Genomic DNA, 134,405 nt, shown 5'->3' with positions numbered 1-134,405 from the left:
ATTCTTCCAATCCATGAACAAGGTATGTGCTTCCACTTTTTTATATCTTCCTCTATTTCTTTTTTCAATGTCCTGTAGTTTTCTGCAAATAGGTACTTTACTTTTTTGGTTAAGTTTATTCCTAGGTATCTTAATTTTTTCTCTGCGATGATAAATGGGATTGTTTTTCTCAGTTTCTCTTTCTGTGAGTTCATCATTGGTGTACAAGAATGCCATCGATTTCTTGACGTTAATTTTGTATCCTGCTACTTTGCCAAATTCATTTATTAAGTCTAGTAGATTTTTGATGGAATCTTTAGGGTTTTCTATGTATAATATCATGTCATCTGCAAATAATGACAGTTTTACTTCCTCCTTTCAAATTTGGATCCCTTTTATTTTTTCCTCATGTCTGATTGCTGTGGCTAAGACTTACAGCACTATGTTAAATAAGAGAGGCGAAGGTGGACATCCTTGTCTTGTTCCTGTTCTTAATGGAAATGTTTTTAGTTTCTGTCCATTGAGTATGATGTTGGCTGTAGGTCTTTCATATATGGCCTTTAATATGTCAAGACATGATCCCTCTATTCCCACATTGCTGAGTGTTTTTATCAGAAATGGATGCTGGATTTTGTCAAATGCTTTTTCAGCATCTATTGATATGATCATGTGGTTTTTATTCTTCATTTTGTTTATGTGGTGTATCACATTTGTTGATTTGTGAATATTGTACCAGCCTTGCATCCCTGGAATGAATACCACTTGGTCATGGTGAATAATTTTTTTGATGTATTGGTGGATCCGATTTGCTAATATTTTGTTCAGGAATTTGGCGTCTATGTTCATCAGGGATATTGGCCTGTAGTATTCATTCTTCGTAGTGTCTTTTTCTGGTTTTGGAATTAGAATTATGCTGGCCTCATAGAACGTGTTTGGAAGTCTTCCTTCTTCTTGAATTTTTTGAAATAGTTTGAGGATAATGGGTGTTAGTTCTTTTTTGAATGTTCGGTAAAACTCCCCTGTGAAGCCATCTGGGCCTGGGCTTTGTTTGCTGGGAGAGTCTTGATTAGCTCTTTAATTTCCTTAGTTGTTATTGGTCTGTTCAAGTTTTCTATCTCTTCCTGGTCCAGTTTTGGGAGACTATGTTTCTAAAAATTTTTCCATTTCGCTTAGATTGTCGAATTTGTTGCCATATAGTTGTTCATAGTAGCTGTTAACGATCTTTTGTATTTCTGTGGTATTGGTTGTTATTTCTACTCTTTCATTTCTGATTTTGTGTATTTGGGTTCTCTCTCTTTGTTTCTTGGTGAGTCTAGCTAAGGTTCCATCGATCTTGTTTATCTTTTCAAAAAACCAGCTCTTTGTTCATTGTTCCTTTGAATTGTTTTTTTGGTCTCTATGTCATTCATTTCTCCTCTGATCTTTACTATTTCCTTCCTTCTACTTGCTCTGGGGTTTTCTTTTTGTTTGCTTTCTAATTCTTTAAGTTGTGAGGTTAGACAGTCAATTAGAAATTTTTCTTGTTTTTTGAGGTAGGCCTGTAGTGGTATTAACTTCCCTTTCAGAACTGCTTTTGCTGCATCCCATAGATTTTGTGTTGTTGTGTGTTCATTTTCATTGGTTTATAAGAAGTTTCTAATTTCTTCCTTGATCTCCTCGGTGACCCATTCATTGTTTAATAACATGCTCTTTAGCCTCCATGTGTTGAAATGTCTTTGCATCCTCTTGTTGCAATTGATTTCTAGTTTCATGCCATTGTGATCTGAGAAGACGCTTGATATGATTTCAGTCTTCTTGAACTTGTAGAGATTTAGTTTGTGTCCTATCATGTGGTCTATCTTTGAGAATGTTCCATGTGCACTTGAGAAGAATGTGTATTCTGTAGTTTTGGGGTGTAATTCTCTGTAGATATCTATTAAATTCATTTGGTCTAGTGCTTCATTTAGAGTCTCTGTTTCCTTGCTAATTTTTTGTCTAGAGGATCTATCCAGTGCTGTCAACGGGGTGTTGAAATCCCCTGCTATGATTGTATTGCTGTCGGTTTCTCTTTTGAAGTCCTCCAGAAAATTTTTAATATATTTTGGTGCTCCTATATTGGGTGCATATATGTTTATCAAGGTTATACCTTCCTGTTGGATAGATCCTTTCAATATTATGTAGTGGCCTTCTTTGTCTCTAGTTATGGCCTTAATTTTGAAATCTATCTTATCAGATATGAGTATTGCCCCCAGCTTTTTTTTTGCTTTCCATTTGCTTGGAAAAATTTTTTCCATCCCCTCACTTTCAACCTATGTGAGTCTTTTGTTGTGAGGTGGGTCTCTTGTAAACAACAAATAGATGAGTCATGCTTTCTTATCCAATCATCTACTCTGTCTTTTTATGGGAGCATTCAATCCATTTACATTTAAGGTGATTATTGATATGTACTTATGTATTGCCATTTTTGTTTATTGTGGTTCTATTTTTCTTCCCATTTCTCCTGCTAATTACAGCAGTCCTTTTAACATAACTTGCAGTGCTGGTTTTGTGCTAATGTATTCCCTTAGCCTTTTTTTTGTCTGGGAAGCTCTTTATTTGACCTTCTATTTTGAATGATAGCCTTGCTGGGTAGAGTAGTCTTGGATTCAGATTCTTGTTTTTCATGACCTTGATTACTTCATGCCATTCCCTTCTGGCCTGTAGTGTTTCTTGTGAGAAGTCAGCTGAGAGCCTTATTGGGTTTCCTTTGTAGGTAACCTGTTGCTTATCTCTTACTGCTTTTAGAATTCTCTCTTTGTCTTTAATTTTTGGTTGTTTGATTACTATGTGTCTTGGTGTGGGTCTGTTTGGGTTCTTCTTACTTGGGGCTCTCTGTGCTTCTTGAACTTGAATGCCTCCTTCCTTCACCAAATTAGGGAAGTTTTCTGTCACTATTTCTTTGAATATATTCTCTAACCCTTGCTTATTTTCTTCTTCTTCAGAGACTCCTATGATGTGAATATTATTCCATTTCCAGTTCTCTTAAGCTGTCTTCCTGTTTTTTAATAGTTTTTTCCTTTTGGTTTTCTGATTGGTTGATTTTTTCTAGCCTGTCTTCTAATTCACTGATCCAGTCCTCAGCTTCCTCTACTCTGCTTTTTAAACCTTCCAATGTGTTTTTCATTTCTGATATGTCATTTTTTATCTCTTCTTGATGGTTTTTAATTTCCAATTGGCTTATTTTTAGTGTCTCTATGTCCTTACTCATGCTGTTCAGCTTCCTCAAGATCATGGCTCTGAATTCTAGCTCTGTTAACATGCCTAATTGCTCCACATTGATCTCATCTTCGGTGGAGGTCTCTTGCTCTTTCATTTGGCTTCTGCTTCTGTGTTTCACCATTTTGGCTATCACTGTGGGCTTTGGAGCCTGTCAAGTTTTCCCTGTGGGTGTTGGTGTTCTGCTGTTTGTGGCTCCCTCTCCTAGGTTTAGATGAGCGAGGGAGGACCCATGTTAAACACCACTGTCAAGTCTTACTTTCCTGGGTAAAGTTGCCAGCCCAGGAAAGGTACTGTTATCCTCTAGCTTTTTGCCTGGAGGCTAGCAGTCGAGGTTACTTGATGAGTTTTGGGTTGTCAGTTGATTGAAAAACTCCCTCAGGTGCTCAGCATAAAGGGATTTCACGAGGGTGGGGCAGATGCTGGTTGTTAATGAGCTTCAGTTAGCACTTCAGTGGTCCACAGGGTGGGGTTGGATCTCCGAGGGAGGGGCCGCCGCCTCTCCCCAGGGCCCTGGGAAGGAGCAATATGGCCACCTTCCTGTGTGGCTGCCACTCAGCAAAAGCTCTGAGCGCCCTCCAAATCCCGAGTGTCCCGACACAGTTCCAGTCCAGTCTGCCCTCCCTCTGCTGGAGCCCAAGGTGAGTGGCTGTGGCTTATTTAGCCTCTGTCCTGGCTCTGTGCTGTGGAGCCGCCTGGGAATGTAACCCGAGGGCACCGCTCCCAGCTGAGTCTGCTGCCGAGCTGCTGATTGTGGCCTCCCAGCCCCCGTCTCGCGCCTTCGCAGGCCTCCCAGGATCAAGTCGGTGTCCCTGGTTATATGGTCCTCGCAAGCTGCTTTTCTGTTGGTTTTTCCCGTTGATTTGTCTGTGTTATAGTTGTAATTCCAGTTTGGTTCTGGGAGATGGTCCATGTAGCTTCCGTTCACTTGCCGCCATTTTGGAATCAAACAATTAAAAATTGAATTACCATTTGACCCAGTGATCCCACTTCTAGGAATATACTCTAAGGCCTAAAACACCAATCAGAAGAATATATGTACCCCCATGTTCATAGCAGTACTATTTACAATAGCTAAGATCTGGAAACAGCCCAGGTGGCCATCAGTAGACGAATGGATAAAAAAGCTGTGGTACATATACACAATGGAGTACTATGTATAAGGTAGCCAGGCGCCGCCGGTAGGAGGTGGGAAGAAACCGAAGAGCAAACAGCCGAATAAGCAGAAATCAGGCTTTATTGGGTGCACTCCGGATGGGTTCACAGACTCCGGGGGTCGAGTCCTAGAAGCCGCGCCCGATGCTGGGGTTTGTGATTTTTATATCCGCACCTATGGCAGTGGGAACTTGTTGTTAGGGTTAGGTCCTGAGGGACTACGCATGGGGGCCCCTGGAATGTGAGTCTATTGTCCCGGGGCAAACAGTTCCTGGACTAGGACAGGAGAATCGGACAGGAGTTGATCTATGAGTTCGGGGCAAACAGTTCCTGAAACAGGGAGGGAGTCTAGGTTGGGTAAGCGAGGTGACGACTGAACAGTTTGCCTGGCGCCAGTTCCCAGGCTCTCGGACATTCCCGACTCTGTGGTATAGGAATAGGGGCCAGGTCGTCTTTCTGACTACTTCCTGCTGGACGGGGGCGGTGTGGGGGGGAGGGCGAGTCAGTGTGGTCCGAGTTCGGGGGACTGGTCAAAGGCTGGTAATGTTGTAGCATCGTTTGGTGGACCTCTATTGTCCATGTGAGCTGTGCGAATCGGTCCTGGATGAAGCGGAGAAAACAGGGGGCAATTAGCAGTATAATTATTATGATGATGGTTGGGCCGAGGAGGGGGAGGAGTAAGGAGTACATGGAGGAATTCCACCAGGAGGAGGCGTCTACTGAGAACTTTTGTTTTTTTAGTTCTGAACTTAGCTGGTGGAGGGTTTCAATGTGGGTTTCTACCAAACCTGATTCGTTGATATAATAGCAACATTCTTCTCCAAGAAAGAGACAGGTTCCTCCATGTTCCACTGTGAGGAGGTCCAGGGCCCTTTGATTCTGCATCAACAGCTGGGCCAGGGAGGTGATCTGCCTCTGGAGAGAAGCTAGGGACTCAGCCGAGCTGTCGATAGTAATCTGAAATTGAGATTCTAAGCGTTCTGAGGTGACTAAGGAGTGTGCCAGGACACCCCCTCCCAGTCCAGCGGCGACAACCAAGGCTGAGAGGGAGAGTCCTACTAATAGGGGTAAAAAGATCACCCGCTTTTGTTTCAGGTTGTAATATATGTATTTTTGTTGGAATTCAGCAGGTGTATAGACCATGAGTTGGGGGGTTAGGGTGACAGGCAGGCAGAGAAGAGTGGAATCCAAGGGGGTCGAGAGAGTTTTCGATAAGGTATGATTACACCAGAAGAAATAGCCTTTATGGGCAGTTAAGTTGAAAGTGGGAGATTGTGTGACATTGCAAAGGTTGGATGGACTGTTACTGTAACACAAGGGAATTTGAGAGAGATCAGGAGGCATATATAGGGTTACATTGGCAAGAGGAGTCCTAAGTTTTGGTGCGGTGGACGTCCTGGAGCAGTTGAGAGCGGGGGGATAAGGGACCGCAGTCAGAGGAGGTTTTCCTAAGGCTGCACACATTAAACAAGATGAGAGGTTGCCTGCCCCAGTGAGATTGGCTAGCATTAGACCCTCCTGGAGGAGAGAGAGCCATGAAAAGGGGGAGGTTTGGGCAGCTAATTGTCTGGTGAGTAGGGATTCCTGGGTCTGGACGTCGTCGTGGACTCCGCCAGTAAGTTGGACCAGGGCTCGCCAGACATAAATATGGGAGGATGGCATATGGGAGTATCTGAAGGGGTACACGGCCCCCCTCTGAAGGGCTGTCCATTTGGAGTCAGTCGGATCAGAAATAATGAGGGAGAAGGACTGTGTGCGGTTCATGGTGCGGCGATAGAGGGAGATTCCTGATGGGGATCGGGGGGTACTGGGCCTCTGGGCTGCATGAATGTTGCAGCTGCTCCATTGACATCCCATACAGGGATGCCAGGGGCTGGAGGGGGACTGGCAGTGAGTAGGCTGATCCTGAAGGAAGCAGACCGCAGGAGCCCATTGGTTCTGTGTGAAAGGGTTTTTGAAATCAGTGACATTTAGGAAAAGGGGGCTTTTGCATCCCATGGATGGGCAGTCAGCGGTAGTGAGTAGCCATCCCTGGGTATAGTGTCCCTCTGGATTTCGACAGATTTTAACAAATCCAGTCATGGAATTTTCTGTGAGATAAAATCTCCAGACAAAGGTCTTAGTCTGGGGTCCTGCGTTTGAGTCTGAGAGACAGAGGACCAATAGGAGTAGCGGTCCAAGGGGGGTCATCCTGAGGGATGACCTATTTTATTCTGGAGAGGTGAACCCACGTGGAGATGCCCAGGACCTTTACTTCTGATGGGGTGGTTAGGACGATCATATAGGGTCCTTCCCACTTAGGAGCAAGGGGCTTTGGGGAAAGGGTCTTTATAAAAACCTGGTCCCCTGGGGCGACCCGCTCCGTCGTTCCTGCCCCCGGGCTGGGCTCAGGAAGGGTCGAGTTAGCGTGTTCCCGAAGGAGGGAGCAGAGAAGGGAGAGGTAGGGTAGGCGTGAAGCCAGAGGAGGTGGGTGCGATGGGGATGGGCCGACAGGAGGAAAGGTCGGCCGTAGAGGAGTTCGAAGGGGCTCAGTTGGGAAGGCCCCCTCGGGGCAGCTCTTGGGCGGGTCAGAGCCAAGGGGAGAAGAGTGGGCCAAGACTGACGGAGCTCTAGGCTGAGCTTGGTCAGATGTTCTTTGATGAGTTCATTGGCCCTTTTAACTTTACCAGACGACTGAGGGTGGTAGGCCGCATGCAGCTTCTACTCTATGTCGAGGGAGGTGGAGACAGCCTCTGTGACCTTGGAGATGAAGGCGGGCCTGTTGTCTGACTGGATGGAGGTAGGCAGGCCGAAGCGAGGGATGATGTCCCGGACCAGGTGGTCAGCTACAGTCCCTGCAGTTTCTGAGGTGGTGGGAAAGGCCTCAATCCAACCTGAAAAGGTATCAATCATAGTTTAAAATATTTAAGATTTTTGTGTCTGGGCATGTGGGTAAAATCGACCTGCCAGTCCTGTCCGGGGAGATGGCCCCGCATCTGGTGAAGTGGGCGGCGGATGTGGCAGGCCCCATGGCTGTTTGTCCTGGAACAGGTAGAGCAGGAGGAATGGACGGCTTGAATGGTTTGCTGGAGGTGGTTGGGGTGGAAAAGGGGAGAGAGGAAATGGTAAGGAGCCTTAGGTCCAATATGTAGGGACTTGTGGATATCAGAGATTATCTGGTATCTCTGAGAATCCGGGAGGATGAGGAGGTTTTCCTTGAAGGACCATCCATCCTTGAGCTGGATCTCCGGGGAAGATTGAAAAAGGTCTTGTTCTGTGGAGGAATATTGTGGTCTGTATATTTTTGAGAGAAAGCATATAGCAGAGGTGGGGTGTGCATGCACTATGGAGCGAGCTGTCTCATCGGTGAAGGCGTTTCCCTTACCAATAGGGGAACTGGAGGTCTGGTGGCCCTTGCAATGCATAATGGCCACCCGTGAAGGGAGTTGGATGGCCTGAATGAGCCTAGAAATGAGTGTGCCATTGAGAACAGGCATTCCCTTGGTCGTGAGGAAGCCTCGTCCCTTCCAAATCATACAGTGGGAGTGTGTGATGAGAAAGGCATATTTGGAGTCTGTGTATATGTTGACTGTCTTATTTTTGGCCCAGATGAGGGCCCGGGTCAGGGCGACTAGTTCGGCCTGTTGTGAGGTGGTCCCTAAGGGGAGGCTGTTAGCTTCTATGACCTGGGTGTCAGAGACGATGGCATAGGCGGCCCGCCGGGGCCCCGGCGGTTCGGAGATTGAGCTGCCATCTATGTAAAGGGTATGTTGGGCTTCTGGCAGGGGATAGGCCATTAGGTTGGGTTGGGGAGATTTAGATTCCTCTAAGATTTCGAGGCAGGAGTGTGTAAAGACGGGCAGGTCAGAGACGGGAAGGAGGGTAGCTGGATTGAGAGGGCTACAGTTGGAGAGGGTGATAGAGGGGTTTTCTATAAAGAGGAGGTGGTACAGCTGGAGTCGGGAGGGCCCAAGATGGGCCAGAGCCTGGTGTGAGAGAAGGTCCGTAAGGCAATGGGGGGAGAAGACCTGTAATGGTTGTTGGAGGTTGATTTTCAGAGCCTCGGTGGTGAGATCGGCTGCAGCTGCAAGAGCTCGGAGACAGGGCTGCCATCCGTGAACCATGGGGTCCAGCTGTCTGGAGAGATAGGCTACCGGGACCAGAGTTGGACCTGTCGGTTGGGCTAAGACTCTGAGAACTAAGTGGTGTCTCTCCTCAGTATATAGGACGAAGGGTCGTGAGGGATTAGGTAAGGCCAGGGCCGATGCTGAGCAGAGGGCCTTCAGGAGGGCCGAGAAGGCCTGGCGAACACCTTCGGGGGACATCGGGGCCCCTGGGGCGTTTCTTTGGCCTGGGACCCAGTGGCGAAAGAAGCCTACCAGTCCCAGAAATGACTGGATTTCAGCCGCCGAGTTAGGGGGCTGCAGGCCCCGAAGAGCCTGTAGCCTGTCGGTGGGTCAGGGTGACTAGGAGGCCAAGGTAAGTGACAGACAAGGTGGCTATTTGTGCCTTCTTGGCGGACACCCTATATCCCTTGCTGCAAAGGAAATTCAGTAGGAGGGTGGTGGCCGTGAGGCAATCGGCCTTGGTTGGTGAGCAGATCAGAAGATCGTCTACATATTGTAAAAGGGTGGAGGGGGTCAAATCGCAGGCGAGTAGGTCTGCAGCTAATGCTTGTCCAAATAGGTGAGGACTGTCCCGGAATCCTTGGGGGAGGACCGTCCAGGTCAGTTGTTGAGCGGTATTGGAAACAGGGTCCTCCCAGGTAAAGACAAATAGGAAGTGGGAATCCGGGTGGAGGGGTATAGTGAAGAAGGCATCCTTGAGGTCAAGGATCGAAAAGTGGGTGGTGGTAGGGGGAATGTGAGAGAGAAGGGTGCAGGGATTAGGGACTACTGGGGAAATGGGAACAACCGCTGCGTTGATGATGCGGAGGTCCTGAACAAGGCGGTACTGTCCTGAGGCCTTTTTAACGGGGAGAATGGGAGTATTACAAGGTGAATTGGTGGGGATCAGGAGGCCTTGTGTCTTAAGCCTGGTGATGATGGGCAGGAGTCCCATCCTATGAGCGTGTGAGATGGGGAATTGCGGGCGGTTAGGAAAAGAAGATGGGTCTTTGAGTTTGATTAGAACAGGAGTGTGGTGGGAAGCAATGGTGGGGGTATCCATGTCCCAGACCTCGGGGTGGACTCCAGATAGGAGCTGGACGTTGGGGTCTGGGTTAGGCTCAAGGTCGGGGCCTGGCACCAGTGCCAGCAAGAAGGTCTGTTTTGGGGAGAATGAGATGCTTGCCTGGAGTTTGGACAGAATGTCTCTCCCCAGGAGGGGGACCAGACATGAGGGCATGACTAGGAAGGAGTGGGAGAACGGGTGACCCTCAAGTAGGCAGTTAAGGAGGGTCGTCCGCTGTGGGGTTGAGGGTGATCCGTCAATTCCCATGACCGAGACCTGGGAAGGAACCGTAAGGCCCGAATGAGAGGGAAGGACAGAGTCGGTAGCCCCCGTGTCTACCAAAAAGGAGAGAGACTTACCTGCTACCTGGAGCGTGACCCTGGGCTCAGGGAGGGTAACCGGAGTCGAAGAGCCAGGGCCCCCTCAGTCGTCCATTAGCCCCAGCAGTTCTAGGGCCGGGAATGTCTGGTTCTCAGTCCCCCTGCATTGAGGTGCCGAGGGCTGAGCCAGGGTCGGGCAGTCCGACTTCCAGTGGCCCATTTGTTTGCACTGAGGGCAAGGTTTGGTGGGGGGCCTAGGCTGCGGACAGGCCTTCGCCCAGTGGCCTTCCTTCCCGCATTTGAAACAGGCGCCCGGGGGCGTGCGCTGTCCTCCTTTGGAGGTCAGTCTTTGTGCCGGTTCCCCTGCCGGCCGGAGGGCCGCCACCAAGGCTTGGGTCTGGAGGCTGACTTTCTGCTGCAGCCGCGCCTGCCGGGCCGCTTCAGCCGTCTCCTCCCGGGCGTTAAAAACTTTGAAAGCCATTTTTACCAGGTCTCGGATGGGAGTCTCAGGGCCCTCTTCAGCCTTTTTTAGTTTTTTTCTGATATCTGGGGCAGACTGGGAGATAAAGTGAGATACTAGGATTGTGGCCCCGTTGCGGGACCCCAGGTCTAGGCAGGTTAGGGAACCAGGGCCTCCTGCAGGTGGTTGAGAAAAAGGGCCGGGTTCTCTTCAGGGAGTTGGGTGACTTCTCTCATTTTGTCATAATTCACTACTTTATTAGAGACTGCGTCCATACCTCTAATTAGGTATCAGAGCATTAGGTTCCGACGGGAGATGTTGGACCCTTGGCCAGGTTGGTAGTTCCAATTAGGGTCTTCCCCGGGACCGCCTCTGTACCTGGGGGGATTTGGTCATCTACCAGGTTGTCCCTGTCTGCCTGTTGCCTGGCGGCAGAGAGGATACATTCATGTTCCTCAGGGGTGAGAGTGGAGGTGCAAATTACTTTAATGTCATGCCAGGTCAGGTCATAAGTCTGGGACAGGTATCGGAACTCTTTGATGTAAGCTGAGGGGTCGGCTGAGAAGGATCCCAACCGTTTCTCTATCTGTGAGAGGTCCTGGAGGGAGAACAGGATATGGACTCGAACCAGGCCTTCAGCGCCCGCTACTTCTCGGAGGGGGGGGAGTATGGCCGGGTCAAGGAGGGAGCGCGATCGAGTGTGCGTTGCGACGGCAGGGGGGGGGGGGGCCGGAGGAAGGGCCTGGGGCTGTGGGGGGTAAAGGTTCTGCCTCTAGAGGGGCTGTGGGTGGCGGTGTCAGGACAGGAAGCGGGTAGGGAGGAGGAGGAGCAGTCAAGAGATCAGGGAGGGCTTCTGTGAAGGTAAGGTTGAGGATGAAGTCTTGGGCGGGGTCGGGGTAGTTCCCGTGAGGAGGATTTGAAGGGTGGAACAGTGGGAGCAGAGATCAGGGCGGGAACGAAGGTCCCCAAAAGCCTGGACATATGGGATTTCAGTGTCCTTCCCGGTGCACCGGCAAAAATTGTCAAGGTCTTGTAAAATATTGAAGTCGAAAGTGCCGGTAGGCGGCCAGTGAGACTGGTTGTCTAGGGAGTATTGAGGCCAAGCGACCTGGGACAAGAAGATGAGTTTCTTCTTGTGGAGGGTCTGAGAGTATCCCAATTTGGAGAAATTTATAAGAAGACATCCCAAGGAGTCTTAGGGTCTATTTTGGATTTGGAGTTCCCCATAATTTAGTGGCCTTCCAGACCCCTAAGTTCAGAGGAGAAAGGGTATAAGGGAGGCGTCCCTTCCAGATACCCGTCTCCGGACAGAGATAGAGGGGTGAGCGAAAGGTGTCCCTTTCAATCAGTCCCCCTATATGGACTCCAGGAGTCGTGAGGGGAGGGCTCTCGGCTTGGCCGAGTCTAGGACGAGAGACCCCGGCGGGGACACAGGGATCGAATTACTTACGGTTGCAAGCCGCATCTGCAGGGAGCTCCGAAATCAAAGCTGTGGAGGGCGGCACGAGGCAGGGAGAGAGAGAGGGGGGACTCTCGCCCCAGCCTGCAGGGACCGAGGCGGGTCGCAAAACCCCTCCCCGGGGTTTCGGCACCAGATGTAAGGTAGCCAGGCGCCGCCAGTGGGAGGTGGGAAGAAACCGAAGAGCAAACAGCCGAATAAGCAGAAATCAGGCTTTATTGGGTACACTCCGGGCGGGTTCACAGACTCCAGGGTCGAGTCCTAGAAGCCACGATGCTGGGGTTTGTGATTTTTATATCTGCGCCTATGGCAGCGGGAACTTGTTGTTAGGGTTAGGTCCTGAGGGGCTATGCATGGGGGCCCCTGGAATGTGAGTCTATTGTCCCGGGGCAAACAGTTCCTGGACTAGGACAGGAGAATGGGACAGGAGTTGATCTATAAGTTCGGGGCAAACAGTTCCTGAAACAGGTGGGAGTCTAGGTTGGGTAAGTGAGGTGATGGCTGAACAGTTTGCCTGGCGCCAGTTCCCAGGCATCGGACACTACGCAGCTGTAAGAAAGAAAAGATCTCTTATCCTTTGAGATGACATGGAGGGACCTGGAGAGTATTATCTTAAGCGAAACAAGCCAAGCAGAGAAAGACAAATATCACATGATCTCACTTAGTTATTGAATATAATGAAAATAACAGTCTGAGGAATAGGGTAGACCCAGAGACGTGGAAGTAGGGTACAGACTGACAACCCTTGGAAGAGGGGGTGGTGGGGGGAGGGAAGAGATAAACCACAGAACTTATGTGCATGTATGCATAACCAATGGACATGGACAACAAAGCCGGGGATGGGGTGGGGGGATAAGGAGGAGGGTGTCAATGGGTAAAAAAGGAGAAGCATCTGTAACAAAAATAAAATAAAAATTAAAAAAAAGAAAATATTTTAGGAAATAGAATATTAATTATTCCATAATTGTAAGAAAGCACTTTCATGCTGTCTTTTTCTGACAAAGGTATAGTTGGAAATAACTCACAATGGGGATTACCCTGAGGACAAGAACGTGAGGTGAGCGGGGAAAGTGGCCCATCCCCCTCGCCCTTGCATGAAGCATCCCTAAGGATGAGCGTCCAGCCCTGGGCACTGACAGCCTTCCATCACACACCCCGCGTCAGCCGTCCTCCCCGTGACTTTTTCATCACTACCTTCAGGAACCAGACACAACAGACTCTACAGATGGTGTTTTGGGGGAGGGCAGGAGGCCACAATCCTAATGGCCGCATTGATTTATGTGGCTCCTTTCAGGTGCTGACCAAGAGCTACGTGCATTGAAGTCCAGAAAACTAACGATACGGGGGGTGGGGCTGGACTTAGACCAGGATGCCTGACCGACTCCAGCGGCCACCATCACACCTGGTTCCGAGCACAGGGTGGAAGCAGCAGCCCCTTTGGGAGAGCCCAGGGAGCAGGGTTCTGCCTCCCACCACCTCCTCGAGGAAAGGGGTCCACATGTGTGCCGAGGCAGAAACAAGGAGAGGGACCCCTGCACAGGTGGGACAGGAGAAGCAAGGACACGCGGAGAGTCCCTCAGCAGCCAGGTAGACTCCCTTGTCCGTTCTGAAAGACAGCACACAGAAAACAGGTGAGCTGAGAATGGCAATGTCTCCCACGAAGGGGACAGAGAGACAGGAGGAAAAACAGAACTTACCAAGTTGTGCCTGGAGTTCATCTGAAGAGAGTGGGGGAGCATGAACTGCCCTCCCTGAGGGAAGGAGAGACAGTGTGCCAGAGAACCCACAGCAAAGGGCCTGTCTGGAGCCTAGCAGTTCCACCCCAGACCCACTCGAGCCCCCAGCTGCCCTCTTTGGATCTCCCCAGCCTCCTGCTCTGGGCCGGGGCTCCTGGGTCTCCCCGGCAGCTGGAGCCCAGGACTCTGGTGCTGCCGTCAGCCTGTCCCTCTCAGCACAGGCTGCCACACCCGCCAGCCCTGGGCCCTGTCCTGCCTTACCTTGGCTTCAGTGCCTCCTCCTTTGCCTGCCTGTCCTCCTCCTTCACTCGGAGCAGAGTCTCCTTACGTCTGAGCACCTGCAGCCTCGTGGAATGTTCTCTCTGGACGTAACTGACAGCCCCCAGGAGCAGGAGTCCCAGCATGGGGCTCACCAGGAAGGCCGGCTTCCAGGAGAAGTCTGGGGGAAGAAGGGCTCTGCACCCAGCCAGAGACCACATCAGGGGCACAGCCCAGGAAGCCCAGCCCAGCACACTCAGGGCCCCGACCCTCTCTCCAGCTCTGCTGGGAGCAGGGAGCAGCTCTGACCTGGGGTGAAATGGTCATGGCCTTCTCCTGGCCCAGGACGGGGTAGAGCATGGAGCAGGTCACCTACCCGCAGAGCGGGCTCTCTCCACCGGAGCGGCCTCCACACTGAACAGCCCTTCAGCATCTTGGGCGTGGACCTCAGAAGGACCAGGAACTTCTCTGGCTGAGGCCTCCCCACTGCACCTGGGGCGTCGGGAACCACGGGAACCTCGCAGCCAGCCCTGAGATGCGCTCACTTTGGGGGCAGAGCCCACACCTGGGGGAGGGAGGAAGTAGAGCCATCTCTGAAATTTAACACCAAGGGGGTGGCACGGGACTTCCCGCCCACCTGGGGGGGGGGGCATCTAACTTCAGTGCTCTACGCTGTAAAACCACCTCCTGTCATAAAGATGTGAGAATTTGCTTCTCCAATTAGCTAACATAGCTGGGCACTGAAATCCGGGTAAATTTAGGATAAACTACGTGGCTGATGGTGCTTTCACGTTCTCTCTCCTGAGGATCAGTCATTATTTGTCTTGAAAACGTGTGCGGAGTTGTACCTGCCGGGCAGTAGTGACCTTCGGGATCACGCGTACTCGCCAAGAAAAGTGCTTTCTTTCTCCAGCAGCCCAAGCAAAACCCTGGGAGTCTGCCGTCCCTCCTCTCCCTGCAAACCATCTGTGTCCCCAGATCTACTCACCCAGTCGGGTCTACTCTGTAAGCCTCGTGATGTCTAACCCCTTCTGCCCACCCCAGGGCCACTCCGTGAAGTCAGCTGATCACCCTCCCCCCTCGGAAGGTGTCCGGGCCCCCGCCTGGCTCACCTCCCATCCGTCCTCACAGCTGCCACAGGGACCGTTCCGGCCCTGCTCTGGGCACCTTCCCAGCGCTGCCCCCGACCCCACACCGCAAAGTCTCCATGACACATCTGCCTTCCCGCCCAGCTGCTCTCTCCCAGGCCCCGGCTCTCTCCCACCCCTGAGCCCCTCAGGGCCACGCGTCCCGGCCACAAGGACTGTTTGTCACCTGTTCAGACCACAAGCTCCTGCCTCCTCATATCCCAGTCCATCAACCTCAAGTGCTCTGTGGCGCCTTGACCTTGGCTGGTGACCTCGAGCGCTGCTCAGAGGAGGGGTCCCTGTGGATTTTCCCGACTGCCACAGGCCGGCTCATCAACCCCACCCTGCCCCAGGAACTCACAGGGGGCGCTCTTGCCTCACCGGCGTATCCCAGGACCCAGAACAGGGCCCGCACATAGCCGGGGTTCTACATATTTCTAGAGAATGAGCAAATGAGGTATTGAGCCTCCTTTTCCTCTCTGCTAAGTGAGGGGCTGGATCACGTGGTCTCGCCGCCCCTCCCACTCCAGCACAGATCAACACCGTCCTGCCACCTTCAGCTCCAAGCAGGCCTCTTCCTAGGAGCTTCCGCTGCCGAAAAAGCGGGATACAGCCCGTCGTGGAAGCCGGGCCTTGCGGATGCGCTGGGCAGCCACCCCTGGGTGAGGAGCCCCCAGGGAGGTGCGCCCTGCATGCTGGGCCATCGGAGCCTCCTTGTGCAGCCGACCACTTCCACAGGCGAGCACAGCTTCGGAGCACTCGGAGCGGAACCACCGCGGCTCCGCTCTCGGCGCTCAGGCCGGGCCACGAGCAGGGCAGTGTGAGGTCGGCTCAGCATGGCCACAGTGGGGTCTGAGGGGCCCATCACCCACGGCTCCTCTGCAGACACAAACATAAGAGTGAGGAAGCTGAAGAGACGCAGACTGGGGGCAGGGGACCGCCCTCGGGGGAGGCCCAGGCAGGTGGGGGGCAGGTGGGGGCAGCTGAAACACTCTGAATCAGGTCCACATCTTCTGACCACAACTTTGTGACCCAGAAATGATGTCCAAACGACTCCCTTATCCGCCTCTGCTCCTGTCCTCACCCTTCCACGAAGGACTCTACACCAGTGGTTACCAATGTGGGGGCATCGGAATCACCAGGAGGCTGGGCCCTACCCCCAGAGCTTCCGATCCAGTCGGTCTGGGGCCCGGTCTGGGTTCCTAAGGAGTTCCCGGGAAGCTGCCAGGTCGCTGCGGGGCCACACTTTGAAAACCGCATCTGCACGCGGCCTCTCCTAGGACAAGGCTGGAAACGGACCAAAGCTCACACCTGCCCTCCTGGTCCAAAGTCTTGATCATGCAGCCAATGCCCAGAAACTCCCGCCCACCCTCACCTTATGTGGCTTGTCTTTCTCCTCTGTTGACTTACATGGAACCAAAACTAGAGCCAAGTGCTGCTTCCCTTTCAAACCTGCGCGCACCCTGAGCCTCACAGGAGCCCAGAACACTGCTTGTTCAAAAAGAAGGCTCCTCCGCCCAGTGTGGCTCAAGAGGTCGCTGGTTGGATTCCCAGGTTGTGGGCCTGATCCCCAGTGGGGGGCATGCAGGAGGCAGCCATTCTATGTTCTCTCGTGGATGTTTCTCTCTCTCCTTCTAAATTCCTCTCTCTCTGAAATCAATAAAGGGAAAAAAAATTTTTTTTTTATAAGAAGGCTCACCCCGCCACCCGCGCGGAGCCTGGTGGACAGGCCGCCGCACGACTCTGCTGCAGCACCAGCCCCGCCGGGCACCCAAAGACGTCTTCCCACGGTGCTTCGCCACCTCAGCCTAAGTCACCACCACCTCACCTGGAGGACGGCAGTGACTCTCCCCACCCCCACGTCTGTGACCCTTTACCTGGAAGTACAACCGTGTCCACACTTTGCTCAGAGCCCTGCAATGCTCCCCAGTTTCTCAGTGGCCACAGGCTCCATAGGGACGACCCCCAGTACCTCTCTGACCCCAACTCCTGCTTCTCCTTCAAGCTCCCTCTGCCCCAGCCCACACTTGTTTCCTCTGCTCCTTGAACCCCCAGCAGCCTGCCAGCTTCACAATGGCCGTTCCTTCTTTCTGTGGGGACCCTCAAGGGCTCACTGGCACACCTCCCCCGCCTCTGGACGGCCTGGAGAGCCACAAGGACCACGCACACCTGCCCCACCCCCTCCGGAGCCTCCCCCAGCCCCACCCCCTCCGCGGCCTGCCCCACCCCCTCCGCGGCCTGCCCCACCCCTCCGCGGCCTGCCCCACCCCTCCGCGGCCTGCCCCACCCCTCCGCGGCCTGCCCCACCCCCTCCGCGGCCTGCCCCACCCCTCCGCGGCCTGCCCCACCCCCGGGCTCTGGAACACCGCAGCTGTCTGGTGGTTGCATCAGACGTTCACCGTCTCCTGCTGGAACCCAGGCTCTGCGGAGACCGAACCGTCTGCTTTGTTCGTGGAATAGCAGCAGACAGGCTGTAGAAACCTGTAACTATCTTGGAATGAAATGAATAATGAGTAAGTGCTCAGGATGCCAATAAGCCGGAAAACAAAGAGCAGATGGGAGGTATTTTCACATTTTTGACAGCTGACTTTCAAAACATCACACATTCCTCCGTGGACAGTCAGGTCTCATCCTTATTTTAGGGTCTGGTGACTGTTCTTAAATGTTTATAATTGGCGGTAGGAGCATCATCACCTCTCCAGGGAAGGGCCTCCACCACAGCCACCATTCCTGAAGGAGAGAACAGGGGACTGGGCCCCCCACACACACCTGAGGGAGACACAGGAAGAGGGGTGGGGACACTCGCCTGCAGAGCCTGGGTGAGCAGCTGGAGGAGGAGCAGGGAGGTGAGATGGCAGAGCACGGAGCGGCTGCAGCGACCCCTCACTCCCTCGGAGCTGGGGAGAGGCGGGGCGGGAGGCCGGTGAAGATGAGGAAGGAGCTCTGGGGCCTCAGAGGGGACAGCAGGGCCCAGGGCCCAGGAGCACAGCCTTCCCGCTGACCATCATGCTAGTGGGTGGTGGGCCCCACACAACCCTGAGACCAGGAAGGGACGGAGCCTGGACTCCGTCCCACCTTTGGAAGCCTCTGTGCAGCTAGACAACCTTGAGGTTCGCCTGGAAAAAACCACTCCCCTCCCCACCCTGCGGGCACCCACCCTGCCCGGAAAACCAGGCCCTTCCTCCCTGGGCACCTGGGGCCCGGGGGAGAAATGTCCCTCTACCTCTCCATTGTTCACACACCACCGGTGACTCCCCAGGACAGAGGCCCAGGCCCGTCCCCTCACCAGGAAGGACATGCTGGCTCCTGCTCCGATTCTGCTGCCCCGACCGTGAACAGGGAACCACTGAGAAGCATCAGAGGACTACATCCTCCCCACGGAGACCGTGGCTCCCCTCACAGGCGCTCTGTCCTGCTCATGGCTGCTTACTGCACTCACCAGCACTTCATTCCCACCGCCCTTCCCTTTCCTGCTCAGGGCCAAACACAGCCCGCACTCAGCAGGTGCCAGGGAATCCTCTCCCTCTCCTGCCTCGGGCACAGGAACCCCGGGGAGGTTCTCCCCATCTTCCTGGAGCCACACTACTACCCAGAGCCGCCACCCCAGCCTTACTTCACTCCCAGCCTCCTCCTCCCAGCAGGCTGCGCCCTGCTTCCTCCTTTGACCCACAGGTGTCCTCAAAACCAACTTACCTGCTTGGAAGACTGGGCCTTCGGAGGGCCTCTAAGCACAGAGCTGGAGGAGGCCCCCAGTGCAGCTGCTTGTCTTTTCTCCACAACAGAGGACCCAGGAGATCCCCACCACCTGGCAGCTGAGGGTTAACATCGGGTATCAGGAGCTTCAAGGACCAACTCCGAGACCTGGGCCCTGTGCACTCTGAATGGACAGTGCCCGGTGGCTCCTCAGTGTTTTAGCGTCACCCATGGCCCGGGCACCACCATTCGGACCCTGCCCCTTCCAGGCTTCGTCTGCACATGACAGGCCCAAGAGATGACCCTGGGGCACGGGGTCTTCCTCAGCATACCCGGTCCTCAGTGTCCCCATCTCAGTGCAGGGCACCTGTGTTCGTCCACTTATCTCTGCCACAAACTTGAGGGTCATCCTTGACACCCTACTCTCCACCCAGTCTGTTCCCAACATACTAGAAAGTTCAAGATTGTTCTCAAACGTATAGCCACAACCTGCACCTAGTTCCAAGACACCCTCGTTTCTGACCCGGCGCGAGCAGTGGCCCCTCACGGGTGTCCCTGGCCCACGTCCGGCCTCACCCCCTCGGGTCCACTTTCCTACCCAGGTGTGATCCTCACAATCAGCTGACGCAGCTCGCTGCCTTTCCCTCAGGGAGCCCTCTGCTGCACCCTCTGCTCCGGGCTCCAGGCCTCTGGGGTCCTCTCCACCGCACCCCGTCCCCCTCCCAAGCGCTCCCTCACTGGCCGCAGGTGAGCTCCTCCAACCCAGTGAGCTTTCCCAGCCTGGGACCTTCCCAACAGACCCTCCCGCTGTCTCCTCCCTACCCGACTCCCTCCCTCTGGTCTCACCTAAGTCCCTTCCTCAGGGGCCTTCGCTGACCCCCCTGTCCGCCCCCTACACATGCTGGCGGGGGTGTGCTGGCCCCTGTTCATCTGTGGGGTGTCTGTGGAATCCCCAGAAGAGATGCTGTGTCCTGCTCATGTGTCCAGAACTAGTAAACACTCAGCCATTCTTCATTCAGCTCCTTAGCCGAGGGGTCACTTTAGCGGCTCGGGCTGCTCAGCCTTGTGCAGACTCAGCAGACACCTTAGTCCTCGAGAAACACAGAGCTGTTAGCTCTGGCTAAACAAGTCACCCCGATGGGCAGACAGCTTCTCCATCCTCCCCTCCAGTCTCTGCACCTCCAGGGCAGCCCCTCGGGCCTGCCCGGCTCCGCCCCATGCTACCGGATTGGGCTAGCTGTCCCTCGCTGAGTCTGCCAGGAGGGTCTGGAGCCGCCTCCTCACAGGAGGAGACCCTGCCTCGGAGGTTCGCAGCCACACCTGGCAGGCTTTCTCGGCTGGCCTTCACTCTCGGTTGTTCTGAATGACCCACTTGTCTGTCTTCCGGCAGCATGAGGCACTGACCACCAGCACAAAGGGGCCCGAGACACTGACCTCCAGGCGCACCGGGACTCCAGGGTGCGCCTGAGCACATCCCACGCTGTCTCCCCCACGGTCCAGCTCTCCTCCAGCCCACTCAGACTCCGAAGTACCTGTGAAAACCATATTGAGCCAAAAAGAACTAACAAGACAAGGACCAACACTGGCCTTAGGGTCCCCCCACCCCCACCCCACTGCCACCACCATCTCCTGCCCAGCAAGAGACTTCTCAAGGCCTGAGAGGCATTAGGGAAATGTCATGAAAAAACAGAGAAAAACATGTTATTGAATACCTACTAAGTGTCAGGAATGGGCCACAAAAATTATATTTGTCTCCTTTCTCACACATGCAAACAGAGCTTAAGGAAGATGAGCCCTGCCGTCCAGTATCACAACCCAGGAGCTTTAAAGGGGGAAGGAGGGGTGCCTTTCCCTGGCCAGTTTGCTTGAGCAGCTAGAGCCCAGCACACCCACAGCCGGTCTCTGTCAAGGGCACGCACCTCAGTTGCAGGTTGGATCTCTGGCCCTGGTTGGGGTGCTGCAGGAGTCAACCAGTCGATGTGTCTCTCACGTTGATCTCTCTCTCCCTCTCGACCTCCCACTCTGTCTGAAAATCAATGAAAAAAAATATTCTTGAGTGAAGATTAAAAAATAAATAAGTAAAGAGGAGGGGGCACTAGAGCTGCCCCCACCCAGCCCAGCCCTTAGTTAAGCCCAGCCAGCTCCCAACTGCACGAAGTCAGGGTGAGGAGGGGCAGACAGAGCCCTCGGACTCAGAAATGCCCCAGGATGACGGGTCCAGGAAGCTTATCTCGCCCTGAATCCCAGAGCTTTGATTCCATGGGGGCGGGGAGGGGGGAGCAGACCTTCCTGAAGAAGCCCGAAGGACACCGAGCACAGGGCAGGAAGGACAGCAGGCCCCACGCCCTCCCAGCTCCGCGCGGGCTCCATCCGTGCAGGAGGCAGCCGATCCATGTCTCACACATCAGTGTTTCTCTTTCTCCCTTCCTCTCTAAAAAATCAATAAAAGCATATTTTTAAAAATAAAGTAAAATGTTCTTCCTTTCTCTAACCAGCATGACCTGGCAGGTAGGCCCAGCCGCCCTGGCAGCCTGCTGAGCTGAGCCCCAAGGGCGCGGTTGGGCAATCCCCTCCCCTGACCCGGCCCTCCGATGCAGGCTGTTCTCCCAGCACTGAGCTGTCCCGATAGGGCTGTAACTGACGTAGTTATTAATAACAGGAAAGGGGCAAGGGAAGGCCAGCTATTACAGGCACCTGAGCAGCTTTGCCAGGAAGCTGCCCAGAGGGCCACGGTCCATGCCCCAAGGGAGAGACTGGTCAGGGGGACAGAGACATGCCCAGTAAAGTTGGGGTCACACAGGGAAGGTACTTGTCTGTCAGTCACCTGGTCATAGGCCAGAATGGGCATGGCCACTGCAAGGGCACGAAATCTGGGACATTTAATGCCCTAAACAAAGGCGTCTGCACCCACTGGGGAAAGGTACACCTCAACGTGCGACAACCATCCAACAGTGGCGCCCAGAGAACTCCGTAAGCCCTCACTTGCTCCCAGGAGGCAGGGCCGCCAGGCCCCCCAGGGCTCAGCTGGGAGCCCACCTGGTTGCCAGCTGCCTCACCCTCTGAGTGGGCAGCCCACTCTGTACCCAAAGTCTGAGCTCCAGGGGAGGTGAGGAGGCAGAAGTCCCATCCAGTCCCTGGGGTATTAAAGAGAAAGGCCTGAGACCAGCAAGAAAGATATTTTTACAGAAAATTTAATATATTTTATTACACTAACAAATAAGCAAAAGAGCCCTGGCTGGTTTGGTTCAGCGGTTAGAACGTTGGTCCAAGGACCGAAGGGTCACAGTTTGATTCCCAGTCAAGGGCAGGTACCTGGGTTGCAGGTTCAATCCCCTGGATGTGTCTGTCTCCCATCGCTGTTTCTCTCTCTCTCCCCCTCCCTCCCTCCCTCCCTTCTACTCTCTCTAAAAATCAATGGAAAAATACCCTCTGGTGAGGAGTAACAAATAATAAATAAATAAGCAAAAGATAAATAAGAAATTAAAAGGAAAGGAAGCAGACAGAGAAGGTAGCCTAAGAAAGGGGAGAGGAGGAAAATAGAGAGGGAGGGGGAGAGAACCAGCATGACCTGGCAGGTAGGGAGGGAGAGGAAAAAGGAAGAGGCAGGGTCCTCCCAGCATCCAACCCGGACATGTCTGGGAATGAGTCCCCCGAATGGGCACGTCTGTCAGTCACTGTGATGGCAGTGAATGAGTTGCAGAAAGTGAGCATGTATTCTGCCCATATCATGACCCAGTCAGTGACCTGGAAAGAATTTACTAACCCGCTAATGCTAGCGGTTCTTGACCTGTGGGTCGCGACCCCTTTGGGGGGCGAACGACCCTTTCACAGGGGTCACCGAAGACATAACAGTAGCAAAATTGCAATTATGAAGTAGCAACAAAAATAATTTTATGGCTGGGGGTCACCACAACACGAGGACCTGTATGAAAGGGTCGCGGCATCAGGAAGGCTGAGAACCACATGGGATTGAACCCCATGGAGGTCAGACACATCCATGGTCAAGGGTGAACCAGACAAGTCCTGGAGGGAGGGGTTTGGTACAAAGTTATAGGAAAGAGCCTGGAGGCCACACTTTGGCCTCTGTCCCAGAGAGAGTGGAGGAGAGGGGCCTGGGGCACTAGAGGCGGAGAGGCCCTGACAAACCCTGAGAGGCTGATTCCCAGTCCCCAGACCCAGACACTCCGTTCCTCCAGGGCAGGGACTTGTCTCCCCTGCATGAACCCAGAGCCGGGCTTGCTCTCTAACGGCTGTCACTTTTGTACTGTTTTGCCTGGACGTCACACCCTTCGCTCCAACGAGTGACTTACTGTAGTCCTCTGAGGGGGTCTTACTGTCCTCATTTTACAGCTGGAAGACAGAGGCTGAACAACATGAGGGGCCTGCCCTGAGCCATGTGGTTGTGTGACCAAACCCTGGCAGGAGCCAGGTCCCCCTAAAGCTCAGAGGAGCTCTAAACAGGGGCCACCAGACAGGGGGCACCAGCCCCAGGGGTGCTCCAGGAGTCTGAGGGCCAAAAAAAGTTAGAATTTCTATGATAAAGTCTTACTCATCTCCTTTAATGTGTTACTTGTGTTGTTTTTGTGTCCCGTATAACGTTTGCTCATAATTGTGAACATGTTCAGTGTCAGCAGTGCTGGAGACCAGCGAGATGGGGTTCGTGCCTCTCAGAGGGAGGAATTCAACACGGAGACAGAAAACTGCAGCAAGTGGCAAAGTTTCATTTAAAAGCGAAAGTCAGAGGCCACTGGCAGCTCAAGGGGGTTCCAGAGCCTCCGGTGTGTCTAGCTCCTGGCTTTCGATCTTATTCTTGCCCCTCCCTCGTTTGGTCTTGATCTTACTGTGCCATTTGTTCCCTAACTGACTTCTTGGAATTTTGTTTGTTTGCAGGTGTTTTGTAAGACTTGCCCTTGGTGCTGTGAGCTGTTTAACCGCCACTCCGTCCTGTTTATTCAAGCATGGTCTTTCGTCAGTTCATTCTTTGCCCTGCTCATATGGACTTAACTACCTGCTCTAATAAAAGCACATTGCTGGAAGGAGTGTGTGATCAGAGTTTGGAGACCCCCGCTCCAACCCCTGCTCCGGAAACCTCTAAGGCAGCAGGTCTCAGAAGAGGGGAGCAGGACTGCCCTGCCCGGGCGGCGCCCCAGGTGATGTGTGCTGGGGGAGTAACGCAAGGCCCCGTGGGCCAGCGGCCGCGCCAGCGTCCATGGGGCTCTGCTGCCCCCTTGTGGCCATCACGTGGCGGACAGAAAGGGCGCTTCCCTGCAGGACACGGAGGAAGGGCAGGAAGGGTCTAGGAGGGACCTTAGAAATGTGGTGGGGACCACAGGAAACCAGACACAGATGACCTCACGCTGCAGGATTCCTGGTAGGTGAAGTTAACAGGCAGAACAAATCTGTGCTGCAGAAATCAGACAGGAGTTACTTGGTAGGCTGATGGGGCAGTGGGGACAGGGAAGGGCACCAGGGAATGACCTGGGGTGGTGGTAAGTAATTCACTACTTATTCACTTCTTAAGAGTTAGTTGCTATTCGTTCTATTTATTTTATATCCTTTTATTTTAATAAACTACTATTCATTTTTTAACAACAAAACTGAGTTCCCATAGGGGAGTGTGGGGACAATGTCAGCATCTCTGGGCAAGCATGTCCCCACACAACCACACATTGGTCTGTCCAGCCTTGCTCCTCAATCTCACTGCTCCCCAAGGCCTGAGAAGGTGAGGGTTTCTCCGGTCATGAAACACACACACACAGGCACACATACACACATGCACACATACACGCAGGCACATACCCTCTCTTTGCAAAAAGCATACATCAGACTTTGGTTCTGCATTTACCTCAAAACAAAAGCTTTTCTCCTCCACCTGCCCCCCCCTTCCACCCCTCGTGTTGCCCCTACTGAAAGGCTAAAGGACACACTCCCTACACACTTGCTCACGGGGGTTCACTGACAGCTGGCCAAGTGCACCTGGGCAAGACTCAGCCTCTTGTTCCGACCAGCCTCACAGTGTGGCCACCCGACAGGACACGTGAGGAAGTGGAGAACTCACACAGCAACCAGGACCAGAAGGCAGATCCCTCAGGTGCAGGGCAGTTAAAACACCCCTGGGGGACAGAGGGAAGGCCAGGGGAGGCTGCCCCTGGGAGACTGCTGGAGCACGGGCCTCAGTTTCCAGCTCTGCCGGGGGGGGGGGGGTTCTCCTGGGGAAACAATCCCCGGCAAGAAGCCACGTGGCTGTGGGCACGTGGCCTCTGTGAAAACCTCAGGCGCCGCTCAGAGCTGGAGCAGAGGGTCAAGGGGCAGGGAGGGGTTAAAGGCTGAATCCCAGGAGGGGAAGAACAAGAGGCCAAGACGGCACTAGTTTTTGCTGAAAAGGGAACAGCCCCGAGTGAGAAGAAAATGTCCACCTCCTCCTTGGAAACCAGCCCCACCCAGCCGTGAGGGAGAAGAGAAGCAGAGGAGGGACACAGCAGGAAGCAGAACCGCACAGGACAGCAGGGGCTCTGACAGACTGGGAGCCCGCCCCGTCGGGAAGAGACTAGAAGAGGAGGAAGAGCAGGATGACTGTAGTCCCAGGAGCCCAGACACTGACCTGGAGGGAGGAGGGAGGAGGGAGCGGTGGAGAAGTACCCCATTTCCTCTCCTTCCACTGCAGGTGCTTGCCATTGGCCAAACCCAGTGAGAAGCCACCAGCAAGGGAACCCACAGAGATCAGTCTCCCTGGAGGTCACTGGGGCAGGAAAAGGTGAGAATGGATATGGACCAGCCGCCAGCAGAGTCCCCCAGCCAAGGACAAGTGTGAGGCAGGACAGTGAGAAGCCAGGAAAATCCCTGGGCAAGTGGAAGGGGAAACTGAGACAAGAAAACAAAAAAGGCCACACAGTTGGGCAGCTTGCAGCCAGCCTATGAGTCCCAAGACCTTACCTTCCCCAACCAAGGACACCTGAGAGCAAATGGCTTACACCCTGCTCCCTTCCCTCCCCAGCCAGAGAATACATAGCTTAACTCACCCTGGTTGGGGAAATGAGAACAAAGACCCAATTAATGCCATCTGTGCCAGCTAAGCCCAAGGACAGATGAAGTTGGGAAACAGATAACTAAAACCCCATTAAAGCCAGACAGACCCAACATAAAATAAAACAGTAAAACAGACGTAAGAATAATCCCAAACTTTCCTGTACACCGGTTTTGATGCCTAGCATATTAAACATGCACGTGGAAAGCTGATGACTATTCTACTGAAACCCTCCCCTAAGGTTCTCGTCTGCAAATAAAAAAGGACAAAAGCCCTGAGGACAAAGATCAATGCAGGCTCACTCCAGAGCATGCCCAGGCCCCTTCCCAGGCATGAACTTCTTATTTCTAAGAATCCCTATGAGACTGGCAACCAGGGGAGCAGTGGGCATCGGCAGCTTGACCCCAGCCCACCAGGACCCTGTCTCCAAAGCCCCTGTTCTCTGACTTCCCGGTGGGCTTCAGCAGCCCCGCCCCAGCCCACTGCTTCCTGTGACGTTCCCAGGAGCCAGAGCAGAGCACAGCCTGGGTTCTCCTGTGGTTTCTTCTACCCTGATCTCTTCCTCTGCTTCTCTGCCCCCAGCACTAAGAAACACATGTTCAAACCCATGTGGACTTGTGAAATCTTTCCTACACGAAGCCAAGATCCCACACACTACAGGCCGCCTGAGGCTGACCCGCCTGGGCCTGTCGCCGTCAGGTAACAAATGGATGGCAGAGAGGCTAATATGAGAATCCTACCCCACACCAGTCTCTACCAGGAGCACCACCCCAGGTTACCCACGTATTGCTTCTGCCGATGACAACCCTCCCCTCCACAAAGATCTGGACACCAGGGACAACCGAGGGAGAGGCCCAGTGAGTGGGGACTCTGGGTGCACATCAAGGTGGGGGAGGCAGACTGGGGGCTACAGGGCTCTGGGTGGAACAACGCAGCCCACCCTGTGGGGCCTGCTGCAGGCTGAGCCTCCAGGCACTAGAGGAAGCTGGTTGGCTGGGAGGCCCCTCCCAGGGGTGGGTTCTATAGGGTTCACCACCAGGAGCCTCCCTGGCATCAGCCCATCCCTCTCTGCTACCACCACCCCCCAGGTCCACAGGAGGAAGGGCTTCTTGGACCTCAGTTCACACTCAAGAGATTTTTACAGAACTTTTCACAAGACATGTAAAAGGGGACAAATTCAATAAGGACCGGGAAGACGGGTTTTCCAGTACAAGGCTCTGAGCTTTGTCCACGGTGTTCTGACAACCAGTGGCTGCTGGCCTGGCGGCCCAGCAAGCCCAGGATCAGGCCCTGCGGACCCCTCCTTTCCCCAAGTCTCCACCGCAGCCAGCTGCTCTCAGGCTCTTCCCTGCGCCTGGCTTTGCTCCGCAGGTGACCCTGTCCCCTCTGGGCTTCCCTGCCCCACCTCCTGCCCAGGGCCTACCCTCACCCCCAGCTCTCCCCTCATCCTGTGCCCCTCGTGCATTGCTCCTGCCACCCACAGACTCGTTCTTGGGGGCAAGAAGCACCCTCACTGTCCCTCGGCCAGGCAGGTCTCTCCACCAGGCCGCCTTGAGCCGCCCCTCCCAGAGCTGCTCACCACCATCAGGTGTCAGACAGGAGACCCAGACTGACCCCAGAAACATCTAGTTCACACCTGGAGGTTCTAGTCACCCACTGACTAGCTCACCATTTCCCACTCTCTCCCCTCCTCCTCTAAAGTGATCCCTTCTTCTTGACTAAAATTACAGGAGGGCAGAGGGGTGGCTCCCAAGCACTGTGACAAGCTGCCCCACCCAAGGCCACCTGGCCCTCCCTGGCCCTGGGCATTCCCACAGGCTCTCCCCATTGCAGGGTGAGGGACCTGTCCCGCCCTGCAGATGCAGCAGCTCCTCTCCAGGGGGCAGCACCGGCACCAGCTTCCACGGAGCGAGCCACAGACCACACCTCCACCTCTGGAACAGGGATCAGCAGGGCCCCTCCCTTTCCACAGCCCAGAGCTGGACAAACTTGCTGGGCAGAGGTCTAGTCACAGAAGGCGCTCCCCTGGGGAGGGTGACAGGTCACGTGCTCTGAAGGAGATGTGGGAGGTTGAGGGGGTGGCAAGTCTTCCAGAACTTTCTAGGGGATTCTTGTCTCCCCAGCTCCCAGGTCATAGAAGGAGAGAGGCAGGGCTCAGATGTCCCCAAAAAGTTCCTGAGCCCAGAAGGTCAGGAGTCAGGGAGCCTCTGCCCACATCCAACCCAGAGCCCTTCTGGAGGGAGGAGGGCCTCTGCCCCACCTTCCCCTCCAGTGAGGAGTCAGTACCCCTAGGGGGTGGTCTCCAGGGCAAAGACTCAGTCAACTAAAGTGCAGAATTAGAAAAAAAGGGCCCTGGCCCTGGCCGGTTTGGCTCAGTGGTAGAGCATCGGCCTGCGGTCCAGAGAGACCCGGGTTCAGTTCCCGCTAAGGGCACATGTCTCGGTTGCAGTTTGTCCCCGGCCCTGGTTGGGTTGTGTGAGTGGCAGCCACTCAATGTGTCCCTTTCACATCCATGTTTCTCTCTCTCTCTCTCCCCCTCCCACTCTATGGAAAAATGTCCTCGGGGGAGGATGAAAAAAGGGTGGGGGCAGAGCCTCAGAGAACAGGCAGCAGAACATCTGTCAGAGAACAGGCAGGGGAAAGTTGTGGAAAGATATATGTATATATATGTTGGAGTGAACCTAGACTTGTTTTGAAAAACATCTGCCCAGATGTATGAACCCCACCTGCTGCCTGTAACCAGAATGAGGCAGTCACAGGATGCAGGAGACACTAGTGTCAGAGCCCAGGGGACAAGGCTGAGAATGCGAAGGAGGTCGGAACCCCCACCTTCAGCTCCGCGGCTGTGGGACCTGGTGTGAGAGCCACCAGCCCCGGCGCCCCACTAGCACCCTGCATGTGTTCACGGGACAGGGCGCTCTTCTCCTCCCGGTATATTGGGCACGGGGATCCCAAGCCCACCGCAGGCCTGGGCACAGCCCTGAAGGGTCCACCCCCTGTCCTCAGCTCTGCACTGCCGGCGGTGGGAGCCAAGTCTCTTCCAGGCCCTGCGGACTCCCGACCTGCACTTCCTTCGCCGGCTGGGCCCTGCCGAGCACCTGCATCCCCTCCGGCCTGCCCGCTCTGCGCCAGCAACCTAGTCACCTGGAGGGTTCCTGAAAACACAGACCGCAGGGACCCGCCCCCGGCAGGGCCCGGGAATGTGCACTCCTGACTCCTTCCTGGGTGATGCTGATACTGCTGGGCTGGGGCCGCACTTAGGGGCACGGCTGGAGCTGCGGCCGCACAGAGGTCCGAGCTCAGGTCTGGGTGCGCAGGGAGGGCTCTGCGTCTTCTGGCCTCGCATTTCGCCGCGGAGTGGAGAGCCCTCTGAAGTGTTTGATCAGATTCGCATGATCTTACTGGACTGTGTGATTTTACCTTGCTTAGAGCATGTTTTACACATGTGCCAAAGCAGACAGGATCGTATAAAACTGAGAACGCCCATGCAGCCCTCTCCCAGCTTCAACCGATTAGCTCCCGTGCAGGTCCCTCCTGCTGGAGCTCCGAGCAAATCGGGTCTCAGATCCGTTTGTCCGTCCGTCCGCAGGCCTGTTTCCTGGCATTTCATACCCTGGGAAAATAGCAAGGCTTCCACTCTGATGCTGCAGTTCAGTCACCCTGTGCCCACGAGACAGCCAAGGGGAGACCCGGGCCCCACTGCTCCGACCGTCTGTGGGCATGCACCGGCCATGGGGGCCTTATTTTGAAGGCAGAAGTGACTGATTGTCTAGTGAACTAGGTGTGAGGTGTGAGAAGAAGAGAAGTGATTGGCAGATATCTGCCCTGAGCAGAGGGGTAAGGACTTTAGGGGCACTGAAGCGGGGAGTCAGGAGTGTGGACGGGATGGGTTTCTGTTGACTTCCGTGTTGGGCATCCTGGTGGCCCATGCGGTCAAACACATGGTTCTGGAGCCCAAGGAGAGGTCTGGGCTAAGACGCCCATCATGTGGCTACAGGACCCTTTGAGGGTGCTCAGAGCCCTGGGGATGGAGAGCAGCCAGGCCTCCTCCCAGAGCCCACGGGCGTGTTCGGGCCACTTCCCATCACACCACAGTGCAGCTTGGTGTCGCTGCCCACCCACCATCTGGACTGCGACCTCTGCAGGGCAGAGCTGGAGGCCAGAACTTGAGGCCAGACAGCCGTTAGTGCAAACAGATTCTCCCAACACCCAAAACTGGCTCAGGCTTCTCGGCAGGCGGGCCACAGACGGTGGCCCTTGACCCCTGACCTGGAACACAGGGGAGTCACTCCCAGCCTCACCATCAGCACACGCTGAAGACTGGGGAACTTACCTTTGTCCCAAACACCTGGGGTGGCAGGGGCTCATTGGGAGTAGACCAGGGCAGCCCAGGTGGGTGGCCAGCTGCCTGTCTCACCAACTGCAGCCCGACCTCGCCCTGCCACACTGCACCTCACAGGGCCCTCAGCTCCCTCACTAAGTCAGCCCTCCATCCGTCCAGCCGGCTCCCCAACAGGTCCTAAAGCCCCAGCCAGATACCTGCTGCCCCACCTCAGTAGTGCACTCCACCCCATTACTACCCCACTCGAACCCTCAGCCTCCACCCAGGCCTTTTGAGCCCCAGCTTCTGGTTCCAGCAGCCACTTCCCATTCCCAACCCACCCCCACCACACACACACACACACACACACACACACACACACGCCTAAGGGCTTCCTCCGAATACTGAGAAATCACTGGTTCCACTGAAAACACATCCAACAGGCCTCCTTCCCCAACAAATGTTCAATCAAGTTTGGCAAGGGAGGCAGAAAAAATATACATATTCACAAATCCTTTGGAAACTTTGGGATCTCACAGGCTTAGGACTTGGGGACATTTACGAAAGGTCAGGCAGTTGTTTTGCTTATTTACTTATCTTTTTAATCATTCCTGTACTTTGACTTGTTGGACTTAAATGTCCTTAACATTTTAACAGATTCCTTCCTCCTGTTCGATCCCAGCCCGTGATTGCTTTCTCTTCAGAAATAAATAATAAAGAATCCATTGAGCTGTTGTTAACTTCTGCCTCACTGTGCAAGCTTTTCTGAGCTTCAGCTGGAGGGGTGTCTGAAGCGACCTGTGGTCAGGGATGTCCTGTAGAAGTGTTAAGCCTGTTTCCACAGTTCACTGTCGACCTTCCGGGAAGGGACAGGCCATGGTGCTGCTCCGCCCAGCAGCTCCGGGCCTCCTGCTGCCCCAGTGCCCTGGGGAGAGGGCCCTGGGGCAAGGTGCGGGGCCTGTGGCCCCAGCCTGTTGTTCTCTGCAGGGGTCAGGAAGGTAGTGACCCTGATCCAGGAAACCCCAAGACCCAGGAAATGGAAAAGCTTCTCTGAATCTGGAAGGAAGCCAATAAGGAAACACTGAAGGGGACAGTCATCCTCCACTAACAGAAAGGACAAACCCCAATAATATTTAGATAAAAGGTTGCCGTTTCTTGAATACTTATTATGGACCAGACACTATATAAACAGTACCTTATATAATTCTCACAAAATTCCTCTACACTAGATTATCTTTTCTGTGTGAATGAGGAAACTGAGTGAGGCTCAGAAATGTGAGGTGGTTGGACCAGTGTCACAACTGGCTAGTGGTGGTGAAGACAGGACTTCCAGCATATCCAGCTCCAGAGCCATGTTCGTTCTCTTACATTACACTCTTCTCTTCCCCACTGAGAAAGTCCCCATCAGCCTTCTGATGAAGAAGGCATCAGAAAGAAAATGTTTGTCCCCAAAGTTAGAACTAATGAAAAAGACCCAAGCCATTTGGTGAGAACTCAAGAGCGGAGGCCGGTTTCCGTGTCCACCCCTGGTTCCTTCCTTCTGTGCCCTCTGCAGCCATGTCTGAACAAGGGGCAAGACACCCGCCACACATGCAGCGTCCCAGGTCACCTTGGGCAGGTCACTTCTCCCTGGGCCTCAGCAAAAGAGGAAATTAGAAAATAGAATGGGAAGTTTTCAGATTGTGTTCCCCAGAATTCTAGATCCCATGGGAACCTTTGAGGGACACTCTGGTGGTGGTAAGGGTCCTGGCAAAGGCCAGACTCAACCACAGCACTGATCTGTAGATCTTCTCCAGGTACAATTTGGATCAAAAACCTCCTCTGTCTTTGACATGATGGAAAGAAAAAGTTAGAAAACCACAGGTGAGACCAGGATCCCTGTCAGCTCCGAGGCCCTTGGACTGCACAGGGGATTCTTACAGCACCAGCACCTCTGTCACCTCCCTGAGATGACTTTTCACCCATTTCCTACCATGAGGTGACCTGGCCCCCGTGATGGATGGGCTTGCTGTGGCAACACAGGGTTTTCACATTTGTGAATTTACTGCATAAGTGTTTCCATCCCAGACGCTTTGTTCATTAAAATTCACTATCACACACACACACACACACATCACTTAACCAGAAGATTGAGTGGGGTGTCTGATTAACTGAGGATGTTCTGAGAATGGCCTAATTTTAAAAGGACAATTTGTGATTAATACATTTAAATTCAATGAGGGCAAGGGGGAGGGGGGTTGTCTCTCACAGGGTAGAAAAAAATATATTGAGGGAGAGAGAGAAACATCAATGTGAGAACAAAATGTTGATCAGCTGCCTCCTGCATACCCCCCACAGGGGGTCAAGCCCATAATCCGGGCATGTGCCCAACCAGGAATTGAACCAGCAACCTTTCAGTGCACAGGACGATGCCCAGCCTGGTGAGCCACACTGGACAGGGCTGGATAATAAAATTTTGATGAATAATAATGAATGAATAAACACGCAGACTTTTTCTATGATGCCCAAGGGTTCTGCAGGGCCTGAGCTGCTTTGAAGTGCATGTGGCCATCCTCCATCACCCTCAGCTGCTCCTGTTGCCACCACCCAACCACCTCCACAAGAGACACAATGAGTGGACTCAGTGGGTACCAGAGCCCTGCTGAAGTAAGTCTTGCTCTGTGTGGTGGCCCCTGCACAGCTGATCCTCCAAGGTAGTCAGAGGCCAGTAATCAGTGGGCACAGCCAGTCCTTGCAGCTGATCAGCCTGAGTAAATCCTTCCCATTGACATGCCAACAGTAATCAAGACTCAAATACAACAGAAGGGTGGATAGTCCACACTAGGGGTGCACCGTGAGGGCCCAGCTGGAGTGATCAGGGAGACTGTGCCACTGGATCCTACAGGACACCTACAATAGTAGGCCACCCTACAAAGCCTAGGAGACATAGCAACTCTACCTAATACATAGAAACAATCACAAGGGATCAGTCAAAATGAGGAGACAAAGAAACATGTCCCAAATGAAAGAAAAGAACAAAAATCCAGGAAAAGAACTAAACAAAATGGAGATAGCAGTCCATCAGATGCAGAGTTCAGAAAACAGGTTATAAGGTTGCTCAAGGAACTTGGTGAGACATTCAAGGGACTTAGTGGGACCTTCAAAGAACTCAAGGAGACCTCTGAGGAACTTAGTGAGAACATCAATAACATAAAAAAATTAAAAAAAACAGTCAGAAATGAAGGATGCACTAACTGAAATAAAGAATGATTTACAGGGAATCAATAGTAGAGTAGGTAAAGCCAAGAAGCAAACCATCAAGTTGGAACATAAGGAAGCAGAAAACACCCAACCAGAACAGCAGAAAGAAAAAAGAATCCAAAAAAATGAGGATAGTGTAAGGAGCCTCTGGGACAACTTCAAGTGTGCCAACATTTGCATCATAGGGGTGCCAGAAGGAGAAGAGAGAGAGCAAGAAATTGAAAACTTATTTGAAACAATAATGACAGAAAACTTCCCTAACTTGGTGAAGACACAAAGGCTGAAAAGTTCCCAAATCTGGTAAAAGATGTAAACCTGTGGATTCAAGAAGCTAAGTGGACCCCCACACAACATATTTTTATGTGTTTATTTTTATGTGTATATATCTTCTTCAGTGAGATACCTATTCAAATATTTTGCCCATTTTTACATTGTCATTAATGAGTTGTAAGAATTCTTTATATTTTCCAAATACAAGTCCCTTATCATACACATGATTTGCTCCCATTCTGTTGTTTTTCTTTTCACTCTCTTCAGGTGTACTTTGGAGCACAGACGTTTTTAATGTTTATATGGTCTAATGTGTCACAATTTTATTGTGTTGCTTGTGCATTTGGTGTTCTGTGAGAAATTATTGTCTAACCCAAGATCATGATATTTACTCTAAGGTTTTCTTTTAATAGTTTGGGGTTTTGGAGTGGTGTTTTTGTTTTTGTTTAGTTTTAGCTCTTATATTTAGGCCCATGATTAATTTTGAGTTAGTTTTTGTGTATGGTGTGAGGTAGGGGTCCAAATTCATTCTTTTCCATATGGAGAACCAATTATCTTAGTACCATTTGATGAAAAGATTTGTCTTTCTTCCCTTGGATCCCTTGGCACCTTTGATGAAAATCAACTAACCATAAATCAATTTGATTACTTTGATCTATATGTCTAATCTTATGCCAATACCTCATTGTCTTGATTACTGTAGCTTTGTAGCAACTTCTGAAATTGAAAAGTATGAATTCTCCACTTTGTTTATTTTCAAATTACTTTTGCTATTCAGAGTCCTTAACGTTTCCATATGACTTGTAAGATGCCTTCTGAGGCGAGGAAGCGAACCATGCAGAAAGCTGGGGGACAAAGTGGTCCAGACAGTGGGAAAGGCAAATGCAAAAGCCCTGTGGGTGAATGTGCCTGTTTAAAGGACAGTGATGATGCCACATGGCACAGTGAAGGAGAGGAGTAATGGGAGATGCTGTCAGAAAGGTAAACAAGGAATAGGAGGGAGGAGGCAGATATGTGGAGCCTTGTCGGTCCTGTAAGGAATTTAGCTTCACTCCATGTGAGTGGAGAGGTGATTAGAGAACACTGAGCCGAAGAGTGACATGATGTAACTGGAATTTTTAATAGACTCACTGTGGCTATTATGTAGAGAAATCACCAAGGGGACCAAGGAGCTCAGCAAGGAGGAAGTTAGGAGATGCAAGAGATGATGATGGCTTGGACTAGGGTACTAACAGTGGGGATGAGAAGGAAAGAGAAGTGGTCAAATCCTGGATATATTTTGAAGGTAGAACCAAGAGGATTTAAGACAGGATGGATATAGGATATGAAAAAAAGAGTCAGAAATGTCTCCAAGGACTTAAGACTGAACAACTGGAAGAATATAATTGGAAAGCCTCATTCTTTTGGGAGAGAGGAGGAGGCTTGGACAGGATGCTCAGATCAGTTCCGGCCATGTTAGGTTTAAGATACTCATTAGATATTGGAAGTACCAGTGTGTAGTAATGGGAGTGATCTAGTCTAGAAACACAAATTTGGGAGTCATCGACCTGAAGACAGTCTTCACAGCTGATATTTAAATCTGGTGGGAACCATGAGACTGGATTGGATCACATAGGAACAGAAAAAAAAATAGAAGTCCAGGGACTGAGTCGTGGACACTATTGTGGTAGAAAGTTGGGGAGATGAGGAGTAATCTGCAGGTCACTCCAGTGTAGCTCTACAGCTGCCATGGGCTGTTATCTTCGTGGTGTTTGAAGAAGAGGGGAGCACACATGTCGGGGAAATCCTTGCGAGGTGACTCAGAAACCATGGGACACGGGCATCTAGCTAAGAGGCCTCTTCCAGAAGCCCTCTTGTTTACAACACTCAGTTCAGAGCAGTCTAAGGCGGCACCCTAGAATCCCCTTTCGGGAGCAGGCCTTTCCGTCCGACTCTCTCGGGCAGGAAGCGGGCAGGGATGGCGAGCGTCAGGGCACACGCAGGCACAAGTGGGCTGCTTTCTAGAGGATGACTTGGCAACACTTAGATAGTGAAGGCCTTAGAAATGAGTCCAGGTGCCCTGGCTGGCTTGGCTCAGCTGCTGGAGCGTTGGCCTGTGGACTGAAGGGTCACGGGTTGGATTTGTGGTTGCAGGTTCAATCCTGGGAGGCATCCAATGCATGTGTCTCTCTCACATTGATGTTTCTCTCTGTCTCCCTTCCATTCTATCTAAAAAATAAATGGAAACAGTATCCTCGGGTGAGGATTAACAAAAATTAATAATAATTATAAGTCCATGCTTTAACCCTTTAACAGTGGTTTCAATTCTAGGAATTTAGCCAAAGGAAATAATTAGGCAAACATGCAAACATGTGCATGTAAGAATATTTATTGCAGGCGGTTTAGCATGTTTTAAAGACTGAGACCCCCCCCCCCCATGTGCTACATGAGGAAATGCGTTTCGGTGAGCCCGGCTTCACCACGCAGTGGGGCTGGGGCCAGCCATGAGCACCTGCTGTGTCTGCTGGGGTGAGAAAGACACCCCACCACTCAGGTGGTGCTCCTGGCCCAAAGCACACAAACTGAGGAGGCACAAAATAACTGACCTGTGTTCATAAAAATGTCAATATGACAAGAGACAAAGGCAGTCCAAGAGGCTGCACTCATACTAAAGGAAACTGAGAGATGACATGGAGTAGAACGCCCGATCCCGGACCGGATCCGGACCACTAGAAATCCTTACCAATCATTATAAGAAACATTATGGGGCAATTGGCAAATTTTCAATATGGATGGTATATTAGATAATAGTACTGTATCTACCTAAGTTTTGAAAAGAAAAAAAATTCTTTGATGTTCTAAATTGAAATTACAGTGGCTGGAGTGCGGGAGAAAGACCGGAGTCAGCCTGTGGACCAGCTTTGAGAACCACCGGGCACCGTCGGACCGCAGGAGTCTCTGCTTCCCGCATACAGGTGAAGTTCCTGATCTGTGATCTGCGGCCAGAGTGTGTCCACAGGAGCAGACACTTCTTCCCGCTACTCTGTGCCTCCCCCAGAGCTGGCCCGCTTCACCCTCTCCCGTCCCCTTAGTCTATAGCTGTGTAAAGCCTTTCAGAGCGCTCTCTTCCCCAACCTGATGTATCAAAACACTGGCAACTCTCTGGGACTACAGACCTGTCCACCTAGCCATGCTGCTGGGGGTTTGGGCTCCAGGCCCTAAAACAGTCTTCTGTTTTTGCTATCAGTGGCCTAATAAACCCTTTCTAAAAAATATATTAATTTTAGAGAGAGAGGGAGAGAGAGAAAAAAAATCAATTTGTTGTTCCACTTATTTATGCATTCATTAGTTGATTCTTGTTTGTACCTTGACTTGGGATAGAACCCACAATCTTGGCATATCAAGACAACTCTAACCAACTGAGCTACCTGGCCAGGGCTGAACCCTTTCTTCCTTTTTATTTTTTAATCCTCGCCTGAGGATATTTTTCTATTTATCTTCAGATAGAGTGGGAGGGAGAAAGAGGGAGAGAAGGGGAGAGGGAGAGAAACATCGATGTGAGAGGGACACTTCAACTGGTTGCCTCCCACATGACCCCAACCAAGGATGAACTGCAACCCAGGTACGTGCCCTTCGCCAGAATCGAACCTGCAACTCATTGGTTGGAGGGACAACACTCTACCGCTGAGCCAACCCAGCTAGGGCCTAAACCCTTTCTTTTAAAAAGACTTTCAGGCCCTGGCCAGCTTGGCTCAGTGGTTGGAGCGTCAGCCTGTGAACCAGAGAGACTCGGGTTCAGTTCCCACTAGGGATGCGTACCAAAAGAAAAACAAACAAACAAACAAACAGACAAACAAAAAATTTAAAAAGACTTTCAGGGCCCTGGCCGGTTTTGCTCAGTGATTAGAGCATCGGCCCATGGACCAGAGAGACCCGGGTTCCTTTCCTGCTAAGGGCACGTACCTCGGTTGCAGTTTGTCCCCAGCCCTGGTTGGGGTCGTGTGGGTGGCAGTCAGTCAATGTTTCTCTCTCACATAGATGTTTCTCTCTCTTTCTTCCCCCCCCACCCCGCTCTATCTGAAGATAAATGCAAAAATGTCCTTGAGTGAGGATTTAAAAATAAATAAATAAATAAATAAATAAATAAATAAATAAATAAATAAAATAAAAAGAATTTCACGCCCTAGCCAGTGTTGCTCAGTGGATAGAGTGTTGGCCTGCACACCAAAGTGTCAAGGGTTCACTTCCCAGTCAAGGGCATGTACCTGGGTTGCAAGTTCGACCCCAGCCCTGGTCAGGGGCATGTGTGGGATAGTGACCCCAAAGTCCAGGATTTACTCAAGAAGATAAGATGAATCAGGGCAATGAATTCCCTTTTGTAATCTTGTTTAGTCCAAGTTTATAGTCAATTACCGTCACCCTAGTGTGGCTCAGTTGGTTGAGCATCATCTCATGCACCAAAAGGTTGCTGGTTCGATTTCAGGTCAGGGCACATGCCCAGGTTTCAGGTTACCAAGAGCAACCAATTTGATGTTCTCCCTCACGTGGATGTTTCTCTCTCCCTCTCCCTTCCTCTCTCTTCAAAAAAAAAAAATCAGCCCTGGCCGGTTTGGCTCAGCGGTTAGAGCATCGGCCTGCGGTCCAGAGAGACCCGGGTTTGGTTCCCACTGAGGGCACGTACCTTGGTTGCAGTTTGTCCCCGGCCCTGGTTGGGTCGTGTGGGAGGCAGTCACTCGATGTGTCCCTTTCACGTCAATGTTTCTCTCTCTCTCTCTCTCTCCCTTCCACTCTATCTGAACAAAAAATGGAAAAAATGTCCTCGGGTGAGGATTTAAAAAAAAAAAAAATCAATAAAAGCATTTTTCTAAATAAATAAAGTCAATGACTGGCATTCCTTGCATCCCAGGGGCCTCTGCGTGGAGAGAGGGGACGGGGAGGGGAGCGAGCGAACGCAGTGTTTGCTCAGAGCGAGCCAGACTGCAAAACTGAGCGAAGACATCACTGATCGCTGAGGGCGACCTCATGTGGTCCTCTCCAAAGGAAGGCCAGGATGGCTCCCAAACCTGCATCTCAGCTATTCCCCAAAAGGACAGAAGCCCCAGCAAGGGCCAAGATAGGTCCGAAGTCCCTGGGTTTCCTCTGCCAAGGGTAGTAGTTTCAAGTCATGCAAAGTTGCAGATTCTCTGGGAATCATCTGTAGTGACCTCAGAAAACAAGCATCCTCCGCTGCTGGGCAGAGGACTAGAGAGCGCTCATCACCCCACCACTGGCTCACACCTCTGCTTCCAGGCCCTGACCTCCCGGACACATGTGGCACCTTGCAATTCCCATCAGAAAGGAGAGACCATATCAACAGAAGGGCCGGGCCTGTCCCCAGGGCCCTCGCCGGCCCAGTTCTCTCCTCCCATCACCTGGCCTCCAGCCTCTCTGCCTCTTCTCCCCCACCCCCAGGGCTTGTCAGGGACGGAAGGCCCCTCCCTCATCCCCCTCCATACCCCTCCCCCTCCCCATCACTAGGGTGTCCAGGACATTGTGTGACTCAGGAAACAACTCAGACGTGAGGCCTGAGGAGGCCAAGGAGGAGGAAGACGGGCTGTGAGCGGAGAAGGTGGCTCCTGACCGCAGGGCTCGGCGGGGATGCAGCCCCCGCGGCTGCCGCTGCTGCTGCTGCTGTGCTGCTCCGCGGGGGCCAGAGGTGAGGCCGGTGGCAGAGGCAGGGACCCCTCTTCCCTAGCAGGTTTCTGGGGGATGGGGCAGAGGGGTGAGCCCCAGGCTCCGAGGTGACACTGGGTGGAGGAGGTTCGTGCCCCCTAGACGGGAACAGCCTGCAGGGAGAGACCATGCTGCTGGGTCTGAGCAGGCCGAGGCTGTGGCCCCGCTGCCAGCAGACCGTCGGGGGATGGTGACAGGTTGCTCACCCCGGGAGAACCCAGCTGGCCCTGGAGCTGGGGTCAGCGGGCTCATTTAGGAGGGGACGAGGACCAGACTGACCACCGGTAGGGAAAGAGATGTGAGGGAGCGGAGATGGACATGCAGAAAGGCCAAGGGCTGACCGAGTCCCTCTCCGGGAGCAGCTGCCCCAGCCCCCCAGGGCTCAACGCTGGGCCCTTCCGGGAGGAAATCCGTCCTCTGTCTCAGCCTTTCACCTCCCAGGAGCCCCTCACCCCCCTCCTGATCCCTGTTGTCTTGCTTCCGGCTTCCAGGGGATGGAGCCTGAGGCTGGACTGGGAGCCAGAGGGGGGAAAAAAAAAACAGGAAAAGGGGTGGGGATCAGTGAGAGGCTGGGATCTGCTGGGGTGGGGGTGAGGCGGCACCTCCTGGGGACTAGAAACGCACGGAGGCTAATGTGGTTTGGCTGCTGCAGGCCGGTCACCTGGAGCTCCTAGCCCATCCTTGTCTCCACCCCAGGGCTGCCCTGCGGGAACTTCTCTGGACCCTGTGCCAACGGAGGCACCTGCCTGAGCCTGTCCCTGGGCCGAGGCACCTGTCAGTGAGTGTGCTGCGGGGGTGGGGGCTGGAGGGGGAGGAGGGACAGAGGCCACCGGCACCAGCGCTGAGCTTCCTCTCCTCCCTGCCCAGGTGTGCTCCTGGCTTCCTGGGGGTGACATGCCAGTTCCCTGACCCCTGCCAGGATGCCCGGCTCTGCCAGAACGGGGGCAGCTGCCAAGCCCTGCTTCCTGTCTCACCAGCCTCCCCCAGCGCCCCCTCTCCCTTGACCCCCAGCTTCCTCTGTACCTGCCCCTCTGGCTTCACTGGTGAGAGGTGCCAGGCGCAGCTCAAGGACCCCTGTTTCTCCTTCTGTTCCAAAATGGGCCACTGCCACGTCCAGGCCTCGGGACGCCCCCAGTGCTCCTGCTTGCCTGGGTGGACAGGTGAGCCCTGGTGGGGTGGGGAGGAGGGACCGGCAGGAGCCCTGGGCTGGGCTGCAGAGGAGGAAAGAAGTCTGAGTGGTGAGGACAGAGGTCATGAGAATCAACACGACTCTTGGTGACATATTCATACGAGATCGACATCCACCAGCAGAGTTGAACTGACTGTTAAAATGCTGACATGTTTCCTAACCAGTTGGTAAATAGCTACTGCCATACCCCTCAGTGTACCACCCTGAGCCCTTTCCCAGCCCCTCAACCTCCCCTCCACCCAGTAGCTAGAGGTGAAGCGGCACAGCCGGGACCTCTGTACTCTGAGCATCCGAACGGCCTCCGGCTGTTGGGTGCCACCAGATCTCGAGGACGACCTGGAGGGGGAGTCCGAGAGGGGGGCAGGTGTGATGGAGGGTGAGACGGGGGTGGAAAGGATCTGAGCTGGGGAGTTACAGGTGCCTCTCCCAGGAGGAGGGTGCAGCCCTCGGGCAGGACATGTGATGGGAAGGGCTACCCTGAGGAAAGGCTTGGGGTTCGAGGACAGAGCTGTGAGGCCCTGGAGAGGAAGGGTCCACAGGACCATAGAGGGATGACGGGGCTGGTCCCGGTGGTCAGAGGCCACATGAGAGAGTCCCTGGGCCAGGCAGCCTGTGTGGCAGCTGGCACCTGGCACCGCAATCACCTGACGTTCTTAATAAACACTGGTCCCAGCCCAGAAAGAGTGTGGATTCGGGCGGCCCGGGCGTGGAGGCGTGTGAGCTCCCCAGGTAATTCTGAGGAACCTGGGCCTGAAAGTGGGTGCCACAGAGTCGGCCCCTCCCCAGGCCCAGGGCCAGCTCTGCCACCCACTGGACGTGACCTGCAGCAGGGGTTTCCGCTCCGGGGCTGGTGGGTCAGCTGACCCGCACCCCTCACATGCTGTGGCGAGGAGGTGCCTGCTGAGCCGCGGGCTGGCACAGCACACGCCCGAGTGCCGTCCACTGGTGCACACGGCTGTGAGGTCTCTTCACTGCCAAAGTCTAGGAAAGCGGGCTGAGGGAGGCCAGACGACCACGCAGGCACACAGCCGGCAGTGGGCAGCAAGGTCCTGTCTCCTGCCTGCAGGGCCTGCCACACTCCGCCTCCCCGCCACCGGCACCGCTGAAGGGACCCTGGTCCCAGACCTTCCCGGGCAGGGCTGGTTTGCAACACGACCCCAACAACTACATGCCCTGCTCTTAGCTTAGAAAATGTAGTCACTCCAGGCATAACCCTCCCGAGGAACAAGCAAAGCTGAGGCGAGAGCGATGGGACGGCAGGGTCTGGGAGCCGCGGGGGCCAGGGGTTAGCAGAGAACGTGGGTGGGGCAGGCTCTGGCGCTGGAGTGCGCAGTGCCCGGCATCCTCTGCGCAGGTGAGCAGTGCCAGCTCCGGGACTTCTGCGCCAACAACCCCTGCATGAACGGAGGGGTGTGTCTGGCCACCTACCCCCAGATCCGCTGCCGCTGCCCACCTGGCTTTGAGGGCCACGCCTGCGAACACGATGTCAACGAGTGTTTTCTGGACCCGGGACCCTGCCCCAAGGGTGTCATCTGCCACAACACCCTGGGGTCCTTCCAGTGCCTCTGCCCCGCTGGGCGGAAAGGTCCAGGCTGCAAGCTCAGGCCAGGACCCTGTCCCCCAACAGGCTGTCCCAAGGGGGGCACCTGCCAGCTGGTTCCAGAGAGAGACTCCACCTTCCACCTCTGCCTCTGCCCCCCAGGTATGTCCTCCAGGAGCGTCCTCCAGCCCCTCTGGCAGGCAGCTCGTCTCCCTCCCTCCACTGACCCCACCACCCTGTCAGGTCTCACAGGCCCAGGCTGCGAGGTGAATCCAGATGACTGTGTCGGGCACCGATGTCAGAATGGGGGCACTTGCCAGGATGGACTGGGCACCTACACCTGCCTCTGCTCAGAGGCCTGGACAGGTGAGTCGTTTAAGCCAAGTTCATGGCGCCAGTGGCCCAGATGGTCAGCCCCTGGCCTCCCCTCCCACGAGGCCCCAGCTCCAGCGTGGTCTCCGTCCCACCCTGCTGCAGGCTGGGATTGCTCTGAAGATGTGGACGAATGTGAGCCCCAGCGTCCCCCTCGCTGCAGAAACGGGGGCACCTGCCAGAACTCCGCTGGCGGCTTCCACTGCGTGTGTGTGAGAGGCTGGGGGGGCCTGGGCTGCGAGGAGAACCTGGACGACTGCGCGGCTGCCACCTGCGCCCCAGGGTCCACCTGCATCGACCACGTGGGCTCCTTCTCCTGCCTCTGCCCTCCTGGCCGCACAGGTGTGGGCAGCGGGTCCGGGGAGGGGAGGAGGCTCTCCTACGAGAGAAGCAGGGTAGGAGCTGGGGGCTTCCAGTGGCCGCTGAGAGCCCCCCCCTACCCGCAGGCCTCCTGTGTCACGTGGAGGACGGGTGTCTGCACCAGCCCTGCCACCAGGAAGCCCAGTGCAGCGCCTTGATGGGCGCCACGCTGTGCCTGTGTCAGCCCGGCTACACAGGGCCCACCTGCCACCAGGACCTGGACGAGTGCCAGATGGGTGAGGCACCCCACATCAGATCCCCTCTGAGCCCCCGGCAGCCTCTGCACTGGAGACGGGCAAATTGTTTTCCAAATTAAAAATATGAACAACTCTTTTCCTGAACTTGTCCAGATTTGGCATCTCTCCCCTACATGGTCCCACCAACGCTCAGCCCTCCAGGCCCCTGTAGGCCTCTCCACCTTAAAGACACAGCCCTCTCCTGATGTGACCTCATCTGCCACACACGCCCTGCACTATCCCCCCAGGCAGGCTGGCCGCGCCTCCCACCGGCTCTGTGGACCCAGCTCTTCTCTCCTCCCAGCCCAGCAAGGCCCCAGCCCCTGCGAACACGGCGGCTCCTGCCTCAACACCCCTGGCTCCTTCGACTGCCTCTGTGCCCCTGGCTACACGGGCTCCCGCTGCGAGGCCGACCACGATGAATGCCTGTCCCAGCCCTGCCGCCCGGGCAGCACCTGCCTGGACCTGCTTGCCAGCTTCCACTGCCTCTGCCCACCAGGTACCAGCTGGGTGGGGCCGTGGGTAGAAGAGACAGGACCACTGAACACACAGGCCATCTTCCCTGAGGAGCATAGATGGCCCAGGCCCGCTGAGGTCAGTTACCCAAGAAAGTTTCTCCTCATGTCCCCACCCCAGGTGAAGACTCTGGGAAGCCCATGGCCCCAGACAAGGGCCCCAGATGGCAGCAAGGTTGTGCACTGCTCAGCTCGGGGGGCACACAGCCTGGTCCACTGTCCACGAAGGCCCATCCTGGGAGAGCAGAACAGCAGTTAATAAACGTCATGCCAACCCAGAATGCTCCTGCTAACAGAGACTCCTCTGCGGAGCTTAGCAGTAAAGCCCTTGAACCCCAAAGGGCCCGTGTGCTTGGATTTGTGCAGCAGGAGAGGGATGCTGCAAGGCCTCACCCAGCCGTAAGGCGAAGTCTCCCCAGGGAGGTAGTGACAGAGCCAATATTCAGAGCGAGATGAAACCGTAGCAGCTTGCTTGTGCCAGGTACTACCTGAGCCGCTGACGCATTACCTAATTCTTACGATAATCAATGAGGTCAGCATTGTTACTGTGCCCTCCTTTATAAATGAAGAAACTGAAGCACAGAGAGGTTAAGTGACCTGTCCAAGGTCACGCAGCTTGTAAGTGGCAGAGTCAGGATTCAAACCCAGGGCTGTTAGCCACTCCACTCCACTGCCTTCCTAAAGCTGAGCGGCTTCCAAGGAAAAATGCTGAGAAAACTGTTCGATAATCCAAGGGACAAGGTTATAGACATCAAGGAGCTCCAGAGGCAGGCTTCCCAGCCAGAAGGATCAGCCACCCTCTGCACAGAGAAATGGCCCCAAAAGACACGTCCCCGCAGCCCTCCCACAGGTCTGGCAGGTGCCCTGTTCCCGGAGCGCTCATCTCTGCAACCACACACACAGCACCCTGGGCGGGCTGCCGGATGGGGCCTGCAGCGGCGGGGCAGGCTGGTTCTAGAACACAGGCCTCCTAGGCAGAAGGCCGGGCTGAGGCCCCCTCACCAGAGCTCCATGTCCTCAGGCTTGGAAGGGCCGCTGTGTGAGCTGGAGATCGACGAGTGTGCCTCGGCTCCTTGCCTGAACCAGGCTGACTGCCGGGACCAGCTCAATGGCTTCCAGTGCGCCTGCCTGCCTGGTGAGTGCCGCTGAGCCCACACTTCAGGCTCCAGTCCTCCGCTTTGCTCCCCAAGCTCTCCTGCTCCATCCCCCAAATCTTCCTCCCCTTGCTTACCAGCTCACCCTCATCTGCGTCCTGCCAAATCGCCCTAAAGCCCTCCTTCCCAGACCTTCCCCAGAGTCCCCTGTACGTGCCCCTGCATGTCAGGGTCCCAGCTGATCTGGGCACTGCCCACCACGGACAGACACAGGGACAGCTGCCCCAGGCCTCCTCCCTGCGTTGGACATCTCTGTCCTGTGCTGTCACAATAACAGGTGTTTACTGAATATTTACTACGGGCCACATACTTGGCTCTACTTTTCGGGCACTGTCTAGTCTGCTTCTTTCTGTGGCACCCAGGTAGGTTCCATTATTAATGCTCTACAGGGGAGGAAACGAGCCCAGAGAGGGTGAGTAGCGTCCCAAAGTCACACAGCTGGCAGGTTGCTGAACTCCACCTTCGTGCACCTGCCCCAGGTGTCTTCTCCAGGAGGCCCTCCGGGTTCACCTTTTCTGGCCAGAGGAAGGGCCAGGACTGGTATTTATACTTTTGATAAGATGTATTTTCAGCATTAGTACATATATCCAGTGATGCCTTATTTATTTGGAGAATAAAGTTACCAAGTTATGCTCTATTACGTTCTGAAGCTCAAATCACTAAGAAGCCCTCAAATTGGTGCTTTCATTACATAATGATACATTTAGATAAAACCCAAACCAAGCCGTTTGATCTGTAGCAATGTCGTTTCTGTGTGTGCAAAGAGAGGCTAAATATCAGTGTAAACTCCTAATTTCTTTTGAATCCATGAAATCATGGCTATAAAGCTCAAACTTTTGTAACAAACTCCCTGGTACACGTACAGAAGAAAGAGATACCCTTCGCCATCCGTCCCCACCCACTCCCACCCTGGCAGGATTCACGGGCTCCCGGTGCGAGCAGGATATCAACGAGTGCGGCAGCTCTCCCTGTGCCAACGGTGGGCAGTGCCAGGACCAGCCTGGGTCCTTCCATTGTGAATGTCTCCCAGGTAAACTGGGGCTCAGACACTGGAGGGAGAGTGGGGGCCTGGGCGGACCTCCACAGGCCCCTGAGCCTGCCGCTGTGCCGTAGGCTTCGAAGGCCCGCGCTGCCAAGCGGAGGTGGACGAGTGTCTGAGTGGCCCATGCCCCACGGGCGCCAGCTGCCTTGACTTCCCAGGAGCCTTCTTTTGCCTCTGCCCCTCCGGCTTCACAGGTTAGCAGGGGAGGCACTGGCAAAGACTGGTGGGGATATTTGAGTCCCTTTGGGGTGGGGCAGAGGTCACAGGTGGTGTTGAGGGTTGGGACGTGAGACTAGAATGAGAATGGAACCCCTTATTCAGGAGGGCTGCGTGGCCACACAGGCTGGGGCACTGTTGTGGGGGCCACGGCAGGTCGTCACGAATGGTGTGATTGGGGGTTAGGAGCAGAGGACAGGGTTCAAAGGGAAGCCATTCATTTGCTTAGCATTTATCAAGTGCCAGCTGGCACAGGCACAGGCACAGTGGATACGAGAGCTGCCCTCCTCAAGTGGCTTTAAATCTGGGGCAGAAAGCCCAGCAGGTCTCTCGTGATTATGGCACAGAGAGGGGCTCTGAGAGCAGAACGCACAGGATCCTGGGACACAAAACCCACCGACCCTGACGGGAAATGAGAAGGCTTCACGAGCTGAGTCTTAGAGAATGAATAGGAGTTTGTCAAGGTAGAAGGCCAGCCGTTTGGGGGCATGGGCTGCTCAGTGGTTAGAGTGTCAGCCTGCTGACCGAAGGGTCAAGCGTTGGATACCCGGTCAAGGGCAGATACTTGAGTTGCAGGATTCATCCCTGGCCCCAGTCATGCAGGAGGCAAACAATCAATGTGTCTCTCACATTGATGTTTCTCTCTCTCTCTCTCTCCCTCCCCCACTCCCCCCCTTCCACTCAATGGAAAAATATCCTCAGGTGAGGATTATCAAAAAAAAAAAAAAGAGTCTGGCCAGTGAGGCTCAGTGGATGGTGTGGCTCAGTGAATGGTGTGGCTCAGTGGACGGTGTGGCTCAGTGGATTGTGTGGCTCAGTGGACCGTGTGGCTCAGTGGACGTGTGGCTCAGTGGACGTGTGGCTCAGTGGACGTGTGGCTCAGTGGACGGTGTGGCTCAGTGGACGTGTGGCTCAGTGGACTGTGTGGCTCAGTGGACGGTGTGGCTCAGTGAACGTGTGGCTCAGTGGACGGTGTGGCTCAGTGGACGTGTGGCTCAGTGGACTGTGTGGCTCAGTGGACGGTGTGGCTCAGTGGATTGAGCATCGTCCCATGGACTGAGAGGCCCAGGCCTTGATCCCCAGTTGGGGGCATGTGGGATAGGGGGCAGCTGATGAATGTTTCTCTCTCACATCGATGTTTCTGTCTCTCTCTCCCTTCCTCTCTCTCTGAAATAGCAACAAAAACATATTTGAAAAATAATAATAATAAATAAATAAATAAAAAGATAGAAGGTCAGATGATGTGTTTCAGCCACAGGTAACCACATGCACAAAGGTGCAGGGGGAGGAAAGGATGTCCCGCTTCAGGGGCTGTGGGACCGGAGCTTACAGTGCGGCGGGGCAAAGGGGAGAAAACCTGTCCTGCAGGGCCCTGGCTGCCCTTCTGAGGAAGTTCCAGTCTCCCAGGCAGCAGGGAGCCACTGAAGGGCAGGTTCCTGAGCAGTGAGCCTGACGTATATAGGAAGTGGCCTTCAGCCCCATCAAGGACATGGAGGGACCCTGTTTTCTCTCTGACCCATCTCCCCACCCCAGGTCATCTCTGTGATGTTCCCCTATGCGCCTCCAACCTATGCCAGCCCAGGCGAAACTGCCAGCGTCAGGAGGATGAGGCCCGCTGCCTCTGCCCCGACGGCAGCCCTGGCTGCGCCCCCCCTGAGGACGGCTGCACCTGCCAGCACGGGCACTGCCAGAGGTAGCGTCCCCATTGGCACTCGATTCTGGTCCCCAGCGAGGGCCACGTCTGTGGGAATGATCAACGGGGACTAGCAAGGAGCCGGCAAGGCTCCGAGGTCGCAGCCCGCGGAGGCTGGCTTGGTGGGCGCCAGGTCAGAGCAGAAAGAAGAGCGTTCAGTCCCAGGCCGGCTCATCGTCCGGAGACGAACGCTCGCTGAGCATCTGCTCTGCGCGGGCACTGTTCTGGGGCCCGGGGACAGCACAGCACAGGGGAACGTGTCTGCTCGCAAGGAGCTTTCCGTCTAATGAGCAGCCAGGGATGAGCAGTCGAGAAGGAACATATTTATACACAGAGAAAACCAGCTCGGAGGGAGGTGAGAGGGGAAGAGGCCACAGGGGCCTGACCAGTGGGGAGAGAGGAAGAGGAAACCTTCCCCTTTCTCTTTGTGACCAGATCATCATGTGTGTGTGACGTGGGTTGGACGGGACTAGAGTGTGAGGCAGAGCTGGGGGGCTGCGTCTCCACGCCCTGTGCCCATGGGGGGACCTGCCACCCCCAGCCCTCTGGCTACAACTGCACGTGCCCCACAGGCTACACAGGTGAGGCGCTCCCTGAACCATGTGCACCCTGGGCTGGCCCCCCTGAAGGGCAAGGCCAAAGGGCCTCGGTCTCTGTCGCCACCAAGAGACAGCATGGGCGGCAGGGGACACGGGTGGTGTGGGAGGTGGTGAGGAAAGGAAGCTGGGGGCGGAGAAGGGGGTTGGGGATGAGGAGAGGAAGGCGGGGGGGGGGGGGCAGTGAGAGGAGGGGAGAAAAGGAGGTTCCCTTTCGCAGGGCCCGCCTGCACGGAGGAGGTGACAGCCTGTCACTCGGGACCCTGTCTCAATGGTGGCTCCTGCAGCCCCAGCCCTGGGGGCTACTCCTGCACCTGTCCTGCAGGCCACACCGGCCCCCGCTGCCAGAGCACCGACCGCTGTGCCTCCGGTGAGTGCGCCTGTTCCAGGCCAGGCCAAGGGTGGTGGGCAGGGATGCTTGTGCCACAGTAAAACCTAATGGACAGTGTGAGCTAGTTTTTTGATGGCGGTGGGGAGTAATGTCCTGTATGTGGTGTGACTGAGGTCACAGGCCAGAAACCCAACCCCTCACAGCCTCCTCTCTCCAGCCCCGTGCCTCAATGGGGGCACCTGTGTGAACAGGCCTGGCACCTCCTACTGCTTCTGTGCTACTGGCTTCCAGGGCCCACGCTGTGAGGGAAGGAGCCGTCCCAGCTGTGCAGACAGGTGCGAGGGGGAAAGACCCGGGCGGGGGGGGAGCCCCTCAGCCTTCCTCCCTGTCTCCTCCACCTCCTCTGGGATCCGGCTGCCCCCCACCCACATCCCACACCCTTCACTGGCCTTCCCTCTGGTTCCCCAGCCCCCGTGGTTGCCGTCCCACACGGCACACCCTCCCCCTTATCTTCTGGACCTTCTTCCCCCTGCGCCCTGTCTCTGGGCCAGCCCCTGCAGAAACGGTGCTACTTGCCAAGATGGGCCCCAGGGTCCCCGCTGCCTCTGCCCTGCCGGCTACACAGGAGGCAGCTGTCAGGTGAGGGCGCTGAGCCCGGTATGCTGGGGGGGAGGGGGCACAGAGCTCTGGTGAGAGGGTCTCACACTGCAAGGTGGGCAGCAGGGAAGTGTGGGCAACGTACCCACACGAAGAAAGTTTCGAAGCCTAGGCACTGAGGTCTGTGTGGAAGGGAAGGACTGAAAGGGTGTCTGATCCCAGGCACTGTTCTGGGATGTAGGAAGCAAAGGAACCAGGGAGGGGGTCCCAAGGTCAGGGAGTTTGAGGAGCTGATGCTGGCAGAGGACCGTCTCTGGGCCTGGAAACCTGATGTTCTGTCCAGCCTCATGCTCCCTCCAACCCTCAGACTCTGATGGACCTGTGTGCCCAGAAGCCCTGTCCACCCAAGGCGCACTGCCTCCAGACTGGGCCCTCCTTCCAGTGCCTGTGCCACCAGGGATGGACTGGGCCTCTCTGTGAAGTCCCGCTGTCCTCCTGCCAGAAGGCTGCCCAGAGCCAAGGTACCAACCAAAGGGCCCAGTGGGGAGCTGATGAAGAGAAAGACAGTGCTCTCCTCTATCCCGTCCCTAAGGGCATGCACACATTTGGCCAGAGAAACAACCAACTGAGGGTCCAAGCAACACAGACCAACCACAGTGCCTGAGTCCACAGCTCCGCGCAGGGCATCCTCCCCCAGCGCGGCGCAGGGCATCCTCCCCCAGCGCGGCGCAGGGCATCCTCACCCAGTTCGGCGCAGGGCATCCTCACACAGCTCAGCCCCCGGCACCACAATCAGCGCAACTCAGGAAACACCAACCAGCCCAGTCAACAGGACTCCAGTTAACAACTACCAGGACCTAACAGTGTGGAGCAACTCCACCCTGTCATTATTGTCACCTCAGCTATAGGGGACCACATCTAACCCAACTATACTCAACACACTTCTGTGCGTTCCACATATTTGATGCCACACCACCCCCTTGTAAAAGAATAACCCTTGATAACATGAGGTTTGATATAAGAAGACCTCAGAAAAGAGACTTGTGGGGTTAGGAGTGGTTGGTGGGAGTCACAGTGAGAACATTGGAGGGTGCGGAACGCATGCTCTAACCTCTGGATCTCTTAGGGTTATCAGAACGGCCAGGGTGGAACTTGATATATTGCTCTCTTCCGTGTCAGGAGATACTGACCCCTCAGGCATCCACCTACCCAGGGATGTTAGTGGTCCCCGCAGGCCTCTCTGCTTATTGTCTGAGGCCTGAGCACCCTTCCACCCACTTGCTTTATTGATCCCTGTTTGTCTTTCTCCCCAGGCACAGAAGTATCTTCCCTGTGCCAGAATGGGGGCCTCTGCATTGACAGTGGCCCCTCCTATTTCTGTCACTGTCCCCTTGGATTCCAAGGCAGTATGTGCCAGGACAGGGTGAACCCATGCCAGTCCAGGCCCTGCCAGCATGGGGCCACCTGCATGGCCCAGCCCGATGGGTATCTCTGCCAGGTGAGCGGGTCCAGAAGACAGGGCATGGGGGTGCCAAGCGTGGGCGGGACATGGGAAACAGTAGTCATGGAGGGTTGTAGCCATCTCCCTAACTCTGTCCCACACACCCAGCCAGCCACCAAGTCACACCATTTTACCTCCTAAATAGTCTCAGTTTTGTTCTTGTCCCTTCACCCTCCATCCGCTGCCTGAGTCCCAGCCTGTGCTGCATTCCGCCCGACACCTGCACCCGCCTGCCGTCGCCCCTGCCTCCACACTCGTCCCCCTACACGCTCAGCCTTTCCTCTGCTCCCGCCGTGCTCTGCTGGCGTGGTGAGCTGACCTGTCACGCCCCTGCTTGAAACCCTCGCAGCTGCTCACCTCCTTCACAGTGAAGTTCAAAGAACGAGAGAGGCGAGGCTGAGATGCAGCCGCAGCAGCCCGACCCGTGTTCAGAACCACGGCTTTGGATGGAAGACACCAGGCAGTTCCCTCACCATCCTCTTTAGCTTTTTATTGTGAGCGTGTTCACACACACACAGGCAGGGAGCCCTCACGCACCTGTTACTCAGCTTTACTTTCTAGTTCATGAAACTCCCTCCGGAAGTTTCCAAAACAACCCCTCATCTGCTTCTTCCAGCCCTCTGGCCCCTTCTTTGCGAACCCCTTTCCCTCCATCTTTCCGAAGCCTCCCTGGGTTCCATTCTTGCATGCTCGCCTCCTCCAAGAACTCCGCCCGTGGCCCGGCTTGTCAACGAGTCCTCTCCAGCAGAACGACAGGAAGCAACCAGAAGATGGTTAAGGGCCCTGGCCATGGAGCCAGTCACTTAATCTGTCAGGGAATCAGCTTCCCTTTCTGTGAAGTGAGAGTAAAACGAGATCATCTATATGAAGGGCTTGGGGAGGACGGTGTGAGGTTATGCATGTAAATCATGCAAGAGCGCTAGCTGTCTCCCTCCTGGCCGCCTGAGAACCTGGTGGAAGCAGGGACGAGTTCTGGTTCTCTGCGCATTCCTACTGCCTGAAATGGTGACGGACACACAGTAGGCATTCAATAGATGCTCCCAATAAAGCATGGCGCAGCCTGGTGGGTGTATGGCTGGGGCGGGGTTCTACTGCTGTTTAGCAGCATTGTGTCTGAGGCGGTGCGGGACGCGGGTGGGGTAAGTTGTGTGCTATTGAACAACTGTCGTGTGGAGTTGAGATGGCTGGTGAGCTGGGTGACAATGTTGAGTTGGAAGGTGGGGTGGACTTTCTCGAGCTGGGTCCCCTGTAGTGGGGGGACGGGCTCGCTTCCTGGTTCCCTGTCTGACCCTCTTCGCCTGCAGTGTGCCCCAGGCTACAATGGACAGAACTGCTCAAAGGAAACCGATGCTTGTCAATCCCAGCCCTGTCACAACCACGGGACCTGCACCCCCAAACCTGGAGGCTTCCACTGCGCCTGCCCTGCAGGCTTTGTGGGGCTGCGCTGCGAGGGGGACGTGGACGAGTGCCTGGACCAGCCCTGCCACCCCCCAGGCACTGCAGCCTGCCTCTCCCTAGCCAATGCCTTCTACTGCCGGTGTCTGCCTGGGCACACAGGTGAGGCCCGGGGGCGGGGGCATCCCTGTGGCACAGCTGAGCTGACCACAGACACCCAGATTATCCCCTCCCATAAGGCAGCCTGGTCACCTAGCCCAGGCCCCTGCCTCCACAGCCCAGCAGAGAGAATATGCCCCAGGATCCCTTTACCTGCGCAGCTGGTGCTGGGCCAACCTCCCAGGAATGAGCAAACAGGAGGCAGTTACCAGAGCAGTGTGTGACCCTCCCCCACCCCACCGCAGGCCAGCTGTGTGAGGTGAGGGTAGACCCCTGCCAGAGCCAGCCCTGCTCCCATGGAGGCTCCTGTGAGGCAGCAGCAGGACCACCCCCGGGTTTCACCTGCCACTGCCCCCAGGTGAGTGACGGCAAAGCTGCCTTCTCTATGCCCCCAACACCGACACGAGGTGCGGAAACCTGGGCTGGGACCCTAGCGGAGAGCCTGGAGCACGCAGTGGGAATTGCTGGAGAAAGCCAACCCTTGTTCACAGGAGTGAGTGGCTGGCTCTCAAAAGCAAACAGGGTGAGAGGTGCAAGATCCGATGGTAGCACAAATGCCTAAGGGAAGGTCCCCAAAGTCAACCTGGGTGACTTTGGGTAAGTTCTTAGTTCTTTTAACTGTGTGTGTGCGTGTGCGTGTGTGTGTGCGCGTACACACACCATGGGCCTCAGATGCATAAAATTGGGTTCATCTTAAATTTTGGTTCATGATATACTAATACCATTGGTTTGCACATGGCCTTCTACTTTTTTTCTTTATTGATTTCAGTGAGAGGAAGAGAGAGGGACAGAGAGATAGAAACAGCTATGAGAGAGAACACCGGTTGGCCGCCTCCTGCACTCCCCCCACTGTTGGTCCACAACCTGGGCATGTGCCCTGACCGGGAATCAAACTGGAGACCTCTTGGTGCATGGGTCGATGCTCAACCACTGAGCCACACTGGCTAGGCATGGCCTTCTATTTTTTTTTTATTCTCACAACATGATACCCGTGAACCAAACCCAAGAATTACAATATTAATAACTCACATGTACTACGTCCTCTTCTGTCCTGTTCCCCTTCCAGAAGAAGAGAATGTAATCCTTTTCCAAGGATTAAGATACGAGTTCAGCTAACACTATCCTATTAACTGTGTGGTCTGCCAGAACGCGCATCGCGCGACCACAGTTCATCCACGTTCCTGCAGAGCTGTGGCTCACCCATTCCCACCCCCACATGCCATTGTGTGAAAAAACATGGGACACGGTTTCCACACCTACGAAATAATCAACATAATGTTTTCTGAGGTCCCTTCCAGATGAGACTCTAGAAGTCTCTGAGTTATCTTAACTCAGGAGTTTGCTTGAGAGGAAGTGGGAAGAATTATACGAGGTCCCTCTCCTACATCTCTCCTCTCCACAGGGTTTTGAAGGCCCCACCTGCAGCCACAGAGCCCCCTCCTGCGGCCTCCATCACTGCCACCACGGTGGTCTGTGTCTGCCCTCCCTGAAGTCTGGCTTCCCACCTCGCTGTGCCTGCCTCGGTGGCTATGGGGGCCCTGACTGCCTGACGCCACCCAGTCCTCCAGGCTGTGGCCCTCCTTCTCCTTGCCTACACAATGGCAGCTGCTCAGAGACCTCCAAGCTGTGGGGCCCAAGCTTTCGATGCTCCTGCCCTCCCAGCTCCCCAGGGCCCCGGTGCCAGAAGCCTAGAGCCAAGGAATGTGAGGGCAGAGGTGGAGATGGAGCCTGTGATGCTGGCTGCAGTGGGCCAGGAGGAAACTGGGATGGGGGGGACTGCTCCCTGGGAGTCCTGGACCCCTGGAAGGGCTGCCCCTCCCACTTCCACTGCTGGCTTCTCTTCCGGGATGGGCAGTGCCACCCGCAGTGTGACTCTGAAGAATGTTTGTTTGATGGCTTTGACTGTGAGGCTCCTCCAGCCTGCAAGTGAGCCTGAGACCCTGAGTTGGTGGGGGGGGGGGGGGGGGGCAAGGGGACACAATGAGGGCAGAAGGGACATGGATACTTCTGAGTTACAGTGTTACTACAGCCTCAAGCTCCAGGGAGTTTCCGCCCTCATAACCATTGCTAAGTGGGAGTAGAAGACCCTAGACTCCAGCCCAGCTGGATAGGGCAGCATCAGGTTAATGGGGCACCAAGAACAGGCACTGCCTCTGCCCAGACTCCTCGCTGAGAGTTAAGAGCTCTGCCTCAAGTCTCTCTCTAAGCCCTGTTGCCATGGAGTATCTCCCCTAGCAACCTGCACCCCTAATGGAAAAGAGCCTCAGGCACTGCTTCAGGAAGACAGGAGAGCTTGGAGTGGTAGGGAGAAGGGGCCATCTTAGGAAACAAGGGTGTCAGTAGACATTAGGGTGTCTGGGCTACCTAGCATCCAGGGTCCAACTTGGCCCTTTTCTCTGGAGCTAAGCTAGTAAGTGCCCTAGAGGATGTGGAATGTCAGGAACCTCTCTGGGATGGAGGAAGGAGTCTAGTTCTTTGGGGTCCTGAGTTCCCCTCTCCTCACCCACAGCCCAGCCTATGACCAGTTCTGCAAGGATCACTTCCACAATGGGCACTGTGAGAACGGCTGCAACACTGCGGAATGTGGCTGGGATGGAGGTGACTGCAGGCCTGCAGATGGGGACTCAGCCTGGGGGCCTTCCCTGGCCCTGCTGGTGGTGCTCAGCCCCCCCGCCCTGGACCAGCAGCTGCTTGCCCTGGCCCGGGTACTGTCCCTCACTCTGAGGGTGGGGCTCTGGGTGAGGAAGGATAGTGATGGCAGGGACATGGTGTACCCCTATCCTGGGGCCCAGGCTGAAGAAGAGCTAGGAAGAATCCCAGACCCCTCTCATCAGGATACAGCAGCCCCTCAAACACAGCCTGTGGGCAAAGAGACAGACTCCTTCAGCACAGGGTAAGAAGGCTGGGCAAAGTGGGGGACCAGGCACTTTTTTAATGGGTGCAGGGAAGGGAGCCAGGAACCAACACAGGGGTCTCTGAGATGTCTCCCCTGCAGGTTTGTGGTGGTGATGGGTGTGGATTTGTCCCGCTGTGGCCCTGACCACTCTGCGTCCCGCTGTCCCTGGGACGTTGGGGTCCTGCTCCGCTTCCTTGCTGCCATGGCTGCAGTGGAGGCCCTGGAGCCCCTACTGCCGGGACCCCTGCTGGCTGCCCACCCTCGTGCAGGCACCGGTAGGTGACCCCAGCATTTCCCCTGACTTTGCTCCCAGGTCGGCTTTCATGCCAGCAGCCAGCAATGGAGGTCAAATGAAACAGGACCAATGGGACCCAAGTGCTCTTTGTGGGGCTTACCCTTATTAACCTCTTTCTCTAACTGGATCTCCCCACGGCCCATTTGCTCTACAATCTCCTTCCTTCTTTTCCTAAGGACTTTGTCCTAACCTCTATCACAGACCTCCCACAAACCTCGGAGTTTGGTCCATCCTTTCTACTAGATGGAGGGTGTCCAGTCATTCCTGTATCCAATAGTTCAGAGCTCATGGAAGAGTAAGAACTCTCACATCACACCCACTATGTGCCAGGCCATGCTCTAAGCATTTCTATCCTTACTAGCTCCTTTTATCCTCCCAAAAATACCATTGAGGCAGGTGCTATTGTTATTCCCATTTACAGATGAGGGAACTGAGGCCCAAAGGTCTCACAATAGCACCCGGCCTCACCTGGAATAGCCTCTTTTTGACTGTCTCTCCCACCAGTGCCCTCAGCCAACCAGCTTCCCTGGCCTGTGTTGTGCTCGCCGGTGGCTGGGGTGCTTCTCCTGGCCCTCGGGGCCCTTCTTGTCCTCCAGCTCATTCGGAGGCGGCGCCGAGAGCATGGGGCCCTCTGGCTTCCCCCTGGGTTCACTCGAAAGCCTCGGACTCAGCCAACTCCCCGCCGACGCCGGCCCCCACTGGGCGAGGACAGCATCCACCTCAAGTGAGAGTGCGGAGGAACTGGGGCTCAGGGAGGGGCCTCTTGCCTGTGAAGATATCTATGACTGGATGCAGCAAGAGCTGCCACTGCGGAAGTTAAAGACAGAGGAAGGGGAAAAGGGCTGGAGGGCTGCCGGAAATCTAGTGGACCCTGAAGGTCCTCTACCCGCCCACCTTCTTCCAGGGCACTGAAACCAGAGGCTGAAGTGGATGAGGATGGAGTTGTGATGTGCTCAGGCCCTGAGGAAGGAGAGGAGGTAGGCCAGGTGAAAACACTGAGGCAGGAATGGCCCTGAGGTGATGAAAGGGTTGAAGGAACAAGTCAACCTTCCTTCACTGAATGTCTTTCTGATCCCAAGGCTGAAGAAATGGCCTCAGCCTCCAAGTGCCAGCTCTGGTCTCTGAGTGGTGACTGTCGGGAGCTCCCCCAGGCAGCCATGCTGACTCCTCCGCAGGACAATGAGATGGATGTCCCCGATGTGGACACTCATGGACCTGGTACATGAGCCAACCCAGACCAAGACAAACCCCTTTGACCCTCAGAATCAGAAAAATCCTTTCATATCAGCCCGGGAGAAGCAAATGTTAGAGTTAGTACTTAGAACAGTGATTCTCAAAGTATGGTTCTGGGACAGGAGAATGTGTTTCACCAGGGAAATTGTTAGAAATACAAATTCTCAGGCTCCACTCCAGAGCTCCTGATTCAGATATTCAAGCTATTGTGAAATTTGTTTGCACAAGCCCTCCAGGTGAGTAATACAGACTCAGGTCTGAGAACCACTGCCCTAGAATGTTAGAGAATAAGCTTAGCCTGCTGGCCCCCTGTACAGATGAGGAAACCGAAGCCCGGAGAAAAGTAGAAGTCACTTGCCTTAAAGCCACACAATCAAGAGCCAGAGCTGGGCTTCCTGACACCTGAGGATTGTGATTCTTCGAGCCTCCATGTTCTCCCCCTGCCCTTATGTCCTTTTGATTGACCACAGATGGAGTGACACCCCTGATGTCAGCAGTCTGCTGTGGAGGAGTGGAGTCCAGGACCTTCCCGAGGGCATGGCTGGAAAGCTCTGAGCCCTGGGAACCTCTGTTAGATGGAGGGGCCTGTCCCCAGGCTCACACTGTGGGCACTGGGGAGACCCCTCTGCACCTGGCTGCCCGATTCTCCCGGGCAACTGCTGCCCGCCGCCTCCTTGAGGCTGGAGCCAACCCCAACCAGCCAGACAGAGCAGGGCGCACCCCTCTTCACACTGCAGTGGCTGCTGATGCTCGGGAGGTCTGCCAGGTCAGTGCACACTGGGGTCACTGGAAAGGACTGGGAGCAAGTCTGGAAGTAAAGCTAGGCAAAAGCATACATACTCTAGGGTTTGGCAAAGAGGAAGATGATGTGCGATTGGGACCTGAAAGGGAAACAAGAACAGACAGCCGAATATGGATTGGGAGGTGGTTAATAGTGTGAAGGGCCTGAGCTAGCAGCCCAGGACAAACCAGGGGTCACTGGTCCTCTCTGGCCCCCCAGCTCCTACTCCGCAGCAGACAGACTGCAGTGGATGCCAGAACAGAGGATGGGACCACGGCCCTGATGCTGGCTGCCAAGCTGGCAGTGGAGGACCTGGTTGAAGAACTCATTGCAGCCCAGGCGGATGTGGGGGCCAGAGATAAGTGGGGTATGAATCTGGGGAGGTTGGTGTGCTATAGAGAAGTTGAGCAGATGGGATATGCGATAAAATGCAAAAAGGAGCAGAGGGGCCACTGGAGGCTGGGAGAGTCCCTTCCACCTTGCTGTCAGAGTGGTAGATCTCCGTGCGCTGACAGGATGGAGCATGTGTCTTCCCCCATCATCCTCAACAACACACACTGCCTTGGTCCAGTGTAAGCTAGGGTGTGGAGGAGTGTCGGTGAGAAGGTGCAGGGGTCTCCCGGTCCCACCGACCCCAGAACAATGCCCTATTGTCCCTTCCGCGCGCCGGTGACGTCACCAGGGACAATGCTTCCCGCCCGCCGGCGGTCACCCGGGCAACGCTTTTGCCTTTGAGGGGCGTGGACCCGACGGGCCAAATAGCCCTTCCCCCAAGGCCAGGATCCAGGGGAAGCGAGAACCCAGGCGCCTGGCCCCCAGCCTCAGGTGACAACCTCCCACGTCGTTCCCCAGGAAAAACTGCTCTGCACTGGGCCGCCGCCGTGAACAATGCCCGGGCCGCCCGTTCCCTTCTCCAGGCCGGAGCCGATAAAGACGCCCAGGATGGCAGGGTTAGACCGGGTGGAGGGCTCCCCACAAAATAAAGGGTGCGGGAGAGGTGGAAAGCGCGGAAACTCCCCCAAACCAGAAGGGGGAGGGACCGGCAGTCTAGGGCAAGTCCTGTGAGTGGCCTTCCTGACCTCGCCCCTGGCGGTTTCCTCCCACGCAGGAGCAGACCCCACTGTTCCTGGCTGCCCGAGAGGGGGCGATGGAGGTAGCCCAGCTGCTGCTGGGGCTGGGGGCGGCTCGCGGGCTGCGAGACCAGGCCGGACTGGCGCCCGCGGACATCGCCCGTCAGCGCAACCACTGGGATCTGCTGATGCTGCTTGAGGGGGCGGGGCCAGCGGAGCCGCGTCCCAAAGCCACGCCGGGCCGAGGGGCGGGCGTCTTCGCGCGTGCGCGGACCGCCTCGGGGAGCGTGCCGCCGTGCGGGGGCGGGGCTCTGCCGCGCAGCCGGACGCTGTCAGTGGGAGCAGCCCCGCGTGGGGGCGGAGCAGGTCTGCAAACACGGACTTCGTCCGTAGACTTGGCCTCGCGTGGAGGCGGGGTCTATTCTCAGTGCCGAAGCCTCCCGAAGGGAGCCGGAGGTGGCCCGCCCCGCCGCGGCCGAAGCTTTTCTGCCGACATGCGTGGGCCGAGGTCCAACCGTGCAATAGTGCAAGGAAGATCCGGGGTCGCAGCCGGGAGCGGGGGCGTGGCCTCAGCTGACTGGCCCTGTGATTGGGTGTCCCTGGGAGCCTGCGGTCCCGCCTCCAGCACTCGGATCCCGCCTCCTTGCCTTACTCCGTCCCCAGAGCGGAGATCGCCTCAAGTCGCTTGGGGTCCCCCAGCCCACCAAGTAATACCCTTAAATGCAGTAAGCGAAGGTCAAAAGTAGAAGGCTGATGGGAGGGTGGGATTCTTAAAGCGAGTACCCATTAAATGACAGTTTGGGAGTCCTCCGGATTTTAAACTTCTCGAACCCCAAAAGTAGGAGATCGGGAATATAGCGTCTCTCCCAAAAAGAGTTTATGCCCACTCACAACCGTTATCGTCTTCCACGCGGAGAAGATGCAACTCTGGAGAGGGTTTAGGTGCTGGGATGAAGTGGGCCCAGCCCCTCCCAGAAAGTAAGGGTGAGGGGCTACAGGAGGGTGGTGTGGATTGAGCTAAGTACCCTGGACTGGAACTAAAAATAGGATGTAAGAGGTTCTTTCCTGTAAAGTATATGGTTCCCAAGGGGAACCTTTGTATCACCTCCCCCCCTACCTACAAACGGTTGACAAATATTTATTTAACCACCTTCTATGTGCCAGGCACTGTCGGTGCTGGGTGGGGGTTGCGCCAAGGGCCACTCCAGCTGATGACTCCTTGCATTCTCACCACCCCCAAACAAACCACTGCAGGGATGAAGCACCATTCTTCTAGCTACTGCTATCTCTATTTAAGAACCCCAAATCTGTCACCAGCTAAGAGAGCTGATAGAGTGTTGCCTTCTTTTGGAGGGTTTGGGGAATGCAATGGAAAAAATATGGGAGTGACTGCGTTGTCTTCAAAATTTTGTGTCGATTTGGATAGAGACTTTCCGTATAGTTTAAGAGCAAGAATAAGATTTGAGAGTCCTATGTTAATTTAGGGAATCATCTGAAAGCAAGTCTAGTAGCCCAAGGAGAAGCCACACACTGTCTTCTAAGGACATCTCAGAGCCTAAGTCTCTCGAAAGGAGCCGGAGGTGGCCTGCCCCACCGTGGCGGAAGCCACTTAAGAGACTCCCAAGGGCTCAAGTTAGGTAGAGGAGGAGGGAGACACCATCTCAAACTCAGTCCACCTTTCAGCTACAACTCTTTCGTGGTGATGATGTGCCTGAGACCAGGGATGAGGCATTTTGAAAGCTAAGGGGGCATACCTCATTTTATTGTGCTTCACTTTGTTGCGCTTTGCAGATAAATGTTTTTCATTAACATTGAAGCAAAGACCCTCTACCAACAAAAAAATTATGACTCACTGGTTAGCATTTCTTAGCAATAAAGTATCTTTTAAAGTACTTTCATTGTTTTTAAGACAATGCTATTTCTCACTTAATAGACTACAGTATGGTTGTAAACATGCACTGGGAAACCAAAACATCTGTGACTCACTTTATTTTGATAATCACTTTATTGTGGTGGTCTGGACCCAAACCCACAATATTTCTGAAGTATGCCTTTTAATAAGTACCATTTATTGAGCATTCACTATACCAAATGCTTTATCACATTTAATCCTCACATCAACTGTTAGGTCTACTAAAATTATTAGGTCTGTTTTACTTTTAGAAGGTTAGGTACAGATTTTATTTGGACAAGACTGCAAGGCATTAAGTGGCAGAAACAGAGGTCTTCATCACATTTCCTGTTTGAAGTTGCTCAGCTGTAAACCCCCGTACTATGACAGGTTTCCATTTAGAGGTCCCAGCCAGCCTGATCAGCACAGATGGATCCAAGACTAAACCAGGGAGTTAGTCCTCTCCCTTTTTTGTTTCTATATCCCTCATTCATGACCAGAGGAAAGTTTTCCCTGACCCATGCCTCACATTTGGCGCATATCCTGTCCACTAAGTAGACCAAGCACCTAGAAGGCCAGGATAACTACCCAATATATTTATTGAACACTCACTGTGTGTGACCCAGTGCTAGGAGTATATGTATATGTTTAAGAGCCTGACATCCCTGGATCTGAGTCCTTTCCTCTGGAACCATGCCTGTCCCAGTCCCAATTAGGCTGGGAAGCAGGGGAGGGAAGATTCCTAAGTCTGGGTACATCTTAGGGAGAGAAGAGACCTGGGGGTGAGGGTTCTGAGGAGTGAAACCACTTCCTGTGCAGCTAGTTCCGGTGTTGACAGAGCTGAAGAGGAGGAGGGGATGGAGGGAACAGAGTGGCGGGGCTTGGGGGCTACTGAGGCTCTGGAGATGAGAAGGCCAAGAGTTCTTGCCCACCTTGAAACCCTTCCACTGCTGCGGAGGAGCTTTTCCCAGTCTCTGTGCTCCCCTGGGGAGAGAAGTGGAGCCAGCAGTTTGGGTGGGAAAAGAAAACTGGAGGAAGTTGACAGGGATGGGCGGGGCCCGTGGGGGGGCTGACCAGGAACCCAGCTTCCTGCTTAGTACCCAGACATCCAGCCCCCGGCTCACCCCCACCCCTTCCAGCCCCCACTCCCCTCAGGAACTCAGGGTTCCTGCCCTCCTCCAAATCTTAGTTACCCCTCCCCCCATCGGTTTCTCCCCTCCAGGGCATGGAGGCTGAGAGACCCCAGGAAGAAGAGGATGGTGAGCAGGTGAGCTGGCAGCGGAGGGGGAGGCTGACCCTGGGAGAAAGGGAGGTGAGAGGACTCGAGGCAGAGACCTAGTGACGGTAGTAGACTCAGGGACTTGGAAGGGCTTGGGCACACTGGGGGAGGAACAGAGACACAGAGAGAGGAAATGGGCTGCTGGCCTAGCCCCTGCCCACCGGGCCCCTGCTTGACTGGAATGGATGTCTTGGCATCAGGGCCCCCATCGGGATGGGCATGGCTGGCCCCCTGTAAACACCACCACTCGGCCTTGGCGATCTGCTCCTCCATCCCCTCCTCCAGGGACCCGCCACACAGGTACCACCCACCCAGGGAGCTCCCTGACCCTGGTGCCCACATCCTTCCTGATCCTCTTACCAGGGTCCACTCCATCATGGGTCCTTTCCCCACCTCCTTTGGACTCCCCATTGCACCTCCTTACCTCTGACCACCAGTCCCTAAGCACCTCACCTTGTCTGTCCTTGTCCCTGTCCCAGTCCCCCCACTCTACCAACTTCTCTGAGCCTTCCCTCTCCTCCCCCAGCCCTGGGACCCCGCTCGGCCTCCCTGCTCTCCCTGCAGACTGAGCTCCTTCTGGACCTGGTGGCTGAGGCCCAGTCCCGCCGCCTAGAGGAGCAGAGGGCCACCTTCCACAACCCCCAGAACTCCCCAAGCCTAGCCCCAGCCCCACCCCGGCCTCAGGAGGACAGAGAACAGCTCTATAGCACCATCCTCAGTCACCAGGTAAGACACCCCCCACCCTGCCCCTGAGGCAAGACCCAGGTCTCCTGATCTCTTGGCCTTGTTATTTTGGGAGTCCCTACCCCTCCTCCCCAGGCCCTAGTCTCCCATCCCCATCACAGGTGTCCTATATGCCCCTCACACCAGCCCTGGCTCTTTCAAGGCCTGCTCCTCGTAGAATCTCACCCACACCCTGCCATCCCTCCATTCCACCAGTGCCAGCGGATGGAAGCCCAGCGGTCCGAGCCTCCCCTACCCCCAGGGGGGCAGGAGCTCCTGGAGTTGCTGCTGAGAGTTCAGGGTGGGGGTCGAATGGAGGAACAAAGATCCAGGCCCCCCGCACACACCTGCTGAGACTTGAGCCCCCTACCAGCCCCTCTGCGCTCCTGAGGCTCAAGCTGGGCAGCCCACTGCATACCCTCAACCCTGCTTGGCAGGGGCACCAGAGACTGGACCCAGCAAATATCTCAGTATTCATCGCCCTCATTCTTGTTCCCTGAGAACTGGAGTGGGTGGAAGTCCTCAAATCCTGGGACTAGTCAAGGTAGGATGGTCATGGTCATTTAGTCCCTCCGAGTACCTACATGGCAATTTGAAGCAGTGAAAGGATCCAAGCGACCAAGGGACGCCCCGTCCCTCCTCTGATCTCAGGGAGTAGCTTGGAGTCTTGGTCCTGAGCTGTGGGCACACCCAGAGGTCAAGTCACTAGGCAGGATCTGAGGGCTCAGGCCTCCAACTCCCAAGAAAAGGCAAGTCTCCTAAGGTTATGACCTGAGGGACAGTTCCACCCTCCTTCCCAATAAGAAGAAAGAAGGGTGGGCACAGCACAGATAGACTATCCTCCCACCACACCACCAGCCCCTCTCAGCCCAGGACTAGGGGGCCTACCGGCTGTGAATGGACACTTAGCCCTGCCCACCGTCCCTCTCCACTGCTGCTCTGCGTGTCTGATGTTCTGGTTGTATGAATAAATGTAATTCCCCTCTGGAATGAAGACTGGTGTCTGGGGCTGCGGGCGGAGGGTAGGGCAGCGAGGGCAGAGGCTGCCTCTCTCCCCAGCCTGGCCCGAGGCCAGCTCCCCTCCCTGGCTGGTTAATTACTGTCTCATTAAGCAGCGGCTGGAGACCTCCCTAATTACCCCCCCCCGCCCCCTCTCCTGGTTTTAATTAAGTAGAACAGGGAGGGGAGTCATTAGGACGAGAAATGTGAAGTGAGCTGGTGTGAACCCAGGCATTCCAGCGGCCACAGCCCACAGCGCCCAGACCCCTGATCAGAAGCCGGCGGCCGCCGCCCGCCCAGCCGTCCCGGCGCCGGGGTCCGGCCCGGGCTCCCCGCGGCTCCCCGCGGGCCCGTCTCCTCCCGGCCCCTCCCCGCGTCTCAGTTCCGCGGCCTCCGCGCGTCTCTCCGCCTCCAGCTCCTCCCTCCTCTCCGCGCGTCTCCCCTCCTCTTCCTCCCGGCTCCCCTCCCCCAGCCTCCCTCCCGCTCCCCCTTCTCCCTCCTCCCTCCTCCCTCTCTCTCACACACACCCCCGCCTGGGCCTCCTCTCTCTCTCCGGCTCCATTTTCTCCGCCACCGGGGGCCGGGGTCTCCTGTGGGGGGCCCAGCCGGTACCCCAGGTCTCCCTTCAGGGCCGGGGTGAACCCCCGGGGGAGCCGGGAGGCGGGGAGACGGGCGGGGGTTGGGGCGGAGGGAGCAGCGGCCCCAGCGAGTTTGGGGGGGAAGTAACAAGGCGGGGGGAGGGGCGGAGCAGGGAGGGGGCCTCAGGGCCCCCCCCCCAACTATGGACGAGCGGCTGCTGGGGCCGCCCCCTCCAGGCGGGGGCAGGGGGGGCCTGGGATTGGTGGGTGGGGAGCCTGGGGGCCCTGGCGAGCCTCCCGGTGGTGGAGACCCCGGTGGGGGTAACGGGGGGGTCCCGGGAGGCCGAGGGAAGCAAGACATCGGGGACATTCTGCAGCAGATAATGACCATCACGGACCAGAGCCTGGATGAGGCCCAGGCCAAGTGAGTGCCCCCACCCCGGGACCCCACACAGACCCAGCAGAAGCCCCATTCACAAGATCTGAGTCTTCTGGGACGCCCCCCCCCCAACTTCAGGACCCTCTCCAGGATCCTACAGCTCAGCTCTCTTCTCTCCTTACTCCTGGGAACCCCGAGATAAGTGACCCCTCTCAAACCTTCCTTCACCCCCAGACCCTGAAACCTTAAAGAGGGGGAACCGCAGGTGGTCTTCTCCCCTTCTCCTAACCTCTCACTGACCCCCACACTCCCCAGGAACATCCTGCCATCTCCATAGCCCCCTTCTGGCTCCTCCCCTAACTCTCCACCGGCCCACCCCCTCCCTTGCGGACCTGAGGACCTCCACACCCCTCCCCAGAGTTCTACCACCCCTCTGCCATGGCCCAGCCTCCCAGGGTCCTCACCTGCCCTTCCCCCCTGCTCAATTCCAGGACCGTCCCTTTCACACACATCTCTACTGATCCCCCGACTTTAGCTTGGCACCCCTAACCCCTCTTTGGCACCTCAAACTCTGACTTTTCTCCCCATTCTCTATCTTTCTTCTTCCAAAATCTACCTAGTCATCCTGGTGTCTGCAGTCACCCCAGACTCCCTCTCTGCACCCTTCTAGACCATCTCCCACAGCCCCCAGCCTACCCACAGTGCCTTTAGGCTGCTGCCTCTCCCTTCTCTTCCCTCTGGCTGGAAGCCTAGCAGCTTCCCTATATCTCCATTCCAACCCAGCCCCACTTCCGGCCTTCCTTCTTGTTCCCAGGCTCCCTTCTCTCACCCTCATGGTCTCCCCCTGCCTGTTTCTGTAGCTAAACTTTTCTCTTCCTCCTCCCAAGGAAACACGCCCTAAACTGCCACCGAATGAAGCCTGCCCTCTTTAGTGTCCTGTGTGAAATCAAAGAGAAAACCGGTATGTGGGTGCCCCTGATACCTGAACTCATGGGATGGAACCCTGTTCACTATGCACTCGGGCCAAGAGGTTGACAATTTGGGACCCTGAGGAGAGTGGGTGTCCGGGAGGATGCCAGGGGGAACTAGGGAGGGAACCAAAGAAACGTGGGTCTCCAGGAGGCGTCCAGAGGGCTGAGAACTGGGTGTGGGGGTCCCCGGGTTCCTAAGTCCACTTGCCGACTTAGGCCTCAGCATTCGAAGCTCCCAGGAGGAGGAGCCTGTGGACCCCCAGCTGATGCGCTTGGACAACATGCTTCTGGCAGAAGGTGTGGCTGGGCCTGAGAAAGGGGGGGGCTCAGCCGCAGCAGCTGCAGCCGCTGCAGCTTCCGGGGGCGGTGTGTCCCCTGACAACTCCATCGAACACTCGGACTATCGCAGCAAACTTGCCCAGATTCGCCACATCTACCACTCGGAGCTGGAGAAGTACGAGCAGGTGAGGAGAGCAGGCTGCAGTGGGTGGGGGCAGATTCCTTGGGGGGAATCCCAAGGCCCAAGGGCTCCTCTTCACAGCCCACTGGCCCCTACTGCAGGCATGTAATGAATTCACAACCCACGTCATGAACCTGCTGAGGGAGCAGAGCCGCACGCGGCCTGTGGCGCCCAAGGAGATGGAGCGGATGGTGAGCATCATCCACCGGAAGTTCAGCGCCATCCAGATGCAGCTCAAGCAGAGCACCTGCGAGGCCGTCATGATTCTGCGCTCCCGCTTCCTGGATGCCAGGTGCGCTGGGCTCAGGTCACCCCCCTGGGCTGCTTCCCATTCTCCAACAGGAGACCCCTGCCACTGGGGCGCCCTCTGGAGCTGGGCAGCACGGATACCCCGCCCGCACAGCAGTGTCATCACCCTTCTCCCCTGTAGACGAAAACGCCGAAACTTCAGCAAACAGGCCACTGAGGTCCTCAATGAGTATTTCTATTCCCACCTGAGTAACCCGTATCCTAGTGAGGAGGCTAAGGAGGAACTGGCCAAGAAGTGTGGAATCACTGTCTCGCAGGTATTAGGAGCTTCCTTTCGAAAAGCTCTCTGATCCTTTTGACTGAGGCTCATAGAGGGAAAGGTTTCCAACTGACCCTCCTTTCTGCCCAACACCCCACAGGTCTCCAACTGGTTTGGCAACAAGCGAATTCGCTATAAGAAAAATATTGGAAAGTTCCAAGAAGAGGCAAACATCTATGCCGTCAAGACCGCCGTGTCAGTCACCCAGGGGGGCCACAGCCGTACCAGCTCCCCGACACCCCCTTCCTCCGCAGGTGGAGCCCTCTGCCACCCTGGCTGGATGTGTTGCACACTTCCTGCCTTTGTTCCCACTTCCCATCTAGGCAGGATCATAGAGTGGGGGCTTTTGGGATGAGACCAAGCTGAGATGGGGTGGGGATGTCAGGGGCAGAGGCCACTCCAGCCAACTTACAGTCTTGCCTTTCTTCCAGCAAGTGGCCAGGGGAGGCTCACAAACAACCTAGTCCTCAGTGTTGCAATGTGGATCCTTTGTGCACAGTAGCACACCCGCACAGCTAGTTCAGAGGGCTTTTTGGAAACAATTGTGTGTCTCCTGTCTGCTGGCACAGGCTGTTTTCATACACTTCCCTAATTCCTTGTCTGCTCCCCCAAGGCTCTGGCGGCTCTTTCAATCTCTCAGGATCCGGAGACATGTTTCTGGGGATGCCCGGGCTCAACGGAGATTCCTACTCTGCTTCCCAGGTCAGGTGGCCCATCTCCCCTTGAGTAGAGTTTGCCCAAACCTGGTTTCCCTCCCTCCAGGATACCAGATGTTTTTCTTTTAAGGTGTCTTATGGTGTCATACCTTCCTTTGCTGCCCATAGGTGGAATCACTCCGACACTCGATGGGGCCAGGGGGCTACGGGGATAACCTCGGGGGGGGCCAGATGTACGGCCCTCGAGAATCGAGGGTGAGTGGACCCCTGCAGCCCCTCTCCGCCGCACCGGGACAGGAGGGCCCTTTCCCTGGCAGTGTTATCTCCCACACTAGGTTTCAGAGCCCTGCCCCAGCTGTCTCTGTCTTTTCGCAGGCAAACGGTGGCTGGCAGGAGGCTGTGACCCCATCCTCAGTGACATCCCCAACAGAGGGACCAGGGAGCGTTCATTCTGACACTTCCAACTGATCTCACCCCTCAGGGCCACAGGGGTGGGGGCTCTCGAGGTGACTCTTGAAGAGGACAAAGGCATCCAGAGGACAAACCCCAGACACAGGAGAAGCACAAGACAGAGAAGGGCAAATGGGGTCATCCCTCCCCCAGCAGACTCAGTGCTGGGGTTGCTGACTACATGGCAAAGAGAATGGGGTCCCCTAAGGGGAAAGTGGGGTCTGTCTCCCCCTTTTTTCCTTTCAGTCTTTTTCTCCCCCTTTCTTACACAAAAACACACACCCAGATCCTATTTTTCATATCCTTTTCTCTCTCTCATATACATATACAACTATTCTGTTTCTCTCTCTCTCTCTCTCTCTCTCTCTCTCTCTCTCTGGTTTCACCGACTCTCCCTCCCCCACCCGTTATCTGCTCTGGGATCTATGGAGACGCCAGCTTTGCCCTATCAATCAGAGATGCCAAAAATGGGGACACAACTTCTGGACAGATGACCTGGGCCACACTCCCGTGCCTCCTGCCCCCTGCCCCTCCAGACGGCTTTATTACCTCATATGCAGCTCATCTTGAACCAATAGAATCGCTCGGTGGACGAGAGTGTCTGACTCAGATATCTACCTCGGAGGGAGTTTCTGCTACTTTAGGGAATTGTTGGCTGGGTTTTGGGGTTGAACTTTTTTTTTAGGAAAGAAAAAGAAACCCTGGGATCCCCCTGTATTCTTTGTTTTGTTGTTGGTTTTTAATTTTCAATTTAGTTTGGGGAAGTAGATGATTTTACATGTTGATTTCCTTTTTGGCTTAATTTTTTGCTTTTCATATTAGGGGTGATAGCCAAAGGGGTCATGATAAGAGAAAGGGGAACAAATAGAACTGGTGAAGAGTCCAGCTGGCTCCAGTCCTGTCCATCAGGAAGTACATTTAGCAGGGCACCACGCCTGCTCCCTAAAATCACTTAGGTATTCTCCTTGACTTATAAAATCCCAGGTGTTCTTTGCTTGTTCAGGCAGCTCCGTTGGGGGCTCACTGGCTGGCCTCCTCCCTCTTCCCACAACCCTTTGACAGGGCCAGACACAGTCATTTTGAGGAAATGCCACCTTCCCCTGTGACATGTCTTCAAGTCTTTCTTTTTTTTTAATTATTTGCAGGTTGGAGGGGAAGAATGGGGAGGGGGCCATTGCAAAATAAATATGGGTTGGGGTGCTTGTGTATGTATCTCCTTAAATTTCCCCAGAAATAAGTTTTTTCTTAGGTCCAAAATCATGAGGGTAGGGAGAGGAGGGAGGTTGCAAAGCCAGGTATGGGGAGAAGTAAAATCACCGCTGCCCCTTCCTTGGCCCTGAACCCCTTAAACATCAGGATTTCACAGACTGTCCCTCGGGGGAATCCCTCCAGTCAAAGGCCCAGGCAGGACTGAAGGCAGGTTGGGATTGTGATGGGTGGGGGGGCGGGAGGACGGGTGCGGGCAGTTCTCTCCTCACTTGTAAACTTGTAGTTTCACAGAAAAGAAAAAGCAGTTTTAAATAAAGAAATTTCTTTTTCCCCTGGGTTTAGTTGAGAATTATTTTCAAAAACAAGACATCCCAGGAAAAAAATACTTTTCATAAAACCCCAAAAGGGTTTCGCCTGAGTCCCCAGCCTTGTCCTTACCACCCAGGCCCCATGTCCCAGCCTTGCCTCTTTTCCATGGGAAACAGCATGGCCTGAACCCTGTTGCCTGGCAACCTTGCTCCAGTGGTCCACCTGGTAGCCCTCAGCAGACTGATGGTACAGGTTGGGGGGTCCTAAGGACATGACAGACCCTAGGAGATGCATTCCCAACCCCCATGGATGTGGCAGTGCCCAGGGGTGGGGTGATTATTGTTTCTCCTAGTATCTGAAGGACTCTTACCCGAAGAGTCATGAATTCCTAGCATTCCCTGTGCCAGGACAGGACGGGGAGATGGGGGCAGGGGAGAGGGTACAAGCCCCACCTAGGGCAGTGGCCACAGCAGTGAGAGGCAGACAGAGCCAGGAGCCTGGACAGGAGGCAGGATGGAAGCAGGGGCAATGGCTGGAGCCTGGGTGCTGGTCCTCAGTCTGTGGGGTGAGCCACTACCCACCCCCACCCCCTCCCACCTGTGGAAGGCACTCGGCCCTCTCCCGATTTCCCCAGAACTTTCCTGGAACCTGGGCACTTCTCTTCCCGTTCCTTGCCCACCCTGTGCTAGTTTTATCAGCCCCATATCCCTCCCGGCCCCTCCACCTTGGTGCTATCTCCCAGGAACAGCGGTAGGCTGTCAAAACCTCACAGCTCAGATCGGGAAGCCACTGGTGCTGAACTGTAAGGGTGCTCCCAGGAAACCACCCCAGCAGCTGGAATGGAAACTGGTAAGTGAAGCTCCTGCCGTGGCCTCCCTCCGCCCTGCCTCAGGAGTCCTTTCCCAGAGGACTGGCTGTTTAGGCCCCTCTCCTTGGTCCCCAGAACACAGGCCGAACAGAAGCCTGGAAGGTCCTGTCTCCCCAGGGAGACCCCTGGGGCAGTGTGGCTCGCGTCCTCCCCAACGGCTCCCTCCTCCTGCCGGCCATCGGGATCCCAGACGAGGGGACTTTCCGGTGCCGGGCAAGGAGCCGGAAAGGAAAGGAGATCGGATCCACCTACCGAGTCCGAGTCTACCGTAAGGGTGCCAGGGCCTTCCCCACGGCCGCCTCTCTTCAAGGAAACGCCCTCAGCCCCAGGCCTCCATTCCCTGGCCTTGGTGTGCAGGCCTCTGACTTAAGCTCCCCCATTCCCACACTGGGAGTGAAAATCTTCAAAGCCCCAGCTTTTGATTGGAATTTTCCCTCCTTCAGAGATTCCTGGAAAGCCAGAAATTGTTGATCCTGCCTCTGAACTCAAGGCTGGTGTCCCCAATAAGGTACTGGAAGAAAAGGGGAGTAGGAAGTGGTTCTGAACACGGGAGGGGTATAGCTGGGTACATGCACATGATGTCTCTTATTTTCAAAGATGATGAGGTCACTCTTTCCCCAGGTGGGGACATGTGTGTCTGAGGGGGGCTACCCTGCAGGGACTCTTAGCTGGCACTTAGACGGGAAACCCCTGATACCTGATGGCAAAGGTGAGTCCCACAGTTCCCACTCCTAGCTGCCTGTTTTCTGACCCCTCCCCCACACACCCTGGGATATCTTGCTTCTCCTTCCTCCACCATAGGAGTGTCTGTGAAAGAAGAGACCAGGAGACATCCTGAGACAGGGCTTTTCACACTCCAGTCAGAGCTGATGGTGACCCCAGCCCAGGGAGGAGCACCACACCCCACCTTCTCCTGTAGCTTCATCCCTGGCCTTCCCCGGCGCCGAGCCCTACGCACAGCCCCCATCCAGCTCAGTGTCCGGGGCGAGCACGGAGGTGGGGAGGGCTCCCAGCTCGGGTGAATACATTCTGACAGTATGGTATTGGGACCACACACAGGTGTGATTCAGCCTCATGCCCCTTCCCCTGCCCAGACCCTGTGCCTCTGGAGGAGGTCCAGTTGGTGGTGGAGCCAGAAGGTGGAGCAGTAGCCCTTGGTGGTACCGTGACCCTGACCTGTAAAGCCTCCACCCAGCCCCCTCCTCAAATCCACTGGATCAAGGATGTGAGTGACCTGGAGAGGAGCGGGGCGGTAGAGATACATAACTGGCAACTAGGAGGGCAGGGTTCATGGAGAGGCAGGCAAGGAGCTGGGGAGGAAGACAGGGTACCTGAGGATGTGGAGACAAAGACAGGAGTATGGGATGTATGGACAGGGATTATAATTGTCTCCTGTCGCCTTTCCCCCACCCAGGGAACACCCCTGCCCCTTCCCCCCAGCCCAGTGCTGCTCCTCCCTGAGGTGGGGCCTCAGGATCAAGGAACCTACAGCTGTGTGGCCACCCACCCCAGCCAGGGACCCCAGGAAAGCCGTGCTGTCAGCATCAGCATCATCGGTAAGGAGATCTCTCCCAAAACCCCAGGAACCCTGTGCAGGCTCCAGTTACCTACCCCATTCTGGCACTGTCCCCAAGAGCCACCCGCTCCACCCTCAGTGTACCCACACCCAGGCCTCAGCTGCCCCACCCAAACCTACCGAGAGCAGCCCAGCCTGTCCCCTCTCCACTCTGAACTAAAGAAAGGGGAGACTCGCCCTGGCCAGTTTGGCTCAGCAGTTAGAGCCTGTGGACCAGAGTCGCGGGTTTGATTCTGGTCAAGGACACGTACCTCGGTTGCGGTTCATCCCTGGCCCTGGTTGGGTTGTGCGGGAGGCAGCCAGTCGATGTGTCTCTCTCACATTGATGTTTCTCTCTCTCTCTCTCCCCCTCCCACTCTGTCTGAAGATAAATGGAAAAATATCCTCGGGTGAGGATTAAAAAAAAAAGGACTCCACTGGGGCTCCCACTAAATAGGCCTCTCCCAACCTAAAGCCTCCCTTTCTGACTTGCTCTGACTTTGTCTTCCAGAAACAGGCGAGGAGGGGCCAACTGCAGGTGAGGGGTTGGATAAGTTCAGAGAAGCAGACCCCAGTGTGACTGGGGAGATGGTCAACAAAAAAGGAGTGGTGAGTGGTGGGGCTGTGCCCTCAATCTTGCCCATTTCCCTACAGGCTCTGTGGGAGGGCCTGGGCTGGGAACTCTAGCCCTGGCCCTGGGGATCCTGGGAGGCCTGGGGGCAGCTGCCCTGCTCATTGGGGTCATTGTGTGGCAAAGGTGGCGACGCCAAGGAAAGGAGAGGTGAGTGGAGAAAGCTAGACACCTCAGACTTGGGGCTTCCAGGCAGCAAGGAGAGGTATGGGGGAAATGCAAGGACCCATGTGCAGAATTCTACCTTATCCTCCTCCCTAGGAAGGTCCCAGAAAACCAAGAGGAGGAGGAAGAGCGTGCAGAGCTGAATCAGTCGGAGGAGCCCGAGGCAGCCCAGAGCGGTGCAGGAGGGCCCTGAGGGGCCCCCAGCCACCCCGATCCCTCAGCTCCCTTTTATTTTCCCCACACAGTTTTGGCCCCAGACCAGTTCTCCTTTGTATAACCTCTACTTACTCCGCCAAGCTTTCTTCCACAACAAAAACCTCCCACAAATATGAGTAAACACCTGACATACCTTGCTCCCTGTGCTTGTGTGTGTGTGTGTGTGTGTGTGTGTGTGTGACGCCCTCACTGCCTGCAGCCCTGAGAGCTTCCCCACACCACACCAAACATCTACCCAAAATGGGCAGATGTTCCTGTCTGGGAAGAAAGCAGAGGAAGGACAAAGGAGTAGTGTTCCTATCAATACATTTCAATTTGTTTATTGAATTTGTAATAAAGAAGGTAGTGAGGGGAAGGGAGCATTTAGAGTCAGAACCCACATTAGACACTGGGGAGAGAAAAATTAAATTAAATCAACATGGGGAAAATTGGGAAGAGTCAGAGGGGGTCTTGCCCACCTTTCAACATCAAGAAATGTGGGGAAAGCACAGGATGAGGCAAGAGAACAAACAGACCTTCTCTGCAGTCCATCCTCCTCTCCGAGCTGGGAGGTATGCTGCTACCCAGGGGTGCCACTGAGTGAGCGCGCAGTTCAGAGGATGCTTCTCCCACCCTACGTGCAGGTGGCTCCTACCCACACCCTCCTGCAGAGTGGCCAGGGTTGGCCTTAGCCAACAGAAATGGAGGGGCTGGGGGGAGGATCCATGAGTAAGGAAGGGTCCACAGGGACCCCCAATACTGATTCTCCTCTAGCTGGAGGTGGGCAAAGGAGACATAATTCAAATACTGAGCAGCCAGAAAAAGAAGAAGATGGCGAGAAACAGGAAGAGGGAGTCCTGCCAGCTGGAGGCCGGGTGACCCTGTCCCAGATCCACACCTGCAGGAGAAAGGAAAGCTGTGGCAGAAGCATCCACTCCAGGGCTGGGGCAGGCAGGGGGGGATTCATGGGGCTCCGGGTAGGGGCTGAGGGGCTCCTACCTACACCCTGGCGGAATGGCTCATGGGTATTGAAGACGGTGGTGAAAAATCCGAAGGGAAAAGCACCAACACCAAATGAGAAATGAAAGCCCCCAGTATCACCAAATGGCTGGAATCCCTAAGGAGGTAGAGAAAGTCAGAGTGGGGCTGGGCAAGTCTTTAGCAAGGAAGGAACACAATCAGACAAGACTCACCCCTCTGCTCTCTGGAGCTGGTCGCTGGCCTTGGGGGCGGGGTGGAGTTTTCAATCTGAGGAAGAAGGGACATCAACAAGAGATGTGCTCTCCATTTCCACACTCCACTCCCAGGGAGAAAGTCTTCCACCTTCCCTTAGCACCCTCCTCTCTCTCACCTGGGATCCTGGGGCTTCTGGCTCCCTCGCCCATAAAGGGGGACAACCTTTTCTCTGCTGATCCCAGCTTTACACACTGGGCACTCTTGCCGCTCTGGCCGTGTCTCCAGCCACTGGGGGGAAAAATGAAGTGGTTTCCAGTACACAGCAGGGTCTTCCAGCTCCTCAGACCTCCCCCATTTCCCTCTTCATCTCCTCTGAGTACACACCTGATGAAGACAGGGCCAACTGGATGGGGGGAAAAAAAAGGTCAAACTAGCTACAGGAAAGAGAGGCAGACCCTACCCCAGGAGTCCCATCTCATCCCCAATTCCCAGATATTACCAGCTGTCCCTTTACACAGTGTCCACTCCCTCTACAATGCCAGCCAACTTGGCCTTCCTGCTTTTCTAATCTTATAAACACCTAAACCTTCATCCATCCTCAAAATGTTCAACCCTCTCCTCTCCCCCAAAACACACACACATTCTCATCCTCTCCCTTCTTTTGACTTAATTTTCAATTCTCTTCAACCACCCCTTTCCAGATCTTTCAGTCCCAGCCCCATCCTTGCTCACATTACTCTCAAACCAAACCCCCCCCTAACTAGCACCCTCCCCCACTACTCGTTTTCCTCTCTTCCAGACCCAATAAAATCCCTACTGCCATAATCCTTTAACCTTTCAAGACTGTCCCTCCACATGCCCTCATCCCCGGGACATACCATCCCCTGCCATACCTCACCTGAATGTGATCCCACAGTCCCTAGGTCTCCTCCACTCAACTAATGCCTCCCTCTCCTCTAAGGCTAACCGGTTTCCACCTGCATAGCTAAAATCTCTCACTTTTCTGGGATAAGGTGGTTCAAGTCTCACCTGTACAGATGTGCACCGTCCACCCTCCCGCCCCACTTTCTAACACACCATCCGCTCCAGCTCCTAGCTCCTATGACTCTCCTTTTCACAGGTCTCTTGTACAGACGCGACCCTCCCACCCACACACCCCGAAGACATATGCCTCCTCCCCTGGGCTCACCTATGGGAATGTGCCCTCCGATTATCCGCATGGTTGTGTGGTTCCCCCCGCCCCAGCCTCCCCCGTATGGAGGTGGGCCCCAGTCCTTTCGCCCCTTTCCCGATTCTCACCAGTACAGGTGGCCACACATACTGATCACAGCTTCCCGAGCAGTCTCCAGGCATATATTACATTCGAAGGTCGCGCCCGCCCCTCCCCGCTCGTAGTTTGGCCCTTCGGGGCCCCCATCCTCCTCCTCCGCTGCTGCCATGGCCGGTTCGGTTTCGCCCCCACGTACTCCTTAGTCCCCGCAAACACACATACACAAGCCCCAACAGACAAGAAACAGCCTCCCGCTCGCAATCGCTGAGGAGGCTTCAAGGTTTTTAAATCATGATTGGTCTGAGTGCCTGCCAATCACACAGAATTCAAAAGAAAGGATTGGTCCAGAGGTGGGAGGTTTGCGCGGTCCCGCCCTTGCACAACGACTATTGGCTTATACAGTCGCAGTCCCTATGCAATGCCACACATCCTGTAGCCGGGCCAGGGAAGGTTTTATTCGTCTGGGTAGCTGCCAGTCATATCCAAAGGCCAGAGTAATTGGTTCACGACTACACCGATCTCGGCCGTATACGCTCCTTTCTATCCTCCACTGCCTCTGTCTAAGAATGTCGGGATTCCTATTGGGCTTTGGACAGTAAGGCTCCAAAGCAATTGATTGGCTAGACTCGAAGAAAAATGGTGGTTAGGTAAAATGCGCGTGCTCAGCAGGCGGCGGGAAGGGGTGGACCAACCCTATGAGGGTTGAACTTTCTCTGGTCCCACCCTTCACCCCTAGCATGTCGTCATGGTGACTGCTCTACAATTGGCTGGGTTTGGGAGTTCAAAGGACTCGGCTCAGCCTCATCCGAGTCCTCCGGCTGTGGTATCTTTCGCCTGATTGGACCGTTTCTTTCGCCCCTAATTGGCCGAAATCGGAAAAGACAGCGAAGAGCTCAGGAAAGAGGGCAATACTAGGGTCGCAGGGTTCAAAATGGCTCCGGCCTCCTTCGGTGACGTAGAGAGAAAAACTTGGGTCCGCCCCTCCCTCTTACTGAAGAAGGAAGAACTGGGATTAGCCCGACGTTTGGATGGTGCGAGCATCGACCTGCGGCGCCGGTGTTAACCCGCCTCCCTCGCCGGACGGCTCCGCCCGCCCCTCTCTAGGTGATTTACACAGCAGAACGGCCCTGAAGGCCCACCCTTTTTTAAAGTGACCGGTAGAACAGAGGCGACCTCGACTCGGTTTTAAACCTTAGCAGTAGAAAACGCTTCGCCCTACCACTTTGTGAGTGGGTGCAGGAGGGGCAAGGCCCGCCCCTTTTTAAGGCGACCTGCGGTGAGCGGGGTTAGGCCCGCCCCTTCCTTCTTGCAAGATGCCCAGGAGAGCTGGGGTCTTCCTCCTGGGCTGGACCCTTGGGGCTTAGGCAAACTGCTTCAGAGCTTGGGCCTTTCGTCCGAGTTTGGGCCTTTGTTCTGCAGTCAGTGACCCTCCTTGTGGCCCAAGGAGCGGAACTAGGTAACACTTCTCCCACTGCCAGTGCTCGTACATCTTCCTCAGGGCGTGTAAGGTCTCGCACGGCGAAGGTGTGTCGGGGCGCGGCAGACCTGGGCTGAGGGCAGTTCAGCAACAACCTGATAAAAGCAGGGGAGGTGAGGGATCAGGAGTCAGCACAGGTTTGGAGAAAAGGTTATTGAGAAGAGGTGGAGACCAAGGGAGAAGCAGTGATAGAATGATCCTGGTAAAGGGGTAATGGGAATCCGGGGAGCACGGGCTCTAAACGGAGCTAGATACGTGGCTACAGAATTAAGGAGGCATGCTTGTCCCACAGGAATCAGCATTCTCACTTTTCCCTCCAAGAAAGCAACCCTGATGCCCAATTGTAAGAATAGATGCTCCCAGATTCTGTGTTGGGGAGAGGGGTTGTCAGCTTGGGTGAGTACGGGGACTGATAGGGAGGAACTAGGAAAAGTACTGAGGTTAAAGAACATGGAAAGAGGGGGGTAGGGAGAGGGCCTAAGTAGTCTTTCTCCTTAGAGGGGGGAGGAGGGAGTTGGACTGCTGGGAGGTAGTGAGGGGACAAAGGACAAAGAGACCAGAGTAGAGGGGACAAAGAGAGGTGAAGGATCCAGGGCTTGGCATCTAGTAGATGCTTGATAAGTATTTGGAATTGAATGGGGGACAAGAAAAGGGGTCTTAGAGAAGAGTTGGCGGGAATAAGCAGCAGATGTGGGAGTAGAGAAAGGAAGAAACCAAGAAAAAGTGACAAAAGGAGAGGTGATGAAGACTGAGAAGGAATGGGCTGAGAAAGGAATACAGCCTGTAGGGACACACAAGTCATGTTTGCTGAAAGGGAGTTTTATGGAGGAAAAAAAAAGATGCAGCTGCAGCCGGAGGACAGAGGCAGAGCCCAGCCCAGCAATCCTGTAGCGGAGGTAGCGAGAAGAGACTGGTTGATGCGGGGAAGAGATGCCTAGAAGCCTGGGAGGCGATTGGCAAAACAGGCCGCCCATCACCGCCCCTACTTCCTGACCAGCCCCGGAAACCAGCAGGCGTTGGGGAGGGGTGGGGGGCGGATAGCGGCGGCGGCGGCAGCGGCAGCCCCAGCCCTCAGACAGCAGGAAGGGAGGGAGGGAGTTGGGGGGACTACCCCCCACCATTCCCACCGCTATGGGCCCGTCCTCCCACTCTCACCTCCCCTCCATCGGCCGGGGCTAGGATACCCCCCAATTCTATCGCCCCCCTGGGCACCGACACCCCGAACGAGGCAGAGACAGCCACTCGCCACCACCGCTGCTGCAGCCTGGCTGGGGAGGGGGCCGGCCCCCCAGGCCCCCCTCCCCACTGAGGTGGGGGCAGGAAAGGGATGGGAGGAGGAGGAGGGAGGGTGCTGAAAGGGACCTGGAGGAGAGGGTGGGGGAGAGATTGGGTTTGGGAGGGCGGACTGGGGAGAGGGTTGCTGGGAAAAGGATGAGAGCCGACTAGAAAGAGGGTTTCTGGGGAAAGGAGAGGGGGCCTGAGGGCGAGGAAGGATGGAAGAGACCAGGGGGAGAATTGGAGACCCTGTGAGTTGTGGATGGGTGTGGACCGGGAATCCTGGAGAGGGAATTCCTGCACCTTCCCCAGTTCCTTTCCTTGCCCTTTGGCCCCACTTGACTCTTGGAAGGTTGTGGCTGGGAGAAGGTGGTTAATTGCCCTCCTTCCCCAGCAGAATTGGCTTCCTAGGAATGCCCTCAGACAGGTCTGCTTTCATCTAGGCACAGGGCCTCTTGTTTTTCAGTGGCCTTCTGCATGCTAGACCCTTACACCCAGGGCCTTGTGTGTTTTCTATGTTGAATCTCTGTACCTTTGACATAATGGCTTGTGTGCAGCTAGGTTGTCCTATGCTATCCATGGGCTGTGGGAAAATGGTGTGTTATTGTCCATCAGAATTGCCCGGTCTCATATATTAGGTCCATGTCTCACGTCGAGTCTTGACATGTTCAAGTTTGTGAATTTTCATATATGAATTTTCATATACGTATTGCATCTATTATTGGCTTCATGTTTCTTGCCCATGCTGTGTTTCTGCCTGTTTACTTTAGCATGTAGAGATTATTCATTGTTTTTGGGGGGGCACACATATCCTATCCATGGTCCTGCCATATGCAGTGGTCTTCATGCGTGGGAACCATGGCTTACCCAAGTAGCACACGCTCCTTTCATGATCGGCTTGGCCTCTTTGCTGCATGCTTTCCCAGTCAGGGCTCACTCCACACTGATGTGTGCTCCTTCACATGATACACATGACTTGTCCATAGCATGTGTGCTTACGGTCACACATACTGTTTATTTCTTAATTTTATTGGCAATATATTTTGGAAGCTATGTGCTCATCAACCCATTTGACACTCCACTGTGTTTATAAATCTTTTGATATTTCTGCTCCAGAGAGTATAACTGGGCCTCCGTCTCCCCGAAGAACCACGCTCAGGTGCCTTACCTCACTTACTTCTCTGGCCTGTGTCTCTTCCTGCACATTATCTCACCAGTAGCCATGTACAGACTGTGTCCATGGAGCTCAGTGTGTGCCACAGGGTCAGCCCTGCCGTGCACATGATCTGTCCCCCAACTCTGCACTGTTGGCATGTATTTGATGACAGCAGCATCTTTCCCCGTGGCATGTTAATTCCCATTCTCTATGTTTCTCTTGTGTGTACGATGGCATGTGCCATCTTGATTGTTGTCACTGCTTTCACTGTGGCCGTGTATTCAGAGTAGGTTACTGTTAGGCTTAGTGTGTTCACTGCCTTCTCAGTGACTTTCCTTTTCATAGCTAATAGCCCTCAAGAGGATACCTATCTTATTCATTCTTGGAACAGTCATCTCTGTCATTAATTTTGGTTGTGTGGGTATGTGTACAGTCTGATAATCTGTTCAGCAAATGTTGGAGCACCTTCTCTGCCCCTTCTTGTCCTGGGCATTGGGGATAAGACAGAGCCCGTTCTCAAGCTGTTTATAGACTAGAGAGGGAAACAAATACCAGTGAGCAGTTATACACAGTGGTGTCAAGATCAGTGGTTCTCAGACTTACCTGGAAGGCTTGTTAAAACAGATTAATGGGCCCAACACCCAGAATTTCTGATCCATGAGGTCTGAGGTAAGGTCCAAGAAGTTGCATTTCCACACTTTGAGAACCAGTGATTAAGATAACCCAGCCAGCGTGGCTCTGTGGATTGAGTATAGTCTCATGGACTGAGGGGTCCCAGGTTTGATTCCCGTTCAGGGTACATGCCTGGGTTGCAGGCTCAATCTCCTGTGGGGGGCATGCAGGAGGCAGCTGATCGATGTTTCTCTCTCATATCAATGTTTCTATCTCTCTATCGCTTCCTCTCTCTCAAAAATCAATAAAAATGTTTTTTTAAAAGAAGATAAAAGTGTAATGAAAAGTTAGGCCTGGGGGGTTCAAGAAGACCTCCAAAATGTGACACTTAGCTGAGTGAGGCAGGTGAAGAGGTGGAAGGGCATTCCAGCCAAAAGGAACAGCATGTTCATGGCACAGAAGCATGAAAGATCATGGTGTGTCTGAGGAACTGAAGAATTATCTGTGTAGTAAAAGGTGTTTGTGGACATGTGGCCAAAGACGTAAGCAGAAATCAGCTTGTCACGAAGGGCCTTTAGGCAATACAGGGAAATGCCCATATTTGTGTTACCAAAAAATCTCTGGTTGCCATGTGGAAGAGGGATTGGAGGGGAAGAGTTTGGAGCCTGTCGCACAGGGCCCAGAGATGTGCTGGTCGGAGCCTGCAGGGGCAGTGGGTTTAGAGGTGGCAGAGTCGCCCCTTTCCTCTGTTGCCTGTTACCTTCACTCTTGGCAGTGGGCTTAGTTTGAGCATAGCTCTTCCTGTCATTGGAAAGGAGTGTCTTTGGCCTTCGTAGTATTTGCCTGAACACCGTCTTTTGTGAACTGTGACTCTGCCCCCGGCAGTGGGGCAGCAGAGTGGAGGAAGAAGGAAGAGCTTAAGGCAGGTTCTGGGCACCTGCCCATCTTCCTCCTGAGCTCTTTCCTCTTGCAAGGCAGGTGGCGTGATGCCCCTTTTACTTACCCTTGTACCTGCCCGAGCGAACTGCCTCCAGTGTCACTGGAAGGGAGGGAAGGAGTGCTGGGATTCATATGCTGTCTGGAGGCAGGATCAACGTCACTCCTGGTACGCCATGGCTTTGTCAGGAGGCTGCCTGGGGGGGGGGGGGTCTCCAGGTATGCATTTCTGATCCTTCCTGTCACCGGGTGCGATTATAAACGTGTGTGTTTGTGTGAACTGGTTGGTCTTTGTGTGTTTGCCTTAATGACAGAGCCTTTATTCTTTCCAGTCAGCCCTTGAGAACGTCTGTGGTTTTCATGACTTTCACTGTACGGGTTGTGTGCACCTGAGTGACATGCCTATAGGCAGCAGGGGACGAGTGGCCAGGGGCACAAGTTGCTTAGGTTGAAGCTAGGAAGTGCCTCTTGGGAGGCATGTAGCACCTCAGTCAGGTGAGTTATTTCACCTCTCGGGGCCTGTTCCCTAGAAAGTGCAAATGTGGTTTAACACAGCGTACAGTGTATAGACCGGCTCTGTCTAACACAAATGTAACGCAAGCCACATACGTAGTTTTTAGATTTTTGGTAGCTGCATTGAAGAAGGTAGAAAGTAACAGAGTAAAATTAATTTTAGTGTACTCTCTTGAATACAAAAATTTGTGATTTCAAACCTTTTTTTTGTATATCAATTTTGTATATCGATATAAAAGGTTATTAATGGAATATTTTGCATTCTGTTTTTATTCAAAGTTTTTCAGATCTGATGTGCATTTCACATCTCCAGCATAGCTCAGTTCGGGTTAGGCCACATTTCTTTTTTTTTTATCCTCTTCCGAGGACATCTTTCCATTTTTTGTACAGACAGAGTGGGAGGGAGAGAGAGGAGTAGAGAGAGAGAGAGGGAAACATCGATGTGAAAGGGACACATCGAGTGGCTGCCACCCGCACGACCAACCAGGGCCGGGGACAAACTGCAACCGAGGTACGTGCCCTTAGCGGGAACCGAACCCGGGTCTCTCCGGACCGCAGGCGACGCTCCAACCGCTGAGCCAAACCGGCCAGGGCAGGTTAGGCCACATTTCAAGAGCTCAGTCCTGCGTGTGGCTGGGGCTGCTGCGTTAGACCCAGCAGGACTCTTATAAGACCCTGACCGAGGTACTTTTCATTATCCTTTTTTTTAATCCTCACCTGAGGACATTTCTCCATTTTTTGTTCAGATAGAGTGGGAGGAAGAGAGAGGAAGAGAAACATTGATGTGAAAGGGACACATCAAGTGGTTGCCACCTGCACGACCCAATCAGAGCCGGGGACAAACTACAACCGAGGTACGTGCCCTTAGCGGGAATCGAACCTGGGTTTTTCTGGACCACAGGTCGGTGCTCTAACCGCTGAGCCAAACTGGCCAGGGCTCATTGTCCTTTTTTTATCATGCATCTGTGACTTGTGAATATACATGTCTCATGTCTTGTGCATCTGAAGATATCTGGAGCCTTCAGAGAGGGGTGGGAGACCAGTCCCGAGCTCCCCACTGCCTCCATCCTATTTTTCCTGCCTTCTGTGCCTCATCCGCCGCCCCCCACCCCCCAAAATCAGGCCTGCTGTCCCTCACCCCAATCCCTGCAGGTAACCAGAATGGAGCTGTGGCCAGGGGCATGGACGGTGCTGCTGCTGCTCTTCCTGCTGCTGCTCTTCCTGCTGCCCACCCTGTGGTTCTGCAGCCCCAGTGCCAAGTACTTCTTCAAGATGGCCTTCTACAACGGCTGGATCCTCTTTCTGGCTGTGCTCGCCATCCCTGTGTGTGCTGTGCGCGGACGCAACGTCGAGAACATGAAGTAAGGGCCAAGGGGTGTTGGGTGATGAGGGAAGCTAAGAGTCGAAAGCGAGAAGTGGTGGGGAGGGCATGGGTGTGCAGGAGAGACTGAAAGAGTCCAGGGACAGGAAGTGGAGAGGACTGCAGAGATGTCCAGAAAGAGGGTAGGGAAGAAGGGAGCTGAGGCATGCAGGCGGACGTCACTGGACCCCTCTGGAATCGCTTGCTGTGCCACCCTTAGGATCTTGCGTCTGATGCTGCTTCACATCAAATATCTGTATGGGATCCGAGTGGAGGTGCGAGGGGCTCACCACTTCCCTCCCTCGCAGCCCTACGTCGTCGTCTCCAACCATCAGAGCTCCCTTGACCTGCTTGGTGAGACCCTCATAGAGCACACCTCCCCCAGCCAGGCCCTTCCTCCTGGAACCTTCCCTGAATCTCTTGGAGGTGCTCGACTCCCTCTTGACTCAGACATGGCCTTCTTTCCTTCATAAGCAGGGTGGTAGGCCTTTAATCCCTCTACTTAGGTCTTCCCCGGCTCTGTCCCCCCCTTCCTTTATATCCAGGCCCTAGTAGTGTGGGTGATGACCTGGGTGAGGTGGGCCACCTCCACCCTCATGCTACCCCACCCTGACCTCTGCCCCAGGGATGATGGAGGTACTGCCTGGTCGATGTGTGCCCATTGCCAAGAGGGAGCTACTATGGGCCGGCTCTGCCGGGCTGGCCTGCTGGCTGGCTGGAGTCATCTTCATCGACCGGAAGCGCACTGGGGATGCCATCAGTGTCATGTCTGAGGTTGCCCAGACCCTGCTCACCCAGGATGTGAGTAACCCTGGGGACATGGAGGCGGGGAGTAATGGAGTTGAGCAGTTGTAAATAAACTAATATGCAGGGCCAAGGGACCTCAGAAGTCCCATTACAGCATCATAACCATTTTGTGACTCCTCCATTCATGTGTGTCTTCCTTGACCCTCTTTCTTCCCCAGGTGCGGGTCTGGGTTTTTCCTGAGGGCACAAGAAACCACAACGGCTCCATGCTGCCCTTCAAACGTGGCGCCTTCCACCTTGCAGTGCAGGCCCAGGTGATTACTGCTCCCCTTCTGCTGCTGAGCCCCAGCCCCCACCATCCCTTCCTCTCTGGCATGTCATGGGGGCCTCAGAAGGGAGCCAGGGGCTCATCACTTTTCCCTTTCCCCAGGTACCCATTGTCCCCATTGTCATGTCCTCCTATCAAGACTTCTACTGCAAAAAGGAGCGCCGCTTCACTTCCGGTGAGGGTTCTGAACGGAGCTGGAGGTGGGGGGCCAGAAGGGTCATGGCAGAGGCTAGAGGGATGTCCCTATAGGGCAGGATCAGTCTGTGTCAGAGCTGTGACACAGTATTTATTAAGCACCCACCATACCCTGATAGATAGTAACAGTTGGTCCCTCCAAGAGAGGCCATTACTGTCTAGCAGGGAGATAAGGCCTGTGTGTGCAGAGCTGTGACACTCAGCGATTAACACTGAGCCTAGACTGTGGGGCTGGAGGGGGCCGTGTCTGGTCTGGGCTTTGAGGAAGGCTTGGTGCAGGAGGGCCTTGCAGGAGGCACCTGGCAGGCAGAGGGGCAGTTGCCCAGGGTCGGCGGAAGAGCACTGACAGGTTGAGGAGGGGAGTAGCAGGAGAGCTCAGAAACTGGGCCCAGCCTGTGGGCAGAGGCCTGGGTAGACAGGCCCTGATTGTGCTCACCCCTCTTCCAGGGCGATGTCAGGTCCGGGTGCTGCCCCCAGTGCCCACAGAAGGGCTGGCACCAGATGACGTCCCAGCTCTGGCCGACAGAGTCCGGCACTCCATGCTCACCATTTTCCGAGAAATCTCCACTGATGGCAGGGGTGGGGGTGACTATCTGAAGAAGCCTGGAGGAGTGGGCGAGGCCCGGCTCTGAGCCCCTCTCCCGTTGACCCCCACCTTCCTCCACACACCTGCCAGCCCAGTGGGTTCTGAAGCAGGACCAAGCCCTCTTCCTCGTTTACTCTCTCCCCACTCGGTCTCCTCTTTGGAATCTCCAGCTTCCAAAGTGAATGTCTCTGCCCCTTCCCAGCTCCCCTCATGGACTCTTCTTGCCTCGGTGCAGTCTCCACCCTGACCTTCACCCACCTCTTGTGCCATCGAGTCTGTGGGACCGTTGCCTCCCCCTCATCTCCAGTGTCTCAGCCTACACTTGAGTGGAAGCACTCCATCCTGTCCCCCGGGGACCTTCTTCCTTTGTGGTCTTCTCTCCCTCTCCGCCCTACATTGGCCAGTGGACTCATCCATTCTGTGGAACAATTCCCCACCTCCACCCCCAGGTCCATGGATTCACTGGACTCATCCGTTTGTGAGGAGGACCCCTCATGCTGTGCCTGGAAGCTTACGCCTGGAACACTCCTCCCAGGCTCCTCCTGGGAGTACTCAGCACCTCACCCTCCCTCCGCGGAGCCTCCTGTCACAGAGGCTGGGCTCTCCTCACTCAGAGGTCTCATTCCAGCCCATGCCCAGGTGCCCTGGACTGAGCACACATCTGAATGCCAGTTTGGTCTTCACATTTCTGCTTCCCCTGCCCGGTGCCCTGCCCCACCCATCCCGCTGCAGCCCTGCTGTACCACTCTGACGAGACAAGGGCAAGAGGCCGTAGCGGTGCCGCTCGCACTGCTCCTTGGGGGCTAGGGGAGAGCACTGAACTCTGGCTGGGGGGTGGGAGGGCTTTTAATTTATTACTCTTTTTTTTAAGGTTTCCCTCTGAGCCAGTTTTCATTTCCTCCCATGGCATTAGCCACCCCCTGCCTCCCATCCCAGACCTGTGTCCACAACAGGAGGGGCTGGGAGCAAAAGGAGAGGGTGGGACTCAGTTTTTCGTGGTTGGTTTTTATTAATTATCTGGATGACAGCAAAGAACCGAGAATAAAGATTGCGAGAGATCTGTGTGTGTGAGGAGCTGAAGCAGCAGTCCCCATGCCCCAGGCGATCTGCCCCAGCTGGAAGACACTGCTCCTGAGTGGAGAAAGCCTTAGCTGCAGCCCCCCAGCTGGAGGGTCCCGAAGGACCAGTGGGGTCCAGTTTCCATGTAAATGAGGGCAGAGGTTCTGCAGGGGCTCCTCACTGCCGCCGATTGAGCCTCGGACCCAGGCTGTTGTCCTCACAGGAGCCTGGTTAATGACAAAGAGAAGGCAGACCGGCTGGCTGTGGACTGCCTCCAGCCCGGAGTGGACGTGAGGACTGGTCACAATAAGGAGTGACCACAGGTTGGGCTGGTGCCAGAAGAAAGGGGGTGAAGTGCAGATGTCTGGGAAAGGTATGGGGAGAGAGTGTTGGGGAAGGGTTCTGGGAAAAGGCTGAATTGAGAAAGGCGAGGGCAGTTGGGGAATAGGGTCCCAGCAGAGAGGGGCATAAGAACTCACAGGCGCCTAGCCTCTCCTCCAGCAGTAGCACCTGGTCGCTGAGAGACTCTATCCTGTCGCCCCGGCCCCACAGCTCTGCCACTTGTTCCGGCTGCAGGTCTTCAGGTGGCATGGGCAGCAGCGCCCGCACCCAGGCCCCGGCCTGCCCAGCCCACTACAAAGTAGGAGACACCCCAGGGTGTTGTGGATGGGGCGCGCCCTGCTGGGCAGGCTCGGCCCCAGGCGCCCAGGCTCACCTGCTCCAGCCGCTCCAGGCGCCCTCGCAACTCACGAATCTCCCACCTCAGGGTGCGCTCATCCTGTTCCGCTTCCCGAACTGGGACAAAGGAGAGTGACCACCTCCCGCCCGGGCCCTGCCGCCAGCCCGGCCCTCCCGGCGGCCGCACTCGCCACTCACCTGCCACGCTAAGGATGCTGGCACTAGTTGGAGGCTCAGGGGACCCCTCTGCGCAGGTGCGTCCGTCCAGGCCCAGCACCAGGCCGTCGGGGCAGCCACAGACGAAGCTGCCTGCGGTGTTTAGGCAGTGGTGCGAGCAGAGGGTGACGCCAGTCCTACATTCATCCACGTCTAGTTACCGGAAAGAGGGGGGCTCAGGGGCGGGGCGGGGCGGGCGCCCGGGTGGGCAGGGAGGGCCACGAGCCGACTCACCCACATGACAGTGCTTCCCACCCCAGCCGGGGGCGCACTCGCACTGGTCAGGGCGATGGCAGACGCCTCCGTTCAGACAGGGTTTAGCGCAGACGGCTGGGGACGCAGGAAAGGCCGTTTGGAACGGCCCGCGGGCTCCCTAACCCACCCCCCACCCCCGCACCTCCCTGAGGCCCAAGGACAGCCTGCCTCACCTTCATCACAGGTAAGCGCCCCTGGATGCCGCTTCTTCCAGCCCTGGCAGCACACGGCCTGCGTCTGCCGCACCTCCCTCCTCACCTCCCGCCACGCCACGCGGTATGTGGTCCTGGAACATAGTGCCCGGCTCTGGACCCTGACATAAGAGTCAGGGTTCTGGGGTTCCTCTTGAAAGACCCCGGAATCCAAGCTCCTGGTCCCTCACCTGTAGGTGCTGCAGACGCGCCTTCCAGAGCACAGGGTCAGGTAGGGCTTGTACACCGGCTGGCTGTAGGACTCGTTGTAACGGAGCGGGACCACCAGTGTCTGCTTGGAGCAGACCCCATGACTGCACCCGTGCGGGAGAAGGCGGGAGACACTGAGTGGGCCAGGCCCTGGGGAGCCTGAAGTCCTGCATCCCTCTAGGTTCACTGAGGCCCAGCCCTCCCTTCAGGTGACAGCCTTACCCCCATTCTAAACTTCTTTGTTCGCCACCTGTGAAGCCCCACCCCCAGGTGGTTTTCGGAAGATCTCGCCCAGCCCCACCCCTCTGTCGTCACCTCTCTTTGAGGGATCCACCCTTGGACCCTTCGCCTGACTTCAGTAGGAGGAGGAATGAGAGTCCGCCTAAGAGAGTGCACAGCTCAGCCCTGGACCCCATGATTCTCGACTCCAGACTTTGGGCTGCAGGCAAGAAGATGTTAATGATGGCCCTTCCCTCCCCCATTAACTTCAGCTCCAGCCCCACCAGAGCAGCCTGCTGGTACCCCTACGGGTAATGGGATATTCATCTGTACACACTTGCACTAGTCACCAGGATTGCCAACACATGTGGGCATGCAGTGGTCCATGCAGCACCACACAGACTCACACCCTAACACCCTCCTCCCTCCCCTCATGACCCTTCAATCTCTAACATGCCCTCTTCCACCTTACTCCTACTTTCAAAACCTCAGGTCTTCATCACTACACCTTCTCCCTCCTTGCACAAAAACCCACACCTGGAAACTCCACACCTTAAAACACATTCCTGCTACCCTCGCACACCCGTGTCATGCCTTCACATACACCCTTCACCCAAGCAACCATCCCACACGCACTCTAAGGCTCTGAATGACCCCAACTTTCCCCACTGACATTCTCTGCCCACTTGCCTTTCCTTCTCTCCCGAGACGTCAGGCCCACCAGCCGCAGCAGCAGCAGCTCAGACTGGTGGGCAGGCTGGGCTGCTCAGAGAGGAGGGGCTGGGCCACAGAGCCCTCCCATTCCTGCCCCCTCCCACAGGCCTCCCACAGCTCCAGCGTAGTCTGCTCAGTGGGGTCCAAGACCCACTACTTTCACCCCACCCCAGCAAAGGGCCCTCTAGAAGTATCTTCACAACTTTCTGAGGCCCCTTATTTCTTGACAACCCCCCCAAATCAGCAGAGGCTACTGGCTATATAATACTACCAGTACCCTTGGCCCTAGACTACCCCTTAAACCCAACACAGACTAGGGGAGAGGTGGGGGGGCTGGGAGAGAGCTAGCTAGCAGAGAACAAAGCAGGGTCAGGTCATGGGAGAAGAGGCAAGATCAGCTGAGGAAAGAGAGGCAGGGAAGTCACCACAGACAGACAGGGGCAACCCAGGGCACTATGGGGAAAACTGACCCCATTTCTTGATGGCATTTGTTAGGGCCTGGGTGGGGGCACAGTTGAGTCAGCCACCGCCCCCTATGCCAGAGTAGACAGGGCCCTATTGTCTCTACCAAAATTCCTTCTTTCAAGGAAGAGGAGGCTCATTGTCCAGCCCCTCACCCAGCTCTGGCCTATGAAGGTTGAAAAGGGGCTCAACAATGCTCACCCTGACCCTTATCCCCCTGGTCTAGCCTGGGGGTGGCAGGGACATTCCATCCATGAAGCTGGGGCACAAGCCACTGAAGCTCTGGGCTCAGGCCCCCAATCTTAGGCTGGGACAGGAAGAGAATTGTCCTCAGCAGGAAAGAACCCAGAGAGAATCAGGAACCTACACAGAATGGGCATTGAGAGAGCGGAAACACCAAGGGGGTCCCACCCCAGACCAGGCATCCGGGCACCCAGGCCTCAGGCTCTCCATTCCCACCCTTTTTGGGGAGCCAGGTCCCCCTCACCTGGAAATGAGCCAAGCCACTGAGGAAATGGAATTTTATTTCCATAAATATAGGGGTAACACCCACTCAAGGGTAGCTAAAAGAGGGGCTGGGGCCTCAAAGAAACTTGGCTCCAGAGGGTACCCCAACACTGAACATAGGGACTGGGGGATCCCCAAACCTGAGATGGGCCTCACAGGCCACAAATATTCCCCAACACTGACACTTCAAGAATGAAACTGTCCCCATAGGGGAGCCACAGGACCCCACTCTCATGGGCTGATGACAGGGGAGTTCAGTGAGGACAGAAGCGAGCAATGTCCTGAGCGGCCTGGGAGGAGACTCCTGTGGTGAGCAGGCTGGGTTTCCCCCTGTACAGCCAGAGATGGAGGAGCAGCCACAAGTTAAAAACCTGGTTTCCCACTTCCCAACCTCAGCCTTGGGAGGATGGGAGAGCATGGAGCAACCCCAAATGAAGACATGAGGTGGGGGAGACCAGGATTTGTCATTCACAGAGCAGAGGAGGGGGTCCTGGGAGCCCTGATTGGTGGGGGCAGTGTGCAAGCAATGCCGTGGTCACGGGCACAACAAAGCTTGACATCTGCTTTCCAAGGCCACCACTTGGTCTCTGGACCAGGGAGTTCCTATGGGATCCCTGGGGATGTCCTCAGGAGAGCCAAGGTTCGATACAGGTCTCATAAAGGGTTTGGTTGGAGTGCCAGGCCGTGTGGGCAATCCCAGCCATTGGACATCTCACTATGGCCCCCCGAGCCAAGAGAGTCTTCAACCCGAAAGAATCACGAAGATAAACCTTTGAGGTGGGCGAAGGGGCATGGAAGAAAGACACAGGGAGAGACAGTGAGTTCCTGCTGGTGTCCCAGGCCCCCTCCCCACAAGGCGAACCCTTCAGCTCATGAGTCAGTAGCAGGGAGAGCTGCAGACTGAGCTGGGACAGGGCGCGAAGAAATCCCAGGAACTCACCGGTTGCTCCTCCATCTCCAAGACTGTCTCATTTGCGTCATAGAAACCAAAGAAGCTACAAAGAGATGGGGGCGGAATGTTATCAGGAGAACTGGAGAAAATCACAGTGGGCTAGGGTCCTTTAGGAACTCACAGCCTGTTGGGGAGACAGGCATCAGGGAAGACACAATATTTAACTGGAGCCCTGGCTGGTTTGGCTCAGCCGTTAGAGCATCTGCCCACGGACCGGAGAGACCCGGGTTCAGTTCCCGCTAAGGGCAGGTACCTCAGTTGCAGTTTGTCCCCGGCCCTGGTTAGGGTCATGTGGGTAGCAACCAGTCGATGTGTCTCTCTCTCTTCCTCCCTCTCTCCCCCTCCCGCTCTATCTGGAGATAAATCAAAAATGTCCTCAGGTGAGAATATATATATATATATATGTGTGTGTGTGTGTATATATATATATAACTGGACATCATGTATCCCATGAAGTGACTCACTAAAGATACAGCATCACTTCGCTGAATTTCCATCAAAAATGTATAACCTGAGCCCTGGCCGGTTTGGCTCAGCAGTTGGAGCGTCGGCCACAGTCTGAAGAGACCTGGGTTCGGTTCCCGCTAAGGACATGTACCTCGGTTGCAGTTTGTCCCCGGCCCCAGTTGGGTTTGTGTGGGTGGCAACCACTCAATGTGTCCCTCTCACATAGATGTTTCTCTCTCTTCCTCCCTCCCTCCCTCCAGCTCTATCTAAAGATAAATGTAAAAAAAAAAATGTATAACCTGAATCTAATCTCGAGAAAATAGTTAACCAACCCAAACTCAGGGACATTCTATAAATAGCTGGCCTGTACACTTCAAAAGTGTCAATGTCCCAGACAAAGACTGAGGAAGTATTCCAGATTAAAACAGATAAAGAGACGTGAAAACTAAATGCAACACATGATCCTGGCTTGGATCCTGCACTGGAATTTCTTTTTTCTAAAAAGACAATTGGAAACATCTGAATAAGGTCTATAGAGTACCATATCAATGTTAGCTTACTGGTTTTGACCATTGTATTGCAGATATGTTAAAAAAAAAAAAAAAAAAAAAGTGCCCTGTATATAGGATATATCCACTGCCCTACTAAAGTTTTAGGGGTCAAGAGACATTATGTCTACAACCTACTTTCAAATAGTTACACACACACTATATACAGAGAGAGGAAGCTAATGTAGACATAGTAAAATGTTAACACTTGGGAAAACTAGGTGAAGAGTACACAAGATTGCTTTGTAGTACTTTGGTAACTTGTTAAGTATGAAATTATTTAAAAATAAAAGGGTCTTGAAAAGTGTGAGTTAATAATGTGTAACTGGCATGAGCACTGAGGGCCACTGGCAATGAAAGACTGAGGTGCTGGTGCCTGGCCAAGGAGCAAAGACGAGAAGCCACTGCCTTACTTTAGGGCATCAACCTTCACAGCGACAACCCGGGACTAGGGAAGGCTGCCCAGGCAAGTGGAATGCAAGAGCAAAGGCCCGAGGTGAGACACAGCTGGGTCCCGGGGAGCTGGGTGGGGGCCGGAGGCCATGTTGAGAAGCTGGATTTCATCCGCACGCGCGGGAGAGGAGCAGGGACAGAGACGGGACCTGCGCTCCAGCTCCACCCCACACTCGCAGCGAGTGCAGCTGAGCATGCTCCTTCTCCCCTGCAGCCTATGCAAGAAAGACCTCCCTTGTAGGGAGGAAGTAAAACATGTGGTTAACAGCCTGGCTTCACCACTTACTAACCTATGAACATAAGCAAATCATAAGCATTTCATCTCTTTGCACCCGTTTCCTAAAAGGCTGTTTTGAGGATTAAATGAGCTTTATTTGAAAAGTACTTAGAACAGTGCCTTGGGTCATAAAATGCACTACATAGCTGAGGTATTACTATCTTCATAGGGTTGTTATAGATCTGAAATGAAATATAAATAAATCCCATCTCTTACTATTATTATAAGGGATATTACTCCTTCACCCAAAACCCTCCAGTGCCTTCCTATTTTACTCAGAATAAAAAGTCAAGAGTCCTGGTTGCCAGGGACTGAGGAAGCCAGGGCTGAAGAGTCTGTGTTTAACGGATATGGAGTTTCAATTTGGGAAAAAGTTCCGGAGATGGATGGTGGTGATGGTTACACAATAATGTGAATGTACTTAATGCCAGTGGACTGTACATTTAAAAATGGCAAATTTTCGCCTGGCCGGTGTGGCTCAGTGGTTGAGCATCAACCCATGCACCAAGAGGTCACCGGTTCGATTCCTGGTCAGGACACACGCCCAGCTTGTGGGCCTGATCCCCGGTGGGGGACATGCAGGAGGCGGCCAATTAATGTTCTCTCTTATCGACGTTTCTCTCTCTCTCTCTCTCCCTCTCCATTCCTCTCTCTCTAAAATCAATAAAGAAAAAAAAATGTGGCAAATTTTGGCTTGGGTGGCACGGCTCAGTTGGTTGGAGCATCGTCCATGCACCAAAAGGTAGCAGGTTCAATTCCCAGACTGTGGGTTCAATCCCTGGTACGGGAGGCGAGGGATCAATCTTTCTCTTTCTCTCTCCTCTCTCTAAAATAAAGTCGAGGGCTTTACTTTGCCCCACAAAGGTTCAACCTAACAGTTCCCTGCTACCTCTTTCAACCTCCTCTCCCGCTCTGTCCCCAGCTCCCTGCCTTCACACCTGCCACCCCCCACACACGCTGTCCTTCTCCCTGGCCCTGCTTCAGCCACACTGTTGCACAACTCCTTCCCTCACTCCCTTCGGTCTCTGCTCAAAGAGCAGCTGTTCCAGGAGGACTTCTCTGGTCACTATCTAAAACAGGCTCCAGTCATCCTGAAAGCCCTTCCCCTGCCTTATTTTATTCCTTCCTGACCTACACGTTTACATCTATTATCTGTCTCCCCCACTAGACTGTAAGCTACAGAACAGCAGGGACTTCTCTTTTACCAACAGTTGCATTCCCCAGCCCAGAACAGGGCCATGGCACAGATGCCCAGTGACTAGGCCAGGTGACGCCAGACCACTGGTGAAAGTCGGGAACACAGGCACGCACACAGTGCCACGGAGACCTGGGGTGGGAGGGATGCGTAGGGAGGCAGTCACGGTAGTCCAGGTAGTAAAAGGGGTGCTAGGAAATAAAGTGGCATGCACTATCCTCCCACACTGTGCCAATGTCAAGTTCCTGGTGTTTGATACTGTGCTACAGTTGCATAGGATGCAACCACTGGGGGAAACGGGAAAGGATACACAGGACCTCTAAACCAATTTTGCAATTTCCTGTGAATTCATAATTATTTCAAAGTTAAAAGTTTTTACAGAATGGGGGCGGTGGGTGGTAGGGACAGAGAGGAAGTAGAGTCAGCAGGGGCTCGGGGACAACTCCAGGTTTTGGTCTTGGTTGACAGGATAAATGGAAGGGAAGGCATTAAATAAACAGTGGACTAGTTGTAGGTCTGAGATGAAGACTGGTGGGGATTAGGGGTGTCCTTAGCCAATCTTCAGGCCACACAGTCCCTTGTTACCTGGACTGCCAGGGGGTAATAACACCATCATCAGGGCCCCCAATCAGCACCATGCGGCCCACACGAAGGAAGTTCTTCCGCCACGCTGCAGGTTGGGAAGAAGAGAGCCTGAGTCAGTCACAGGGTCAGGCCAGGTTGTAGAGGGGAACATAAGGGGTCAAAAAAGCAGAAAATGGGACCCACATAGAAGCGTAGGGTCTCACCAGTGGCATTGGGATGGTCTCTCTCCCCGTTGATCAAGGCCAGAAAGCTGCTGGCATTGAGGTACAAGTCATCGTGATGGGGGTCTGGGTACAAACAGCATTTAGAAAGACAGTCAGAGAAGCAGGGAGAGGAGGCAAGACCAGAGACTGTAAGACCAATCAGGAGGCTACAGTAACAGACAAGGTGAATAGTAATATAATGTAGCAACAATAATTATAAACATGATAGCAAACACCTTTATCTTGTACCTACTATAAGCCAGATACTATTCAAAGTATATTATATTCATTAATTTATTTAATCCTTACAACCACCGTATAAGGCAAGTACTATATTATTACTGTACAGATGAGAAAACCCAGCCACAGGAAGGTTAAGTAACACGCAAAGTCACCCAGTAGGGTCAGACTTCAAACCCAAGTAGTCTGGTCTTGAGAAGTACCTCTGACCTGGCCAGTTTGGCTCAGCTCTTAGAGCGCTGGCCTGAGGACCAAAGGGTAGTGGGTTCAATTCCCCATCAAGGGCACATACCTGGGTTGCAGGTTCAATCCAAGGCCCCTGGTCAGGGTCCTGCAGGAGGCAATCAATCAATGTGTCTCTCTCATATCGATGTCTCTCCATTTCTCTTTCTCTCTCTCTCTCTCTCCCCCCTTCCTTCCATTCTGTCTAAAAAAATCAATGGGAATATATCCTCAGGTGAGGAGTAACAAAAACAAACAAAAGTACCTTAGGCATTTGCACTAGGCCCACTGCTTGTTTCTGAGAATAAAGTTTTACTAGAACACAGACACATGAATTTACATGTAGTGCATGGCTGCTTTGACACTAGTGTGCCAGAGTTGAGTAGTTGTGACACAGACCACATGGGCTGCAAAACTGAAAATATTTACCATTCGGCCCTCTGAAGAAAAAGTCTGCTGACCTCTGCACCAGACTGTACTTTCTGAGACAATAGGTAATACATACAAAGCATTTTGAACAGTGCTTGTTCACACAGTAAGTGTTCAATAAATACACGTTATCACCGATGTTATTGCTTTTGGTTATGGTAGAGGGGGGAGCAGCAGGCCCCACCCTCCAGAGTACCCATCCGTGGAGGTCCAGTTTAGCATCCCCTACTCACCATGCCAGTAGTTGCATATGGAGAATTCCTGCCCCCAGGGGCTATAGCAGATCCTGTACAGGTTAGACCTCATGGAGGTAGGGAACAGCCACTTCAAGTAGTCCGTGTCTGGCAAGAGAATAGTGGTGCCAAGTAGCCCAAACCTTTGTGCCCCCAATACTCAGGGCCCCCTATGAAGCCCACAGTACCCACTCACCTCCATACTGTCCCATCTGTGGAGAGGAGAGAGAGATGAAAGAATCCACATTGTGCTCATCCATCACAGAGAGCAGTGCCCGGCACACCAGACCCCCTGTCGGCAGACCACCACATTGAGCCTGATTTAGGCACAGCTGTGCCCAAAGTCTCCCGCCTCTGCCTCTCCCCACACCACAATGTACATGAAGAAGGCTGAGGCCCAGAGAATACAGACATGCCCTACGGCAAAAGGTCCCACGTCATGTAAGTTGACAGAGCCAGAATTAGATTCTGGGTCTTCTGATTCTAACTTGGGGGTGTTCTTTACTGCCCCTCTCACTATCTCTTAGGTCCAAGAACCATGGGTAATAGGGAAAGAAGGGGGCAGTAGTGCAGGGAGCATCCCACTCAAGACACACACAGAGATAGACCCAGGTACTGAGGGAAGTCAGAAAAGGAGGGCTCAGGAACCAGGGTACTGGCTGGCACAATGTGGTTCAGAAAAGGGGACACTAGGAAGTGTCCCTCAGATAAGGATCAAGCTTCATATAGTGTTTAGGGTTGGGGGGACACCTACCCTGTGAGTAGCAGATGAGATGCACCCCTTGAGGGGCCTTTGCCATGATGGGGGCCACTGCCTCTCCGAACCCTTGCACCTGTTCCCACAGGGGCCGCAAACTCTCTCTCCCATCGAAGAGATCAAGTACTGTCACCACAGTCCCAGGGTGTGTCTGTGGGAAGGGGGCAATGCTGCAACTGGGGATGAATTATGAAGCCCCTCCACACACCCTCTGGCTGCGCCCAAATGCCTACTGTACCCTCCTAGAACCGGAATCTTGTTCCCCACCCAACACTCCCCACGCCAGCAACAGCTCCCTAGGAACTGGGCAGGCCCACAGGGGCGGCTTTCAGATCCGCATTCTCCCTCCCTAGCCACCGTGGATGCCTTCGGCGCCCCACAACCAGGTGTCCCCTGCCAGACCTCGTTGATGAATTCCAGCAGGTGGCGGAAGCTGTATGAGCTGTCAAAGAGCCCGTGCACCACGATGACCGGCTTGTAGGAAGTGCGATGGGGCGCGGGGGCTGCAGGCAACAGCAGCGGCGGCAAGAAGGGCAAAAGGAGCAGGATCCCCGCAGCGGGGAGCCGCGGCCCCCGGAGCCCCAGCATGCTCTCGTCTGAGAAGGGGCGATGAGGGCTTATGAGCGAGGTAACAATGCCCCCTCCCCTCGAAACAGACAACGGGCAATAAAGCCTCAACGGCCCGGGCCCACCTCAGGTCCTTGTCACAAAATAGCCAACTTTTAACTTACTCAAGTCCTCTCCCCACAAACATACTCCCCTACCACGTAGATGCAGCAACGCGCACCCGAAGTCCCGCCCCCAGTTCAGCGGGGCCTGGGTCCCTAGGCCTAGGGTCTTCCTAAAGCATTATCCTAGCTGTGCACCCCCGGGGTTTTGCAGGAAAGACCTCTGAGCAGCAGCACTGGCCCCAAGGAGAGTGCAAGCTCCCACCGGGCCTGGCTCGGACAGCCCCGCGCCGCCCGCTGTTTACTTCGCCCCAGTCTGGAGCCCCGGGGGGAGGGGCAGGGGAGGACGGCACGCGCCGGGGAATGACGGGTAGGAGAGGGGCGGCTGCCCGGGGTCGCGCGCAGCCGTCACGTCCGGGGCTTTCCCTGGCAACCGTGCCAGCGTCCCGGGCAACGCGGCGGGAGACCGGAGGGGCAATGGAACTTTCCATTGCGCCCTAGGAGTGGGGGAGGAAATAGGCGGAACGATCCATTTAGATAGGTGAGGAGAGGAAGGAGCAGCAAAGAGGTCCTGGGAACAGAGAGAAGGCCTTCGCCCCAGCGCGCAATTCTGAGGTCCGGCTCCGCAGCGGAATACGACGGTCTCTTACCCGGCGGGCGGGGGGACGCTGGGGGACAGACTCGGGGAAGGCAGCCCTCCGCACTTCGTCGTCGCCTGCTGAGCGCTGGAGCCAGTCCAGGCGAACCCCACCCCACCCCTGCCAGCCAGTCCCAGGTCAGCCTCTTACAACTCTTGATTCTGAAGTGCGTGTAGTGCCCTTGTCTCCAGAGACGCGGAGAGTCCTCCTGGCCCCTCGAGCTAAAAGAGTTGTCTGGCCCAGTTTCTCCTGCCCTACTCTCCTCAGCTCCCCATAAAGGATCCACCCCCAAGGGGCGGAGGGCTCCTAAGGCAGCACTGACTCAGGCTTCCTAGCGTGGTTTCGACCAGACTTTCAACCAGAGCGACCCCCACAGTCCGGCCCTTAGCATGGAGCTCGTGAGCGGCTCCCCACCCAGACCCTCCCACCCAGTCCAGATTTCTAAGCTCTGGGCATCTCCACCTCTGCACCTGTGTCCCCTGCCCAATATCCATGAAGAATTTGGTGAAGAAATAAAATGAACTTACTATAGCCAAGCTGCTGAATTACTCAAGTCAAGTAGGTTGAGGTATGATGAAAAAATTCTGTTTTTAACTTTAACTTTTAGTCCTGCATCAACGTCTGCACTTACATCAGATCTCCAGATTACCTCCTGAAGGACTAAGGACAAACTATCCAGATACCCAGACCACCTGACAGTGTCCAGACTGTCGGGTCATCTAGAGTATTACCAAACCAGAGGCTAAGACTGCAAAACTGATTCTTCTGAAGAATATACTTTTTACTATAGGAACGCTGAGTTTTTCTTTCTTCTCAGGAACACTCTGGGTATTGCCTAAGTGTGTTACTGGTATACAAAACCTAAGACCCTTAAATAAATATTTGTCATTTATTTCTGTCAAAGCCTCCAAATGCTTAATGACTTCTTTGGACACCAGAAGCCCCAGTTAGAGCTTTTTCTTAGCATTTAAAGATGTTTCCCTTGAAAAAAATGATTTTCCAGATTGTCTGAACCCCTCCCTTGTTTACAAGGTCTTTGCTGGTCTGAAATCTCTCCCAATCGAAACTATTTGAGCTCTGAGTCGTGTAGCATGAGAATGAGGTGATGATAGAGGGTTAGGGGCTCACACAAACACCACAGAAACTAGAATGAGGAGCCATGATCTAAATCTCTCCAGCCTGGGATTGGCCCAGGTGAGGGCCTCTGTACAGCTAGCTCTGTAGTCTCTGTTGAAACATGAGGGGAAGGACACAGTCTGGGAGAGTGGCTGCCTCAGGCGGTACTGGTCAAAAGGTGCGGGCAATAATGATCCCCTGCTGTGTCTTAGCAAAAAGCCCATCTCCCATAAGTCTGGGTAGACTGCCTGTCCCCCCCATCCCTCCCAGTCTATGCACTCCCAAGGTACAATAAGCAAATAAAAAAACTGCACTTACCGCTGTGCCCCCAGGTTAACTCAGGAGGTGGCTTTGTATGTTTTGAGGTTGGGGTGATTTAAGGAATGGACCTAACACCAATGGGCCCAGGAACCCTAAGAAGCCCAAGAAGCAAAGGGGTAAAGGGGATCAAGTACATGTTCCCAAACCGAGCTGCCAGAAATGAGCAGCTGATTCATCCTCTCCCTCTCTCAAAGCACTTCAACTCCTTCACCCTGGTGGAAGAAAGGACCAGTGCATCCCCTAAGCTTCCTCCTGGTCCTCCCCCCACCCCCATCCCAGGTGAGGCTTACTTGGAACTATTACAGACTTGAGCCTCCACTTTCCTTCCCATTCACCCCAGGCCAGGCTGGCAGGTTGAGGCTATAACCCTGGGAACATTTTAGACCATCGCAGGTCTCAACTCTGCACACACTTCTCTCTCTTACAGAGTTGTCTCTTCTAAAGTGGGGAAAGCAGGGTCAAGAATTTGGGAAAAGTTTCTGGGAGCTTGCAAGGACTCTGAGGGAAGCTGAAGAAGGGGAGGCCTTACTGGAGTGAACCAGATCTTCGGGGAACCAGAGTGTTGAATCCACAGAGCACCTGCTCCATTTCTCTCACAATCTAATCACTACAGCCAGTCTTGGAGGGGCAGACTCTAGAGAGTTCTCTCTCCCTCCTTCTTTTCCTTAGTCCCACCCCCTTTGCCTGGTCTTGCTTGCCTTCCTGTTTCCATGACAACTCCAAGGGAGCCCAAACTGGGGGCTTGAATGCTGGGGTGAAAGAAGGAGAGGCGAGTGGGGGTACATCTGAAGCGTTCCCTCACACCCGCCTCTGTCCCTTTAAGCTCTCTCCCCTCCCTGCTCTCCCTCTGCCCCCCCCACCTCCGCCACTGTCTTCTCTCCATCTCTTTCACTGCTGCCGGCTGCGCAATCCGTGCACTCAAGCTCCGGTTCCAGTTGGGGACCCCAACTCCAGCTGCAGAGACCCTGCCCCAGGGAGACCGCAATCATGTCATCAGAAAAGTCAGGTAAAAATCCACAACAAAACCTCCCACCCCCTCTACGGTCTCCTGACTCTCCCCCCAACCCTCGGCTCCAGCCTGCTCCCTTACCTCTCCCTAGTGGGTGGTGCAGTTCCATTCCCCTTCTATCCAGCTCTCAACCACCCCAAAATTCCCCCCTCATACTATATCTCTTCCTTCTTTTCCTTTCCTCCTTCCAGTTTCAGCCTCTGCCCCCTGCCAACAACAGGGGCAGCAGGGGGGAGGGGGAGGCAGTAAGGAAAGTAAAAGAGTGGCTTAGCATCAGCCAGGTACTGCAGCGATAGCCTCATTGGGAGTGACAGATGGGCAGATGGCGCTGGCTGGCATGGAGGCATCCAGTGAGGAAATATGGAGACACTGTCAGATGGGGGTTGTCAGGGGAGTAAAATCCAGCAGACCCTTCTCTATCAGCCCTAAAAGAAGTACTGAGATTCCCAGAGAGGCTAGGGCACCCCCTCCCCACTGAAGGAATGACAGAGTGGCACATGTCACCCTACATGTACTTATACAACTGTTGAATTGAGCACATGTCAAAACAGTGTTGCAGGTCTACCCACTGCATATGCAGGACTAGCTCAGACAGACCAATCCAGACAGCCACCCCCAAGGAGGACAGGCGGCTGGGTCTGCTGGTGAAAGCTGTGTGCACCTTGCTGTGAAGAACGAAGAGAGCTGAGGAGAGTTGTGACCTCAAAACTAGATTGAAAGACAGACGTGGGGGGGGGGGCACGGGTGGCCTAGATACAACCCCTCTCCTGTCCCAAGAACGAGAGATGGCTTCTCACCCATTTTCTCTGTCTCTCCCATTATTTTTCTTCACCCCGGACCGTCTATGTCCCCTTACCCCTCCTTATCTGTCTTCTCTCTCCCCGTACCCTCGCCTCTGTTCACCACCCCCAGGCCTCCCGGATTCAGTCCCTCACACCTCTCCGCCACCCTACAATGCCCCCCAGCCACCCGCTGAACCCCCTGCCCCGCCCCCACAAGCAGCCCCCTCCTCGCACCACCACCACCACCACCACTACCACCAGTCCGGCACCGCCACCCTCCCGCGCTTAGGGGCTGGCGGCCTGGCTTCTTCCGGAGCCACCGCTCAGCGCGGTCCCTCGTCCTCTGCCACTCTGCCGAGGCCCCCACACCACGCCACGCCCGGCCCGGCCTCCGGGGCGCCCCCACCCGGCTGCGCTACCTTGCCCCGCATGCCACCCGACCCTTACCTGCAGGAGACTCGCTTCGAGGGCCCACTGCCCCCGCCGCCGCCGGCCGCCGCCGCCCCGCCCCCGCCGGCGCCCTCCCATACTGCCCAGGCCCCCGGCTTCGTGGTGCCTACGCACACCGGGGCGGTAGGCACGCTGCCGCTGGGGGGCTACGTGGCCCCCGGCTACCCCCTACAGCTGCAGCCTTGCACTGCCTACGTGCCGGTCTACCCTGTGGGCACGGTGAGTACGGGGCCTGGGAGGAGGGGAAGGGCACGATGCATCAGGAACTGGAAGTGGGGACACACTGGGGGCTAATGGAATAGAGAAACAGGCCCAAGGGACCTGGAGGCGTTCAGGGGTAAGGCCTGGAGAGAGGAGGGGCTAGGGAAAGGCCTGGGAATGGGGTGGGGGAAGATGGCTGGCAGTCAGTCGAGGTCAGAGATCATGGCCTGGGAGGGAAACAGAACGGAGGAGGAAGACACCTGGGACTGAGTGAGTAGGGGAGGCCAGGTGGACACCTGGAGCGAAGAAACAAGGTCTGAAGTAAGCCAGGGCAGCGCCATTGGGCCGTACCTTGGGGGAGGGAGTGTGGAGACACCCCCCCCCCAATCTCCCAGGATAAAGGGTCAATGACAGCAATGAAGGGAGAAGAGGGACCCAGGTGGAATTTATGGGTGCTCTGGAAGGGTGGTTGATGATCATGTTCTTTGAGAAGCAATGCGAAAGAATTGTGTTTTAAAAACCACCATTCCAAAAGCGGAACATTGTGGGGCTCAGAGAGGGTCCCAGTGACGTCGTCTCCTCCCGACCTTCCTTCCACAGCCCTATGCAGGCGGGACCCCGGGGGGAACGGGAGTAACCTCCACGCTCTCCCCGCCACCCCAGGGCCCAGGGCTGGCCCTGCTGGAGCCGAGGCGCCCGCCGCACGACTACATGCCCATCGCTGTACTGACCACCATCTGCTGCTTCTGGCCTACAGGCATCATCGCCATCTTCAAGGCAGTGCAGGTGGGGGGGGGGGGGCGCTCGGTTTTTCTTATTCCCAGGGAGTGCTGGACTTTGTGGGGAGCATTTTAGAGGGAGGCCGAGGCTTGCAAGTGAGGCGACAGTTCTCTGATCCGCTTTCCTCAACAGGTGCGCACGGCCTTGGCCCGCGGAGACATGGTGTCGGCCGAGATCGCTTCACGCGAGGCCCGGAACTTCTCCTTCATCTCCCTGGCGGTGGGCATCGCAGCCATGGTGCTCTGTACCATCCTCACCGTAGTCATCATCATCGCCGCGCAGCACCATGAGAACTACTGGGATCCTTAAGGACGCCCCCGGCCCGCACCACCCTGCGCCCCTCGACCTCCCAAGCGCATTCGGCAGTCCAGCCGCGGATCCAATGGGCGCCCCGCACTCCCGGCCCTGGGGCGACCGGACTTCGATACATCCTAAACTCCGCCTCCGCAGAACCTCCGCGTTGCGGGCACGCTCGGAATCCAGTTCCTCAGGAACCCCGCCGAAGCCCACACCCCCAAGGACGCCGCTTCCCTGGATCCCACCCAAATGCCGGGCCCGGCCGCTCCAGACCCCCATCCCCTCTAAATGCAGCGCCCCCAAAGGAGCAACTTGGGTGTCTGTTCCGCAGCCAGGCGACTGATCCCCCGAACCCCGCCTCCTCCATAGGCTCCGCCCCGGCTCTGACAAAACCCCGCCTCCAGGTCGGCAGGCTCCGCCTTCTCTTCCTCGCGGGGGTGATTTAGTCCGGTGATTGGGTTCGAGGCGCCAGGCCTCGCCCGAGACCGACAGACTCCTCCCCTTCTCTCGGCGGGAGGACCGATCCCTGGGGTAGCTATGGCCCCACGCTCACTCCCGTGTTTTGCTAGCACAGTGTATCTCCTACACACAGGTCTCTGCCGATTTTCATGCCAATTCCAGAACCTCTGTTTTTGTTTTGTTTCTTGGAATGAAATTTGGGAGGTTCCGGGTTTCGGACCCTTCGCCCTGGGATGAAGATTACGTCCTAGGTCTCTGTAAATATTCCCTTCCACCTCTCCCAGTCCTTGAGCAGTTAGGCAGAAGGGAACGCAGGGTACGGACCTTCCAATGCCCGGAGGGAGCCGGCCTGCTCTCTGCTCCCCTGGGCAGTCCCCACCTTATTTTGATCTGTGTGTGAGTGTGTGTGTGACTTTCTGAAAGACTATATTAAAGAGTCTAAGTGGATTTATTACCCACAATCCCAAAGACTGCAGTCTAGCAAAGACCCTGCTCTTTTTGTTCCCCCTTTCACCTCCCCTCATTTCCCCTTGGGGTGTGGTGGGGAAAGAAAACTGACAGATTTTCAGGACACCAGAGAGAGACACACAAATGCAGGGAGAAGGGTTCTCTGGGGTCCTTCTGGGGAAGATCTTGGGGTGCATTCTCAGTGGGGATTTCTTTCCCTGGCACATCTTTTCCACTTCTTACCACACAGGGCCTAGGGCTTTGGAGAGGGAGAATGTACAAGGAGACCCAGAGATCTATCCCCAGAACTCTAGGAAGTCAGGAGGGAAGAAGAGGGCAGAACATTCTGAAAAAGTTGGTCAGAGATAGGGTTGCAGGGGCAGAGAAAAGATGCCAACTGCCCACACCTGTTTCCTGCCTGTGGGTGGAGGGTGGCAGACAACTTGAATTAGAGTCCTAAGTGGTGTGTTGTACCAGTATAGGGAAGGCAAAAAGAACAGAGAGCTGTGGGAGCCTGTCTCAGTCTAGTCCAGCTGCTATAACAAAACTATCATTAACTGGGTGGCTTATAAACAACAGAAATTTATTTCTGAGAGTTCTGGAGCCTGGAAGTCTGAGATCAGGGTGTCAGCACGATCAGATGAGGGCCCTCTTTTGGGCTACAAGCTTCTCATTGTCTGCTCACATGGCAGAAGGGGTGAGGAAGTTCTGTGGGGTCTCTTGCATAAGAGCACTAATGCCATTCATGAGGGCTCCACCCTTAGGACCTAATTACCTCCCAAAGGCCCATCTCCTAATACCATCTCTGCACATTAGGATTTTAACATATGAATTTTGAAGGGAACATATCCAGACTACAGCAGAGCCCCATGGAGGAGGTCAATATTCTCTCAAATGCAGTTGGGTCTTGTTGTCCTCTTCTACCCTGAAATCAGCCAGGGGGCTTCTTGGGGAGGGGGGAGGGAAACAAGCAGTGGATTTGGTATCTTCAGTTGCACACCTGCAGGTCATGGTCCTATCCTGAGTCCATGCATTCAAACAACATGCAGATACCATGCAGGATACTGGTGATACATCTGCCAAGATAGCCAATGAGAATACTGACCTTATGGAGTTAATAATCTAGAAGGAAAGCCATGCACCAGAATAGGAGACATAGGAGGAGGATGGGATGGGGTGTGGAAATCATGGGTTCTTCTTTAGATGTTTCAGGTTGAATGTGCCTTCCTCACCAAACTTTTTTAAAAATATTTTTTAACTGATTTTTCAGAGAAGAAGGGAGAGGGAGGAAGAGAGAGAGAAACATCTATCAGTTGCCTCCTATACCCAAACCTGCAACCTGGGCATGTGCCCTGACCAGGAATTGAACTGGCAACCTTTCGGTGCCTGGGACAATGCTCAACCAACAGAGCCACACTGGCCAGGGCCTCACCAAACTTCTTGAAAAAAGAATTTGTATTTGTAACCTCCATTTCCTCACCACCTACTCATTTTCTCCCCTTAAAAAGGAATATTGTTGTCACAGATATGTCTGTGTCTGTCTTTATTGCACACCCACTGTTTCTTAACCCTTTAAAAATCTGCTTCTATTCCCCACTCTACTGAAACTGTTGAAGGTGGCAGGAATGGCACCAGGTGTTAGGCCAGCGAGGTCAGACTGGACCTGGGTTCAGCAACCTCAGTAGTTGTGTCTGGCTAGGAAAGAATTCAGTGACAAGATTCAAATTATAAGAGAACATTTATTTGGAAAATCACAGAGGTAGTAGAAGTAGTATGTAGAAGAAACGGGCTTAGAAAATAAGTTATAGAGGTAAAGGAAGGGCCCTTGGAGATTGGGAGTGAGGAAGGTAACTGTAACATTCCTGAGGGGTGGGGGAAGGTGAGAAGGTGCTCCCAGGGGGAGAGCATGCTGGGTCCTCAGTCTTAAGTGTTTTAAAGGTGGAGATTTTAGGGGAGGTCCCAGGGGAGGATCTTAATAGAATATTCAGCAGCTTTCCATGTGTGTTCTTTCAGGGTCTGGTCTCCACTGATTGATTGGTTGGCACCAGGGCAGGTGGTCATTATCCAACACAAATGGCCCTGAGTTCAGCCATGGGGTCACTTGTCTGGTTTTGCTGCTTTTCTGGGCCTGGAGCTGAAATACAACTGAGGCCTAGATCTTATCTCTAGGGAGGAAGGGTCAGGGGGTCCAAACTGCATAACCAGCAATATGTTAGGGGAGGAAAGGTCACCCTGAGGGTGAGGCCACACCCTACAATTGTCCTTTGCTAGGCACCTGGGACTTTCCATCGTCATGACCTTCTGCATACCTGGCCCATCATCCTTGCTCTGTTCATGTCTGTCTAGTTGCTTACCACAAAACTGCTCTCTCAAATAGTACCCAATGACCAAAATCAATGGCATTTTCCTGAACCCTCCCATGTTTGTTCCTTCACCCTGGATTCCTCACTCACCCAGGCAGGGTTCAGGGACATATCTCTTCCCCCTTTACCTCTGTCACATCTCTAATCATCTTCTTCCCCTTGTTTTTCCTCCTCCCTTCCTCTAAGTGCCTACTCTGGATTTTCCCCCCTTCTTTGAGATCTTCTTTTGAAAATCTCATCCACTCCAAACTTAGACATCATTTCTTTTTCTTTTCTTTTTCTTTATTTTATTTATTTTTTTGAAGGGGGGGAGAGAGAGAGAGATCTGCTTCTTTTCTTTTTTTTTAATTATAAGAGAAAGTTTATTTAGAAAATCACAGAGGTAGAAGAAGTGGTTTGTAGAAGAAATGGGCTCAGGAATAAAGTTGCAGAGGCAAAAGAAGGGCCCTTGGAGCTTGGGAGAGGAAAAGGTAAAGGTCAAGTGCCTAGGGGGAGGGGAAAGTGTGGGTGTGCTTCCCAGAGGGAGAGCTACCCAGACATCATTTATTTATTTATTTATTTATTTATTTATTTATTTATTATTTATTTTTCTTTCTTTCTTTCATCTGTCTTTTTGTCTGTCTTTCTTTTAAATATTTTTCTTTATTACTTTTAGAGAGAAAGAAAGGGAGAGGGAGAGAGAGATAGAAACATCGGTGAGAGAGAACATCGATTGGCCGCCTCTTGCATGCCCCTCACTGGGGATCAGGCCCACAACCTAGGCATGTGCCCTGACCGGGAATCGAACTGGTGACCACTTAGTGCATGGGTCAACGTTCAACCACTGAGCCACCCTGGCAGGGCCCCAGAGGTCATTTCTAATGCTTCTCTGCTATAGAATGTTTGTGTTCCCCCCAAATTCATATGTTGAAACTCAATCCCCAGTGTGATGGTGGGGCCTTCAGGGGTACATAGGTCATGAGGATGAACTGTCATGAATGAGATTATTGTCCTGATACAAGAAACTACAGAGAGCTCCCTTGCCCCTTTCCCCATGTAAGGACAAAGTTGTAAGACAGCTGTGTATGAACTAGAGGTGGCTCTCAGCAGACACTGGATCTGGTGGTGCCTTGATGTTGGATTTCTCAGCCTCCAGAACTGTGAGAAATAAATGTTTGTTGTTTATAAGCAACCCAGTTCATGACCTTTTGTTATAGCAGCCCGAGTTGACTAAGATACTATTCAACCTATATATTTATATGCAGACATTCTTTCAGGGTCTGTGGAACACATCCACATGGACCATGCTGCTGGCGTCTAAACTCAGCATGTTTTAAACCAAACTGATGAAAGCCACTGAAAACCTACTTCACTGTCTCTATTAATGGCACCATTTTTCCAGCACCCTTATCTGAAAACTTGATGCTATTAGCAGACAGTCCTCTTAGTCAAAGGGGGAGGACTGTTCTCTACTTGGCTCTTGTCAATCTCATAAAAAAGATTTCAGATGAGTGACAGCAGCATTGCAGCAAAGCAAGTGAATTTATTAAGAAAGTAAGACAGCCCAACTGGTGTGGCTCAGTGCTTGAGCATCAACCCACACACCAAGAGGTCACCAGTTCAATTCTCAGTCAGGGCACATGCCCATGTTGTGAGCCAAATCCCCAGTAGGGGTCATGCAGGAGGCGGCCAATCAGTGTTCTCTCTCATTGATGTTTCTATCTCTCTCTCCCTCTCCCTCATCTCTCTGTAAAATCAATAAAGAAAAAAATTTAAAAAAAAAAGAAAGACAAGCAAATTTATTAAAAATACACTTGTCATATAGCACAATTGGGCACCCAGCTAGTCTGAGCGCCCTCCCTGATGGAGGTTTAGGACTTTTATACTTTTCTGTCTATAGGTCTCAAGGTTCCTCTGACTAGATTTCAAGGTCCCCCTTTTACTTTGTTGTGGCTTTTTCCAGAATTTATGAGATCATTTGGCGGTTTTATCTTGGCAAATCCCAAGACGGCTGACTTTTTTGTTCAGTGGGTAAGATAAAACTCCCCCTTCTTTTCTGTATTCTTTGGTTAGGGAGGAGAGGTATTAACCACTTGCTATCAAGTCCTTGGTCGGGGAAGATAAGGTCTCGCAACTCACAAGCTGGCTACAAGCTGCCCAAACTGTTTGATGTTGTATAATTTTCTTGTTTCAATTTCCCCTTCCACTTCCCCAAGAATTTTTCTAGCTTCTTACTATCCTGCTTAATTCCCCCCTCAGAGACTTCCATCCCTAAAATCTTTTAGGGTTGATGAGGGAGGATGGTCTCTTTTCTATAGCTGCTTCATGCTGACAATGGTCATAGTCCCTGCCTGCCTTTGTAGGGTATGGAAGTCTCTCCCTGCCTCATCTAAGAGAGACAAGGGAATGGGGTTTGAGACTGGAACAGAGAGGCTGTTGACTGATTCTTTTAAAGTAGGGATGTGCTGGAATCCCTAAAGTGTCATCATCTTGACATAAAATTGTTGTTTTCTGGAAGTGACAAATTTGACAAGAAGGTTAGTAGCATGGAGGACAATTATATTAAAGCCCAGTTATCACATTATTTATCTATAATAGGTTTTTGTTTCTTGAACAGGAGCTTGAGATCCTCGATGGGTTCACAAGAGTAGGTCTCAGATTGAGGTTGCTGTGGGGACTCACAAGGAATAGGTTTAATCCAAGAGAAATGACCCCACTGGGTATCCCCATGAACTTTACTGCAGTTGGGGTGCTTACTAGGACTTTATGTGGCCCTTTGATCTGGGTAATAGTTGGGACTCAGGACGGTTGTTTTTTTAAGTCTCCTGGTGTAACTTGTTTGTGTTGGTAGTCTTTATCGGAAGCAGGTAGTTTGTTTGCATAATTTTGTAATGCTTTCTGTGCCTGACCTAGATTAATGGCGCAAGACAACAGAATATACATAATTCCTCTGTAATTTTCCTAGTCCTTTTTAGTTTGTTTCTTCTTAATTCATTTAGAAATAATTAACTTAATTTTTAATTTTTTCTTTATTGATATTAGAGAGAGAGAAGAAGGGAGAGGGAGAGAGAGAGAGAGATAGAAACATCAACGAGAGAGAACATCGATTGGCTGCCTCCTGCATGCCGCCCCCCCCCCCCCCACAACTGGGGATCAGGCCCACAACCTGGACATGTGCCCTGACCAGGAATCGAACCTGAGACCTCTTGGTGCATGGGTCAACGCTCAACCATTGAGCTACACCAGCTGGACAGAAATAATTAACTTTAGAACAACCTGCTTTCAATTCCATATTACCAAAACTATATATTTTTTTCCAAATTAATTAGAATTCTTGATACTTAGAAACCTTAATTTTTAGTGACAACTAAAAGAAATACATTTCATAATTTTCAGAAATAGTTTTGTTTCACTGGAAAATATATTCATAATTTTTTTTTTATCCTCACCCGAGGACATTTTTCCATTTTTTTGTTCAGATAGAGCAGGATGGAGAGAGAGGGAGAGAGAGAGAGAGAGAGGGAGAGGAGGGAGAGGGAGAGGGAGAGGGAGAGAGAGAAACATCCATGTGAAAGGGACACATTGGGTGGCTGCCACTCGCATGACCCAACCAGGGCCAGGGACAAACTGCAACCGAAGTAGCAACCGAGGTACGTGCCCTTAGCGGGAACCAAACCCAGTTTTCTTGGGACCTCAGGCCAACGCTTTAACTGCTGAGCCAAACCGGCCAGGGCTATATTCATAATTTTAAGAGGCATAACAGCCTTGTCTGGTATGGCTAAGTAGTTAGAGTGTTGGCCCATACAATGAAGGGTCGCAGGTTTGATTCACAGTCAAGGGCATGTAACTGGGTTGCAGGTTCAGTCCCTGACTCTGGTCCAGGTGCACACGGGAGGCAACCAATCAATGTGTCTCTCACATCAGTGTTTCTCTCTCCACGCCCTAGCTCTCTTCCTTCCACTCTCTCTAAAAATCAATGGAAACAATATCCTTGGGTGAGGATTAACAACAACAAAAGAAGCATAACAGAGATAACATGCATCATTTCTTGAGTGTGCTTATAGAAGAGGTGGGGGGAATATCTGGCTTGGGAAATATTTGACTTGGGTATTCCCGCAGCTTTAGTTTAAAAGTACAATTTTTTCCCCCTTACACTGAGGTGGGCCATTGCCCCTGCTGCCTCCACAGCCTGCATAGGGTTTTGGGGTGCTATTAATTTCCCCATTGTTCCTAGGACCTCCAGGAGGAGGATTCAGAGTGTCTAAAAAGACTCACTTTAGCCTGGCCAGTGTGGCTCAGTGGTTGAGTGTCCACCCATGCACCAGGAGGTCACCGGTTCAATTTCTGGTCAGGGCACATGCCCAGGTTGTGGGCCCAATCCCCAGTCGGGGGCATACAGAAGGTGGCCAATTGATGCTCTTTCACATCGATGTTTCTATCTCTCTCTCCCTCTCCCTTCCTCTCTCTCTAAAATCAATAAAGAAAAAAAATTTTTTAATCAATAAAGAAAATAAATAAAAGACTCACTTTTACAAATTTTCCTTCAATTACCTTGGCACTGTTTACATTTTAATTATCCAGAAGCCTAGATTAAGCAAGATGTCCCTCCCTAATAAGGGAACGGCGCACCGCAGGTCTACAAGAGAGGTATGACTAAAAGTGAGATTCCCAGGGCTGCAGTCTAGGGGTTGAGTGAATGGTGGCGTTGAGGACGCCTATTCACCCCAGTGATCAAACAGGTTTTAGAAGGAAGAGGCCTGGTGAGGAGTCAGAGCAGAGTAAGCAGTCCCCGTGTCTAATAACATGTAATGAGCTCACCTGCCCCGTCAAGAGTTACCCTTGGCTTCGTCCCTTCAGTGATGATGTTCTTAATGGGAGCTGACTGGGCTGCAGGGAACCTACAGTTCAAGGCCATTGTGTGGGTCGGTTCTAGTCTGGCGACCCTCTGGTCCTTGGGACAGTCCCTCTTCCAGTGGCTGAACTTACAGCAAGAGGGGGCATGGTTTTTGAAGAAGCCCCTTCCCAGGGCACTCCCTTTTCCACTGTCCCTCTTGTCCACAGTAATAGTATTGCCTCTTTGATGTACATTGTAGTCCAGGAGCTGGGTGACCCTGAGGTGACCTAAGGCTTAAAACTGTGGCTAATGAATGAGCTTTTTGTTTCCATTGGGTGGCTTTTTGCTTTTTCTCTGTCCCATCTCGGTTGTTAAAAACACTAAACTTTATTTTATTTTATTTTGCGTTTATCTTCAGATAGAGTGTGAGGGAGAGAGAGAGGAAGAGAGACAGAAACATCGATGAGAAAGAGACACATTGATTGGCTGCCATCCACATGACCCCAACCGGGGCCGGGGACAACCTGCAATTGAGGTCCGTGCCCTGAGCAGGAACCAAACCCGGGACTCTCTGGTCCACGGGCCAATGCTCTAACCGCTGAGCCAAACCGGCCAGGGCCCTGAACATTATTTTTACCAGTTGCTCAGTGAGGGTCTGGGAGCCCAAGGCTAGTTGTTTTTTGTTGTTGTTGTTGTTGTTTTTTTTGGATTCTCACCTGAGAATATTTTTCCACTAAGAGATAGAGAGAAACATCGATGTGAGAGAGACACATCTATTAGTTGCCTTCTGCACATGCCCCAACCTGGGGATGGGGATCAAACCTGCAACCCAGCTACTTGCCCTTGACCTGGAATCAGACCTGTGACCCACTGACCAACGCTCTAACCGCTGAGTCAAACTTGCCAGGGCCCAAAGCTAGTTTTTTGTAACTTTTTCCTGATGTCTGCTGGCTAAAATGCATCCCCAAAGTGCTTCAGACTTGGGGTCGATATTTGTGTATTTTTGTAAATTTTTTGTTAATTGCCCCCCAAAATGGGCGGGATTTTTATCCTATTTATTTATTTATTTATTTATTTATTTATTTTTGTTACAGATGTTTCTCTTTTGAGTTACTTTTTAAAATTTTGTCATAATAGTAGGCTTAATAGTACATTTATATAATAATTAATAGGCTTTATAGTACTTTTTTCCCTTTATTGATTTTAGAGAGAGAGGAAGGGAGAGGGAGAGAGAGAGAGAAGCATCAAAGCATCAATAAGAGAGAACATCTACTGGCCGCCTCCTGCAGGCCCCCACTGGGGATTTGGCCCACATCCTGGGCATGTGCCCTGACCGGGAACTGAACCAGCAACCTCTCAGTGCATGAGTCAATGACCACTGAGCTACATCGGTTGGGCAATAGTACATGTTTAAATTCCTTCTATGATACAAGTAACCATTTGTCCCCGTTAGATAGACCCCGTCAGGGTCCTGAGCTGGCACTGCTCTGCCCTGGTTGGTTATACCATGTTGAGCATGACTACGGGCTGGTCTGTCTGCACAGGTCCTAGTGGCAACTGCTCTTTGGGAGGGGGAGTGAGCTGAGAAGCAGGCTGTTCACTTTGGGGATGGGTTTTGTTCGATTCTCTAGACACAGAGGCCCAAGTCTTGCTGAGGCTGTGAGAATGGTGTCCTTTAATTCATCTGATATTGTAGCAACACATTCTACAAGTGTTCTGTACATCCTTATCTTGGTAAAGGGCTATAAACATTTGAATATAAAGTATTTCATTCCATTTGCCTTCATTTATGCAAAACAAATCTAATTGGAAAATAGTGTTATAATTTAGAGATCCATTTACAGGCCAGACTTCCCTGTCCCCAAATTTGTATTGGGGACAAGCTGTATTACTTGTCCCCAATTATTTTTCTTTTTAAAGTCTGAGTGTCAAATTTTGCCCAGTTCTTTAGGATAGGATGCATCTCAGAGGTGAACCTTGTGGTGTTGAATTTTGGTTCCCCATCTGAAGGAGAATAGAGGAGACCTTAGAAGAGAATGGGCATCCCGTTTTTTCTCCCATGTTGTTCCCATCGCAGGGAGAAGGCACCCCTTCTCAGGCCTGGGTTTACAGAATGAACTCGCAGGTCGTGAGGATGTGCTCACCCCGTGCCCTGAGGGTGGCCTTACCAATGACCAGGATGTTTTGGGAATGGATTTTTCCCCACTCAGAGAGGGAACTCAACTCCATGCCAGTCTCCTGAGCCCCCCTTACAGTTCTATTCTCATTATACTTAAAACCTCCTTTGCCTCTGACCCCTCCTTCCCTGTACTTCGGATGGAGGTCTTACACCTTCCGGGCGCACTCCTATTCTGTGCAGGCAACAATGCCGCCAGCTACTGACCCGTTTTTCCTGCCAGAGACCACACTGGAGCAAGAACTGTAGTATTTCTAGTCCTTCCAGCCATTGTAAAGATGGGAGCCTTCTAGGTTCTTGCAATATTCTCATTCCTTAAAAAAAATGCGCTGTTCAATATATTTGTCCACTAGAGTGTCTGAAAACCTGCCATTTCTGTCTACTCCCCCATGGGTTCTCTGGGGCCATGCACAGCAGATGCCTGAATAGAGTGGGTACCCTTCCTTTGTCCATACCTACGCATGTAATTTACTGACAGCCCCGAAACTTTGGTAAGGTTCAGCAGGACAAAACCAACATTCCGTTGTGCCTGTAGCCTCAAGATATTTAACAAATTGTCTGAGGGTCTCAAAGTTAAGTATCAGAGCCTGGAGTATGTATATGAAGAAGGTCCCTTATCCCATTTATTCCACAGTTGGCACAGAACCAGTCCCCTGAGTGTTAGGGTGGAGTAAAGAGCCCCCATCAGCTGGGCAAATAACATTAACATCTTAGCTTTGCCTGGTTGGTGTGGCTCAGTGAGTTGAGCATCCTCCCATGGACTGAGAGGTCCCGGTTCAATTCCCAGTCAGGGCACATGCTAGGGTTGAAGGCTCCATCCCCAGTAGGGGGCAAGCAGGAGGCAGACGAATGATGTGTCTCTCTAACATCGATGTTTCTCTCTTTCTCCCTTCCTCTCTCGCTTAAAAAAAAATCAGTAAAAATATTTCTAAAAAAAAAAAAAGATCTTAGCTTCAATTTGTTTAACCAGGGTGTCTCACCTGTGTCTTTGCTTACATAACAACAATTGTTGTAGGTTAGTAGCTTCTGGCCAGTGTCTTTCCTTACAATGTTCATATGAAAAAGCAAGGACGAGAACTCCTTCCCCAACCTAGAACAATATCTTGCAAACTTATAGGGCTCGTAATTAGATCGATGCTGTTTGGCCTGCGCACACACAGCAAGCCCGGGCCTTGAGGCTGACAGGCACAACGGAATGTTGGCTTTGTCCTGCTGAACCTTACCAAAGTTTCGGGGCTGTCAGTAAATTACATGCGTAGGTATGGACAAAGGAAGGGTACCCACTCTGTTCAGGCATCTGCTGTGCAGGGCTCCAGAGGACCATGCAGAGAGAGCACAAATGCAGATGGAGCTGCTGGAGGCCATACAGGGCAGAGAGGTGCAGCAGACTGACAACTGATTCATGGTTTAAGTTCATTCTTCTCCCAGCCATGCCCCAGAGGCAGAAAAGCTAAGTATGCTGCTTGTGGGAAGGGCTTCCAGGGGCCACGACCCACTCCACCTGCGTCTAGGATCCTGTCCCTTTTCACCTGCTCAGAAACGAACTCTTGAAATTTTCCTCTATCACATCCACATCAACAGGTTTCCCTCTTTGCGGAAACATTCTCATCATCTTGCAAACATGCTATAATAATATAACTTGTCTTTGAGAAAAACCTCGCTTGCTACTTGCCTGGTAGTAAAAGCACAACATTCAGAAGAGTGGCTGCCCCTTGATGGGAGGGGATTCTGATGGAGAGACACAGGGACCTTTAACAATTGCAGGAAGGTTTTAGTTCTTAAGCTGCATGATACTCATTTAGTTACTCTGTAATGTGTATGTGCCAAGGTTGAGAAACCCCAGTCTAGACACATCAGCAACATTTAACACAGTTGATCCCTCCCTCCTCCTTGAAATGCATTCTTCATTTCAAATACTCTTTCTGGATTCAACTAAAGGAAGTCTCCCCTAGTTCCTTAGTGCTGCTCCTTGTGTCCACTGACAGCTTCTATTGCTCTTCCAGACTCCTGAGCCTCAGGACTCTGCCCTTGGCCCTCTCCTCTACCCTAATCAAGCTCCCACGACTAGCCCCTAACTGGATTTTCTCTTCCATTTTTGACGATATAGTCCTCCCTCCATGCAGAAATCAGAATGATCTTTCAAATTACCAAATGATATCACTCACCTTGCTCAAACCCTCTGATGGTTCTCAATTATAGTTAGAACAAAACCCACCCTGGCCAGATAGCTCAGTTGGTTAGAGCATCATCCCAATATGCCAAGGTTGCGGTTTTGATCTCTGGTCAGAGCACATACATGAATCAATCAATGAATGCATCAATAAGTGGAACAACAAATCGATGTTTCTCTCTCTCTCCCTCCTTTTCTCCCTCTTTCTCTCTAAAAAGAAATAATAATTTAAAAGATTTTTAAAAATTATTTAATAACAAAAGAACAAACTTCAAATCCTTACTTTGGCCTGTGAACCCTTCCTAGTCTTGTTCCTCCCCACCTCTCTGACTTCATCCCTTCTCCTCTTCCCTTCCTTCCTCTGTTCAACCCACTCTGGATCCCTTGCTGTTCTTCTAGAATCTAGATGCTATAAACTAAGCCTAAAAATACAAATCCTTTCTGCCTCGGGGCCTTGGTGTTCCTGTGTTCTGTCTCTGGACACATCCCTTCAGATACCTGCATGTGTGCTCCCCTCCCTTATTTATGTCCGCACCAATGTCACCTCCACAGGGAGGTTTTCCTCGTCACTTGATCAAAAGCAGCATTATGGCCCAGCCGGTGCGGCTCAGTGGACTGAGCATTGTCCTAGGGACCGACAGGTCCGAGTTCGATTCCTGGTCAGGGCACAGGCCTCGATTGCGGGCTCGATCCCCAGTAGGGGGTTGTGCAGGAGGCAGCCAATCGATACTTTTATCTCTCTCTCTAAAAAATCAATTTAAAAAATATTAAAAATGATAAAAATAAAAAGCAGCATTATTGCGCACTGGGGAACATTTTCTAGCCATCCCCTTTCCCTGCTCCCTGCTCCCTTGTGTTCCTAGCACTGGTCACTGCCTGACATATATTATTTTTTGATGTAATTGTGTATCTTACCACCTGGTTGTACAGAATTGACATTAAAATTTTCCTGATGGAATTTTATACACTACTGTCTTCATTTGAATGTACACTACAAGAGATGCAGGGCTTTCCCCCACTGCCCTATTCCCAGAAGCTCGTGGCTCAGTCCTCGCTGAGGATCTGCTGAGTGACTCAGTAGGTAGCTTCTGGAGTCGTGTGAGGAGAAAATGAGGTGGTACACATGGGACTTAGCACATGGCCTGCTACTGTGGTCATAATGTAGTCAGGGCTCAGTACAGAGCAGCTCTCATCGTTCAACATGTCGCTGTGGTAAGGGCTGCCTGGTCCTGCCCAGAAAACCCACCTAGAAGGGAAGCACAAGCCAAATGCTTTAGGAGCAAACAGGAGGAACAATTTTGACATAAATCCCGGCAGAACTAAAAACCACAGAAACCACCAAAGCTAAACAGAAGGGGAATTTATTTAGCTTTTGGAAAGCTAGACTGTTGTGTGCATGCGCATGGCAAGAGGCAGAAAGCAAACGCAGCATGTGGTCCCATGCGGTGAGTATGGACACTGTGGGACGTGAGGGTGTCAACACTTCCAACCAGCAAATGCTTGGTGACAGGGCAGCACGAACAGGTACTGGAATCCCCTGGGAAAGCAGAGACTGACAAGCAGATGAGTAATACTGGGTGCAAGGTGGCACTCCTTTCCTGATCTCTCCTGCCTTGCACTGCTTTCTCCACCTGCGCTAAGTCCCTTCAACCTCAGCATGTCAAAAGTATGGCCCTCCTCCAAGGCTCCACCCTCTGGACTCCTTTTCAGATCACCCTCAGTTGGACATAACTTCGCTGCCTTTTATCACTTTCCCCCCTTTATTGATTTGAGAGAGAGAGGAAAGGAGAGAGAGACAGAGAGACACATCGATGAGAGAGAACATCGATTGGCCACCTCCTGCATGCCCCCCACTGGGGATTGGACCCACAACCTGGGCATGTGCCCTGACCAGGAAACGAACCAGTGACCTCAACAACTGAGTGGGTCGATGCTCAGCCACTGAGCCACACCAGCTGGAGCTTTGGTTAAATAACTCTTTACCCTTATTAGACTACTGATGAGGATCTCTGTTTATCTCCAAGTTTCATTGGTGAATTCTGCACGCCAAAGCGCAGAAAGGATTACTGAATGAATAAGAACCTTGCTTCACCCATTTAGAAGACAGGTATCCTATGCTCTGTGTGTGGAGACAACACAGAACCACCACCAGCTCACAGATGACCTCGCACCAGCTCCTGGACCTCACCTTGGGTTCTGCCATCAGGTTAGAGCTTTTCAAAAAAATATTTTTTCCTTTATTGATTTTAGAGAGAAAGGAAAGGAGAGGGAGAGATAGAAACATCGATGAGAGAGAACATCAATTGGCCGCCCCCCACACGTTCCCCACTGGGAATTTGGCCCACAACCTGGGCATGTGCCCTGACCAGGAATCGAACTGGCGACCTCTTGGTACATGGGTAGACGCTCAACCACTGAGCCACACCAGCCGGGCTCAGGTTAGAGCTTTAATGAAGGCAAAACAATACTCTTATGGGAAAAGGCCGAGAGCAGCAGAAGATGGCCAGATCCTCTGAGCCACCTTGGAAGGAGGGGACTCAGAAAGAAGAAAGAAAAGAAGTGACTCCAGGTAGGTGTAAAACAATTATTTACAGGTAAATCCTCAGAAATTTGTCAGGTATGGGGTTTTTCCTCAGACTAATCTTCTGCAAGGCATTGAGTGCCCCCTTGGAAGAGGGAAGAATTATTCCAGAATGGGGTTCATCTTCCTTAATCACAGCTGGCAAAATCAGTGACCCCCTAAGTCCTTCCATTCTCTCAGATGTATCTTTGACTTTTTTTTAAGTTCTTAGTTTATTAACCCTCTCATGAAAGATCTGCACAGTCAGCACAGATCAAGTCCGTGAAGAACCTTTCCTCCTTCTGTCCCACCTCCAGCTCACTGTTTGCAGCACCGACGCTGACCTTTGCAGTCCCCTGACTTCTTCAGTCCGTTCTTGGGTTTCTTTCGCTGCTTTCTTGAGGTCTCTTCTCATATAGGCCACCCCTTGCTAGTCTGTTTGGTTCATTTTTCTTTGCATAATCCCAGGAATCATAAATCACGCCAAAGCCAGTTGTCTTGCCACCACCAACATGGGTGCTGAATCCAAACACAAAGATGACAGATGGTGTGATCGCATTTTGGCTAGTTTCCCTAATTTCTGTCTTAGGTACTGTTGCCTTTCCAGGGTGAGGGATGTCAATGAGCATTTGTTTCCACTGAAATAGTCTGCTGGTCATGAACCTCCCGGTATGGATAGTTACTGTGCTGTTCATGATGGTGGCCAATCTTCAAACTGCCAGAAAGGGAAAAAGTCTTTGACTTTCTTAACCCAGAGTCTCTCAGAATCTTACTCTCTTTTGGGAGGTTCTTGAGTGTTCCTCCCTCCTGTGCTTCTCACCTGAAACTGGGGAAATGTCTTAGGCACAATGTAAGTCATGTCCCAATTGCATCCATCCACGTTGATGCTGCTCAGGTTAGTCCCTGCACCACCAAAGAACAAAAAGGAGCAGAGGAGCCAGCTGCTTTGGCTCAGTGGTGGAGCATCCACCCATGCACCAAGAGGTCGCCAGTTTGATTCCTGGTCAGGGCACATGCCCAGGTTGTGGGCCAAATCCCCAGTGGGGGTACGCAGGAGGCAGCCAATCTATGTTTTCTCTCTCTCCCTTCCTCTCTCTCTAAAAAAATCAATAGAGAAAAAAAAAAATTAAAAAAAAAAAAAGGAGCAGAGGATACTTGTAGTGAGAGGATGGGATTGAATCCAGTCACTTGGGAAAGAAGGTTCCTTTTCACCTCTTCCCCTCAAGTCTGCTCTTCCAACTCATTCTTAAATCTTTAGGGAAAAGAGGAGACACCACTCCTTCCTCACCCCCCAGTCCAAGCCTCTATCCCAGCAGGTAAGCAATTTTTCATTTGTCATCCTCTTTTTGTGTCTTCTTCAGATCCCATGTTCTCTATCCAGGTCTGGGGATATAATCCTCCTGGCTTGTTTCCCTCCTTCTTCCTGATTCCTTGCTGACTGTTCTCAGAGAGCTGAGCTCCAGCATCATGAGACTCGAGCGGCAAGGAGCCGGGAGACAGCAAGCAGTGTGAGTCCGTTAACATTCATGCAGTGACGCTTAGGGAGATTGCCTATGCTCGTTCCCATTTCTGAGTCTTACACCTTGGCTCCTTCCTAGTCCTGTGTTTCTCAAGCTGAGACCTGGGGGTATCTATAGATCCATGAATTTCTCTGTGGGGAACTTCTGCGTCCTCTTATAAAACTTAAATTTTCACCCTGGCTGGTTCTGCTCAGCAGTTAGAGAGTCGGCCCATGGACCAAAGAATCTTGGGTTCAATTCTGGTCAAGGGCACGTACCTCGATTTCAGTTCGATCCCCAGCCTTGGTTGGAGTCATGTGGGAAGCAACCAATTAATGTCTGTCTGTCTCTCTTTCTCTCTCTCTCTCTCTCTCCCCTTCCCTCCCTTCCTCCCTCCCACTCTATCTGAAAATCAGTGGAAAATAATATCCTCGGGTGAGGATTTAAAAAAATAAAATAAAACTTAAATTTTGTATTTTCATTTTGATGGGTCATCTTTTTAAAAATGAAAATAAAATTCATTCCGGATAATTTGGAATTTTTTTTTTTTTTTTTTTTAGGAGTTTCAGCACCTATGTGTGTGTTGGGTTTTACAGTCACAGTGGTGACAAGAAAGCACCTGAAGAGACCAAGTTGACCAGTTAACTCAGTATTTCTCAATATAGGGAGGTCTATAGATGTGTTCATGGAACTTCTCATTCTTTAGAAGCCAGCAAAAATGTCTTATCCTCAAGGAATGCTCCCTCTTCCCTCATTCACTCTCATAGCACTGCCACTGCATCTTGTCCTTTGCCAGACTATAAATTCCATGAGAGCAGGGGCTGTCTGTCTCATTCACCTATGTATCCCCACTTCCTAGCATGCTGCCTGGAACATAGCAGGTGCTTGATAAATATCTGTTTAATTAATGAATAAGGAGATGAAAACCCATAAGAAATAGAGACAAATTCCCTGCCCTGTGGAGTCTGTTGGAAACGAAACACACACACACACACACACACACACACACACACACCAATAAGACAACATTACAAAGCAATACATTTATAGCAGAGTATAGTTTCTTTTTATTTAAAGAAGCTGATCTTTGAAGGATCCTTGGAATGGCTCTCTCAGTTAAAGCACACATAATACAAATTAGCAGTCTTTGTCCAGGAATTAGGTTGTAATCAAACCTTTTGTGACTCATTCTAGACTTCCTGCCTTTCCCAGAAATCCCTGAAATGGAAAAAGGAAGATTCAGGGAGAAAAAGATAGATTAAGTTTCAGCAGGAGCCCAGGGATTCCAAGAATCAGAGTATTTAGCCATAGGGGGAAGGGGGTGGCAGTGTACTAAAGTTACTCTGGCACAGAACCCAGAAATAAAACTTGAAAAAAAAAAGTCTAGGTTAGTGAGTCAACACAAAACAGGGAGTGAACTGCTTTGACACACATCGGTGGATAATGATGGAACTATTTTCCCTCCTGAATGTCCTTGCCTGGTCCTTGTAGTAGACTGGGGCACAATGGTAGGGTGTTAAAGAGCAAAGTAGAGGAGCCGAGGTGAGGTATGAAGAGGGAGAGTCTCTTTTTCTGAAGAGCGCTGGTGGTCCAACCTGTGCAGGCTGCTGTACAAGCAAGGCTGAACCACAAAGCAACCAACATCTATTAGGAGGAAGAGGACCAGTTCTCCACTGATACACCCAATGGAGCAGGTTGTACTAGTTATATGTGCAAAATATAGGACACACTAAAGGGGCACAGAGCAAGGGGTGGAGGGAATGGGGTGAATCATGCTATTCAAAGCGTGCAACATCCAGCAGCAGCAACATCCAAGAGTTTGTTAGAAATGAAGAATCATATCCAGCCATTGTGGCTCAGTGGTTGAGTGTTGATCCATGTACCAAGAGGTCATGGGTTCAATTCCCGGTTCGATGTCCGGTCAGGATACTTGCCCAGTATATGGGCCCAATCCCCAGTGGGGGGCATGCAGGAGGCGGCCGGTCAACGTTCTCTCTCACCGATGTTTCTATCTCTCTCTCCCTCTCCCTTCCTCTCTCTAAAATCAATTAAGGGAAAAAAAGAAATGAAGAATCATAGGCCCATCCCAGACTTTCTAAAGCAGAACCTGCAATTTAAGTTCCCCAGGTGATTTATATGAACATCAAAATTAGAAAAGCACTGATTTCTTGAGAAAGAGTTTGAAGGCCACGATGAATGAGAGGAAAGGTAAGAAGCCTCAAAGGAATAGGGCCGGTGAGGAGAAAGGGGCCTGCGGGTTTATCCTGAAGCACCCTAGACAGAATGGGCCACGGAGCAGACGGTTGGCTCTGCCTGGCAGGCCTGAACAAAGGGATAAAGTCAACAGCACAGGGCCTGAGGTCGCCAGATAAAAGGGCGACTGGCCTCTGCAGCTGTCACCCACCTCCAGCTCCACCATTCCTTCCTCTCCGCATTCACCCCAATACCCCTTTACAGGACTTGTCCAGCCTCTGTAACCTGGCCATCCGCCGTCCACAGTAGGATTCGACTTGGCCAGGTCGAGTTGCTAAGGCCCGGAGCTGCCCGGGTGCAGGGGTGGGGTGACGTAGGGGGTGATGTCATGCCCAAAGGCGGGCTAACCAGACTTCTTCCGCCTCCCGATTGGCTGCCAGGAATCGGACTGGACTCGCCGCGTCGCGGGCTCCAGGTTTAGCTGTCAGTGCCCCTCCCCCGCGGCCCCGGTCCCCGTCTCTCCGCCTGCGGCAAGACTCCGAAGACAGCACTCAGTAAGCACCTAGCTTCGGAAAGACAGGTGACCCGAGTGGTCCGGCCGGCGCCACCGGCTAGGCGCTCCGGCCGCCCAGGGCTTTTGGACTCGATCAGTGTCCGTACTTGGGACGGCTACCGGAACCGCAGGGAATTGTGGATTTTATAGTTCTGGATTAGTTCCGGGTGGAACCCAGATGAAGCGGGACAGGGAATTTTGGAGGAAACAAACAAATAAGAGCTTTGAGGCTCAGGTCCCAGAAAAACAGGAATGGAGTCTGAATAAGAATCCTGCCGTCAGTATTGTTTTGATTTTTTTTTTTTTTTTTTTTTTAGGTGCTGACCTGAACCCAGTCCATCCCTTTTCCACCCAGTTTACCCACAGGGGAAGGGGCCAGGCAGCGAAATGGAGACGCTATCAATCAATCCAGTGGGAGAGAAAAACACCTCTCAACCACAACAACAGTGGGGAAAGAACCCCAAGAAGAACCTTAATTCAACTACGCAGCAGCGCCAAGAGCCTCTTACTGAAGTTCTCGCACTAAGAATGAGCCCAAATCCAGCCAGCCAAATTCCAGAGAATGTTCAAGGGCCTGAAAAACTGACTACTGAACTTGAAGAAGATCCCAATAAGTCTCGTGGATCAGCTAGTGAGATGCTAGAGCCCCTCCAACCTTCTGATCTCTGGAACTGTCCGGATGGGAGCTTTGTCAAGAAGATCATAATCCGTGGCCATGGCTTGGACAAACCCAAGCTGGGCTCCCGCTGCAGGGTACTGGCTTTTGGGTTTCCTTTGGGGTCAGGGCTACCAGAGGGACGGACAGAGCTAACTATGGGGTTAGGTCCATGGAGGGAAGGAACCTGGGGCGAGCTCATAGAGAAATGCTTGGAGTCCATGTGTCAAGGTGAGGAGGCAGAACTTCAGCTCCCTGGGTACTCGGGACCTCCCGTCAGGCTCACACTGGCTTCCTTCACTCAGGGCCAGGACTCCTGGGAGCTGGAGGCCAGCGAGAAGGAGGCCTTGGCCAGGCAAGAACGTGCGAGGGGCACAGAATTATTTCGAGCTGGGAACCCAGAAGGGGCTGCCCGATGCTATGGACGGGCTCTTCGGCTGCTGCTGACTTTACCCCCACCTGGCTCTCCAGAACGAACTGTCCTTCATGCCAACCTGGCTGCCTGTCAGTTGCTGCTAGGGCAGCCCCATTTGGCAGCCCAGAGCTGTGACCGGGTGCTGGAGCGGGAGCCTGGGCACTTAAAGGCCTTGTACCGAAGGGGAGTTGCCCAGGCAGCCCTTGGGAAGCTGGAAGAAGCAACTGCTGACCTCAAGAAGGTGCTGGCGGTAGACCCAAAAAACCGGGCAGCCCAGGAGGAGCTGGGAAAGGTGATCTTTCAGGGGAAGAAACAGGATGCAGGGCTGGCTCTGGGTCTCCGCAAGATGTTTGGCTGATTAAAAGTTAAACCTTAAAAGAGACAGGAACCTGTGAATCGTGGTCTGTGCTCTGAGATTTGGGGGGGGGGGGGGGGCGAGAGGGAGGATTTCAGCCTATATCCCATTCCCACCTTATGCCTTCCTAGGGGAAGTAGCAGTGGTCTCAGTGCACCTCTCTTTTTACCATTAAAAAGTCAGTCACGTGTGCTGTGTTTTAGGGTGCTTACCCATTTCTGAAGATGAATAGAAGCTGTCTAAACTAAGTTCACTACTGGCCGGGGCAGATGGCGGACCTTTAAATCCTGGGAACTACTACTCCCAGGCACTTTCTCGTGGGGTCCTGTTTCGCGCATGCGCAAGTGCTGCGCCCCGCCCCCGGTGCGTGGGCGTGTATCTCCCTCTCTTGCTGCGCTCCCATTGGCCCGGCCGGTAGAACCGCCTCTCCTGTTGAGTCATGTGCTCAGCAGCCAGGTCTCTTAGTGGTCGGAATAGCTTCCGGGACGCCCCCCTTTTTTGAAGCGTCAACTCATTAGTTGCTGATGAGGAGAGGCGGGCCTTGGGAACTGTCTCATGGTTGGGGGGCGGGGGGGAAAGATGGCGGAGCTGATGCTCCTCAGCGAGATCGCGGACCCGACGCGATTCTTCACCGACAACTTGCTGAGCCCGGAGGACTGGGGTGTGTGGGGCGAGGCCTGGGGAGGGGAGAGGACTGCGGCATCCCGTGCCTCTGCGGCGCGCAGCAAGGAAGCGGAGCCCCAAAGGGGAAGGCCGCGCAAATACGGAATCTACCTTCCGTAGGAGGGCGGAGCAGGGGTCCGGTTGTGCTTTCCGGGGTGCGGGAGGTGAGGGAGACCTCCGCTCCCTGCAGAAACGTCGAGTTGCTCCGGGGTCGGAGGAGGGGCTGAAGTTTGGCCGTATCACTTTTCAAGTGGGCGGGCGGTGGGTCTGGCCGCGCCGATCCAATGAGGGATGGAGCGAGGGCGGCGTGTGGCTCCGGAGGCTGGGCCCACGGACAGCCCCCTGACACTCCGCACCGCTTGCAGACTGCACCCTGTACACCAGCCTGGATGAGGTGGCTGAGGAGCAGACGCAGCTCTTCCGTTGCCCAGAGCAGGATGTCCCGGTATTGCTCCCCCAGCAGCCTTATCCCTTCCCGTTGGTGGGTGGGGGTGGTCCCAGATCCCAGACTCATCCCCAGGCCAGAGCTCCTTTGGAGCCACCGCTTTCTTCTCACAGTCCTGCCATGTAATATTGTCCCTTATTCAGTTTGGCAGCAGCGTGCTGGATGTGGGGATGGATGTCAGCCCCCCCGAACCTCCCTGGGACCCCCTGCCTATCTTCCCAGGTAAGATATCATTTGTGATTCCCCTCATCCTTCCAGAAACCCTCATCTTCCCCGTTTCCCAGAAACTGCAGTCCCCCGTGTCCTCACACCTCCTCCACACGAGTGCCCTTGAACACCTTATTTGTGTCCCTCCCGCCTTGCCCCAGTGAGGAGCCCTCACCTGCATGTCCTTGAACACTTTTTGGACTGTCTCAGGCTCTTCTTCCTGGTTATTTTCTGACCTCATTTCCTCCAGATCTTCAGGTGAAGTCTGAGCCGTCTTCTCCCTGCTCTTCTTCCTCCCTCAGCTCCGAATCATCGCGTCTTTCTGCAGAACCCTCCAGCCAGGTGAGAAAGCCATGTCCCTACTTCTGCTGTCTGGCAAGGCCTCTGCTCCACCCCTGCTCCTATAGGTGATGAGGAGTGATTTCTGTGGGGGGTGGGGGAGCTTCTCTCCATTTGTCATTTTTTAAACATTCTCGTTTGCTACATTTCCACTCTTGGTTTCTAGAATTAAAATGAAGTCTTTTTAACATAGATATGTGGCAGCTGTGCTGGGGCTGGGAAGAGGAGAGTTGTTAACTGCTGAGAATTCTAGAACTGTCCCCGCCCAAGTTGTCCACTCTAAGGCAATATTTGAAATCATGAGATGTCATCACCCCTCCCAGGAATAAAGCAGAAGGAGGGAACCAGGAGACAGAGACAGCTTAGGGAGATGCTAAGTAACATTCATACCAGAATGTCAGATAACTGGTGTTTGTAAGCTGTAAGCTTTTGTTCTTGCTCTTACTCTCAATACCTCCCTTGTTTTCTTTTCTTCTCTCTGCCCCTTGCTTCACCTCTACTCTCACCCAGGCCCCTGGTGTAGGGGAGGTGCTGGTTGTGAAGATAGAGTCTTTGGCACCCCCACTCTGCCTCCTGGGAGATGATCCAACGTCCCCGATTGAAACCGTCCAGATCAATGTGGGCCCCACCTCTGATGATCCCTCAGGTAATAACAGTCTGCCCCGACCCCCAGGCTTTACCAGGTAGAATGTATTTGAGTTTTCTGGCGTGTGTGTGTGTGTGTGTGTGTGTGTGGTGGCAGGGTCAGGGACAGGTAGCAGGAAAAGGTGGGGAGGGGAAATAGCAGATAACCAGGAGAGATGCCAGCAGTGGGAGGAAGAATTTTAGGAAACCACAGCAAGGGTAACACTGAAGAGATGGGTATGATTTTTTTTTTTTTTTTTTTTGCTTTTTCTTGTTCCCAGTGTCCTGTTGTGTGATTTAACTTCCTGTTGCATTGCATTTTTTAAGAGTTTGGACAGTTTGGGGCCTATTTATTTATGTTATTTTTTCATTCCAATGTCTTATTATAAAAAATTAGAAACATACAGAAAAGTTGGAATACTGTATACCCAACTCCTAGGCTCTACAATGAACATTTATGCTATTTATTAAGTGTTATAAAGTTTAGATGCCTTTTTGTGTATATTCAGTAAGCATTTATTGAGCACCTACTCCATGCCAGGTACTGGACAGGGTGCTGGGAATGCAAAGATGAAAAAGACATGATCAACACACTGACTTGAGAATCCTGTAGTGTGGTGGGGGAGAAAGACAAGTACCAGTCCACACAGATGTGGTCATTCTAGGATAGAGGTCATCATAGTGTGCTGGGAAAGCTCGTGAGAGAGGGCATCTCACCCTACTGGGGCTGGATCAGGCTAGAGGAAGGGTTTCCTGGGCTGAGTTTTGAAGGACACATGGAAATTAACCAGAAGGAGAATATGGGGATTGGCATGTGTATCTCTTCAGAGTGGATATGAGTAGGGAGTAGGGGATGGCAAGAAGCAGCAGAGGCTTCAGGGCCAGCTGGGAACCCTGCTAAGGCACTCTTAGCTTTTATACGGTGGGCAGTTGGGAGCCTTTGAAGAGTCAAGCAGGAGAGCAGCATGATTAGGAAGATGACTCTGGTGGCAGAAAAGAGAATGGATTGCAGAGAGGCAGGACTGGAGGCAGGAGGCAGAGGACCAAGGAAGAGGCTCGTGCAGTTAATCAAGTAAAATATTTGGATGCCGAGAAGAAGTCAAAAAGAATGAAGTAGAATGGATGAGTTTCAGTGACCTCCCGGGCATTGGGCAGGAGTCAGAGAGGAGGCCTGTGTTTCTGGCTGGGGCAGCCATCCAGTGGGTGACAGTACTGTTCACTGGATAGAGACTGTAAGAGCAGGAGCCCTCTGATCAGGGAGTGCGGTGAATTCAGGGTTGGACAGGCTGATTGTTCAATTCAAAGTGCCTTCAGGGTTTCCTGGCACTGCCTCTCCAACCAGAAGCAAGAGGGCATGGGAGCCTAGTGATGTAATCCATTCATGTTTTCCTCCTGGGTTTCGTAGCAGGGCAGGGAAGGATGGAGAGTGGATTCGGAGGAACAAACAGATCGTATCCAGCACATTATTAAAAGTTCAAAGAGAACAAACAAAGTAAGGATTAAAAAGCCTTTAACAGCAAAGAGAATGTTGATGACTTTGCAAACTGTTGTGTAATTGGAGTTAGATTCTCCCCTATGACTTGTATTTTTTGAGGGCCTGTACTTTACTCGTCCCTTTGACAGACATGAGGCATAAGATGTAGTCCTTTCTTTTAAATGCCAAAATGAGTGGTATGGGCCAGAGGTAGTGGCAGACTGTTGACCTTGGGCCTGAATCTGGCCCTCAGGTGGGTTTTAGTTCACCTACTAGGGGCAATCAACAGGTCTTATAGATAGATTTAACAGAGGCGTGAAGATTCAGAGGTGACAGGATTTCTGATTTGGTGTCTGGGAGGCTGCCAAACGTAGGAAGGGAATTTATGTGAAGGGACAAGCAGTGAGCTCTGTGTAAGTTCGGTTGAATTTGGGTGAATGGTGGGACACGGGAATGGAAGTGACCAGCAAGGAGCTTGGGAGTCAGGGTCAGGGTGCAGGGGCGCCATCACAGGTAGAGATGCAGAAGTGGAGGTGGTCAGCATGTTGTGTGACAGTGTCAGGCCAGGAGGAGATGAAAATCCAGCCAGAAAGGAGTGTGGGTCCATACGAATGCTGCAGACTCTCTGCTGGGGCCGCCTGTACGTGAATGGACCGGGTCTGTGAGGACAGAGGATAGCCTTGAGGGGAACTGAGCAGGGGTGAGAAGAATTAAGGAGTCCCTGAAGAGGGAAGTCCCAACTGGGTAGTGGTGGGAGGAGATCCTACACAGCCCCAGGGCCCAGAATATCTTTATTATAGGTACAAGGGGAAATGACCGTGTCTCCATTTCCCCATCTTAACCTTCTGTTCCTCCGTGTGTAGCAATCTCCAGCTGTTTGTCTCATCCTGCCACCCCACAGGTGTCCAGACCAAGATAGAGCCTGTCTCTCCCTCTTCCCCCATCAACTCTGAGGCTTCATTGCTCTTAGCCGAGTCCCCTAACCAGGTGAGCATTATCATTCCTCCTTCCACGCACTGCAGTGAGTTCCTTCCTTCTCATTGTTCACGGTAGGAGAGCTTTCTCTTCTTCAGCTCCTTCTCCTTCACATTCCAGGCTCTTATAGGAAAGGAGGTGCTGGAAGTGAAGACGGAGTCCCCAGCCTCTCAAGGGTGTCTCCTACGGGATGTCCCAGGCCCCCCACTTGGAGCTGTTCAGATCAGCATGGGTCCATCCCCCGATGGCTCCTCAGGTAATGGGGCCTCCTGACACTGGGGTCCCTGGCAGAAGGCCTCCAGTCCTGACATCCCTCCCTCCCTCCTTCCCTCCCTTCCTTCCTTTCACCTTCTTCAGGCAAAGCCCTGCCTGCCCGGAAGCCACCACTGCAGCCTAAACCTGTGGTGATAACCACTGTCCCAGTGCCACCCAGAGCCGTGCCTCCCAGCACCACCGTTGTTTTGCAGCCCCTTGTCCAGCCACCCCCAGGTAGTGAAGAAGGAAAGAAGGAGGTGGGCTGGATTGACCTTCTAAGGGAGCTTACAGCCACTGAGGCCCTTTGGTGCTTAGGGGTGGACACAGGACCCCACCTGACTTGCAGCTCTCTGACCTCTTTCTCCTGCTCACCTGCCCCAGTGTCCCCAGTTGTCCTTATCCAAGGTGCTATTCGAGTCCAGCCTGAGGGGCCGGCCCCCCCTGCGCCACGGCCTGAGAGGAAGAGCATTGTTCCAGCTCCTATGCCTGGGAACTCCTGCCCACCCGAAGTGGACGTAAGTACTAGGGAGCGGAGGAGCAGGGCTAGTAATGGAGATGCAGGAGGAAAGTCTGTCATGGGAAAGAACTGTGGCATGAGAAGAGAGCAGAAGGTGACGGGGCAGACCTTCAGATGGTCCTGAAGGTCAGAGCGGACCCCTGTCATATATGAGTGTCAATCTTATGTAGTTTTAGGGTGCTTGGGTTTGTTATTCAACTGCATATGGAGAAGTAGGGTGGCCTCAGTTTAGCAGAGGCAAGGGAGTCGTTCTGTTGTGGTTGTGGCCATAGCTGGAGATTGAGGCTGCTTCCTCTAGGGGAAAACCAGTTAGCAAGGTTCAACTTAGGGCCCGAGAAAGGAGAATTGAGAAGAGAAATTAAACACCGAGAAGAGGAACTGAGGTTCCACTGGGAACCGGGATGGAGGAAATTCTTCCTACAGTCTAACTGCTCTCAGCTCTGAGGAACAGGAGCAGGGAGTGGTTAAGAGCGGAGCCCTCTCCCTGAAATGTTTTAGTAGAGAGAACCCCCTCCCCGCTCTGGTGCTGTAAGTAAGGTCAGGAAGGCAGGAGAGTGGCCCGGGAGCTTTGGGTAATCAGCCCTCGGAGTGGGGGGACATGGCTCCTCCCCTGCACATCCTTCATTCTCTGGTGACCCTGTGGGTGCCTAGGCCAAGCTGCTGAAGCGGCAGCAGCGAATGATCAAGAACCGGGAGTCGGCTTGCCAGTCCCGGAGGAAGAAGAAGGAGTACCTGCAGGGGCTGGAGGCCAGGCTGCAGGCCGTGCTGGCCGACAACCAGCAGCTGCGCCGGGAGAATGCTGCCCTCCGGCGGCGGCTGGAGGTCCTCTGGGCTGAGGTGAGACTTCTGTCTTTGGGGGATGAAATATAGGCTCCTTGGGAGGACTCACCCACGCTCTCTTATCTCTTCCTCTGCACCTTAGAACAGCGAGCTCAAGTTAGGGTCTGGAAACAGGAAGGTGGTCTGCATCATGGTCTTCCTTCTTTTCATTGCCTTCAACTTTGGGCCCGTCAGGTGAGACCCTCCTTGCTCCCTAGAGCCTTCGGGTTGGAGCTCACCCTCAGCCACCTGATTGCTGCATCCCGCTCACACAGACGGCTGCGGCGGCCCTGGCATGGGGGTGTATTCCGTGTTCCCTCCTTGTTCCACCATTAATCTCACAAATGGAATGTCCTGGGTTAGGTGGTGCTGGTAACGTTGATTGAAAACAGACTTTGGTGCTTCCTGAGATCTAGGCTTTGGTTAAGCACGCTCCTTTTCTCGTGTTTCCCGGTCCTGTGAGGTAGGGGCCGTTCTCATTCCATCTGCCTGGTGAAGAGCCGGGCTTGGGTAGCAGATGGGCTGTCTGCAGAGCCCTTGCCCTAACCAGCCTCTCAGTAGAGCTGGAGTTTTCCCCTGTGCTCTGCCCTTCCGTCTCCTCAGCATCAGTGAGCCTCCTTCGGCTCCGGTCTCTCCTCGGGTGAGCAGAGAGGAGCCTCGGCCCCGGAGACACTTGCTGGAGTTCTCAGCACAGTTGCCAGTTGACGGAGTCGATCCTCTGCAGGACTCCTCCCAGAACCCCGGGGAGCCCCAGCCCCGCAGCCAGGGCCGGCAGGGTTTCAGGTGAGGAGAGAGCTCGCTCTTCTCTCTCTCTCTCTCTCTCTCTCTCTCTCTCTCTCTCTCTCTCTCTCTCTCTCGCGGCGGTGCTGTGTGCTTCCCCAAGTTTACCCCGTCTTTCTGAGGGAAGCCACAGTGGCTCCTTGCCACCTCGGCCTTCTCTGACGATGGCGTGCCCGGCAGCTGCACTCACCGCCTCCCTTCTGCCTGGTCCAGGAACCTGACAGCTTTCCCCGGGGGCACCAGGGAGCTGCTGCTGAGAGACCTGGACCAGCTCTTCCTCTCCTCGGACTGCCGGCACTTCAACCGAACCGAGTCCCTGAGGTGCGGGGGACTGTGGCTGGGGCACTCCCCTGCCGTTCATTCCGTCCTGGGTTCTGGAGCTCGGCTCCTTCCTGCTCTCTCCCTCCGGTGTGCGGGCAAGGAGAGAGGAGCCTTGGCCTGGCACGGAGGTGCCCCCTCTGCTTCCTCAGGCTTGCTGATGAGCTGAGCGGCTGGGTGCAGCGCCACCAGAGGGGCCGGCGGAAGCTGCCCCGGAGGGCCCAGGAGAGACAGGTAGACTCGGGCTTTGTGTCCTGGGGCTCGGAGGGTCATGTTCTTGTGGGGGTTTGAGAGACAGTTGAGGAAGTGGCAGGGTGGGTGTGAGGTGGTATCAGCTTCCAGGGCCGTCTCTCTTTCCGTTCTCCGTTCACCCTCTTCAAATCCTTAGACACTTCTCCTTCCAGAAGTCTCAGCGACGGAAGAAGTTGCCTCCAGTTAAGGCAGTCCCCACTCAACCCCCCGGGCCCCCAGAGAGGTGAGTCTGGGAGGTGCTTCCTTACTAAGTGGAGTTCCATTCTGAAGAGCTGACCCCCAGGAGCTGGCCTGTGCTTGTCACCATTGCCTCCCTCACCCCCTGGGGTCTTCTGTTTCCTTCTCTCATCTTCTCCCGCTCTCCCCGGAGCGGTGTGCCTAGGGATTCTGCCGGCCAGCTGCAGCTGTACCGCCACCCAGACCGGTCTCAGCCAGAGTTCCTGGATGCAATTGACCGCCGGGAAGATACATTTTATGTTGTCTCATTCCGGAGGGTGAGCTCCTCCTCCTGGCCCATCCCCCATCACCCTAGGTGTCCTTATCACCCTGGGTGTCCCAGCCATGTGTGTTCAGGTGGAGGCTGGGGATTAGCGCTACCAGGCAGCCTGCTGCTGGTGTCTTTTCCTCCATCCTCCCCGCCTGGCCCCTGTGTTTCCCAGGACCACCTGCTGCTCCCAGCCATCAGCCACAACAAGACCTCTCGGCCCAAGATGTCCCTGGTGATGCCCGCCATGGCCCCCAATGGTAACTCCTTCCTACTGGGTATGGGGAGAGGTCCTGAAATGGAAGCAGAAGACATTCCGAGAGGGGTACCCAGCATGAGGCGCCGAGGGGCAAACAGAGGGAGTGGGGCATTCCATAGAGGTGCTAGATTCCTGGGCGAGAAGAAGCAGGGAAGGAAGGGGGGCAGGAAGGAAGGTGGAGGATGGGTTGCCCTTAGTGAAGATGCTTGGGTAGGTGCTGGGCAGAAGGGGTGGGCTGGGGACCTGCCAGACCCTCACCTCCTTTTGTCTCTTGATGTCCTCTCCTCTGACCTCACTCTCGTCAATGTCGTTTCTCTGCTTTCCTTTCCCTCTCCCTGCACAACTCCGACCCTGCTCACTAACTCCCGCTATGGCCCACTGGTCACCACCGCCCTTTCTTCCCTGTCCACCCCTGCTTTTCTGATCCCTCCTCTCCGTTTGCCTCCCCTTCTCCTCTTCCTTAATTCCCCCTTCTCACAGAGACCCTGTCAGGCCGGGGTGCCCCTGGGGACTATGAGGAGATGATGCAGATCGAGTGTGAGGTCATGGACACCAGGGTGATTCACATCAAGACCTCCACGGTGCCCCCCTCGCTCCGAAAACAGCCATCCTCCACCCCGGGCAATGCCACAGGCGGCCCCTTGCCAGCTTCTGCAGCTGGCCAGGCCCACCAGGCCACCCATCAGCCCCTCTACCTCAATCACCCCTGACCTCTGCCTCTCACACTGACTTAGGACCGGGAGGCAGGGGAGGGGTCACCAAGTGGGACTGTTTCTTATTCCCCTGAGTCCTGGGCTTGGGAAATTGGTAAAGGAAGGACAGGGTGTGGGGGTTAAGCACTTATTTGGAGGGGAGGGGGTTCACCTCTCTTCTCACTCCTTTGTGGAACATAGGGCTCCTCTGAACCCCCAGCCCCTGCCTCTTTTCTTTGAGGGTATTGAGTGAGGTAAAGTTTGGGGTGGGTGGGCTCTTGACTCTTTCATTTCTCTGGGGGGTGGAGGTGGGAATGTAGGGTCCCCAGGCAGGACACGGGCCATTTTTATGTGAAGGCAGGGTGGTGAAGAAGATCAGATTTATGTATGTGCGTATTTTTTTTAATTATTATTATTAAATAAACAACTTGGAGGGAGTTAAGGAACAGTGGCTACCTTCCTGGCTCTGATGAGGTGCGTGGGGGAAGCTGCTTTCTCTAGGCCGGGGTCTCAGAGACCTAAGCAGGACGCCGGGTGGCTCTGGGTGGGCTGGGGTGGGGTCACTGACCTCATGTCATCCCCTTTCCCTGAAACACATGGTGTCTGTGGGTGGGTGGGGTGGGGGAGGGATTCCCATGGTGTGACAGCCCAGAGGATACAGATCCTGGAATGTGTCTGAGTAAACAGGAAGGACAGGGGGCCCCACGTCCTCCGCCCTTCGCCCTTCGGGGTGAGCAGCCTCCCTGGGTCCCCTGCATTCTAGCAGGTTCCTTCCCCTCCCCTCACCCAGGACAAACGGCGGAGCTGGCCCTGGGGCTGTGAGCCGGAGAGGAGAGGAGGGCACCGAGGAGAAGGCTGTGCTCTGAGGGGAGGGTATTGAGCAGCATCGACTTAGCCCTGAGCTGAAGGATACAGATTTGAGGGTCCACTGGAAAGAAAAGGACGAGCGGGGTCGACAGAGAAGGCTGTGCTTTCTAATTAGGAGGAAGGGGAGCAGGACAGAGGGTGAGGGGGGTCTCGGCCTGTGGGGAAACGTTAGAGGCCCTGTCCAGCAGTGACTCTGACTTCTGCAGGAGGGCCCCGGGTCAGCGGGAGGGTGTGGGCCGGGCCTGGGCTCCACGCCCAGATGACTGGACAGGGGCCACCCGGGCCACGAGCCCAGGCCTGAGGGGGAGGAAGAACCTCACGTGTCCAGCCAGGCCTCCCCTCCCCATTACTGTTTGAGGGGAAAACAGAGTAACTATGGCAACTTGGAGCTAGGGCTCTGCCCCTCGAGAGCAGCCCTGGCCCCTCAGCCACCACTTCCTGTCCCAGGGCCCCTCGAGCCTAACCTCTAGGCAGTGAGGTGATATAGGGTCCCCAGGCAGGAGCCCTACTTCGCCCGAGTGGGCTGCTCAGCAATGTGCTAGCTGTGTAACACCTCGGTCTCCGTCTCTGTTAGATGGGGCACCGTACTTGGGTCGAGGCGAGGGAGAAAGATGCTGTTCGCAGTGTCTGGTCCACAGTGGACTCTTCCCTGCCCCCTGCTCCGCTCACAGGCCTCTTCCCCTCTGGTGCCCTGCGCCCACTGGGCCGGCACTGCCCCACTGTCCCAGCACTCCTCCTCTTCCTGGCCTGGCTCAGGAAGGCGCTGGGAGCGCCGCCGTCCCACCGGAGGCTCGGTGCGCATGCGGGGTGGGCGCGGTGCCTCTGGCCGCACTTGGATGTGAACTGGGAGTCAGACCCTCTCGGCTGGGGGTGGGTGGTAGGAGGGTGAGGTGTGGAGGGCGGGTATGCCATGGGGGTGGAGGCAGGGCCGTCTCTGGGCTGCTGCCATCCGGGCCCTGGAGGGTCTCCAGCCACAGCCCCCCACCAAGGCCACCTCTGCCTGCCGGCCACTGTCACTGCCGTGCCTCCTGTCACCCTTCCTGTCCCAGGCCCTCTGTCTCTGACCCGCTTTCCTTCCTCAGGGTCCTGCCTTTTCTTACCACCTTGGACCCATTGTCTCCTCTTTTCTCTAGATTTCTTTCCTGCGTTTCTTTGTCCTCTACCCAGCCAGGAGTCATCTCCTTCTCCCTTGGACCCACTGTTCATCATCTTGCTTCTTTGGGCCCCCCCCTCCCCTTGCTCTTCTCTTGCTCTTCTTGTCTCCTCCTGCTGCTGATTTGTGCTGTGTCCTCCCTGCCGTTCCCTTCCCACTGCTTGTCCACATTCCTGGTCCCTCTCCATGACTTCCTCTCCTCTCCCCGTCCACCCCTCCCCTTCCCTCCCTGCCCACCCCTCTGCGCTCCCCCAGCTGTGAGGCAGGGCTGGAGGGCCTGGTGTTTGCCTCATCGCTCTGCTATGGCTCTGGACACAGCACATCTGGAATCCGGGGCCCAGATGTGTGGTTGCCACAGCGACCTCAGTCCCTCTGGTAAATATGGGCGCCCACCCGCCCAGAGCAGAGAACAAAACAATTGTGTGACTTTCTTTTGTCACGAGATAGCAATGTCCTCCCTCCTCCCTCTCCCCACACCATGTCTCCAGGCAAAGGAAGCTCTGAGGGTCCACTCATTCTTCCTGCCGCTCTCTCTTCGTCCAGCCGAGCCACTCGGTTCTCTCCCATCTTCATCCCACACCCGGCCTCCTCTCCATGTCCCCCTCCTCCTGTCTCAGCCCCACACACAGTGATGAAGTGTTGTCCCCCTGTCTTACACTTGGCAAGTTCTGACTGACTACACAATAACAGCACAGAAAGAAGGTTCGGAGACCCAGACCATCCACCCTTCTCAAGCACGCCCAGGGCTCCTCTTCGGGGAGTGGAGAAGACAGGCTTCGGAACCAGCTGAGGCCCACCTGCACCACTGGAAGTCCCTGGGACAAGTCGCTTGCCATCCCTGAACCTCGTTTACTGAGACGCTGCACGGTGTGGGAAAGTGCTCGGGGCCGGGAGCTCACGTCCAGATGTTCTGTCTTCCCCTCTCTGGGACTGCTTCCTTGGATCACAGCCCCTGGCCTGGCCGCCTTCCCCTCTCCTTCCCCTTCAGGTCCTTGCCCTTAATTGCCCTTACTCTTTGCCTCCCTTCCCTTCTCCTGTGTTTTCCTCTCTGTATCTCGTACCCCTTATCCTCTCGAGGTCAGGACGGGAACTTGGCACGTGCTCCATGCAAGGCCTGCTGCCTCTCTGATGAGGTGTCCTGCAGGGACACGGGCCCGGAGGCGGGGGCTTCAAGTCCAGGGCAGCACATCTTAGCGACTGTCAGAACCCGGAGTATGTGTCAGGCTTCCTCAAATGCCTTGTAAGCTTGGAATCCCATCTGCTCCCAGCTTGGGCTCCCAGGACACCCATGGCCATCCTTCTAGCTCCTGCTCCTCTCCAGGTCTCCTGGTCACACTTCCTAAATAATGACACCAAGATAGAAGGCACAAAATAAAAAATGGATATGACCATGGGACACAGCTGCAGAAATGTGGGGCATCAGAAAAACCGTCCTCTGCAGTCTGCCCCATGTGCTGTCGCAGACCCTCACCCAGCCCAGCCCAGAGATCTCGGAGCTGTGGGG

General features: G+C 53.8%; 11 protein-coding genes across 23 annotated transcripts; 8 read left to right on the top strand and 3 right to left on the bottom strand.

The window, feature by feature from the left end:
* Positions 1-39,043: 39,043 nt before the first annotated feature.
* Positions 39,044-60,151, top strand: NOTCH4 (notch receptor 4). The gene is made up of 31 exons (XM_036248426.1): positions 39,044-39,078; positions 39,524-39,561; positions 39,815-39,896; positions 39,986-40,278; positions 41,662-42,009; positions 42,091-42,213; positions 42,325-42,561; positions 42,666-42,815; positions 43,120-43,314; positions 44,352-44,465; positions 45,401-45,514; positions 45,598-45,720; positions 47,276-47,435; positions 47,871-48,016; positions 48,252-48,401; positions 48,580-48,697; positions 48,914-49,001; positions 49,327-49,480; positions 50,273-50,457; positions 51,765-52,017; positions 52,260-52,372; positions 53,417-53,940; positions 54,524-54,907; positions 55,010-55,185; positions 55,710-55,929; positions 56,110-56,191; positions 56,285-56,423; positions 56,909-57,204; positions 57,439-57,586; positions 58,072-58,169; positions 58,328-60,151. Exons 1-31 carry the CDS (start codon positions 39,044-39,046, stop codon positions 59,033-59,035), a joined length of 5,994 nt encoding a protein of 1,997 aa, XP_036104319.1. The 3' UTR covers positions 59,036-60,151.
* An 885-nt stretch (positions 60,152-61,036) lies between these two features.
* Positions 61,037-62,566, top strand: GPSM3 (G protein signaling modulator 3). The gene is made up of 5 exons (XM_036248589.1): positions 61,037-61,194; positions 61,403-61,447; positions 61,660-61,759; positions 61,986-62,185; positions 62,399-62,566. Exons 2-5 carry the CDS (start codon positions 61,406-61,408, stop codon positions 62,534-62,536), a joined length of 480 nt encoding a protein of 159 aa, XP_036104482.1. The 5' UTR covers positions 61,037-61,194; positions 61,403-61,405; the 3' UTR covers positions 62,537-62,566.
* Positions 62,550-68,674, top strand: PBX2 (PBX homeobox 2). Of its 4 annotated transcripts, none has more exons than XM_036248588.1 (10): positions 62,550-62,726; positions 64,140-64,183; positions 65,026-65,099; positions 65,326-65,573; positions 65,671-65,861; positions 66,000-66,135; positions 66,238-66,391; positions 66,751-66,839; positions 66,962-67,048; positions 67,169-68,674. In XM_036248588.1, the coding sequence occupies exons 2-10, from the start codon at positions 64,143-64,145 to the stop codon at positions 67,259-67,261; spliced, it is 1,113 nt and encodes a 370-aa protein (XP_036104481.1). In that variant the 5' UTR covers positions 62,550-62,726; positions 64,140-64,142; the 3' UTR covers positions 67,262-68,674. The 4 variants fall into 4 exon arrangements, with proteins under 4 accessions (XP_036104481.1, XP_036104479.1, XP_036104480.1 ...); XM_036248586.1 differs by having other exon boundaries at positions 64,137-64,183; XM_036248587.1 differs by lacking the exon at positions 62,550-62,726 and adding an exon at positions 63,654-63,798.
* Positions 68,675-69,248: 574 nt separating this feature from the next.
* AGER (advanced glycosylation end-product specific receptor) lies at positions 69,249-72,268 on the top strand. Its single transcript, XM_036248425.1, has 11 exons — positions 69,249-69,326; positions 69,504-69,610; positions 69,705-69,897; positions 70,073-70,137; positions 70,251-70,338; positions 70,431-70,613; positions 70,724-70,854; positions 71,044-71,185; positions 71,696-71,722; positions 71,839-71,965; positions 72,077-72,268. Exons 1-11 carry the CDS (start codon positions 69,275-69,277, stop codon positions 72,171-72,173), a joined length of 1,212 nt encoding a protein of 403 aa, XP_036104318.1. The 5' UTR covers positions 69,249-69,274; the 3' UTR covers positions 72,174-72,268.
* Positions 72,269-72,498: 230 nt separating this feature from the next.
* RNF5 (ring finger protein 5) lies at positions 72,499-74,889 on the bottom strand. 2 transcript variants are annotated; one of them, XM_036248510.1, is made up of 6 exons: positions 74,651-74,889; positions 73,736-73,754; positions 73,527-73,639; positions 73,369-73,423; positions 73,175-73,292; positions 72,499-73,073 (listed from the first exon to the last, which is right to left on the bottom strand). In XM_036248510.1, exons 1-6 carry the CDS (start codon positions 74,788-74,790, stop codon positions 72,976-72,978), a joined length of 543 nt encoding a protein of 180 aa, XP_036104403.1. In that variant the 5' UTR covers positions 74,791-74,889; the 3' UTR covers positions 72,499-72,975. The 2 variants fall into 2 exon arrangements, with proteins under 2 accessions (XP_036104403.1, XP_036104404.1); XM_036248511.1 differs by lacking the exon at positions 73,736-73,754 and having other exon boundaries at positions 74,651-74,740.
* Positions 74,890-75,515: 626 nt separating this feature from the next.
* On the top strand, positions 75,516-84,872 carry AGPAT1 (1-acylglycerol-3-phosphate O-acyltransferase 1). 6 transcript variants are annotated; one of them, XM_036248165.1, is made up of 7 exons: positions 75,516-75,725; positions 81,743-81,951; positions 82,171-82,304; positions 82,576-82,751; positions 82,916-83,011; positions 83,128-83,200; positions 83,668-84,872. In XM_036248165.1, the coding sequence occupies exons 2-7, from the start codon at positions 81,752-81,754 to the stop codon at positions 83,850-83,852; spliced, it is 864 nt and encodes a 287-aa protein (XP_036104058.1). In that variant the 5' UTR covers positions 75,516-75,725; positions 81,743-81,751; the 3' UTR covers positions 83,853-84,872. The 6 variants fall into 6 exon arrangements, with proteins under 6 accessions (XP_036104058.1, XP_036104060.1, XP_036104061.1 ...); XM_036248167.1 differs by lacking the exon at positions 75,516-75,725 and adding an exon at positions 75,756-76,077; XM_036248168.1 differs by lacking the exon at positions 75,516-75,725 and adding an exon at positions 77,129-77,408 and having other exon boundaries at positions 83,668-84,871.
* Positions 84,810-88,193, bottom strand: EGFL8 (EGF like domain multiple 8). 2 transcript variants are annotated; one of them, XM_036248159.1, is made up of 8 exons: positions 86,731-88,193; positions 86,397-86,519; positions 86,188-86,300; positions 85,994-86,089; positions 85,742-85,912; positions 85,581-85,660; positions 85,345-85,498; positions 84,815-85,092 (listed from the first exon to the last, which is right to left on the bottom strand). In XM_036248159.1, the coding sequence occupies exons 1-8, from the start codon at positions 86,895-86,897 to the stop codon at positions 85,043-85,045; spliced, it is 954 nt and encodes a 317-aa protein (XP_036104052.1). In that variant the 5' UTR covers positions 86,898-88,193; the 3' UTR covers positions 84,815-85,042. The 2 variants fall into 2 exon arrangements, with proteins under 2 accessions (XP_036104053.1, XP_036104052.1); XM_036248160.1 differs by lacking the exon at positions 86,731-88,193 and having other exon boundaries at positions 84,810-85,092; positions 86,188-86,320; positions 86,397-86,613.
* A 147-nt stretch (positions 88,194-88,340) lies between these two features.
* Positions 88,341-96,194, bottom strand: PPT2 (palmitoyl-protein thioesterase 2). 3 transcript variants are annotated; one of them, XM_036248162.1, is made up of 9 exons: positions 96,177-96,194; positions 95,261-95,454; positions 94,856-95,009; positions 94,298-94,393; positions 94,102-94,209; positions 92,978-93,061; positions 92,775-92,859; positions 89,258-89,312; positions 88,341-89,087 (listed from the first exon to the last, which is right to left on the bottom strand). In XM_036248162.1, the coding sequence occupies exons 2-9, from the start codon at positions 95,444-95,446 to the stop codon at positions 88,944-88,946; spliced, it is 912 nt and encodes a 303-aa protein (XP_036104055.1). In that variant the 5' UTR covers positions 95,447-95,454; positions 96,177-96,194; the 3' UTR covers positions 88,341-88,943. The 3 variants fall into 3 exon arrangements, with proteins under 3 accessions (XP_036104055.1, XP_036104054.1, XP_036104056.1); XM_036248161.1 differs by lacking the exon at positions 96,177-96,194 and adding an exon at positions 95,646-95,861; XM_036248163.1 differs by lacking the exon at positions 96,177-96,194 and adding an exon at positions 95,748-95,854.
* A 2,375-nt stretch (positions 96,195-98,569) lies between these two features.
* Positions 98,570-101,132, top strand: PRRT1 (proline rich transmembrane protein 1). The gene is made up of 4 exons (XM_036248831.1): positions 98,570-98,607; positions 99,523-100,061; positions 100,644-100,829; positions 100,956-101,132. Exons 1-4 carry the CDS (start codon positions 98,589-98,591, stop codon positions 101,130-101,132), a joined length of 921 nt encoding a protein of 306 aa, XP_036104724.1. The 5' UTR covers positions 98,570-98,588.
* Positions 101,133-120,279: 19,147 nt separating this feature from the next.
* FKBPL (FKBP prolyl isomerase like) lies at positions 120,280-121,805 on the top strand. Its single transcript, XM_036248836.1, has 2 exons — positions 120,280-120,354; positions 120,671-121,805. Exon 2 carries the CDS (start codon positions 120,741-120,743, stop codon positions 121,779-121,781), a length of 1,041 nt encoding a protein of 346 aa, XP_036104729.1. The 5' UTR covers positions 120,280-120,354; positions 120,671-120,740; the 3' UTR covers positions 121,782-121,805.
* Positions 121,806-122,324: 519 nt separating this feature from the next.
* Positions 122,325-131,336, top strand: ATF6B (activating transcription factor 6 beta). Its single transcript, XM_036249086.1, has 18 exons — positions 122,325-122,439; positions 122,807-122,886; positions 123,030-123,108; positions 123,344-123,435; positions 123,943-124,078; positions 126,432-126,517; positions 126,626-126,761; positions 126,863-126,994; positions 127,142-127,275; positions 127,929-128,114; positions 128,200-128,291; positions 128,700-128,879; positions 129,090-129,197; positions 129,347-129,428; positions 129,599-129,669; positions 129,829-129,940; positions 130,106-130,190; positions 130,670-131,336. Exons 1-18 carry the CDS (start codon positions 122,334-122,336, stop codon positions 130,897-130,899), a joined length of 2,127 nt encoding a protein of 708 aa, XP_036104979.1. The 5' UTR covers positions 122,325-122,333; the 3' UTR covers positions 130,900-131,336.
* The last annotated feature ends 3,069 nt before the right edge of the window (positions 131,337-134,405 follow it).

Source organism: Molossus molossus, unplaced genomic scaffold (assembly GCF_014108415.1).
Source record: "Molossus molossus isolate mMolMol1 unplaced genomic scaffold, mMolMol1.p scaffold_m16_p_8, whole genome shotgun sequence".
In the NCBI taxonomy this organism is placed as follows: Eukaryota; Metazoa; Chordata; class Mammalia; order Chiroptera; family Molossidae; genus Molossus; species Molossus molossus.
The sequence above is the reverse complement of the archived record's forward strand: the minus strand, read 5'-3'. Positions and strand labels throughout refer to the sequence as shown.

Coding starts and splice junctions, on each gene's coding strand:
- NOTCH4 (XM_036248426.1), top strand. CDS start 39,044: ATGCAGCCCCCGCGGCTGCCGCTGCTGCTGCTGCT. Junction 42,214..42,324: donor CTGCTCAGAGGCCTGGACAG/GTGAGTCGTTTA, acceptor ACCCTGCTGCAG/GCTGGGATTGCTCTGAAGAT. Junction 50,458..51,764: donor CCGATGGGTATCTCTGCCAG/GTGAGCGGGTCC, acceptor CTTCGCCTGCAG/TGTGCCCCAGGCTACAATGG.
- GPSM3 (XM_036248589.1), top strand. CDS start 61,406: ATGGAGGCTGAGAGACCCCAGGAAGAAGAGGATGGTGAGCAG. Junction 61,448..61,659: donor AAGAAGAGGATGGTGAGCAG/GTGAGCTGGCAG, acceptor TCTTGGCATCAG/GGCCCCCATCGGGATGGGCA. Junction 61,760..61,985: donor TCCAGGGACCCGCCACACAG/GTACCACCCACC, acceptor CTCCTCCCCCAG/CCCTGGGACCCCGCTCGGCC.
- PBX2 (XM_036248585.1), top strand. CDS start 63,963: ATGGACGAGCGGCTGCTGGGGCCGCCCCCTCCAGGCGGGGGCAGGGGG. Junction 65,862..65,999: donor TCCCGCTTCCTGGATGCCAG/GTGCGCTGGGCT, acceptor TCTCCCCTGTAG/ACGAAAACGCCGAAACTTCA. Junction 66,392..66,750: donor GACACCCCCTTCCTCCGCAG/GTGGAGCCCTCT, acceptor TGCTCCCCCAAG/GCTCTGGCGGCTCTTTCAAT.
- AGER (XM_036248425.1), top strand. CDS start 69,275: ATGGAAGCAGGGGCAATGGCTGGAGCCTGGGTGCTGGTCCTCAGTCTG. Junction 71,723..71,838: donor CGAGGAGGGGCCAACTGCAG/GTGAGGGGTTGG, acceptor ATTTCCCTACAG/GCTCTGTGGGAGGGCCTGGG. Junction 71,966..72,076: donor CGACGCCAAGGAAAGGAGAG/GTGAGTGGAGAA, acceptor CCTCCTCCCTAG/GAAGGTCCCAGAAAACCAAG.
- RNF5 (XM_036248510.1), bottom strand. CDS start 74,790: ATGGCAGCAGCGGAGGAGGAGGATGGGGGCCCCGAAGGGCCAAACTAC. Junction 73,424..73,526: donor CAGAAGCCCCAGGATCCCAG/GTGAGAGAGAGG, acceptor CTTCTTCCTCAG/ATTGAAAACTCCACCCCGCC. Junction 73,074..73,174: donor GCCATTCCGCCAGGGTGTAG/GTAGGAGCCCCT, acceptor TTTCTCCTGCAG/GTGTGGATCTGGGACAGGGT.
- AGPAT1 (XM_036248165.1), top strand. CDS start 81,752: ATGGAGCTGTGGCCAGGGGCATGGACGGTGCTGCTGCTGCTCTTCCTG. Junction 81,952..82,170: donor CGCAACGTCGAGAACATGAA/GTAAGGGCCAAG, acceptor TGCCACCCTTAG/GATCTTGCGTCTGATGCTGC. Junction 82,752..82,915: donor AGACCCTGCTCACCCAGGAT/GTGAGTAACCCT, acceptor TTTCTTCCCCAG/GTGCGGGTCTGGGTTTTTCC.
- EGFL8 (XM_036248159.1), bottom strand. CDS start 86,897: ATGGGGGAGGGAAGGGCCATCATTAACATCTTCTTGCCTGCAGCCCAA. Junction 86,520..86,730: donor GGTGGATCCCTCAAAGAGAG/GTGACGACAGAG, acceptor GCACGGGTGCAG/TCATGGGGTCTGCTCCAAGC. Junction 85,093..85,344: donor GGAGGAGAGGCTAGGCGCCT/GTGAGTTCTTAT, acceptor GTCATTAACCAG/GCTCCTGTGAGGACAACAGC.
- PPT2 (XM_036248162.1), bottom strand. CDS start 95,446: ATGCTGGGGCTCCGGGGGCCGCGGCTCCCCGCTGCGGGGATCCTGCTC. Junction 94,394..94,855: donor TCTCATCTGCTACTCACAGG/GTAGGTGTCCCC, acceptor GTCTGCCGACAG/GGGGTCTGGTGTGCCGGGCA. Junction 89,088..89,257: donor TGGAGATGGAGGAGCAACCG/GTGAGTTCCTGG, acceptor CCCACCTCAAAG/GTTTATCTTCGTGATTCTTT.
- PRRT1 (XM_036248831.1), top strand. Junction 100,062..100,643: donor CGGTCTACCCTGTGGGCACG/GTGAGTACGGGG, acceptor TTCCTTCCACAG/CCCTATGCAGGCGGGACCCC. Junction 100,830..100,955: donor CCATCTTCAAGGCAGTGCAG/GTGGGGGGGGGG, acceptor TTTCCTCAACAG/GTGCGCACGGCCTTGGCCCG.
- FKBPL (XM_036248836.1), top strand. CDS start 120,741: ATGGAGACGCTATCAATCAATCCAGTGGGAGAGAAAAACACCTCTCAA.
- ATF6B (XM_036249086.1), top strand. CDS start 122,334: ATGGTTGGGGGGCGGGGGGGAAAGATGGCGGAGCTGATGCTCCTCAGC. Junction 128,292..128,699: donor TTCAACTTTGGGCCCGTCAG/GTGAGACCCTCC, acceptor CCGTCTCCTCAG/CATCAGTGAGCCTCCTTCGG. Junction 129,941..130,105: donor ATGTTGTCTCATTCCGGAGG/GTGAGCTCCTCC, acceptor TGTGTTTCCCAG/GACCACCTGCTGCTCCCAGC.